The sequence below is a fragment of the Rousettus aegyptiacus genome, unplaced genomic scaffold (genome assembly GCF_014176215.1).
Source record: "Rousettus aegyptiacus isolate mRouAeg1 unplaced genomic scaffold, mRouAeg1.p scaffold_m13_p_13, whole genome shotgun sequence".
NCBI classification, from domain to species: Eukaryota; Metazoa; Chordata; class Mammalia; order Chiroptera; family Pteropodidae; genus Rousettus; species Rousettus aegyptiacus.
This window is the reverse complement of record NW_023416288.1, coordinates 654,886-781,539: the sequence shown is the minus strand read 5'-3', so window position 1 is coordinate 781,539 and position 126,654 is coordinate 654,886. Positions and strand designations below refer to the sequence as shown.

At 36.6% G+C, this 126,654-nt stretch overlaps 2 protein-coding genes and 1 pseudogene across 4 annotated transcripts; 2 read left to right on the top strand and 1 right to left on the bottom strand.

Annotated features, from left to right (window-relative positions):
• The first annotated feature begins 17,531 nt into the window (after window positions 1-17,531).
• LOC118610796 lies at window positions 17,532-18,782 on the top strand (annotated as a pseudogene).
• Window positions 18,783-24,831: 6,049 nt separating this feature from the next.
• Window positions 24,832-42,514, top strand: CBLL1 (Cbl proto-oncogene like 1). 3 transcript variants are annotated; one of them, XM_016126958.2, is made up of 6 exons: window positions 24,832-24,971; window positions 29,757-29,924; window positions 32,826-32,923; window positions 33,511-33,594; window positions 34,915-34,988; window positions 37,565-41,035. In XM_016126958.2, the coding sequence occupies exons 1-6, from the start codon at window positions 24,959-24,961 to the stop codon at window positions 38,598-38,600; spliced, it is 1,473 nt and encodes a 490-aa protein (XP_015982444.1). In that variant the 5' UTR covers window positions 24,832-24,958; the 3' UTR covers window positions 38,601-41,035. The 3 variants fall into 3 exon arrangements, with proteins under 3 accessions (XP_015982444.1, XP_015982443.1, XP_015982445.1); XM_016126957.2 differs by having other exon boundaries at window positions 32,823-32,923; XM_016126959.2 differs by lacking the exon at window positions 24,832-24,971 and adding an exon at window positions 24,980-25,319 and having other exon boundaries at window positions 32,823-32,923; window positions 37,565-42,514.
• A 2,531-nt stretch (window positions 42,515-45,045) lies between these two features.
• SLC26A3 (solute carrier family 26 member 3) lies at window positions 45,046-69,574 on the bottom strand. The gene is made up of 20 exons (XM_016126988.1): window positions 69,373-69,574; window positions 68,725-68,864; window positions 67,416-67,526; window positions 66,997-67,169; window positions 65,198-65,362; window positions 63,258-63,410; window positions 62,555-62,637; window positions 59,641-59,788; window positions 59,415-59,528; window positions 59,233-59,310; window positions 55,958-56,053; window positions 54,882-54,988; window positions 53,741-53,810; window positions 53,557-53,649; window positions 52,220-52,315; window positions 51,653-51,886; window positions 49,991-50,045; window positions 48,581-48,723; window positions 48,405-48,470; window positions 45,046-45,962 (listed from the first exon to the last, which is right to left on the bottom strand). The coding sequence occupies exons 1-20, from the start codon at window positions 69,501-69,503 to the stop codon at window positions 45,939-45,941; spliced, it is 2,280 nt and encodes a 759-aa protein (XP_015982474.1). The 5' UTR covers window positions 69,504-69,574; the 3' UTR covers window positions 45,046-45,938.
• Window positions 69,575-126,654: the final 57,080 nt, after the last annotated feature.

Below are 126,654 nucleotides of genomic sequence, written 5' to 3'. Positions count from 1 at the left end.
GCACAGACCTGGGGGGAAAACTTGCCAAAGCAGAGGGAACAGCAGAGGTAAAAGCCTTGAGACAGAAAAGATCTCAGCCGAGAAGCGTGTTGTCTGGAACTGAAAGATCAGCAGGGCTGAGGACATTGCCAATGCAGTGTCCTAAAAATCAAGTTTTTAATGGAAAAGGAGTTGAAAGGCTTTTAAACTGGGAAAATTTATGGCCAGTTTGTGTTTTGAGATTACTTTGAGAAGATACACAGACCTGTTTGTTTCTATGTGCAGAGAGTAGCTCTCAAGGGATGTACAGCATCTGGTCATTTGGGTTGCCTATAGGAAGAGAAAACTGGGGGCTGGGGGATGGGCAGGAGGCAGTTCTACTGTAGACCCGTTATTAACTTCTGATCTTGAAGGTATTATATATATCCCAAGACCGGAAGCAGGAACAGAAGAAGACTACTGCAGATATGCAGGACCAAATTCGAGACATACTTAGAAAAACCTGAGTGATCAACCTGTGGGAGCCTGATGGATGGTGATGAGAATGGACACTGGGGAGAGTTGAAGAGGGACGTCTGGGGATAGTGGCAGCTCCAGAATATCTACTTAGAAGAGGCTGAGAGGCAGCCAGCTAGTTGGAAGTAGGTGCTGGAAGAGATTGTCTTAGATATTCATTTGTATATATTTATAACAGTCAGGATATGTTTTGATTAAAAAAACATATACCTAGAAATGAAAAAGCAAATCCTCAGTGGCTTATATAACAAGGTTTTTTTCTTCTATCTTCTTGTTTTTCTTCTTGCTCCAAGTTTGCCGTGGGTCCAAATGACTCTCTCGGGCAATTTTCCTCCATGTAATGGCTCAGTGTTCTAAGTTGTTTTCATCTCAGGTATCTACATGGCAACAAATGATATCCCTGGAACACAAAGAGGGTAAAGAAAAAAAGAGACAAAAAAGGACAGCAAGGTGAATCGTGCGCCTGCTCTTAAGTATTTCCATCCAGAGCAGTATGTCTAATTTTCACTCACATTTTCAGTGGCCACAGTAGGTGCCATAGCCGGGTCTAACTTCAAGGACGTGGATAAATAAATCCTCCCAAATGTTTAGGACAGGAAGGAGAGCTATAAGTATTGGTGTACTCTAGTAATGTTTACAATGTTACTTTACATAAGAATGAAAACTTCAAAAGTCTGTGTCAAAGAATTGGGGGGTAGTGGTTATGAAGAGAGGTAGAACTTCCACCATCAAGGACCAACGCCTGCATCTTCGCTCCCAGTGTCATGTTTTCTTGTCTTTTTTTGGGGGGGTGGGGGGTGGTAACGTTTTATTTTATTTCATTATTTAAGTATACAGTACAGTTGTTAGACATTTATACAGTTTATGAAATGACCCCTCTGATTACTCTATCTTCCCTCTGGCTCTTCAGCTAGCCATTACATTACTGCTGACTGCATTCCCTATGTCGCATTCCCCATCCCTGTGGCCATCTATCCACTACTAATTTGTACTTCTTTAACCCTGTACCGCTTTGTCTCTGCCCCTACCACCCTCCCCTCTGGCCTTCTCCAGTTGCCCTCTACACTTGTGAGTTTGTTTTGGATTAGGTATTCCTTTTGTTCCTTAGATTCCGCATATGAATGAAATCATATGGTATTTATCTTTGTTTGACTTATGTAGCTTAGCTTAATAACCTCTAAGTCCATTTATGTATTGCAAATGAAAGGATTTCTTTTTTCTTTTCTTTTCTTTTTTTTTTTTTTACAGGGGAGTACTATCCCATGGTCTATATGAACCATAACTTCTTTATCCAATAGTCTGTTGACTTAGGTCGCTTCCATATCTTGGCTACTGTAAATAGTGCTGCCGTGAACATGCAGACACAGACCTTTATGAATTATTGTTCTGGTTTTCTTTGGATAAATATCCAGAAGTGCAATTGCTGGGTCAAAAGGTAGATCCGTTTTTGATATTTTGAGGAACCTTTTGATGGTTTCCCATAGTGGCTATACCAATACGCAATCTCATCAACACTGTGTGAGAGTTCCCTTTTCTCTACATCCTCACCAGCACTTGTTGTTTTTTGATTTATTGATGATAGCCATTCTGACAGGCGTGAGCTGATATCTCATCGGGGTTTTAATTTGCATTTTCCTGACGATTAATGACCTTAAGCATTTTTTCATATGTCTGCTGGTCATTTGTATTTCCTCTTTGGAGAAATATCTGTTCAGGTCTTCTACGCATTTTTAAATTGGATTGTTTGGTTTTTCTTGTTGCTGAGTCCTATGAGTTCTTTATATATTTTGGATATTAAGCCCTTATCAGATATATCAAGTTGAATATCTTTTCCCATTCAGTAGGATATCTTTTTGTTTTGTCAATGGTTTCTTTTGCTGTGCAAAAACTTTTTAGTTGGATGTAGTCCCGCTTATCTTTTCTTTTGTTTTCCTTGTCTGAAGAGCTATGTCTGAAAATACTAATAATATCAGAGAGATTACTGTCTATGTTTTCTTCTAGATGTCTTATGGTTTTGGGTCTTACATTTAAGTCTTTACTCCATTTCGAGTCTATTCTTGTATAGGGTGAAAGGAAGTGGTCTGGTTTCATTTTTTTGCATGTTTTATCTGTCCCATTTCCCAACACCATTTATTAAAGAGACTGTCTCTACCCCATTGTATATTCTTGCATCCTTCATCATATATTAAATGAGCATATAGACACAGATTTATTTCTGGGCTCTATTCTGGTCCATTGATCAATGTATCTATTTTTGTCACAGTACTGTACTGTTTTGATTACTGTATGTTTGCAGTGATACTTCTAATTTTGTTCTTCTCTCTCCAGATTTCTGTGGCTATTTGGGATCTTTTATGGTTCCATATAAAGTTTAGGATTATTTGTTTTAGCACGCTGAAGAATGCCATTGGTAGAGATTGTATTGAATTTATAGATTACTTTGGGTTGTACGGCCATTTTCATGATGTTGATTCTTCCTACCCATGAGCATAGTATATGCTTCCATTATTTGTATCTTCTTCAACTTCTTTTTCTCGATGACTTGTAATTTTCTGAGGTCTTTTCCTCATTTGTCAATTTGATTCCTAGGTATTTTATTGTCTTTGACGTGATTGTAAATGGGATTGTTTTCTTAATTTCTCTTTCTGAAAGTTCACCTTTGGTGTATAAGAATGTACCTGACTTCTGAATATTAATTTTGCATCCTGCTACTTTACTGAACTCATTGATCAATTCTAACAGTTTTCGAATGGAATCTTTAGGGTTCTTTATATACAGTAGCATGTCATCTGCAAATAACAACAGTTTATTACTACCTTTCCAATTTGGAAACATTTTTTTTCCTTCTTGCGTTATTGCTGAGGCTAAGACTTCCACTACGATATTGAAGAGGAGTGGCAAAAATGGGTACCCTTGTCTTGTTCCTGATCTTAAGGAAAACACTTTTAGCCTTTTCCTCATTGAGTATGATATTAGCTGTAGGTATGTCATATATGGCCTTTAGTATGTTGAAGTATGTTCCCTCTATTTCCACTTTGCTGGATGCTAGATTTCATCAAATGCGTTTTCTGCATCTTTGATATGATCATATGATCTTTATCTTTCAATTTATTAATGTAGTGTATCACATTAATTAATTTGAGAATATTGTACCAACCTTGCATCTCAGGAATAAATCCAACTCGATCACAGTATATGATATTTTTAATGTATTGCTGGATTTGGTTTGCTAATATTTTGTTGAGGATTTCTGCATCAATGTTCATAAAAGATATCAACCTATAGTTTTCTTTTTTGTAATGTCTTTAGTTTGGAATTAACATAATGGTGGCCTCATAAGAGGAATTAGGGAGTCTTCCCTCTTCTTGAATTTTCTGGAATAGTTTGAGAAGAAAAGGCGTTAGTTCTTCTTCGACTGTTTGATAGGATTTGCCTATGAAACCATCTGGTCCAGGACTTTTAGTTTTTGGGAGTTTTAATTACTGATTCAATTTCATTCGTGGTAACTGGTTGGTCCAGATTTTCTGTTTCTTCTTAACACAGTCTTAGGAAATTGTATGTTCCTAGGAATGTACCCATTTCTTCCAGATTGGCATATAATTGCTCGTAGTATTTTCTTATTTTCTTAGGATCCTTTGTATTTCTGTGGAGTCCATACTTACTTCTCCTCTTTCGTTTCTGATTTTATTTGTGTCCTCGATTTTTTCCTTGATGAGTCTGATTAAGGATTTCTCAATTTTGTTTATCCTTTCAGAGAATGAGCTCTTGGTTTCATTAATCTTTTGTATTGTTTATCTAGACTCTATTTCACTTATTTCTGCTCTCATCTTTTATTATTTCCTAACTTCTACTCACTTTGGAGTTTGTTTGTTGTTCTTTTTTTTAGTTCTTTTAAGTGTAAGGTTATATGGTTTATTTGAGCTTTTTCTTGCTTCTCGAAGTAAGCCTGTATTGCTATGAATTTCTCTCTTAGGACTGCTTTCGCTGTGTCCACAGATTTTGAGTCATTGTGTTTTCATTTTCATTTGTCTCTGGGTATCTTTTGATTTCTTCCTTGATCTCACTGTTAACCCAGTCACTATTTAGCAGTATGTAATTTAGCCTGCATGTGTTTATGTATTTTTCAGTTTTTTTCTTATAGTTGATTTCTAGTTTCATACCATGTGATCAGAGAAGGTGGTCGATATGATTGCAATCTTCTTAAGTGTATTGATACTTGTTTGCGGCCTAACATGTGGTCTATCCTGGAAGATGTTCTATGTGCACTTGAGAAGAATATATATTTTGCTGCTTCGGGATGAAATGCTCTGAAAGTATCTATTAAAACCATCTGGTCTAGTATCTCTTTTAGGCCCATTGTTTCCTTGATGATTTTCTGTCTGGAAGATCTGTTCATTGGTGTCACTCATAGTCTCCTATTATGAGTGTATTACCGTTGATCTGTCTTTTTATGTCAGTCAATACTTGCTTTATGTATGTAGGTGCTCCTACGTTGGGTGCATATGTGTTTACTAGGTTTATGTTCTCTTGATGTATTGATTCCTTCATCATTATGTAATGCCCTTCTTTTCCCTTATCTTGTTTTAAAGTCTATTTTGTCTGATATAAGTATAGCTACCCCAGCTTTTTTTTTTTTTCATTTCTATTTGTGAGAAATATCTTTTTCCCTCCTTTTACTTTCAATCCGAAAGAGTCATTTGATCTGAAGTGGCTCTCTTGTGGACACCATATGCATATGTCTTGTTTCTCTTATCCATTCAGCTACTTGTGTCTTTTGATTGAAGCATTTAATCCATTTACATTTAAATGGATACATAGTTACGGCCATTTTTATTATTCGTATTTATGTGTTCTTCCCCCCTCTCCCCCCACCCCGCCCCACTCTTTTTTTTTTCTTTAAAGAAGTCCCTTTAACATTTCTTGTAATACTGGCTTGTTGGTGATGAATTCCTGAAGCTTTTCTCTGTCTGAGAAGCTCTTTATCTCACCATCCATTTTAACTGAAAGCCTTGCTGGGTAGAGTATTCATGGCTGTAGATTCTCGTTTTTCATAACTGAATATTTCTTGCCAGTCCCTTCTGGCCTGCAGAATTTGTTGAAAAGTCAGCAGATATTCTTATGGGGGTACCTTTGTAAGTAAATGGGCCTTTCTCTTGCTGCTTTTAAGATTCTTTGTCTTTGATCTTTGGCATTTTAATTATGATGTGTCTTGGTGTGGGTCCGTTTGAATTCCTATGGTTTGGGACTCTTTGTGCTTCCTGAACTTGTATGTCTAATTCCTTTGCCAGGTTAGGAAAGTTTTCTTTCATTATTTCTTCAAATAGAATCCCAATCTTTTGCTCTCTATCTTCTTCTGGCACTCCTATATGATGCAGATATTGTTACACTTTATGTTGTTCCACAGGTCCCTTAAACTATCTTCATTTTTTTTATTTTTTATTTTTCCTTTTTGCTGTCCCAATTAGGTGTTTTCTGCTACCTTGTCTTCCAGATTTCTGATTTGGTGTCCTGCTCTCTCGAATCTACTGTTGAATCTATCTGGTGTATTCTTCATTTCAGTTATTTTAGTATTCATTATTTTTTTTTATGGTTTCTATGTTATTTTTTTATGCTTACTATCTCTCTGTTGAGGTTCTCACTGAGTACATTCATTTCCCTCCTAATTTCATAAAGCAGCCTTACAACCATAATCTTGAACCCTGTCTCTGGTAGGTTCATTTAGCTTATTTTCTGGAATTTTCTCCTGTTGTTTAGTTTATAGCATGTTTTTTTGTTTTCTAATTTTATTATCCTCTCTGTGTTCATTTGTATGTGTTAGGAAGATTTGTTTCATCTCAGCCTTGGCCAGATGACCTTAAGTGTCAGGTGTCCTGTAGACCCAGTGACACACTCTCCCTTATCACCTGTGCCAGGGGCTCTGACATGATCTTTTTGTGACTTGCATGTGATCTTTTGTTGTAGCTTAGACTTTATTGGTGTTAGTACATCAGTGAATGGGATTAACTCTTGGGCTGACTAACTGTGGGAATTGGCTATGCCCATAGGGTATGAGTTGCTATATGGGAGCTGACCCTAGCTGGTTTATGTACTTGTTCAGACCACCCTCTGGGTGTACCACTTACAGGGCTAGTCAGAAGGTGGTCTGTTGTGGTCTAGTGCCAGCCTCCGGGTGAATTGGTTTTGTGGCCCCTTGAGAGGAGCTCCGCAGTAGGCCAAAGTTAGCTGCTGCCTTTGATTGCTTGGGGTTACCTGCTGAGAGCTACAAAGCGATCTGCAGATGGCTGCTGCCTATGCTGGATCTATACAAAAGTGGAAGAGACAATGCAATAAGCCTCAGTTTGGTTACTCCCAGTACTGGGCCTGAGGCAGTTTAGCAGAAGGACCAGTGCTCTTCAGTGCCTGAGGCTGCCCGTCAGTCGCCCATAAGAGCCTCTGGGTGATGTGCGCATTGGGCTGTGCAGGAACCCAGGGAGTTACCTGGATATATTGAGCAGATTTCACCCACCACTGTAGTGCCAGTTTACATGCCAGAGCTGTCTCTGTGGCTCCCTGTACAAGTCTCAGATCACAGCCCACCTTGGGCCTGCAAACACCTGAGATCTGTTCAAGAATTACTGAAGCTCGTATGCATGGGTTTGTGGCCTGCCACCAAAAGCTTCTCCTGGATGCATGAGCTTGGTGTGGGCCACACAAATTGAGCAGTCATTGGCTGTTGTGTTTGTGTCCTAAGGAAAGCAGAGAATGAGACTGCGTGGCCTGGGAACAAGCTTGCCACAGATAAATTGTGGGTTAGGTGGGGTGGTCTCTCAGTGAGGAATGGGGCCATTAGGCCTATACAACACCAGATTTGCTGCAAGCTCTGGAACCACAGGATCCCACGTATTATTGCAGGTGTTAGGCCAAGGAGGGCCGTATCTCTACCCCCCCCTCCCCATAGTGTGGTAACTAGATTCTTCCCTTACCCTTGTGTGGAAACGGGACCTTGCAGTGTCTGGGATGGCAACGCTACATGCTCATCTTGCTTCACTGAACTTTCCTCCTTTCCCTGCCAATTTACCCGCCTGAAATATTCCCACCGAAAAAGGCTGCCGCAAGCCCCATGTAAGTTTCAGGTCCCCTCGCATTCAGGGCTGATGCCGTCTTCAGCTCAGCATGGCTGTCACTCTGCTACAATAACCTTACTTAACCCCTTTGGCCTTGTGTGTTCCTCCCTTGGTGAACCTAACAGCGAGACCTACTGCCATCTGGGATGGGCCCACAAACCCCTGTGATCTGCCCAAGCAATACTGTATCTCGTGCTGGCAGCAGTGATCTGCCCCACTGTTTTCCCTGAAATTTGTTAAATGCACTAGCCAAGGTCTGTTGTCTGCACAGAATGTGCAACCCTGGAAATAGGCAGGGTGGGGGTGGCTGCCTGTCAACGGGCCGCGGGCACTTTGTGCATTTGGGTGAAATGAGATTTCAGAGAGACAAGGCTCGTCAGGCGAATACAGCCTCAGTTTTGCTGCAACTTCTGTGCCTGCGCATTCCTGCTGTAGGCACAGATCACAGTGAGACCGGCTGCCATCTAGGGCAGTCCCACAGACCCCTGAGATACCCCCACATGATAGTGCAACTCTTACAGGCAGCAGCGGTCTGCCTGCAACTGATTTCCCCACACTGTGTTAGCCAAAGTTTGTTGCCTGCACTGATCCTGTAGCGTCAGAAAGGGAAGGGAGGGGGTAGCTGCCTGTCAATGGGCCTAAGGTAATTCGTGTGTTGGGTGGGGTGGGGTCTCAGGGAGACGATGGTTGTCAGGCCAATGCAGCTTCAGTTTGCTCCAACTTCTGTGTCCGCCCACTTTCCCGCAAAAGTCACAGATCGTAATAACAGCTTCTGTCTGGCACTGGCCCACAGATCCCCGTGATCCACCCAAGCTCATGTTGGCAGCAGTGTGATATGCCCGAAACTGTCCCCGAAACGTGCTCGCAGCCCTGGCTGAGGTCGCTGCCTGCAGGGAACGTTCAGCCCTGGAAAGGGGCAAGGCAGGGCAGTGGCCTGGTAACAAGCTGCCTTGGGCAGGTTGGTTGGGGCGGGCCAATCTCCTCAGCCGGTGCTGCTTCAGAATTGGGGGTTGGGGGCGGGGAGGGTTGTTTAGCACAGGTTAGCTGGCATAGCTTTGTAGACTGCCCTGTAGGCGGGCCCTGACTAAGGTACAATGGTGGTTTCTTCATTGCGGTGCCAGGTAGTGCAGTCTTTCCCCATATGAATTCTGCCTGAGCCTCTGACCTGCTGGCCAGTGCCCTGGGTCAGTGTCCGAGGGCTAGAGCGCACTTGTGCATGGGCCATTTAAAGGGGAGTCTGGGTTTTCAGTCTCCTTCTGTCTCACCAGGAAGACCAGAATCCTCTCTGGTTTTAACAGATTTTGTGGGAACTCCTCTTCCCTGGGCTGGGGTGCCCCTGAATGGGGCTAGTACCCGTTTCTCCTTCAAGGGGGGTCTCTACAGCCTCACTCTCCCTCCTAGTGCTCCACTGCCACCCGCGGGTGCAAGTCCAGCCGGATTTATAACTTTGCCCCTCCTACCAGCTTCAATGTGGCTCCTTCTTTATATTGTCAGTCGTAGGTGTTATGATCAGCTGGACTTCAGGTGATTCTCCATGTTGATTATTTTATAATTTGGTTGTAATTTTAATGCAGACCCGAGAGGAGGTGGACCCCACTCTTTCCTAGTCTACCTTCTTGGCCGCCTTCCCTCAGGTGTCGTGTTTTGATGGGGAAAGAAGAACGGGGCTCAAGAATCCCAATTTTGCACACGTTAAATTCAAGATGGCTCTATCCAAGTGGAGGTGTTAAATAAGCAGCTAAATCAGGTCAGCAGGTCTGGGGTGGATATAATTTGGGAGATTAAAAATATATTATCTACAATTGGAGTTGAGAATGTGAAGCCCAAGAGAGTAAATCAAGATAAAACTGTCTTAAAAAAATGCAGAGAGGATAATTAGAAGGCAGTCATTGACAGAACCCTGCCAACAACCAAAAGTAAAGGGGGGGGGGGGTCTCAAAAGGAGACTAAAGAGGAACAAAGAGGTTGTTAAAACTAAGGGAAAAGAGCTTTAGTGTGTTTCTGCTCTTGTGAAAACAAACCCCTGGACTTGTACGATGGATCCCACCTCTTCTGTGTCTCAATTCCTTTCTCTGCTAAATCACGTCTATTAGCACTTAAAACATGCTCTAGTGACATACCCAATATTATAGAACAAGGCCCATTTCTTCCATCCACCTTTCTAACCACTGTCATATCAAAAAGCTCTAGGCACATGGGTCTCCTTTCAGTTACTTGAACAGCCCAAGTTTTTCAGTGCCTTTGCACTTACTCTTTCCTCTGCCTGGTAGGCGTTTCTACACAGTTTTCTAAAGATTAACTTTTTCATTTTTTTAAGTCTTAGCTTAAATGCTATCTTCCCAAAGAGGCCTTCTTTGATCACACTATGCAAAGCAGTTCTCCATCCCTTCCCTTGTGCCATGGGTGCTTGTCTTAAGTCTGATAAGGCTTCTATAACAAAAATGCCATAAACTCAGTGGCTTGTAAGCAACAAACATTTCTTACATTTCTGGAGGCTGAGAAGTCAAAGACTATGGCTCTGGCAGATTGGGTATCCGGTGAGGAGCTACTTCCTGATTCACAGAAGGCTTCTTTTCACTGTGTCTTTACATGGTGGAAGGGGCAGGGGATCTCTGTGGGGTCCCTTTTATAAGTGCACTAATCCTATTCATGGGGCTCTACTCTTGGACTTAATTACATCCCAAAGGGCCCACCTCCTACTATCATCTTGGTGGTTAGGATTTCAACATGTGAATTTTGGGGGTGGGGGGACCAAAAATTTAGACCACAGCAGTGCTTTGGGAGGAGGCAAGATAACGAAAGTGTTAAATCAAACTACATTCAGAGACTGCAATATACTGATCAGCTCTGCGGGCAGGCCAGGAGGACACCTGCAGAACAAAGGAATATTTCTGCTGGGATTGCTAACAACTCATTTCTCATACTTGTGAAAAGAGAAACAGGAAAAACAATGTCTTTAAGTGGCTGCCCTACACAAATAAAATCGTTCATTCCCTATGGCTAAAACCATAGGGAACCTATGGATTAAAGGCTGGGAACTGCCAGCAGGCCTTTCGTGCTACAGACTCTTCCCCTTCCTCACTATATGCCCATATCAAAGGAAACGGTAAACAGTCTTTATAACTCACAGGAACTAAAGAATGATATATAAACTGGATCCCCCCACACTTGGGGCTTTTTTTCATTGTCTTGGGTTTTTGTCTTTGCTTTCTCTAGTCTTCGCTTTTCCCCTTCTTTAATACACTTTCCTTTTGACCCTAACTTTGGCTTGTATGTTGAATTCTTTCTACATTCTCTGCCAAAGGACCGTCTTCTCTCATGCAGGGCTTGGTCTTCCCCAACTCGTGGAAGTCTGCCTTGTCCTGCATCAATATTACATTGCCCTGCTCTATTTCCTTCACAGCACTTACAAGTCTCCAAAAATATTGTTTCATTGTTTACATGAATACTGTGAGTTCCCCCCACTAGAAAAAAAAAGCTGTAAGAAGATATAAAGAAAGGTTAGTTGGGGGAGGGGTGGGAGTTTGAGAGCATAGAGTGGTCATTTCCTCCAAAAATATCACATTTTCAGCAATTTTAAGATAGCATGTTGATAAGAGAATTATTAATAATATGAAAATAACATTTGAGCAAGCAGTCTGAAGTTCAGATTGTGATGCAAGCAAAAAAGTTAGTCAAAGGTTGGCAGCTTTGTAAGTGCTTGCTGCCCACCAACCAAAGATAGGCTCACCATCTCCCTTGCCCTGGCCCCAGGCCAGATAACTCTGATGTAACTTGGCTACACCCTTGAGGCAGGACCTCATCTTATACATCACAGTGTCCAGAACAGTGTCAAACACATAGTAGGTGTTCACTAATTATTGAATTAATGTTAACAGTTGCAAATGTTGCATGGAGCTTAGACTCAGGCTGAAAACCACCCAATGATTCTGACATGAAGTTCACTGGTAACCTCAGTGGGGGCATTTGCAGTTGAGTTCTGGCAAAATGACCAGATTACAGGGAAGGAGTAGAAAAAGAGAGGAAGTGAAGCAAGGGAGACTGTTCTTTCTAGATACTTGGTTGCAAAGGAAAGAAAGAACAAGACAGAAATCGCAAGATACAAAGTGTCGGGAGAGTTTGGTTTTGTTTTCCAACTTATTTTTTTTATGTCAAGAGACTAGAGCCAGAAATGAAAGAATTGAAGATATATGAAAGGGAATAGATAACTGATAGTGTGTGGACAAAAGGAGAGTTAGCTTATATAGGACAAAGAAGTCCCCTTCCTCTGATAGTAAGGAGATAAGGATGGGTTGGGGCAGGGGTCAGGAATTAATGAGGATTCCCACAGAATATTTTCACATTTCACAAACTTTATCACCTTACCTCTTAAGCTCAATTCCAACTGGTGTAATAATTCAGCCTAATGATGGACCCAAACCTCTCCCTTAACTCCCTAAAAATAAAATCAAGGTATCTTAAACAAGATTTTTTTTTCTTTTTGAAGACGTAGGGACAGTAGAAAAGAATGACAAGAAAGAAAAGTAAAAAAGTGTTGTAACTCAAATGTCCTGTCCATTTTGTTCCTGTCCTGCCTTGAGATCATTTTCTCAGATGTCAGAAAAGCATGTCTAATTGCAAAAGTGCTGTTAATATTTCTCAACACATAGAAAAACTTGCTAAAAACCCTATCTGAACTCTTCTGCACTTCCAACCAAGTTTCCGTCCCAATGTCAGTCATGTTTTCTTGCCTATCCCTGCAAAACCTTCCTCCCATAGCATACAAAAATCTCTATCCTTCAGCAGGGTTCTCACCAAATCGCACTCTGCTCAGCAAAACAAAAGCTAGAGGAATAAATTTCTACAAAACAAAAGCCCCAGTTATTAGCCAAACTTGACCAAGCATCATACCACCACACCCCGTACAGAATAGGAGGGTTTCTCAAAGTTTCTCTGCTGATCTCTACATCAGAGTCTGCTGGGGTCTAGGAGTCAAACCAGAACATTTTTGACTTGTAATTGTTTTACATATGCTTTAGGTAATTATTATGGAGCAAATGCTTAGTTTGTGGCCAAGATATGCTTATATCTATATGTGCACATTGCCTTATTAACATTGCAGTTCTGTCTCTTTATATAACTTTCAAACTCTTGACGAAATGTAGTATACAGTACCTGTATGTAGATTTTATTTCCCTGTAGCTCTTGCCATCTAGTGGACATCATCTCCAAAACAACTTTTAGTCTAGGATTTTTTTATCGACCTAGCAATGGTCGTCGTGATTAAGATGATGATGGCTAACATTCATTAAGTGCTTATTATTTATTAGGCACTGTGTTAGATGTGATGTTAATCTATTGAAATTAATTGGATAATTTATTTTCCAACACTAGGAGGTGGGAACAACTATCCCTATATTGCAGAATATGGAAACTGAGCTGAGGAAAGCTTCAGTTGCCTGAGGCCACTTAAGAAGTAAACGGCAGAGCCAAAATTCCAGAGTCCAACCCTTACTTACTGGCAGAGCCAAAATTCCAGAGTCCAACCCTTACTTACTATACCAAAGCAACAAATTAATTTTATTGATGATTCAGTACAATGTATTTACATATTGGGAGGTGAGTGGATGTTGATCTGATTTAGCACCAGGGAGACGGTTTAAGAAGATTAAGTACTAACGAGTTCCAAGGAAGCCTTGTTGTCCTTTGGGGCATCAAGAAGGGCCAAAGAAATGCCCTGCACTGGACACTAAGTAGGCAAGATTCATTCTGAATTCCTCTGGTGCCCTATACTAGGATGCAAGTAGACTACGCCATTGTTTCTATTGCCTTTCATTGAAATATTCACAATAAATGGGATAGCTAAAGTAGGATTAAGACTGACACTCTTCCTCCCCCTACATTAAATTAGAAAGCTCAGACTCAATCCTGACAATCTGGAGTCTTTATTCCTGACAAAGTAAGTCTATACCATTCTCTATCCTCTCAGTGAGAAGCCCAATGAACTCAAGTGCCCATCTTTTCTCTGTTGAGTTGACCTCATAGCTTGTCTTCACAGTGCTGTTAAGGATTTTCTGTGTAACTCAGGAAAATTAAGTCATTCCCAGATGTATTAGCTCAGACTGCCATAACAAAATACTGTAGACTGGGTGATTTAAACAACAGAAATTAATTTCCTCACAGTTCTGGAAGCTAGAAGTCTGAGATTTGGGGGTCCGGTTCTTGTGAAAGCTCTCTACAAGAAGGCAGCCAGGAAGAGAAATCTCGCCAGAACTGTACCTGGGTACACGTGCAGGAAGAGAGAACACATAATTTCTTTGTTTTCCTTTCTCATAAGAGTACTGATTCTATCATGAGGATCCCACCCTCATGACCTCATCTAATCCTAATTACTTCCCAAAGGCCTCATCTCCAAATACCATCACACTGGGGATTAGGGCTGCAACATATGAAGTTTGGGGGGAACACATTCGGTCCATAAGAGCAGATATTGTTTAACGTATTTCGTTTACATTTATTCTTATTGCAAATGGGTATGTCTAGAATTTTTCCAACTTCTTATTATGTACTATTTTAAACGCCAGAAAAGTTGAAAGAGGGGACAATAATAGTACACCGTCACCTGGATTCATTAACTGCCATATTCGCCTTATCTATATGTCTGTATGCCGAATATTTAGCTATATATTTTTTTTGTTCAAAGCATCCTTCCCATAAAGATAGAGCCAAAAGTGAAGAAGGAAGCCCTGGTGCCTCCCAAAGCCAAAGCCAAAGCTTTGACAGCAACAAAAGCAATGCTGAAAGGTGTCGTCCTAGAGCCGCAATAAAAGAAGATACGCAAGTCACCCACCTTCTGATGGCCCAAGACATTGTGGATCCGAAGGCAACCCAAACATCCTCATAAGAGCACCCCTCAGAGACAAGCTTGACCACTATGCCATTATCAAGTTCCCCCGGCTACCAAGTCGGCCATGAAGAAGACAGAAGACAACAATATGCGTGTGTTCATTGTGGATGTCAAGGCCAATGTGCACCAGGTCAAACAGGCTGTGAAGAAGCTCTAGAACACTGACATGGCCAAAGTCAATACCCCGATCAGGTCTGATGAAGACGGCCTATGTTCAATATGGCTCCCAACTACGAAGCTTTGAATGTTGCCAACAAACTTGGGATCATCTAAACTGAATCCAGCTAGCTAACTCTGAATATAAAACCTTTTTACTCTGTAAAAAAAAAAAAACAAAAAACAAACAAAAAACAAAAAAAACCTTCTACTATCTTTATAATACTCTACCCCTATGTTAACATGCATCTCCTAACTGAAATATCATTATTACACTTAAGAAAATATTCTATTTTATCATCTTCTAGACAATCTATATTAAAATTTCCCCAATGTCTTTTAGAGCTGTTTTCCCTGAATTTTGATCTAATGATGCTTCAAACGCTGCATTTAGTTGTTATAGCTCTTTAGTTTTATTGATCTAGAAAAGTCCTCCTACCTTTTTTCCCCAATGACATTGATTTTTTGTGGTAATGGCATCGTGACTCTATTATCTCTTAGAGATTTATAAAGAAATATTTACCAATGAAATGGGGAAAATGCTCTTATGAAAATATAGTGTGTCATTAATTAGCCTCAGACTTAATTTAAACTTATCTAAGTAGGCTCAGAAAGCTTATCAAATGCAGGTTAACTTATCGTTACATGGTGATTATACAGGAAAACAGTTTGTAATTCTACTATAGTTTTAAACTTATGTTCATTACTAATTCAGCTTGTTAAAATATGTGGATTAATTTTTTTGCCAATAGTATTTTAAAAAATTTCTTTCAATTACAGTTAGCCTACAATATTACATCAGTTTCAAGTGAGCAACATAGTGATTAGGGCAGAAAAAAATTTTAAATCCAACTAAAAAAAAAAATCTCAATGTAGAAAAATACAAAAATAAAATTGCAAGGATCACTCAAAATCAGTCTACCATAAATAACTATTATTAAATAAAAACACCAGGTGAACAGTAAGGGGAAGCAGAATTTGCCACCCCAAAATATGCCTTTTGGGATATTATTTTAAGCTGGCGATTTTTAAGAAAAGACTCAGAAAAAACTAAAGACCATCCATCCCCCTAACTTCCTAAAAGAATTAAGAGGACCTGCTCCAGGAAGAGAGATATCATCATAGATAACTACAGTTTAATATGAACTAGTGTGTGATAGACAGGGAGGAACCCCCAGCAAGGCCCATTTGAGCCAAGGCCTCTCAGTGTCCCATTGTTAAAGATGGTTCAACAAACGTTTATCAAACATTTGCTTTTCCATTTCCATGTGAATTGCCTTCCTTCCCACTAAAGTCCCAGACCACAAACTCCTCCTCTCTCTCCTTAGCTCAAGATACCCCATCTGTCCTTGAGTCTCCTACTCTTATGCAATCTCCTTATGAACATCCATAATAAATCTGGTCATTTCCTCTTGTTAATCTGTTTCATGTTAATTTGATGATTAGTCCAACCGGAAGAACTTAAAAAGGTAGGAGAAAAATTACTTCTCCACCTCCACAACAGTATGTCCGGCTTTTTCTTCTGTACAGCTACATAGGTAGACAGGTAGCAAAACTTTCATAAAAATCATACGGAACTCTATATTCAATGTAAGGTGTGTGCATAGATGCCTTGTTCTGCCTCCGCTCTACAAGTACAACAAAGGGGGTTCGATCCCTGTAGACTGAATTTCCCTGGCTCCTATGTTAGCTGACATCTGGGTCAATTAATGGGAGACTGGAAGGCACAAAAGGGAAAATCCAGAGGTATATTCTTCACAACAGTTGTGTTTTTCCTGTCCCCCACCCCCTTTCAGGTAATAGTGCTTTCTCACTTGTCTCTTCAGCCTAAGGGCTCAGTGGCTTCTGATTCTTAACACTAATCACAGGTTACTTCATTGCCATATTTGGCTTCTTAGCTCTTCCATTACCTATGTAACTAATTTCCTACAATGCAAGAAAGGTAGCCTAGGGGTGTACCCTTCTGCTCCAGGATGTGGCTCCAGGCTACTTTCAGCTCCTTGCCTGTTTCAATCCTAGCAAGGGGAGACAAACCAAAATCAGTTCTATCCAGTCTTGCTGCCACCTTTGACCCAGACCCAACCTTTGTTTGGATAATTATGATATCATTATAATCTCATCTGCATAGCAGTTGCCACAGCTCCCATCATGCATGTGATGCCATGACAGTTCCAGACGCACCAAATAAGGAAGAAAGAATGGGAAACCAAGCTCACTAAGACCACTGGGAGGAGACAGTGAGGCTATGTGAGTACCAGGTCTCCAGGCTCTGCCCCCAAGAAGAAAAGCCCATAATCCAGACATCCTCAGTGCAACTCGCTGAACTCCTAAGTGTGTACTTTGACTTCGATACACTTTGTGCTTCCCTGCTTGAAATTCATCTTATCTGTGAATTCTTTCTTGAGATATAAGAGCATGGTCATCAGAGCTCTGGGCTGAGTTCTTTTTTGGATGTCCCCATGGAGCTCTCTGGCATCATCTGCATTAAATTCTCTCACTGAAAATCATCGAAGCAGTTTCCAGTCAGACCCTGACTGCTCTACAATAGATGCTATTTTAATTGAAATATTTTCTAATTGTAATTAATTTTACTTGAATTTGATACAACGAAAGAATAAGAGGTAGAAAAATTTTTTAACATGACGGATATTACTTTCAAAGAGCTCTCTCTAGGTTAAGAAATTATGAAAACCTCTCAGAAACAGGTTATTCTTAGTATTTTTATTTTAGACAGTAAAGGTAGATGATTCATGAAAAATTAGTACTCATGCTCCCTCTCTCTCCTTCCCCACCCCCCAGCCTCCTCTTATCCTTCTCTTTCTCTATCCTCCTACTTTCCTTCCCTGTCCCTGTCCCTCTTCTTTCTCTCAGTTCTCTAATAGTAAAGAGAAATGCTGCTATCAGTGACTTCCACACCTGGGATTTTGACTTCTGCTGTAACAAGAACAAAAAGAAGCCAAATGTGTCATTGTCTCAGCAGAAGGTACCACTTAGTCCAAGCGATGGTTCCCCTAACAGTAGCAGTGTGAGTAATGGAAATGACTAGCTGAGCAAAACTAACTTCTACATCCAGGGATTGCAACCAGGCACTATTTAACAGGACCATGTCAAATTGTGTCAGTCATATGGCACGACTGTCTCCATTAAGGCTATACTGGACAAGACCACAAACAAATGCAAAGGCTATGGCTCTGTGAACTATGACAGTCCTTCAGCCACAAAGAAAGCTGTAACAGAACTGAAAGCCAGTTATGTACAGATACAGATGGCAGAACAACAGGAGGAACCCATAAATGTATACATATCAAATCTCTCACTGTCAATGGATGAGCAAGAACTGGAAGGAATACTGAAGCCCTTTGGCCAGGTTATCTCCACTTGAATCCTTGGAGACACTAGCAGGATCAGCAAAGGCGTTGGCTTTGCAACGATGGAGTCCATAAAAATGTGTGAAGACATCATCACCCACTTTAATGGAAAATATGTTAAGACACTCCCTGGAGTACCGGCTCCAATATTTTGCTGCTTTGCAAATTTGCTGATGATGGTCCAAAGAAATGACAGAATCAAGGAAAACTTATGCAAAATGATGGGCCTAGCTAAGGGCTGGAGATATAGATGGTCTGGTATTGACCTATGACCTCACTATAAATCTTCCGAATGGGTTTTACCCAGCTCCTTATAACATCATCCCCAACAAGATGCTTGCTCAGTTTACACTGTCCCTGTATCTTCCATCCCCATGTCTTCATATCAGAAGTAACTCAGACATCTCCTCTACAAGTATCTAACCCATCTTGGATGCAACACCAGTCATACCTCATGCAGTCTTCAGGTTCAGTTCTGATCCCAGGGATGAATCACCCCATTGCTCTCTAGCCTGCCTGAGTGATGGGAGCTCCTACCTGCCAACTGGGCCACCTCTCCCTGAGCCACCAGGGTACATATGGGCCAATAGCTGCAGCTATGTAAGGAGCTTACATCTCCCAGTACACCCTGTGCCTTTTTGCAATGTTTCAGTTGAGAGCAGTGGCCAGCAAAATCAAGTGATGGTAGATGCTCCCTCAGATCATGGGGTTTATTCTTTCCAGTTCCACAAATCACAGTGGACTTCCCTCCCCATCTTGGTTGACCACAAATGAATTTTTGGAGATGCTGATGCTCCCAGACTCCAGAGGGCTAACCAGGTATACAGACCATCTGTGAGTCCTGCTAAGAACACTTGGCCATCATTTTTCACAGGCCTGGGCCTGGAAAAGAAATCTCTGAACTCTTGCTCTCCTTCTCTACTCCCGATGGAGCCTGAGGGAACTGTCACTTTTTGTGTGCTAGAGTGGAGGAGATTAAACAAACCTTTTTCTTTCTTTTGCAAAGAAAGTTTTATGTTTTGTTTTTAACTGCCATATGTGTTCCCAACCTTCCATTCAAAAAAAAAAAAAAAATTAGTACTGGTAGGCTTTCTGTTCCCTCTCCACAATTTTTGGTTACATTGTATTTATTTTGTTCAGGTTTATAACATTAGTTTCCATAGTTGCTTAGTATTAGTAAGGGTACATATTTAAACCATTTTTTACCAGAATGTAAATTTCACATAGGCAAGGCAAGATGGATTATTTGCTTTGTTCACTGATATATTAAAAATGACCAGAAAAGTGTCTGCTACTAATAAATATTTGTTGAATAAATTATTCACCAGAGTTAATCACTCTTAGTTTTAAATTTTCTCTTCTAGTTGGCTGGGTTTCATTGTTGAATATGTGCACATGTATTTACACACACATAGGGTTTTTTCACACTTGAGTTCAGACATGCTATGCTGCTTGAGTTCCTCCATGTTTGAAGACATGGGTCATTGTCTTCTGGCATTAGATGTTCTTTGTTCATTTTATCAAGTGAACTCTGAACACTGGCAATGTCTTCTGGCATTAGATATCCTTTGTTCATTTTATCGAGTGACCTCTGAACACTGGTGTAATAAATTATCACTAAATCTTTAGAATCCTAGTAGTCGGTGCCCTCCTAGCATAATTATTTTTTATTGTTAAGTTTTATCCAGTCATTAGCTAAATTCATTTGTATGTAAAAGTTTTAAATGTTGTTGTTTTTTTTTCACAGGGCCATATTATCTCTGATATGTTCTTTAGTAAGTCAACAAGTATTTTGGGAGCACCTTCTGCTAAATACTGTGTATTATACAAATATGGACGGCCAATGGACTCCTATCCTCAAGGAGCCTATCTTGTAGGGTGGATAAAATAAGCATGTTGCTACAATAAGAAGTAGAGAGTGATGTCTTTTAAAAAAAAGTGTTTGGATGTTCTGAAGGGGCGCAGTAATTACCAAGAAGAATGAAAGAAATGAACATTTATTAAAAGTCTATTACTTGGCAAGCAATGAATGGTCTTCACAGATGTTATCTCCTTTGATCTTCAGGACAGTTCTGTAAGGAAAGTTAAGATTATCCCTGTTTTATCCATACAGATTTAAGCTTAAGTAATTGACAAATTATCACACAGGAAGAGTTGACGTTTGAACCCAGTTCTCCATGACTCCAAAGCTCATGCTCTTTCTTTACTATATATATATATATATATATATATATATATATATATATATATAAACTGTTCCAAAAATGAGTCAGAGAAGGCTTGATGGAGAAAGTGGCATATGAACAGGTGTCTTGATAGGTAGGTAAGTAATAAGGTAGTAGTAGGAATTGTAAATCTATGCCCTGTATTTTCCTAAACCGAGGGAATTGTGAGTATTAAATCCATTGTCAAGAAATTGTTTCTATTCATTTGGAGACCCAATTCTCAGCAGGCAGCTATTAGCAATTACAGGAAGGAAACTCCAAGTAGCCTTGTTCTCGAGTTTCTTGGCATTCTTTGGTCTTAGGTATCTATCTCCTTCCTCTTCACCTCTCTGCACAGTTTATACAAGAATTAAGTCTTCCTGATGCTAAGATTCATCCTTTCTCTCAGACATTTCTAAAATAGAATAAGCTCTTCAACACACCATAAGACAGTAGTCCCTGGCCTTTTTGGCATGAGGAACTTATGAGAACCTAATGCCTGATGATCTGAGGTAGAACTGAGGTGGTGATGCTAATGCTGGAGAGCACTGCAAATACAGATGAAGCTTTGTTTGCTCCCTGGCCCTCCACTCAACTCCTGCTGTGCAGCCCAGTTCCTAACAGGACCTTACTGGTCCACAGCCCGGGGATGGGGATCCCTACCATAAGAGATAAAAAAGCAGGTTTTCAGACTAAAATTTCAAACCATTAGTGCGCTTTGACATTCTAGTGAGTCATAACTAGCATTTTTTTTTTTTGAAAGGGACAGAATGGACTAGAAACAGCAGAGTATCGTATATGGTAAGGGTAAATACAGTTTCATGACACTTATATGCATGCATGTACATGTGAGTTTATGTTTATGCACTGGGCTATGATGTAAGATATATTTCTGATAATGAGAAATATTTAAACAGTAACAGAACCTGTTTACAAATCAAATATAACAGGGAAGCCTGAAAGCCCTCTTCCAACCAAAAAACAGTATCACAGACTACTTGCTTACAAACATGGCATAGCTACAGAGCAGTTCAAGATCCTACACATTCTTTCAGGACTGAGCTGAATAGAAATGTAGAGAGAAAAAAAATTAGGCAATTATCTCTTAGAGAAGGGCTTATTGAGACGAGCAGGCCTATCTGGCTCAAAGGATACCCACTGCAAAATTTTCTTTCTCAGAAATGGAAAGCCTCTCTAGATCAAAGGATTCCTACCCAAATTAGTATGTATACTGCCAGGCTTCAAAAAATTAAAGAGTGGAGAGATGCCTTCAATCAGCAATGTTCAGTCCCAAAGGTAGGTACTATTACCATCCCCATTTTATAAATGAAAGCAGTCAGTCACAAAGATTAGGTAATCTGCCTAAAGTCTCAGAGTTGGTAATGGGCAGGGCTGGGCTTAGAACCCAGTGCATACATCTAACTACTATATTCTACTGTCTTTCCCTCCATTCTGCTTATCCAATTTGTTAATGTCCATGGTGACTATCCTTGCCAGTTCTTATTAAATTCTTCTAAAGTTCATTCATACTTGTGGGCATTTTGACCATTATAGGGATCTCTGACATCTTGGTTAATTGTTCTAATTATACTACATGTAATGGTAATACTTTACCTTTTCCCTTCAAATTTAAGATTTTCTCGTTGTTTTAAAATATATCTTGATGAATTTTGTTGTTTATATGAATATATCACGCTAGGTTTTGTTTAATTGCTTTTTCTTAACTATTACTCTGAAATCTTTCTTTTCAAAGTTCTCTACAATCCTATCTTATTTTTCAGTACTTCCAAACATGGATCAATCGTTAATTCAAACTGATCATTGCCCTCTAAAGAAGCTGCAACAATTCTCCCATCTGAGCTGTGGCTCTTTCCTGTTTGGTATGCCTCTTTCATTGCTCTCCTCCTATCCAAATGTATCTAAATCCTATCTGTCCATCAAGGCCGGCTCCACTTAAATCCCTCCACAAAGCCTACCTAAATATCCTCAGCCCTACTGCTCATTTTGTCTCTGAATGTAGGTAGACTCATTCCCTTAAAACACACAGAATTTAATGATATGTGTTTTTAATCATTTCTGTAAATGCTAGTATGATCCTTAAGGTAGGGATCATTATTTATACATTTCTTATCTTCTGCAGTCTTATGCACTACAGTGTGATATAACTGGAGGAGCATTAGAGAGATGAAGGTTATTGTCCTGACCTGGTATTGAGGAATCTCTAACAAGCTCTTGGGGAAACAAGCTCTGTGCTACCCATCCTATTTTTCTCATAGCATAAACAGTCCTATGTAAATGGAAGGCTACCAAAACATCTTGAAGAACATTGGCTTATAATTCATAGGCTAGCAGACGGTCTGTCACTAAAATGAAAATATGCACCCAGCGCTTCAGATCATCTATTACAATGACATTTCATTTTTATAAACCTTAGGACGGTACCATGCTATAAAATAAATGTGAATATTGACTTTCAGTAAAGAAACTGTGACATTACAGCTCACCAGGGCTCTCCAACAACAGATACCAGAATGCAGTAATGAAACATAACTCTATGTATAGTTTCGCTTATCAATTTTGGTAAAGAGATTAATTTGTCATACTGCTACAGCACTGGTAAAGTGAAGCAACTACAGTCAAGGGATAAATGAATATACAGCACACATGCTAAAGCAATGCATGGAAACAACAGATGTTATATCTAATAATTCGACAAATGTTTAACATTTTATCGACAGGAAATCTAAAATAAGTGGTTTTGCTCAGTAATTTTCATAACTTGATGTACCGTAAAATGCTGATGAAAATTCTGACTTACAGATTAAATTATGTAAAATATGGTTTGCAGGTTCTTTTTTAATTCTTTAAATATCAGCATTGGCAGACACCAATATTATTATTTTGGAACCTCGATTTGTATCAATTTGAAACATGGCCAGTAGGCTAAATATGAGGATAGAAAAAAATTGAAAGAGCACTTTCTAGGTGAAAACTACCTTCTTTTATATCGCAAACTGGTGAAAAATGCCTGATCATATCAGCACTGCATTTAGAGAAATAGGGAGGCATGGGAGAAAGGTTAAAGTTCCCTCAACCTCCGAAACAATAAATAAGCCAAGTAACTGACATCTTGAAAACCACTTGATAATACAGAAATTCACATTTTAACAAAACCAGGGGTAACTTTGATTCACAATTGTCCTTAGCTGTGTGAATGTACTTAAAAACTTGTTTATACAGCCGCAGACATAGCGGGAGTGTTTTTTAAAAGATCCCAGTAAAACACTCACCAATTAACATAGAACACTTAATGTATTGATCATCACATTATTATTCAAAGCTGTTACTTTATAACTCTAGAGAGATAGCACATTTCTACACATACTTTATTTGGAATTCAGTACCACGAAAACATTTCTGTGAGAGGTCAATATACTCCTATTGATCTAAGAATTCTGGCTGGCACTGAAAGCTTGAATAACCCAAGGTAATGATGTCGTCACCAAGGGACGACAAGAATAGAACCCAAATCCCTTGACTCCCCAGCTTGTGTTTTCCACTAATTGTGTTCCTTTCTACTCTTCCGAGGACATCAAGTGTAAAGGGTTGGAGAGGGAGTGGACACAAATGTACCAAGTCCGCGAGGTGGAGACTGCATTGTCAGTCCTCAGGAATCACTCTTTGGCACTTTCCTTTGTTTTGGCAGAGAAAGATGAAAGCAGCAGCAGCCACAAACCCCTGGGACCAAGAACTGGATCTAGGTACTGCCTGTTGTGGTTACTCTTTCTTCTTCATTTTTGGCCTTTCCTTTTTAACCTCTCCCTTCCGGGCAGCCCTAACATCCTCTTCATCTCACCTCGTGTCTGTCTTCCTTTCAGCTCTACTCTGCACTTTATTGCCGGGTGTCCCTTTGCACTCGCCCTCCACCTGACCCTGCGCCCAGTCCTTAAGAGACGTGTTCTGGGGGTTTCTAAAGGCAGAAGCGTTTTTGCTAGGAAATGAATGCTAGTCAAGCACTGTTAAGTGTTGCAACGGTTAGAAACTTAAGAGGTGGGAACACGGGCATATATATACCAAGTCTGTTGCGCGACAAAGCGACATTTAGACAATAAGCATAGAACCCTTCTCTCTTGTAGGGAGCTTCACACAGCTCAGTCATCCCCTGGGCAACGTCCCACTGCAGGACGCCTTCCGTAGCGCGCGTGTTTACACTTTTCCTGGACCGGGGTGGGGAGGAGACAGTCGCTCGCAGACCTGGGGGATTCCAAACCGTTACTCCGCCCGCCGTGGTGGGACCCGCCCAACGACCGAGCCTGCGCAGTGGGCCTGGCTGGCTTCAGAGCTCCGGTGCACTACAAGTCCCACAAGGCAACGCCCTACGAGGGCGGGCGTCCGCCTTACCTGCCCGGAGCTTATTCCCTCGGCTACTACCGCTCTCCCCCTCCCTGGTTCCCGTCGGTCTTCTTTCCAGTTAAAGGCTACTTTCTCTTGAAGTACGTGAGGGGAAGCCGTAGCAACCTCAACATCGAAGCTCTTCGCGTACTCGCTCTTTCTCCCTCGGCCGGTATGCCTGACTCCGTCACAGGAGTTGGGTAGTGTACGCGAGAGAAGGAAGCCCTTGGAGGCCAAAGCCGGGGCACTCTGGTCGCATTTCCGCCTCCCGGGCTCCAGAAGGTAGCGCGCACGCGCTCCCTGCGACTCCGGAGCAGTTGACTTCCGCTCCCACTGTGCTCTGCGAGCCGAATCATGGATCACACTGGTAAGGAGGCGGAGGCAGTGGGGGTCCGGGTTCCGTGGCCCTTGGCCGGACCGCGTATGTTCGCCTGGCGGGCATAGAGAGGTTACGCTTACCCTACAGCATTGGGGTGTGACGGTTAGAAGGAAATCTCACAGATCCCTCCCTGTGCCCGGCAAGGGCCTACCACATCCCGGCCTACTGTCCGGTGTGGGACCTACAGCCTCGCTGCCGGCAACAGTCGCTTCTTATTTGGTTTTGCTGAGTTCAGTGCTGGGACAGCGGGCGGCGCGGGCCTTGTTTGAGAGGAGAGAGCGCCGGCCTTTTAAGACTCATTCTGGGCGCTCTACACTACATTACGGGGACTGGCAGGTAGATTACAATCTCGGAGTCCGGGCAGCCTTATTACGCTTGCAGTTGATGCGCGGGAGTGGGTCGGAGACTTCCTGCTGTCTCACTCAGCTTCGGGCGGGTGCTGCGGTGGTCACCGCCTGTCGTTATTGTCTCTCCGGTCCTTCATGGACTGGAGGTGGGCGGAGAGAATCGGACGGATTATCGTTTCGGAATGATACTCGGAGTAGTTTTTCTATGTTAACCCAGAGCATAGCCCCGCGCTTCGGCTGTTGTCCTTACTTATCCATTGTGGCATTTATAAAAGAGAGCTTACAATCGAGATTATTCACATTCCTTTTTATGAGTAGGAATGGCTCTATTCTTACATGTTTTTTGGCTTTTTGTTTCCTTTTGATTTTTGGATATTACATGAGTGTTCTTGGGGTTTGAAAGTGCTCCGTACAGTTGCAGGAACCATATCACAAGTAGGAAAAAAGGCTTTTTTTTTTTCTGTAATAAGTATTGGTTGAGATGTCCTCAATAATCAAATATCTACTTAATTATATCAATGTATGTGCAGACACACAGACCCGATATCTGTAGGCCTAGGGATGGCATGATGGAATGGTAAACACGACGGACTGAGTTACTGCCATGGAGGTTACATTCTGTTAGGGAAGACAATACATTTTTTTAAAAGCCCAGATGTTTACAGATTATAAGTTCTTTGAAGACAATAAATAGATGCTGTGGTAAAGACAACAGGGACGCTTCAGAGAGGGTAGTCAGGGAAAGTCTTTCTGGAAAGGTAACATTTATAACTTGGAGATCTGATGGATGTGAATAATCGAACTATGGAAAATATGAGGAAAACATTTCCAGCAAGTACAAAGACTGAAATAGAAAACAGAGAAGACCAGTTGGCGGCAGCTTTGTTTATTAACAAGAGGGAAAGAGCTCTAAGATGAGATTGAAAAAGAAAGCAGGAGTCAGGTCGTGCAAGACTTTGAAGGCCAAGTTAACGATTTGAATTTTATGTGCAACGTGAAGTCGTTGAACAAGTAGAGGAAGAACATGATTAAAATATATATATATATATATATATATATATATATATATATATATATATATATATATATATAATAGGTTCCATGGAGAATGGGTTAAGGGAGGCAAGAATAATAGAAAATAGACAATCTAAGAGGTGATTGCATTAAACCAGAAGGGAGGCTTGACTTTATGAAGGTATCTTGGTTTAGTGAAGTTGAGAATAGGCAAATTCAGTAAGTCTTTTTGTAGTAGAACTTAAACATGTACTGATGGATTGGTTTAGAGGTATGTTAGAGAAAAAAGAGATGTCTAGGTTTCTGGTTTGAGCAGCTAGGTAGTGACCATTATTGAATTGGGGAAAACGTGGGAGAAAAACAGACTTTTTATTTTCAAAAGGAGTAGAGGTGATTGATTGGCGGGAGTTTGGGAACAAGATTTTGGACTGCTATCTATGGGATGTATGTTGAGACATGCAAGGGGAGGGAGATGTCAGGTGGAGATCAGAGGAAAGATCTGGGCTGAAAAACACATATTTGGGACTAAGTAATGCATAGTGGATATTTTAAGGCATAAGATGGACTAGATCACTTAAGGAAAGGGAATACAGAAGAGAAGAGGGCCTACCTGGAACCAGGCTCTTAAAGGAACTCTAGTGTTTGGATATTTTATAGAAATTTTATAGAATTGAAACTCTAGGAGTCTGTTAGAGTAACGACACCCAACATCAGCAAAATATTTCTCATTTGAGTGTATTACTGGAAATGAAAGTCAAGCCACATCCAGTTTAGAGAATATTGTGTTAGGAAATTGTAATATGGTGGGTGTGTACTTGAGTATTTACTGTAGTTCTCTTAAGTTAGTTCTCTTATGAAAGTAAAAGTCATCTTAACATGAAAATATTCATTAATAAGCTGACCACTTAAAGAACTAGTTCCTATTCAGGTATTCCTGCTGCTTAACACTTTTTTTATTTAGTTAATTTTGTTACATCCTTAATGTTTCATGTCAGGAAACAGTATCAAATGCTGTATATAGTGATTATAAATCTTACAAAAGATTCAAGTTTTCATGAAATTTGTAAAAGTCATCTATTGGAATCACAAATAATATCACTGGCAAGTGAGGAAATGGCCAGTTTGATATATTATGACAGGATAGACATCTCAAAATAATAATTTTAATATCAAAGGACGAAGACCAGCCCTTGAGGAGATTGACAAAATCCTTGACTATTATGCAAAAATGACCTATTTTATCATGCTGAAAAAGTTAAACTTATAATCAGAGCTAGCCTGTGTTTTTCTAATAGAGTTTTGCTGACAAAATTACTCCAGGAAACTTCCAATTAACACTTGATTCATTCATTCTTTGGTAACTCTAAGAATTAGTACTTACCTGTAACTATAACCTAAATTTTCTAAAATATTTATTGGCTCTTTTAATGCGAGGTAAAATTCTAAAGAAATTTCTTTAAAAACTATAAAATATATGAATTTTACTCGTTTTAAAAGTGGAGTCACCTTAAATGGCCAGTTACAGCCTTGGTTCACGTTTTGTAATGTCCCAGGACTTTTGTGTTTTTAGCTCACATATTCAAAAGGAAATTGTGCTGTATGTTCTGATTCTTAATAAACCAAAAACCCAAGACAGACCCAGAATGATATCACTATTAATGCTCTACTTCATGAACTTGACAATCTGTGAAGCAGGCATCAAGGTGTGGTAAAGGGCAGCAGGTTCTTGAAAGTCATGGTAGGCTAAACAAGCAACAGAAGTAACTTTAAGTGCTTATGGTGATGTGAAAAGGACTTGTAGTAATGAAATGTTACTACAAAGTAATAATCATTTTGATTATTTATAGAGGTAAATCCCTTAAAAATTCTTTTAATATCTGAAGTACAGCACTGAATTGTTAACTGTCTCCAACAGCTTGTTTTGTTTGCTTGTTTTAGTTCATTGGAAAATCTGGAATACCTTTGAGCAAAAAAATTGATTTTGTCATATCTGTCTTTTGGCCATTACATTGCTTGTAGGCATTTATACTTAATTAAGCAACTAATGTGAAAGGAACTGAAGTACATTTAGCTGAGTGTTAAGTTGATCAAGTTGCATTTATCTTAAGATTTTAGTTGTCTATGTAATCTCTTTCTCATGAACTTTGTCTTGAGGATTAGTAAAAGTAATAGTAGAAAGTAGACTGAAAGATATTTAAATTAATTATTAAGGACTCATTTTCAATTTTGTTTTATATATTGTTCAGGAAGAGTGCAAGTCATCAATGTGACTTTAATATGTATCTGTAATCCTTGTAGCCTTGGAGGTCACTAGTACTAGGTTACTACTTCCAAATTTGGCTTTACTGAACTTAATGTGGACCACTTTGCTATCAGTCTGGATTGTACTACATCCTACAGTAGTAGTTATGCAGCCTGCTCAATAACTTGTCATGTTTAAATATTACTATTTTAAAAAATTATTTTATTTGCATTTCCTACTTTATGGCATTTCCCTTTAGTGGGTCAAGGTGAAGATTTTCTGTATAATAATATCTTGTCATAGACTTAAAAAAAGGTGACTTTGAAGCTTCATCTGGAGTCAGTTCTATGAAAAAAATGCTCCTATTACTAATAGTTTATTTCATAGTAACAAACAGGAACTTAGAAAATGTCAATTGTTTAGACCTAGTTGATGTACAGAAACCATGAATCTTCCTAAACTATAATTTTCCATTACAGTGCTAATAACAGTCACATGTGTACAGCTAGAAATGCTGTAGCGCGAATAATGTTATTGAGTGTTTTCTACTACTGAATGGTCTGATAATTTTTACTATATCCCCAAGTGTTTTTTAGAAAAACAATTTACACTTAAGGGAATAATCACTTTTCTTAAAACTAACTTAAATTTCAATGTTATTTATTTAATTTTACCATTGTCAGCGTTAGTTTTGTGTTTTCAGTTTTATTGATTATCTCGATGTAGATTCAGTATACCAAATTTATTGGGTGCCTAGTTTGCATGCTTAATGAAGATAGCAGTGGTTTCCTTTCTTTTTCTTCTACCTTTCTTTTCTTCTTGAAAAAAAAATCTCTTAATGGTTACTTTAAGACAGTAGTTCTTATCTTGGTCTCATGAAGGGTTTTATGTTTCTACAAACCCCTCTGGAATTATATGAAAAATTTTATTGTCCACTTTTTTGGGTGGAGTTCTATAACTTTAAAAGGTTCCACGTCTCTGAAAGCATTGCTTTAAGGGTTTATCCGAAATAGAGAAAATTAACACTTAAACTTCTATAACATAATATTTAAAATCAGGACCAAGATAATCAACCTTGATAATGTTGGGTATGTTGCTTAAATACCTATAGCAGAATAATCTTCAAAAAGAAAAACTAAGAGAAATTACAACTTTTCTTTCCTCCTTTAGACAATGAGTTACAAGGCACTAATAGTTCTGGATCGTTGGGTAATCTTGATGTTAGAAGACGAATTCCTATAAAGCTCATCTCAAAACAAGGAAACAAAGCCAAAGCTGCACCTCGCACTCCAAGAACTATAAACAGGATGCCCGCAAAGGCTCCACCTGGTGATGAAGGTAATACGTTTCAACTAACAGGTCCGAAAGTCTTTTGTTGTATCTGATTCCACCAAATAATCTGTGTGATTTTACTTCCTTATAGCTACTTTTTAAAAATCTTTTATTCTCTCATCATTCTTGAGTCTTTTTGGTGCCTCATTTTGGCATGTTGTACTTTTTTGTCCCTTTTATAAATATTTTGGTTTAGTTTTTTTGTTGTTGAAAGCAACACTGCATATTGTTAAAAATCAGCAATATTACAGAAAGCATAATGTTAAAAGTGATATTCTCTCTCCCCTCACAATTCTCCTCCCCCAATATAATCTCTGTTACAACCTTTTTATAGTTACTTTTTTTATATGTTATTGCCCTTGTTTCATGTAAGATGCAATTAAGATTTTGCCTTCTTGGTATATACAGATATATCTCATTTAAGGAAATAGGTTTAGGTATTTTATTTATGGATATACTATAATTTATTTAATAGTTTTCTAATTTTTGCTCTTAAGAACAGTGTTGCAATAAATATCCTTATACATATACCTTAGTGTGTATACTTTGTGGAATTTAAACTTTGCATGATCTGGGCATTATATAACTTGATGGATACTATGCATTTTAGAATATGACAAATTTTTGTTAAATGGCTCTTCAAAAATAGTACACCAGTTTGTTCCCATACACCAATATCGGTACATGCTATTAACCTTACACAGTTTTTGTTTTGATAATATAATTATGACTGGGGTTGTATATCTCCATATTATTGGTCATATCTTTTGCCTAAGATCTATCTGTTCATATCTTTTTCCCATTTTTTCTTCCTGTTTAGTTGTCTTTCTCTTGCTTTTTATGAGCTCTTTATAAGTTAATAAAATTGACCCTTTATTATATATTGTATGTATTCTGCATTTGTCTTGAATTTTATATATAAAATTTTTATTGTAGAGAAGTTTGAAGATTCCAGTAGCAGATAGATATCTAGTCTTTTCTGTTTCGACTTCTGGCTTTTTTTGGACAGTCTTAGAAAAGGCCTTTCCCATATCCCATGACTATAGAACAATTTTTCCATCTTACCCTTTAGTATAGGCTCAGCTATGGCCAAATCCAACCCTGTTTTTGTAAATAAAGTTTTATTAGAACATAGCCATACCCATTCATTTCAGTATTGCTTTTGGCTGCTTTCACTCCCTAATGGCACAATTGAATAATTGCAAGAGACTATATGGCTTACACTGCCTAAAATATTTACTTATCTGGCCTTTTTATAGAAAAACTTTGCTGACCTCTGCTTTGACACATTGTGGATGATACGTATTTGTTTGTTTTTGTTTTTGTTTTTTTTTTGAAATGGAGTCTGGCTTAATTTTTTTCTCTAAAACAGCTAGCTGTTTGCCCCAACCATTGAATAATCTATCTTTTCTTTGCTGAGTAAGAATCTCACCATTATCATATGTTAAAATTCTGCAAATATTTTTGTTTATTTCTAGACTTTCTCTTTTATTCCAGCAATCTATCCATATTTCCTTTTTAAAATCAGATTGTTTTAATTATACCTTATATTATCGTTCCTTTTATTATAGAGTTTCTCTCCTTCTCTAAACAAGTATATTTGAAGTCAAATGTTATAAATCACAACCTAGGGCTGCTGCACTATCACTAAAGTAGAGACTCCCACTTTGGATTTATTGTTTTTTAAATAATTTTTTAAAGTACACGGTAATGTACAAATAAATTCTTGTAATAATCCAAACAATGTAAAACAACTAAAATCCCCCTTATGTCCTTTTCCTCTCAGATATCCCTTCATTTCCCCCCATCTCTTTCTAAGCCCGTATCCATTTCTAAAAGGAACTACAGTTACCACTCTGTTAATAGAGCAGGCTGAAGCTGAAGATAATTTTTAGGTGCATTAGATTCACCTATTTGGGCTAAAAAAATTGTTGATTTTTTCCCCCATAGGCATTGTTCAAAATACAAAGTTTTGGGTGCTGGTATAGTATCTATACAAATATAGATATATGGTTTTATGATGGATGGGAATGCAGGTTGAAAATTGATTTTCTTATTTTGAGTTTTAGATTACACCACCTTATATAAGATGTAAATGGGACATATAAGAGGCTAGGGCCACTCAGATGTAACTTATAAGAACACTTTGAACTCTGCATTTGTATTGGAGATAATTAGATAGCAGTACAGTGGAGTGTCTATCAGCTTTAAAAAAATCCTTGCATCACTGTGTTTGTGTCTGCATGTGTAAGTTTGCTGGTATTGATAATATGCAGCATAAGGGTGGATCCTTATAAGTAAATATGATATGGCTTCTGTTTGGGTGATTAACAAGAAAGGTTTTAATTGAAAGGATGAAGTATCAATATGTTGATGTTTCTAAAATCAGGTTCAATTTAAGGCTGAAAAAGAGGATACCTAACTTACTAAGACATAAGAAAATCTGCAGAATTCTTTGTTTCATTATATTCTTTTGTCCTCTTGCAGCACGTTACCACTTTTATAGATAGAGTAGAATAAATGGTGATCAGCATCTTAAAAGTTTGTGTAACAAGCATGATGATGGTAATTAGTAAAGTTTTATACTAGAGATAGTTGGATGAGTAAAAGCTCTTAAATGGGAGTGAAGAGATCTGAGGTCTTTTTCTAGTTCTGCCACTTACATCTCTGTGTTGTTATAATGGGTCTTCTTACTGCAATATTCTCAATTATGAAGTAAGAGAGTTGGATTACATGATCACCAAGATCATATCTAGCTGATGTTTAAACTAGTCTTGATTATCTTGTTCTTAGAAGAGCTTCGGAAAGCATCAGTGACCAGGACTATTTTATCATACACATGTACTTCCAAAATGAAATTTGAGATATGAAAAGTTAATAGATAACCTTTTCTTTTTTTTTCAGAAGGATTTGATTATAATGAAGAAGAACGGTATGACTGTAAAGGGGGAGAACTATTTGGAAATCAGCGAAGATTTCCTGGACACCTGTTTTGGGATTTTCAGGTATAACTAAAATATAAGCCTTGATTAGTATTTTAAATATTTCATTAGAACAATTCAAAATACATAATGGTATGAACTTTTATTATAGCTATGTCTTTGAGCACACACAACTCATTTGTTAATACTTCATTTCTACTATTTCTAAAAATAATTTGAAGCAATTTTCAGTAAAGTCAAATAAAATGGATACTAGTAATACTATTTAAGAAAAAAGAAACAAAGGTAGTACAGCCAGTGTGTGAGATATGGAAGGATACCAAGAAATCTTTTTTTTTCTTTTTTTTTTTAAGCGAGGCAACCTTTGGTTGACCTCACAGATTGAAAGGACCTTGTTACCTTACAATCCCTTATTTTTTTTTTCATACCTACAGCACCTGGTCTTCCATCTACGTACTAACCAGGCCTGACCATGCTTAGCTTCTGAGATCAGACAGGATTAGGTTTATTCAGGGTGGCATGGCGATAGACCAAGAAATCTTTATTTCTAATTGTTTTAACATTTATAAAATGCTATTTAATTCATTGAGTAAATTATGGATATGATTTTTAGAAATGCTTAAAAAGGAAATTTTATATCACTTCAACAGATAAACATCCTAGGTGAGAAGGATGACACACCAGTTCATTTCTGTGACAAATGTGGATTGCCTATTAAGATCTATGGGCGAATGGTAAGTATAATTAAACTCTGTTTTTGTAAATGTAAAAAATTTTATTATAGAATGCTGAAATTTGAGTAAGTTTATATTACTGCTTAATGACTAATTTTGTGACATTTTAAGACAGCGGTCCCCAACCTTTTTGGCACCAGGGACCAGTGCTTCTATGGGAATCTAATGCCTGATGATTTGAGGTGGAACTGAGGCAGTAATTCTAGTGCTGGGGAGTGGCTGCAAATACATATGAAGCTTCACTCGCCTGCCTGCCACTTACCTCCTGCTGTGTGACCCTGTTACTAACAGGCCATGGACTGGTACTGGTCCACAGCCTGGGAGTTGGGGATCCCTGTTTTAAGATAAATATGAAATAGCTAAGGGAATTTTGGGGATAATTTACATTTAATATAATTATCTTGACAAACTCTTGAATTGCTTGTAAACTATTAAATAAGGGAACTAACTTCTGGAAACCAAATAATTTCTTTGGACTGTTTGGTTCCATGTTAGTTTGTATTTATTCAGTTTATTAAAATGGTTGTGTTTTTTCTTGTTTAATAGAATAAAATCAGTTATTCATTTTCGAAGGATATAATTTTTAATGTAAAACTGAATTAGTATTTTTCACTGCTGAGAATTTAATTCTAATCATTAAAAAAAATTAAACCCTAACTAATTTTATGGTAATTTTCACATTCTCCCTTGAATAAAGATAGTTTTACATTTGTGTTTGAAAAAAAATTAAATTCAGTAATGTATCTTTGAAGGTAGAGGACATTGATTGTGTGATGTTGCTTTGCTATATAAAAAAGCTAAATAATAGTAATGAACTCTGAGTTTTAAAATGGCTTCACATTTTACTATGTCCCAGTTTACTTTTAGATTTTTATAAGTTTATTAACTTAAGGCTACCAGGAAAAATGCTACTTATGTTAAATGTAGACTATATTTGTTATTTTATTGCTTTGTAATAGTTTTAGGAGGAATAGGATAAGATAAAACATGGTTACTGTATTCTTTTTCAGGGGCTTTTAACCTATAGGAACCATGGATGAAATTCACAGGGTTTATTCCTTCCGAAAGTACAAATAAATGTACACTGATACATGTATTGGGGAAAGGGCCAAGTGTTCATCACATTCTCAAAGGGCTTTGTGACTGAAAAAGGCTAACTATTGCTTTTATAGAATTAGTACTTCATAAATGTTTATTTTAACAAATAGTTCTCAAATGCCTTTTATATATAGGTTTATTGTTCTTACTGTTCTTATTGTTATTTGAGGGGAGGGTATTTATGTTCTAGTATGCTTAACTGTAATATGTCTCTGTTCACAGATTCCATGCAAGCATGTTTTTTGCTATGACTGTGCTATTTTACATGAAAAAAAGGGAGATAAGATGTGTCCAGGGTAAGATCATCATTAAATTTTTAAATAATAAAGTTTGTAATGTAGATTTACAATCTTGGTTAAAGATTAGAGGTGATGTAGCCCAGCCTGAGGATATCAAATGTGTAAGCAAGGCTAATTTTTTTCTGTGAACCCAGAGTTGGCGTTAGCCTTTATATGTAACAGCAACAGCTAAGTTGCCCTTATTAGTCAATTCATATTGGCCAAAATGACAAAATATATTGGCCATCATAAAATATTGTTATGTTGGAAAGTTAAAATTATTTTCTTGTTTCGATGGGACAGGTAGTATTGCATAGTGATTGAGAGCAAAGACTTTGGAATTAGAATTCCTGGGTTCAAATCCCTGTTCTGCCCTTTATTAGCTGTGTTACATAGACTGTTTCTTCATCTGTAAAATGGAGCTAATAATAGTACCTACCTCCCTAGGTTATAATTAGAATTACGTGAGCATATATGTATTACACAATGTATGTATATATGTTATCTAGCATATAGTAAATACTATAAGTATAAGCTCTTGTTTATTACCTTCAAATCTGATTAATATGTTTTATGTGTATCGTAGAACACTATCGTAGCATAAATTCAGACAAGTGAAGACGCTCTAGAGGTATTGGTTGATATTGATTTATATTGGCATGGTCTCGAAGGGTCCAGATTAAACCAAGAAGTTTTATATCAATGTAGAACCCCTGATAGAAGGCTTGGAAAAGAAAAGCTTTAAGAGAAAATTCCCTTGTTATAAATTCTTTTTAACCTGTGTTAGAAGCTACCCTGATCCAAGAGTTGTAGTCTTGATTGATAGCAAAGCTCTGGACAGTTGTAAGGGATGATTTTTTTTATGGTATAGGAAGATGAGCATCATTGAGAGAGAAAAGATGATTTATTGACAAACCAATACAATCTAATTCTCCTGGCATATTTTTATTAGCCCTTTAAAGTCATGTATTGTAAAATCTGCTGTGTGATTTTAAAGAATATTTCTTCCCTAGATTTGTAATTCAGAAGAATTATGAAATTAAAAGTGCATGTTTGGTTGTTTGCCTAATTTTCTCTAATGCCTAATTTCTCAACACAGTGTATATTCACTGTGAATTTGATTGCTTCATTGAGATAAAGGATTTTAAATGTTATAAAACACTGGCAGAGTAAAGTAAAAGGTTTTCTCTTTTATGTAAATGTTCTAATGTTAATATTTAAAAGGGAATTTAATATTCAAGGTATTTAATGTAACACCAATAAGCACCTCAATGGTTGGCCCTGAGCTATTTAGAACATAAGCCTATCTGGATTAATAGACCCAGATCAGAAAGTGAAAAAATGGTAATCCAAGTTTATGTAAATGTTATGTGCTACTGCTTTTAAGCATCACCCAAAAGAAAATCCCTCACATCTTGTTACTGTGGAGATATTTCTGAACTTAACAGGGACTAAAAATCAAAAAATGAGAAGTATGCTAAATGGCTAGCTGCTAAGAGGAAGTCTACTAGTAGTATCAAGGAGGAGTGCCGGCTTTACAGCAAGGATGGAAATACATAACTCAAAAATCAAGAACATGGATCGATTTATTATAGTGACAAATGAGCTGACATGTATTTAACGATAATAGCTTATATTTATTTATACATACATAGTATTTAGTGTTAAATATTGTCATTTTCATTGTTCTTTTGGTTTTAAGGATACCTTTTTAAGTAGAGTGAAGTAGATATAAAAACATTTTAAATTAGGTAGTTTAGATGTTTTAACCCATTTTACAGATGAAGAAACAGATTAAATTACCTCACCAAGATTACAGAGCCAGTACTGGATCCCATTTCTGATTCCTATTCCAGTCCATTCTCCACTATTTCAAGAAGACTCTAAAGGCAAGCGCAGATAATGAATAAAGAATAGTTATAATTTTGACCTTGAGTCATTAAGAAATTAAATTAAATTTAGTGCTTAAAATATAGAAAGGTGGGAGTGTATTAATACTTCTTAATAGTAAATTTGACAATTCAGAAAGATCCCTTTCTTAAGAGATTCTTGAGAGCCAGGATTTAAATTTAAATTGTTTATGTTGTTTAATGTTAAGAATTCTGATGATTAGGGTGACCTTATTTGTTTTTGTAGTCCTTGCAGCATCTTCCAGTTAGTGTCTTGCACTTAATATTTACTCAGCAAATGCTTATGGCTCAAATAAATACCATCCAAGTTTAAATTCCATGGTTGTGACAGATCATTTGGTTTGCCTTTCCTGGTTTTTTTTGCAAATGTATACAAAATATAGAATTGTTTGAGAAAATTGGATGAATCCTAGTTCTTGGGAAAAATGGAGTGTTTTTTTAAAACATACTCTGTTACACTTTAAATTTTTTCTCGTATTAAGAGTTCTGAGATTGATAGAAATGCTGACACTTAATAGCACCAGACAACAAAGTAGGGAAGATTAAAATTTCACTTACAAGTAACTAACTTTTAATTGTGGACTTTTGCAGTATTTTCCATAACAAATTTTAAAAATTGTCTTTGAAATTACATCATTTTTAGGCTATTTTTAGTAAAACAATTTTTTTTCTCTTCTAATTTAGCTGTAGTGATCCTGTGCAGCGAATTGAGCAGTGTACACGAGGTTCTCTCTTCATGTGTAGCATTGTTCAAGGGTGCAAGAGAACATATTTGTCTCAGAGAGACTTACAGGCTCATATCAACCACCGCCATATGAGAGCTGGAAAACCTGTTACTCGTGCTTCACTTGAAAATGTTCATCCTCCAATTGCCCCACCACCAACTGAAATCCCCGATCGTTTTATAATGCCACCAGACAAGCACCATATGAGCCATATTCCACCAAAGCAGCACATCATGATGCCACCACCTCCTTTGCAGCATGTGCCGCATGAGCACTATAATCAGCCACATGAGGATATTCGTGCTCCTCCAGCAGAATTGTCCATGGCTCCACCTCCACCTCGTTCGGTCAGTCAGGAAACGTTTCGTATTTCGACAAGAAAACACAGCAATTTAATAACTGTCCCTATTCAGGATGACTCAAATTCAGGTGCTAGAGAACCACCACCTCCTGCCCCAGCACCTGCTCACCATCATCCTGAATATCAGGGTCAACCAGTGGTATCGCACCCTCATCATATTATGCCTCCACAGCAACATTATGCACCACCCCCACCTCCTCCACCACCAATAAGCCATCCAATGCCACATCCTCCCCAGGCTGCAGGTACTCCTCACTTGGTTTATAGCCAAGCTCCACCTCCACCAATGACCTCTGCTCCACCACCAATAACCCCTCCCCCTGGACATATTATTGCCCAGATGCCACCTTATATGAATCATCCTCCTCCAGGACCTCCCCCACCTCAGCACGGTGGCCCACCTGTAACTGCACCCCCTCCTCACCATTATAATCCTAACTCTTTACCCCAGTTCACTGAAGATCAAGGAACTCTGAGCCCTCCATTTACACAACCAGGGGGAATGAGTCCTGGTATATGGCCTGCACCAAGAGGGCCACCACCTCCTCCACGAATGCAGGGTCCGCCTTCTCAAACCCCACTTCCTGGACCACATCATCCAGATCAGACAAGATATAGACCGTATTACCAATGATAATAGTATTTTGAACTGAAAATATGATGAGGATAAGAAAACTTATATATGGTCAATCTTTTAATTAAGCTTTGACTATTTTGGGAAGGAAAAACACCTCTTACTGAGGTGGCTATAAAACACTTAGGGTCTTGTCTCTTAAAATGGTTTTAAATCTTCACTTTAGGATTGATTTCAAGTACTATGCTGTAGTGCAGATAAGTGGCTCAGTAGAGCACAGCTATATTTTAACAACGTTGTTCCCCCAGTGTGGTAAATTGACCCAGAGATGACCATTTGTAAAAAATTTGAAAAACATTTTTTATTGTTTCACTTTTCAAAAGTATTGCTTTTGTTAAATCCAGTTTAGTTTTTCTCGTGATACATTTGTTAACCTGTGTAAAAGGATTAAATTTCAATATGGTTGTAAAAATGCTATTTTTATGTGAATTTAAGTGCAGCCACATACTGTTTTTTAAAACCATATGTTTTACCACTAATTTCCCAAAGTTACAATAAAAACCTAAAAGTAAAAATCTCCTAGAATTTACTGTAAAGCAGACTGTTAAATGGTAGAGAATTATTTCACATAGGCACCGAAATATCAAGATATATTAAGTATATAATGCACTTCACTTGGATGCCTTTTCATTCTTAGGAGGTCTCAGGAGCACCAAAATACAGTGAAAATCCAGTACTAAAAATACATTATGTTTGTATTATTAAAAGATATTACTAATTATTTGAAAGATGTGGCCAAAGTAATAGGCTCTATAGGCTCCAAGCTGTTGGGGGATGCTGTTTTCATTAATACTTTTTACTGAATGGAATCACATGATTCACCACACTAAGTAACATTTTATAGAACTGTTTAAATGGTGTTCTTTAGATGAAGTGTGTTCTACTTTGCTCATTGTCTTAAACTATTTAGGGCTAAATAGGCTTTATATAATTCCTCAATTGATGGTAAAGTTTGATCCTGTGCTTAAGTGGGGTCTTGTTTATTGGGTTTTTTAAATTACAATTTGAGTGCCATGGAGGAATTTTGAATACTGTATTATTGAAAGACACTCTTGTAGTCACAAACTTGCATTGCTCAGGTTTCATTATTGTATGGTAAGGGTTCTTTCTCTAATTTGAAATTTAAAAACTATTAATGATTTCCTTTTTCTTTTATTGGTTGATTAGTCTAAAACTTAGGACATTTTAGCATGGAGTCAACAGTGAAGACAACATGATTTTGTATTGGAGACGAGAAAAGTAATGACTAAATTACAAATTTCAGTGCTTTTTAAGGTGCCTTTAGAGTCAGCTTTTGCATTAGAGGGACTTGTTACAGTCCAGCTAAGATGACCACTTACAGTTTTTACAGAACTCGTATGTACAATTCGACATTCTTAGGATATTATTATATATTCTTTGAACAGACCCCTGTGAAGTATTCCCTGCTCCCTAAAATGGTGCATAATATAAACATGAAATGTGTAGTATCCAGGTATCATTTATTAAATAGTTTGTAGTGTATAAATTTAGAACATACTTCTTTTTGACAAAGGGTGAACTGATTGCTAATTTACCATTTAATTCTATCAGGTACAGGCAAAATAATTTCTTATCTTGGATAATCAGATGAAAAGTCATCAATGAACTTAGAGTTGAAGTTAGAAATAATAGAAATGGCCATTTCAGCCTTTACTAGTCAAAAATAACTTTTTTAAAAGTGATTTTTCACATTTAACAATTTGAGAACAAGTGTTAATGTAATATTTTTAGTGAGAATTTTTTGTTATTAGAGAAGCATGGAAGTGAAATAGTGTGAAAGTTGGTGGCGAGTGCTTTTATCATTACTGTAGGTACTTGGACTGGTGCAAACTTGATTCCCTTTCATACCCCTATTTAGGAGCTGTTAAAATATTACTGTTGAAAATCCAGTACCATTCTTTGTTTCAAATTTACTGTAGAGCTTCTTAACTATGAAGAGCTCTTCTGTTTTTATTGAAATTTGTTAGAGTTCAGTGTGGTACAAAACCACTTAGCCTATGTATTGAACAAAGAAAAATTAGTATCATGATAAAATTTCAGATGTTGAAAGGATTCTCATAGGCTTTAAAAAAAGGATTTATTTTCAGTGAGGTTTAAGAAATATGTGTTAAGCAGGGAGGCAAATCAGATTGAATGTGATGTAGCAGGCAAAATTTTAAAATGGTGTTAGACTTGAATTTATCCAGTTATCATTTGAATGAGGATGGGTGGGTAGAAGGATAAAAAAAAAATCACTGTTAGTGTTTCCTTAAGGAAAAAAAGATGTGAATCCCAGCCTTATTTCAGGGATGCCTTTGCAGCTATGATGGACATAAGTCTAAATTACATGTATGTATGTTTAATTATATTGCTCTTAAGACTACTGAGGTGGCAGTTTAATTCTTAAAAACAATAAAATGGAAGCATAAATACTATTTTGCCTAAATGAGTTTTTACCTAATGATGTCACATTTGGGAGAATCCAGAAGTTTTCTTATTTATGTTGACACAACCTTTACAGTAAAATTAGATTCAGTGTTTTGGAGATTAAAACCAAGCTTAATGTTAAACTTCTTCAGTGGCATGCTCGTTCAGAGTATCATATAGTATTTGGGGGAATAGTTGCAAAGACCATAAGAAATTACTTTTTATCCATTTTTGCCCTATGAAAACCACTGGCTGAAAATTTATTGTGTAATTACTAACTAGATACCACTGAAATATAAATTTAAAAGATATTTGAACATTTGTAAACTCAGTAAGTAAACTCACTGTGTGAAGTATACAGAGCTGCTTTAGGCTTTGTTCTAACAAATTGGAAGAGTATCTTTCATACACCTTTTTGAAAAAGCCCTGTAGTCTTATCTGTTAAAATTTTGTGAAAGTCCTATAAGTACAAAGAAAAAACTCATGTACCTAAAACAAAAATATACTTTTTAAAATTTTTATTAGATTATCCATCAAATTGGTATATTGATGTTAATTAAAGTTTGACATAATCATATTCAAACATTTTCCGAAGTAGAATTTTCACTGGTTTGTAATTGTAATCTCTTAAATTGTGGGCTTGAAACCAAGAAGAATTTACTTACTGCAGTTTATGCACAATCTAACAAAGCAATATTGAATATAGTAGGCTGAAAGGGGAGAGGGAAGTAAACCAATTAAAATACTTGGTATTGATACTAATAAAAACATTTGGATTTTCAAACATTTTTTGTTTTGATTTATGCCCTTTTAATTTCCCATCATTGAGGGGGAAAGTGTTAAAGCAGAATTCTTAAACATTTCAGTATTAAAGTTTTATTTTCCCATCTCCCTATCTTTAAGAATTACAATTTTTAAGCATAATGGAATCACAGGATTGAAATGAACAATGATAGGTCATGGGTTTAGCTCTCACTTGGACAGGACTATGTCTTAAAAAATCTAGCATTTTGAAATGCTAATGTACTCTGACCTCAGAATATCTCGTTTCTATTCCAAGTAGTTGTAAGCACCAAGTTTCATGTTGCATTTAAGACCATTTCTTATTAATCTGCCTTTAACATTGTTCACCCTTTGCTTGCCTTCAGATTGAAAAATTTTGCTCTCTTTGTTTTCTTCCAAAATATTACCTTCAAAACCTTTCATTTTTTGTTTTAAAATTTGTACTCAATTCAGTTACACAGTAATACTTCTTTTGGGAAAAAAAAAAATTAATATTACAAATAAAGCTAAAGATCCCCTTGATTGACCACTAATGACTATTTCTCTTCCAGAGATAAGTACTGTTCTAACTTTGGTGTGAATATCTATCTAATCATTTTACAGAGCTGACAACTAAATAGGCTCCATGTTCTGGTTAAGCATCCTAATCCATGATAAATGTAGTATTTCATGATCTTTACTCAATAAATTATACTGAGCACCTACTGTGTGGGATATAAAGATTCATTCATTCATTCATTCACTCATTCAGGTATTTATGTGCTAGACACCATTCTAAGCACTTTGGGTGCATAAATCTTTAGAAGATCAAAAACTTTCATTATATGTGTTGTAAAATCCTATGGAATAAAAGGTTAATTGGGTGATGGCAGATTTGCAACTAAATAGAGTGGTTTGGGTAGAACTTATTGAAAAGACATTTGAGCACGGATTTCAAGTAGGTGATCATTGGCCTTGTAGATAACATGGGGCAGGGCTTTCCAAGCAGTGGACACAATGTAAGGGCCTTAAAGGGGGATTGCACCTGCCATATTTGAAGAACAGTAAGGAGATTGGGGCGGAATGAGCGAGATGAGTAGTAACAGGAGGTCAGAGGTAATAACACAAAGAGTGGGGAAATAGGTTTTCTAGGCCATTGTTAAGACTTTGATCTTACTCTGACATGGGAAGACATTGTGGGGTTCTGAGCAAAAGAGTGAAATGATCTATCTCTGTTAAAAGGATTATTCTAGCTGTGAGCCAAGGGAAGATGATGGAGGTAAAGATAAACCAGTCAGGTTGCTTTAATAATTTACACAAGACTAGCATTATAAGTATCAAGAAGTTGATGACTTATAGAAGGATGTATATGTATATATATACACATATAAAAATATATATAAATAAGAAAGGGAATAATAAATTTGTATATGTAAATTAAACACTTTTACTATATGCTAGGTGTGGATATATAATAATGAAAAAAATAGATATGGTCCCTTCCCTTTAGCAGCTTACATTCTAACTTACCTAGGAATTATCCATGGTAGTTAACCCTAACTTTTTCTCAAAAAAATTTTTTACATTCTTTTTCAAAGTATAGTGGCCAGGAAAAAATATTACGTTTAAAAACGTGTTACCAAAATATAAACAATTATAGTGAGAAGGAAGTATTATATTTATTTGATTCTGGACATTAATAATGTATTTCCTGATAGCTTTTCCAGGTACATTTGCTTGTACAATGCTAAATTAGTGACTTTGGAACAAATGTGTACAATGTGTCTAGATTGTTCCCGAATTTAGTTCTCCCTTGTGTTACATTAGTTTTCAGACAGGTTTTAATTTCTTTGGGAAGGTATTATTTTCTATTGGTTAAAAGGCTGGAGTCAGACTGGACTGAATTCTGGCTGTACTACTTGCAACTATATAACTTAGACTAATTACATATCCTCTGTGAGTCTTTATTTATTTTGCTTTTCTAAAAAATGGGGATTAAATAGTACCTACCTTATAGGGGCTATATTGAGAATTAAATAAATTGATTCTACTTTAAAGGTAGAGCCAATAGAATTTTCTGACATTTTTCAGCCCGAGCATCCCGAAGGATGGTATTGGCATTAACTGACGTAGAAAAGATACTGGAAGAGCAGGGTGAGAAGATCAGTGGGTCAGTTTTGACATGTAGATGTCCAGATGAAGGTGGCAGAAAAATGCATTAAATATTACTCTTTTTTGTTGTTGTTGATACAGCATAAAGCTTCCATTTTAAAACATTTCATTTAAATTTCTACGTGGTAAGTTACTGTGTTTAGACAAGATATCAGATGCTTAAATAATTATTAAATAATGATTTTAAAGGTAAACTTTTCAGCGTGTGTTAGTTTTAACCTTTCTTAATTTCAGTAGTGTATCTGTTCACAAGTTGTTCTTTCTTCCATTTGCATCACTGGATATGCTCTCCCTTTCCATCTTGCTCTGGTTTACATAAGCTTAATTTTTATCTTCCAACATGATCTCTTGGCCTCTTCCTAATTCAGGGATTTGATTTTTGTATTAGTAAACTTCCAGTATTTACTCTGAGGCAGGCAAGTATTCCCCATGTATTCCCATGACCCAAAGCATATTCACCTTAGATATCTTGGAGAAAAAACATTTAAAGATGAGGATAAGTGGGTCTCTAAGATGTTAAGGTTGAACGGATTGTGATGGGGGTATGATAATTGGGTTACTTGTCCCACTCTATGATATTTTGTTTGTCAAGAAGAATATAGAGGGCACGTTTGGGAAGATGCAGGCATCAGTGACAATGCTATATAAGGCTTTTGCCCCACCCTCAAGCCAAATGCTCAATTAAATAGACATGTTTTTATTTCTTTTCCCTGCTTTCTATAAAGGATGAGCTCTTAACCTGAGATTCACAGGGCACCATATATAAATGTATATATGTATTTATTTTTTACTCCTAAAGTCCATAGGGTGCATAAGGTGTCGTGACTCAAAAAGTTTAAGAAACATTTCTATAAAGAATGTTGATTTTCTGGTTTTTAATTAAAAGTAGCTATGTAAACAAATCTTTGTTTTACCTGTCTGCAATTGGTTTTAAAGTCCAATAGGCAAGCCCTACCAGTAAAATGCTAATAAAGGATGGAAGAGTACTTTGACAATAAACATTTAGAGATAGATCTAAAATGATTGGGACATTTCCCCTTGACAAAGCGGTTTGATGTTGAACAGAAGACATTGAATCTTTTTATGTTGGTACCGATGTTTAATTACATAAAATAAATACAAATTTGTACCAAGAACAGTGCCAGCGAAAAAGCAAAACGTGTGCTGAATGTCTAAATTGAGCTTTAGAGCTGTTATTCTGCCCTTTGAGTTACAAATAATGACCAGAGTGAGGTGTAAGACTTTCTCCTACTATTTTTTCTTTCCTCCCAGTAAGACCAGGACGTACCAGTTACCCATCATGTTTTCTCTTTACTTTTAACCTTCTTGCCTTTTCAGTTTATATCTTCCATCAGCTTATGCAATTTTCATACCAAGAGGTGGAAACAAATAAGGATTTGATTCAAAAGCTAGCTATAGAAAGATTGTGTTGAAATCTGAATAGGATGCTGGGTATTATATAAAGCAATAATGATAATCATACGATCTGGGCAAAGCAGGCTCATTGCAGCGGGATTAGCAGGCTTTCAGCCAGAACACTATAAGGGGGACTCGCAGCAAGCACATTTCAGAAAGGAAACAAATTTACCAAAACAAGACATATCTACTATACAACTGAATTTTTTTAAAAGTGGAGATATATTAGTATGAGCAGTAGAAATTACAAGATTTAAGGCAATGGTGAAAATATACTGTAAAACATGCATAAAAGAAGTGACTTGGATGAAAACGTGTGCTATAAAAATACATATAAAAATTATTCCTTTGATAAATCTACAAGTTATAAAATTAAGAGTATTTCCATAATTTTATACTATATATGTGAAAAAAATACCATGTTAGAAGAATCTCATTCCAAAGTTTGAAACATAATCCTGTCAAAAATCTTCATACGAAGTATGATATTAATAACTTCCTGGGTATAAAGTTGTTCTGTATGTGACAGTCAGATGAAGACCCCTCTGATTTACATTTTGATCAGAATTTTGTTTCTACTGGTACCTGGAAGAAGACAGAAAGTTCTCGTTTTAAAAAACTTGTTAAGTTCTATCCATTTCAATAATCATATCTTGTATTTAAAAAAGAGTTGCGGTCAACCTTATTAAAATTAAGAGCTAGAATTTGCCAGTCATCAATAAAATTTTTGTCTCGAATTGTAATAATCGAATACCTTCCATTGCAACTTGGTTAACATGGAACCATGTAATACCATGTCACAATATAAGTATCTATTGAAGGCCTAATTTAACTTTAAATAACAGTACAATGTTTTGTGGCAATATATTTCTTCACATATGTTTTAGGGGCCACACAAGTTCCAAGGAGCTATGTGTGCTGGAAAGACACATTTAGCTTTTACAGAAATCACTACTGGTGGCCTATCCATGATTGCTGATTTTTCTTCCTCTTATGTAATGCAAGGAGCTGGTGTTAAATGTTTCTCTTTTTTTAATATGGGGAAACAGGTACAGGATGGTGTTGACTACATTTTGTTAGACAGTTAGTTCTAAAGCTATGGTCAGACATTTGGTTTAAATTCCGCTCCTACATTTTATCCTCTAAAACTTGGTGACAATTCTGAATCCAACTACTGGGCATAGGGATTCTGGTAGCAGCCACTGTACAGGGTGCTCAGGCAAAGTGCTAGGTTTGGGTTTCCCTGGAATCCAGCCCTGGGAAACAGAATCCTGGTGCACTTCTTGGTTTTTCTCTCACCTCAGGTTATCTAACTTTCTGTAATGGCTTTCACATCTAACCTTTTTCTATTTACTACAACTCTTAATAATGGTCCAAGCTTATCTTATGCTGTAGGGAGAGGGGATAGGGAGGGATGGGTTAGGGGGGTAGGGCGGGTAGGGGCGGGAGGGCGGTAGTGAGTGAGTGTGCGGGAGGGAGGTCGGGTGGAGGGTCTTACGGAAGGCCAAGGAATGCCGGAAGGAAGGATTAAGTCCTTACTTCACTTGTCATTCCTCTGATTTCGTTCCTTGCTTTCTTGTCTTTTTTTCCAATCTCTCTCTCTCTCTCTCTCTCTCTCTTAAGAGAGGCAACCCTTGGTTGACCTCACAGATTGCAAAGACCTTGTCAGCTTACAATCTCTTATTTTTTATTTATTTTTTTTTACACCTAAAACATCTGGTCTTCATAGGTGGTCTCCCATCCAAGTACTAACCATGCCCAACCCTGCTTAGCTTCTGAGATCAGATGGGATTGGGCTTGTTCAGGGTAGCGTGGCTGTAGACTACATCTCTTTCTTTCTAATCTAAATTCCTTTTGCTATTCTTAGACCCTTCTTCAAATAAGAGAGATACCACCAGTCACCTCCCATACTTGAAGACAATCATTATATTCTTTCTCAGGGCCCCCATTTCATCAAAGAATAGAGCTGGTAGTAAACAGAGCACAGGTCTTGATTTTAGATAGATCTTAGTTCAAATCCTGTTGCTGTCATTTTGGTGTGTGACCTTAAGCAAATTAATTAAGCTCTCTGAGCCCTTTCTAATTTCCTTATTTGTGAAATGAAGAGATCTTTGCATATTGTTGTAAGGACTGAGATAATGAATGCAATGCACCTACTGTGTACCTGGCCTATAGCAAATACCCATTTTGTGGTTCTGCTTTTCCCAAACTCTAAACATTCCTTAAAGGACTGAATATTCTAAAGGTGAATGTTCTAGAATGAAATGGGACTATCTAGTTAAATGATGATTTGGCAACCTTTTCTAGTAAGAAACTTAATTTTGCTGCTGGGCTAGGCACTACGCTAAGAACTTCCCATGCACCCAGGACTCAGGAGGTATGTATTAGCTTCTCAGATCCATCACTAATTCATCTATAAGTAGAAACAGCAATACTTTCCCTACTTCGTGGATTATTATAGGACCAGAATAAGATCTTGGTTATACTTAGTTACACTCTATATGCTCAATATTGCATTAACAAAGACCTAGTATCACTATTTTCCATCCTTTTTATCCTGGTCTGAATTTATTTTCCCCCAAAGTTTCTATGAGATTGTCATTGCTTCAGTTTTCTAGGGATGAGGCACAAGGGTTCAAACAAGTGCTGGAATTGCTGCAACGAGCTGGAAGAGGCCTCACCACCTTCAAGTCTTTGTTGTTATGAGTAAAGATAAACCTGTCGAAGAATCTTTCCTGGGGGGGGAGGAGAGGAGAGAGGTAGATAGGGCAAAAAGGGGGTCAAATATGTGGTGACAGAAAGAAATCTAACTATGAAAGGAGAACACACAGTGCAATATATATATGCCTTACTATTAAATTGTACACCCGAAACTTACTGGATCTTGTTAACCAATGTTACCAAAGACAAAAATTTAAAAATAAATACATACATACATACATACATACATACATACATACATACATATATACACACGCGCACGCGCGCGCGTGCACACACACACACACACACACACATATATCTTACCTTACATTCCCTATTACGTAATCCTCCATTTGTATCTGGGTTAAAATCAAACTTCATTTCTTTTACCTGAGAAAACCAGAATGGGACATTTTTTTTTAATGTTGAAAAATAAAGGGAAATTTAACAAGTAAAGATAATTGGTTATATAGATGTGAAAGTCACCAAAAAGCTAGTACCTGACTGGAATTAAACTTTGAAGTACTATAATCCTTTTTCATCAAAACATGCAAAACAGCATCATGGATTGTTAAGAAAAATATCGAGTCCTTGACTTCATCATCAAAAAATTCAGACTGTGCCAGCTTCTCAATGAAATCATCTAAAGAGAGAAAAGAAAGAATAATAAGTAGAAAGAAGTAATTGTTTGGATGCAGGTTTCTCCTTGAGGCTGGAAATTTGAACTCTGTTTTGCAAATGTTCATTTCATTGATAACTGGTGAAGTGTTTTGGGTTTGCAATGGTACAATACCAATGTAGCATTAGCACAGTGTCTTCTGGAACCAAAGGATAATTTTCTAATAAAAGTATACATTTAATGCCCTAAGGTAAAAAGATTGAAGGAAAAGGTTCAAATGAGAAAAACTTTTAGTAGTTCCAGGGCCTAGATGAGAAATAATAAAGGTCTGAATTAAGATTGTGGAACTAGAGAGGAAGAGACTGATTTCAAGAGAAGATATCTATAGGTGACTCACTGAATATAGAGGGAAAGGGAGAAGGGGAAATTAAAGATGGTGCTAGGGTTTCTACTTTGGGCAACTGGGTGAGTAGTGATGGAGTGATTGAGATAGAAAAAGGAGAAAGGATAATATATTTAGTTTTGAGCATGTGTATCTGAGGTGCCTGGAGGACATCCAGAGGGTTGAATATATGGGTCTGCGGCTCAGAAGAGAGGTCTGGGCTGTAGGTGTAGTTTGGGAATTCATGAACAAGATACACTTGCAGTCATAAGCATATAGAAGATTGACTAGAAAGAGTGCCTGGAATTAGAACTATATGGTTTAAGGGCAAAGCCTGGGAAAGACTGTAAAGAGTGGGAGAGGAGCCAATATTAGACACCGAAGAGCTATGAGAGTGGTGGGAGGTGAACCTGAAGAATGGTCTTGCAGAAGTCAGGGAGAGAGAGTTTCAAAGACAAAAGTCAAAGAAAGGGCCAAATGCTTAAGTAAGCTTTGTGAGACTGAGGCTCGGATGGAGGCAGTTGATCCAGACAATCTGGATGACCTTGGCAAGGGCTGCCTCCTCAGCAAGGTGAGCCAGAAACCAGGTTATCATGGGCTAAGGAATCCTGGGAGGCAAGGAAGAGAGAAAACAAGCCTACTTTTTCAGGAATATTAGAGTAAAAACTGGTTACATATTTACACTTTTGCAACCTAGTAAACTAGAATTCAATTGTGAAGTTGATGAGTTAGATATTGACACAACTAAAATATAAAGATGCTATTTCCTTAGGGATTTCTATCAGCTCAGCTACAGATTAGATTTCCTCCTTGGTGATCATGAAAAAACAGCTGTTCTTTGACTGTCTAGATTGAGAGTTGGCAATGAGCCTGAAATGATTGTTAGAATATAAAAACAAAACAACTTACCATCAGTTCCAACAATATAGACATCTACCTTGATCCTGATAAATTCTTTCAAAATCTATTAAAAAGAAAGTAGATTTTCCTTAGGGACCAGTTTCACTTGTCAGAAACTTAAAGAAAACCATCATAATTTTGCTTTATGGGTTACATATTGCTTTTAGAACCTTTTACATTTTGAAAAGAGATAATAGTATAAAGAAACACTAAAGTTAAAAACAAGACTCTGTGACAGAAATAAATAAATCCCAAGGAAAGAACTCTCTTCATCAGGAGGAAGTTAAAAGTGATAACTCTTGTGGTAAGTATAATGGGAAAATGTTCTGCCTCAACTCAAAAGATCAACTGATATGATTTTAAATTTAAGAGAGAAACAAAGGAGTATTCCCATTTCGCCATGATGCCGATGTCACTCCCTAATTTTAAAAGTTTTTTTCGTATGGAACAATCTTGACTAGAGCTTCCTACATACATAAACATAGAAAAAAAACCCCTATGACCCATAAGTTGTTCATTATTCCTGTCAACAGTGACTGGATATATCTTGCACCAACAAATATTTATCCGATTTCCTGGTCTTTAGGCTAAGAACAAATACCAGTAGTGATATATCATTAAGGTCATATAAGGTAAGAAAAGTAGCTTATATTATTGACTGATTTAGGTGATCATTAGTATCACTGGAAACTCTATGAGGCATTGAACTAAAAATTATGACTTTAAAGAAAAATAAGGCAGTTCCTGCCTGTCCTTTGTATTATACTACTAGGATAGAAAAAATAAATTGTGCATGTGTGTTTTCCTCTAAAGCTAAAACAAACAAAGAAACACAAAAATACAAAAAGAAAGAAAAGAAAAAGCAAGCAATCTTGAGAGTTATGTAATGTTAAAAAATTTTAAAAGATGATTCAAAGAAATGAATTGATCCTATTTTCTAATTTTGTATTCAGTTCACCTACACTTAATAGGCCTTATCTTAGCTCAGTTCTTATATAGGTAGGTTTCTGTGCAAAACCAAGCAAAAGAGAGGGAAATGTGAAATTTTTAAAATTTTACTTATATCTGTCTGTTTCTACATTTCCGTTAGAAACTAATTTACTTTAGAAATCTTGACAAAACTGTGGAAAGAAAAGAATACAACCAGACCATTCAGTCCTGTTTTTAAATCACATGTGACATTTATTCTTTCATACTCTCTCCTTTTTTTTCTTTTTGAAACATTGTTATATAGCTAAGCAGAATTCCATCAGCTTATAATGGCTGAGGATAAAAACAAAAGGACTCAGCATTTCACTTTTTTTCTCAAGACCTTTCCAAGTCTTCTCTATTTTAAGACAATTTAGTTATAATGTCCACAAGGATTTGAAGGCACCTCGGCATTGAAATTCGATAGGAATGTGAGCAGAGTTGTCTACTAACAGGTTTAGCAAATATTAGAAATGTAGAGTTGGTTGCCTTCAAAATTTTATGTCAGTCTTATGGGAAAAGCACTTTTAAAGAGTTTGCTGAACATGTCCCACTTGCACTCCTACTCCCTTCATGCAATATTCTAAAATTATAATTTACTTCAAATTAAGTGTATATTATCTAAAGACACATCCTTCCACAAATACATTTATTCATTTTTAGTTATTGATTGGTTGTTTCTATTAAGAAAGAAGAAATTACCGTTTTGAGACCCCTCATTGAAGAAACGTCAAGAAATGACACTGCTGAGAAATCAAGAATAAGGCTATGCAGGCTGATTTTAGGGACCACAACGCCGAGAGGAAGATCAGCATTCCAGTCTATCTGGAAGGGCAGGTCTGCCGTATCAACTGGCTGATCCAGCTCTTCTATTTGATTGTTGTCCAGCTCTTCGTCAAAATCTTTCAAGCCATTATTGGTACATATAACTCCTTTCTGTGAAAGGAGATAATAATATGCATGATAACTCCAGGTGAGAAATACATTGTATATGTATGTCAAGGGTAACCAGTGACTTTCTGAAGCCCAGATTCAAAGCTGGGTAAAACAAATGAGATTGTAAACTCTTTTCTTTGGAGAATAAAAATTGTCTCAGGGGAATAAAAAATTTAAGGATGTCATCAAAGATGCTATTTAGAAATATGACATTAATTGACATATGAAATACTTTGCTTATCTGGTATTTTACTTAAATGGAACCAACACCTTGAATTACATTTTTTCTAAGCTTTTAGCTATAACACACAGAAATTTGGTCAAGAAACTTACTGGTGTCACTAGTAGCAGGCCTTCTTTCTGTAGTTTTCGGATTTTCTTCACAGCTTTGTTGCGCTTGCGTAGAATTCGAAGTGGGCTAAAGCCGACCTGAAAAATCCATTGCTGTGTTATAAGAGTACTGTATATTCTGCTACTTATATAGTACAATTCTAATAACCTTAAGTGGGATAGGTTGAGGGATTGAGGCGCGAAATGAAAATATTTGTAATAAAATGTAAAAAGTTCAAACAATATCAGCAAGAGCATTATGAGACCTATGGTTTGCTCAGCCTGTATACAGTTATCAAGATTTGAAAACCTCAGTGTTATCTAGGATTTATCCATAAATTATCTATGAATGAATCAATCAAAACTCTATTTTAATCTGTTTGTGTTTTTAGCCTATACAACATTAGGGGATTTTATTTTATTTATTTTCTATTTGTTGAATACAGGTAGCATAATTAGTATTCTGCTTCTATATAATTTTATTCTATTAAAATGTATATGATTATATTTTATAATATCTATTATGTGATTTTATTTTATGACTTTAGTATTAGATCTGAGAAAAATCTTCATTTTCCCCTTTTTCAAAACAAATGAATTGCTATTATGGTAATATTTAGCTCCAGAATAATAACTAAGGAGGATCAAAAGATAGTAGATTAACTGAAAAGGACAGTATATAAAGCCATATGTATCATATGAACCCATTATTATAAAAAAAAATTGGGTAGAAATACATCTGATGCATACCAAACTAATAATAATATGGTAGGGCTTTAAGGCAGAAGCTCTATGCACAGTGCAGAGTAGACCAAAAGACAGGTTCAAGAATAACTGCTGAGCATTTGTTTCTTAACCTTAAAAACTGCTTCTTTATCATCTTCTCTCCAGCCCATCAGTTCTTATTTCATGTTAGGTATTCATTTGTATTGCATTTATTTATTTTATTTGTATTATAAATATTTGTTTGCTATCCTGAATCTCTTTCATATTCAGGATAGCAAACAAATATGCAATCAAATATTAAATACTCTTATTTTTTCTCTAGTTGATTTCCCCCAGAAATCTATAGGATACTATCTATTAAAAATAAGCAGCCCTAAATTTTGTGGTAATTTTTTCACTCTACGGCAAAATTTAATAAAAGGTGACTATATATTGGACATCATCTGAAGAATCTTATTTCTCAACATAATAAAGGATGCCCTTTCAGGTAGTTTCACCTGCTCTGGGACATGGGCTATAGAAACACTAACACAACCCCACCTCCACCTAAGTGAAATCGATTCATTTCTAGATATTCAGTAGAATTATAAACAATTAATAACCCTGAAACTTACAGCATCAATAAGTTTCCGCTTAAAGAAATTAATGTTTGCAAAGTAAATAGGAGATGGACATCTGAAAATTTTCACTCCTTCCATTTCATACATCTGTAAGGGAGAAACGTAATATTAATGGTGCCCATTAGATTCATATTAATATTATTTAGCAAGTCAAAGTAAAAAAATGAATCTTCCTTACAACAGAGTAATCTTTTTTATTCTTATAGATGTTGCTTCTTCCGACATTAGCCAGTATGCTGCACTTTGGACTGTAGGGAAAATCAGCACCAGGTGAATGATTTATGCATATAAGGCTACCACTGATGTTTTTCTAGCACACCAGAGCTCACTTTTCCAAGATTGGAGATTCATCATGCCATCAGAGACCCTGGAGGGCAAACACCTTGTTTTACTTATCCTCCCACAGGTCCTAGAACAGTGCCTACTATTTACCACATTCCAGTTTGCAAAGTGCTTCCATATGCTTGTGCCATTTTGATTCCCAGTTATTCAGTGAAAAAAGGCAGATATGATTACCTAGTCGTATAGATGTGGACATGGAGAAGTATAATGATTTGTCTATGACCACTCAGTTTGTGTCTATGTTTGATGGGTCTCCAAGAAATTAGTAAAGATGTAAATGAATAAATGAGTGCAGGAACATTGCAGTATAAATGTATTCCATCAGTCAAGGATTAACTATATAACACTTTCTGTTCTAAAATTAGCTCCCATGAAGCCTTATTTCTCTGTCACACATATAATCCAACATTGGTTGAGTGACCGCATGGTGGTAACATTATAGGTAGAGACTTAAGAATCAAAAAAGATGTTTGGATTAGATGACTGTTAAGAATTTGAAGTGGCTTTTATGGAATTCTAGGATGAGAGGGGTCCTTTGAGAAATTCACTTAATTCAATTTCATGTTTTTTTTAGGTGGGAGTATAATCTAATAACCTATAAAGAGGAATAACCCTCCACTAGACATGAAGAATCTCACAATCTTCTCAGTTACAAAGACACTGAACCTGCTCAGAATATAATTACTTCCAGTTTACAGTTGGACAAACAGACTAATAGAGTTATATGATTTCTCTGAATTGGAGTTTAAGTAGGGAGCAGACTAATGGCTGGTGGGACCTAGGCTGATGCTCTAAATTTGGGCTGTTCTGTTGTTCTTCAGGCCTTGGGGTGAGCAATCTGAGGAGAATAGACTGGCCAATCTTGATGGATTTGCATGCTGCCTGTTAATTAAATTACTTTTCCCTTGACCAATGACAAGCTTTTTCTATTCTAACACTGAAAGTCTGTGAGGATGCAGAGCATGACAAGCACTCACAATTGGGTCCTAAACACAATGGTCAGGAGCTGAAACGCCACACTAGCTGCCAAGCCTAAACCGAGTCCCAGGACAATGACAAAGATGAAGGTCATGATCCAAATTATCTGCAAAAAGAAGGCAACACATACACTACAAACGACTCTGATTCAAGTACAACGTCTTAGGTCCAGAGCTATGAGAAAGCATGAATTTCTAAGGACAACGGTGGAGGTTGGAAATGTACAGGAAAAGGAACTGCCTCCAGATGTCATTTCTCAGGGTCTGAACCACAGAAACACAAGCAAATATTTAAAAAATCCAGAGAGAGTATATCCCTTGCTAATCCCATCCCTGAACCAGTTAACAAATTGATTGAGTTTGTCACAGCTAAAATTCCAGAACCAGCTACTGTTTATTAAAATTAGCAAATTAGTTGGTAGAGCCAATACTGATCTCTTCCTTTTGGTCTGCTGATCTCATTAATGGCTACGATCACTACAAGAATTTTAGCATGCCAAAGGGCTATGAAAATCCCCAATGATGATCTAGCATGAACTAAAATAAACCAAGTGTACTTTATTACTTTATGCCTGTAAAGTCCCATAGGCTATATTAAGCATTTTTATGCCACAGACTTTAACCCTGATATAATTATGGATTCTCCCTCTTATAGCAAGGCATACTGAAAGCAAGGGGAGTCTTTATATAATCTTACCAAAAAGAATGTTCAGAATTTAAGTTTTTCACAGATTCTCTAGTAACTAATGTATGATGTAATGAAGTACAGAACCAATGCATACATACCCTGAACTTCAGAGAATTTCTGTGGCATTTGGGATGACTGCAAATATTTTCAGAACAGATCTAAAGAAGTTCTCTACTAGTGTTTCCTGGAGCGTTTCCTACTTGCAAGTAGTTAATGCTTTTAAATTAAAATCCCAGAGAATGATTATTAAAGATAAAACAAACTAAAGTTATTTTAATATATAAATAGAAATAAAATTTCTTGCAGTTTGCAATATAAATATGCATTTCATATCAGTATTAAAATGCTGTTTCTGATTTCTCTCTCAAATACCATTGCCTCTACTCACACAATCATACTTATCCTTTCGCCACAGTCTTTGTATTTCCGTGAACTGCATCAGCATTCCCTTTAAGTTTCCAAGTGCTAAAGCTGCCAGGACAGACTGTGAAAAACACAAACAGCAGATGTACTTTAAGATAACCAAATAAGCCATATAGAAGCAAAGGTGAAGGTTGTAGATAAGTGAGTCCTTTAAAGAGCTTCCAAGCAAACGGTACACCCTTTTCAGATGTGTGATGCCATGCGAGACATACCAGCCCTGGGGCTCTGACCTGTCCCCATGCATGATTTTGTCCCCACCACAGTGACAATGACATGCCATAGATGATCTGATGGCATGTACTAGCCTGTACCTTAGGAGAGAGAAAAGCAGATCTTAAGACCTATGGTGGAAATAAATTCTTCTCAGAGACAGTCTAATGTGTATCTATTTATTGGAGGTAGGAGAGGGGGTTGCTCTTTGATTTAAAAAAATGTTTTGGGAACTTCGGGTCCTGGAATCAGAATTCAAAACTTTGATGATACTCAGCAATCATGCCATCTAGAAAGAGGAAGCTGCAGATGACAGCGAGGTTAACAGAGATTTGAGGCAGACTCTCTGGCACAGCGTGAACCATATCTGTCATATTCCCTGCTATGTCCCCAGAATCAACCATGTAAACTATAGGAGGCGCTCAATGATTATTCAGTGAATGGGTGGGTGAGCTAATGAATTAGTATTTCCCAAGCCAGTACTCACCACCCAGTAACACAGCCTCTTTTAAGAAGCCCTGATGTTGATACCACTAAATCGTAGATTCATTAAGAATCTGAGTGGAAAACTCAGCTCTGTCACAGCAACATTTCAGGCTGCTGACCCTTCATATGCCCAAATGAGATCATTTGTCTTACAGGAATGATGACAATTAAGGTGAAAAATGCTGACTAGTCAAGTACACACCCTTTTTTATTTGGATTTTAACACAATGGTAGGAACGTTCCCCAAGCCCCCGCCCTCAATTCAAGCTGTTTCATTACAAATGGACTATGGAATTTGTATACTGATTACTTTCATGCCATAAAAGCACTGTGTACAAAGAAAAATCAAACACATTTTTATTTTCATATTTCGGAGATAGCTTAACTGATCTGAACATTTTTGGTTTTCACACATAATATTTACAATTTAATATCTAACCAATTTTACTACTGTGAAAATAGAGGTCATTGTTTAGAAGACTACATATGGTCTTAAGTGACTTTAAAAAGAAAATTGCACACAAATAAATGCCAGTTTAAAAATGGTGAAACTGAAACGAATCTGTAATCTAGTTAACAGGACTGTATCAGTATCGATGTACTGGTTTTGATATTGGATTATAGCTATATAAGATGTCTTCACCATGATAACTGGGGGAGGGGTTCTTAGAACTCTCTACAGAAAGCTTTTTGCTTTGGAGGACTTTAGTATAAAACATGTCAAGTGCCACCTGCAAGAGAGACATATTTTTCTTTTCACTGGGCATTGTTTCCCACCTGGTCTGTATTCCATGGAAAAACAATTTGAAACGATTTACAATGAAACACATACACAATAGAACCCTTTAAAAAATAAAGATTACAGAGCATCTAGAAACGATAGATAGGAAAAGGAAGATTATTTTATCAAGAACCTGGTATCCACACTGTAATTGATATAAAGAATTAAATACATATAAAAATGCTTAGAACTCTGCTTAGTGAGCACCAAAGTAACATTCATTATTAGCTATCATTATGGATGATTTTGCCTTCCTATGATAACAGGAGCAAACCAGCATTCAGGTGAAACAAGCATATTACTGACACAAGGGTCTAAGAAGAACTTGTCATGTGAATCCTAAAGAAAGGGTTTTGATTAACATCCTGGACTGTGTCCTTGGGTGTTTTTTTATTCATAAGAAGGAGAGGATTTTATTTGGTTTCTCCAAGTTGATGTCGGTGAGGGAGAGCCCAAGTGTACACCTGGAAGAAGCACAATAGGGCAGAATTCTCTACTAGGGGGGTTGTGTGTGCATTTGTTTTTATTGACATATATATTCTTCTGTTTATTTGGGGGTGACTTCTCAGACCCTTTAATGCCATTCCTTTGTAAATTAGGAGGCTAGCATGTGGAGAACTTATATTTTTGGCCAACAGTACTCAGCACTGCTTGAAAATAGATTGGGCCACTAAGGCTCTTTGGGGTGACTGCACTGAGAGTCCAGAAACCTGGGACCAAAATCACATTTCAGCTACCAACCAAAAAGAAAAAGGCCTAGATATAAATATTGTCTGGCCATGTCATATCTCTATGTTCTTTGTAGTCAGAAGTATGATAAAATGTTTGTAGAATAATAATGATAACAGTATTAACAACAATGATTGTCATTTATTAAGTGTTTATCATGTGCCACACCTTAGACTACATACATCGCGTGCTGTATTTTATTTAATTTTTGCAGCAACTCTGTGAGGTGGATGCTATTTCCTTCCCATTTTACAGATGGGTAACTTGAGGATGAGAAAAGTTAAGTAATTTGCCAAGAGCACACAGATAATAAGTGGCGGAAGCAGGTCTATAGGACTCTAGAGCCAGTGCTCCACACACTACCTCACAATCATATTAAGACCACAAACAACAATGTATTTACCATTGTCTGGTTTCTGAGAGCTCCCATGTTTTCCAGCGGTTCCTGTTATATTTTTTCATCTGGGTGCTGCAGCCATTTACAAAGCATTCACCTAGATCCTCAAAAATTACAAGTGAGGAGAGCTTGACAGAGGACCATAAATGTGCAGGTGCAAAGTCTATGTCTGGCTGCTTGTTCCCATTTTGTAATCTAACAGCTTTGGTCTTGGCGTCAAACCAAATTCTGGGAACTGCAGGGCGGATTTCTAAGAACAGGTTGTGTGACTGGTAGCACCACTCTCTGACTTAGATAGAGGCCCCGATTACCTCACAATTTAAGAAAATCTTCACTTTAGTCAATTGAAACCTCAGTGCCAGGGTGTCTTTTTATCTAAACATTAATTATATTCCAGGCTATGAGCATGGGAAAGGTAGAATAGATAAGGTCTTTTGTGCATTCCTAACATTCATAAAATGCTACCAGGTGAAAAATAAATATCTTTGGCCCATAGAGTATTGGCTAAGAAGAGTATTTGAGAGTTTGAAGTTACCTCATTTTCCCATTTGGTTTTTGTTTCCAGAGTTTAGGAACCACGGTACTTGATTCACCACCCAAAGAAGAAAGATAGTATCCAGAGAGAGAGAGCTGTCACCTTTTGTAGCGGCTCCAGAAGAAATCCAATGGCTACTATGACAATCAGCACAATAATGGCAGAGAGAATCCCAGAAATCTGCAAATATGAAAAATTCTCATCACAAACTCAACTTTTCCTCTGTCCTACATTCCCCAGTGACTAACGCTAGGATGGCTATCCCAGCAACGATCCTGAAATACCTGTGTTTTGCCTCCCGTACTCTCCTGAATCGCTGATCTGGAGATGGCGGTACTCGAGGCAAATCCTTGAAATGATCCAGTGAATATGTTACACAATCCCAAAGCTATTAACTCCTGACAAGAGAACAAAGAGGAATCTTTTTTTTTTAGAAGCAGCACCATTGATATTATGTACATAAAATATTTAAAGTTGCCAAATTAGGCCCAGTGTAGGTTGTAAACTTACCTGATTGCCATCAATTGTATAATCATGTTTGAGGGAATAGACGCTGGCGACTGAAAAGGCCACTGCGAAGCCAACGATTGCGATGCTGAAACTATCTGCGATGGTCTCTCTGAAAATCTGCATGTCAGGTGTAATAGGGGGCTGAAATCTGAAATTGAAATAAAGCACGTCTGAATGTCACAACTTGCTTATACACCTTCAATGGCAACCATTTGCTCTCAGGAGAGGTCCAAATTTCTTAGCAAAATCCGGATCTACTCCCCTCTCCCCATTCTTGCTACCATTCCCAGAATCTATGCTTTAGCCATATCCAGTTATTTATTTATTTGTTTGTTTCTCAAAGACATCACTTGTTCTTTCATCATGGAGTTTCTAATTTACCATTCACTTTGTCTGAACCATTGCCCTCATTGCCATCTTTCCTTCCAGAAAGTCTCCCCTCACCAGCAAGGTAAGGGTTGGGACAGATTCTCTGTGCTTCCCCAGCTCTTGGTATCTCCTTTCTTTATCTCTTCCACCACCCTTCTTCCCTTCCAATTCCCCTCCTGACACTGAGCAGAGATTATGACTGGTTCACTATTCTGTGACCAGGACCAAACACTCTTCATGGCATTTATCAGGTGGCCAATAATTGTTGGGCAAACTAATGAATGAAGGCGATCTAGGATGAATGGCGCTTCCCTTTGGAGTATGACTAGCAAGAATTTAGCACCTCTAAAAACTTCGTAGTCTGTTATCTTATTACTGAAAAGCAATGCTGCTTAAATTTAAATATAAGATTGTAAACACAGCCCAATGACAGTGGTACATCTGATATGATTTTGTTAGTATAACCATATTATAATGTATACTTATATCCCCATAAGTTTAATGCAAAATGTCTTAGATCTCACTTGTATTGTTACGCTGGGTAGCAAAGCATTACTCACAATACCTCCCTCCCCTAGTTATCCATGGATGAAGACTTTCTGAGGTAACACAATTCTGAGGCAGGGCAAGCAAGAAAGTCTTTTTTCTATTGATAACACAACTTTTCATGGAAAACCCTTAAACAGATGGGCCTTGGACTCTGCCCTGCTTGAGCTCCATAGAACTGCTAGAGCCAACTGATGGGAAAGTAAGTTTCTATTTAAAGTGATGTTGTGTCAGGGAAATGTTTAACTCATAGAGGATACTTTTGTGATTATACCTAATGAATTTAGAGCAGTTAAATGATATTTAGTAATATAAATAAATAATAAATATATTTATTATAATATAATAAATAAAATAAAAGGTACGAATATCTCAAACTCAACAGCAATTTATTCAAATGCCCAGATCCTGTAAATATTTAAAACTTATTGGAGGTGGGTTAATTGGATCCATTCGACTTTTAATTGTTGTTCATGTTTTATGAATATCTATGTTAAAATTTTTTCAGCTCCAATTTTGAAGTATTATTATCTAATATTCTATAGCTATTATGAATCAGAGAGTTAACTTTAAATATTGTTTATTTATTAAATAAATGAAAAATTGGCAAGACAATTAAAATTTGCATTATATACCAAAATAACCGAAAGGCTGCTATTGTTATTTTGTTCTAGCCTCTAAACATCATAGAGTGGTGTGACAAAGATTTATGGTTTGAAACTTAAGTTAATTTCCTGGCTCTGTTACTTACTTAACCCCTGAGCCCAAAGTCAAGAAGTAAGTCAGAAGTAAATCTCACGTACTCTGCCTCTGGAACATGTGAGCTTGCCTACTAGGCTATATTGCCTTTCTTTAGAGTGTAACGATTAACATATGTGAGTTCCCAGTTTCCCACCACTCCCACTATAGAGAGAGGTCCATTGACATTTAAAATATATTCACTAAGTAATGTCCCTAAGATTGTAGCTCAATGACGTTAAGCTTATCTTTATTTCCAAAACCTTCCTGACAAGATCCCCTTTAATTTAAGAAACTGTAATGACTTGAAAGTCGAAGAGTGAGAGAAACCATAGAAATAGTCTTTCAGCTCCAACCTAATTCTTACTTAAAAATCTTTTAAACTAAAAGTGATATTTGAAATTTGTTTTAAAATGTAATGTGAATATCTGGTGATAAAAATATGTTTTTGCTTAAAAAAATAAATATTTGCTTTTAAAAGAAGTGGGCTATTTTTAAGTCAACAATGCATATAAATGCTGATTCCTCGAATTCTTAAATACTCCTTAAGCTTGGGGAGGGAGGTCAGTCTTTTTTTTTTTTTAACAGGAACACAACATTTTCTTGGTAAGCAAATTGGAAGAAATTGATGCTATGAGCAGAAGATAGAGGAAAGAGCACAAAACTAGATCTCTTTTCTCAGTGCAATAAATTGAATGGGATAATCTCTAATTCCTCATATGAATGGACCTCCCATCCTTTTGCATCACTAAGAGTTGCTCTGGCATTGTTTTGAGTTTAATCACGAGAAAGGACAAAGTGTGCCTAACTGGATTGCTCAAGCGGTGTGCCAGGTATTTATTTCTTCAGTGTCTCTTTTGAACTGTCAGATCTTGGCTCCAGTAACCTCAAACAAAACAGTACATATTGTTTATAGTAATTTATGAACAAGGTAATCTGGTTTCATTTGTTTTTCTTTCTTTCTTTTTTAATGAGGAAAAGCAGGGTTAATTTCCCTATTTTTCTACTTTCACTACTTCACTTTTAGTTGTATTTGAGTTCCTGTTCATCTGGTCTGCAAGTTCTTCCATAAGGAGAAACTTTCTGATATTAAGAACTACAGACCTGTATGTTCTTTGTGGCTCCTTCCTAGAAGGAAAGTAGTGAGCCTCGCTCATGGATGCCAGATGCAGGGAGGAATCTGACCTGGACTAATGCATTTCAGCTGGTAGTCTTCTGTAACTACTGCTTCATCTCTAATTGGTGCTTGAGATGCACTTACGTGGTTTTCATTTCCCCAATCACAGTCACATTAAATCTGCTTTTGAAGTCAAAGCCATAGGATACACCTGTTGCAATCACAGTCTGCAAAGTTGCAAATTGCCCAAGTTAGAAATGTGAGATATACCTGAGTATTTCTTTACGAAAAAATTGCCAAAAACCATCCCTTGACCTATTAGATAAGAATCTCAAGGGCAGGCTTTGCTACTTTAAAAAAAATTAATTTATTTTAATTAATTTCAAGTATACAGTACATTGGTTAGGCTTTTATATAGTTTATAAAATGATCCCCCTAATTTCTCTTTCTCTCCTCTGGTTTTCCACCTAGCCAATATATTAATGCTAACTGCATACCCTATGCAGGCTTTGCTACTTTTTAAAAAGTACTGAGGCAATCTAATGTTCAACTAGAGCTGAGAACCAGTGCTCTAATTCAAATGAGTCTATTGTCTTCTCATAAATCTTGCCCTCAGCACCAGCTTTGTCTTTCATGGAAAGAATAAACTTGAAATCACAAAAAAAAGTTATTAAATTCTGAATAAAGATAAAACCATACTACATATTATAACCTTTATAATATTATGAAATTGCACAAATGGCATCTGCCCCACTAAAATCTCCTGACCAACAGATAGTGAAGTGCTTTCAACATACAAACATGACACTAATGAATTATGAAAGAAAATCTTAAGATGATCAGTTACCAGGATGAGTTCAATTGGGATGGGCACCGGAAGTTTGGCTTTGTAGCGCTGATTTATTTCTTTAACCACAAATAAAATTAAGAGGGTAATCAAGGATGTCACAAGGTCTGCAATATTAGTCTTCTCTATTTGTGTGACTATGGAAGTTAGTACCTAAAATTGTAAAAACAAAAACATGTAAGTGTGATATTAATGTATAATTTGGATACAGCACTCAATTATTCACAAATAGATAAACGCTAAAGCAAATGAACTGACAAGATTGACAATGATTCTCTGCTCTGCTCATGTTCACCATGGATGAGTAATTGCAGAGATTAGCATGTAGTTAATGAGAAGGGAAAATTAGCATAGTGTCAGCCCTACACTGGTTTAGGGATGCTTCTGGAGATTTTGCTGGGAATCTCTGGTTAGTGTCAAATTTTCTAAGATACTTTTCACATTTTTACAATTGGCCTCTTCTGCTTTTAGATCTCTTTGGCCATCATTTTTTATTTCACGGTCATCGCTATTGCTCTGTCCAGGGAATATGCTCTGATCCCTGATAATTTTTCTTAGCATATATCCTGTTCATTCCTGGATTTTTCTTTTTTTAGGTTAAGATCCCTCACATTTCTTAGTTTACTCTCTGTGTCACTTTGGAAATGATTTTGTTGGCTAACTTCACTGTGCGTAATTTTAATTCTTGAAGCTAGTTGGATTCCATATCCATGGTATCCAGACAGCTCAAGCAGACCTAAGCTCCAAATTGCTCCTAAAACACTCCACTTCCAGAATAGTTCCGGATGAGAGTGAGAGAGTATTGATTCCAGTTTGGAGCAAGTTCTATCTCAGATTCCCAATGACTGTCTTGATAGAAGCACTAATAAGCCCAAAGTTAGTAGAAGGAAGGAAATAACAAAGATCAAAGAGGAATAAATGAGATACAGACTAAAAAGACAATAGAAAAGATCAATGTAATTAAGAGCTGTTGTTCTGAAAAGATAAACAAAATAAACAAAACTTTAGTTAGATTCACCAAGGAAAAAAGAGAGGACTCAAATAAATAAAGTCAGAAGAGCTAAGAATGCTGTTCTACACAGTACATCCTCTAAAAAAGGGAAATACCACTCTCCTATTTACATATTGGCTAATTTCTTTCTGCCTTTTAAACAGGGATGCATAAAAAAGTCAGGAGAACTTCAATTCTAAAAAGAATAGATCTTTAGATAATCAAGCTAAGTGAAATAAGTCAGATGGAAAGCATTGAGAACAATATGATTTTACTCATATGTATGATATAAAATTGAAAGCAACAAATGAACAAGCCAAACAAACAAAAATTCATAGACATAGATAATGGTTTAGTGGTTACCAGAGGGAGAGGGGAGGAGGAGGGAGGTAAGGGTAAAGGAGGTCAAATATATGGTGCTAGAAGGGGTTTTGACTATGTGGTGACACACAATGTAATATATAGGTGATATTATTGTACCATACACTTGAAACCTATATAATTTTATTAACCAATGTCACCACAATAAGTTTAATTAAAAATAAAAGAACGAGATCTTTTTTTCAGAAATAAAGAAGCATTATTACTAAATTAGCACATTTATTTCAAAATAAGATTTTGGGAAAATTTTAAAAACTTGGAACAAAATAGTAAATTTTTTAATAATATACTTAGATTTTTTCTTTTTAATAATACTAAGAGTCAAATCTAAGGGAAGAGCAGTACTTAATTTCTGTTGGTCACATTATTTGTATGGTAGATATGGTTGATTTTCACTATTGTTCTCTTTGCCACTAACTTTTTCTTATTGTGAATAAGTTTCACAACCCATTTGTTTCTTGAAAGTTGTAGGTAAGCCCCATGGTAAAGGTATTAAAGGGGAGTTCTCCAGAAACATGGTTGTGAATTCCATGTATTTTAGTATTTTTTAAGCAAAAGGAATACTTACTTTGAAAAGTGAAAATGGATCAGTGTGTGCTGGGACATTCAGCTGAAAAATGAATTTGAGTTGGGAAACCAAAACATGAACAGCAGCAGCTGTGGTGAAGCCACTAATTAGGGATTCAGATAGATATATCACCACAAATCCAATCTGCAGAATCCCCATGATCAACTAGAAAGAGAAACCAAAGGCCTTTGTTAACATAGATTAGGTATACTTCGTAACCTGATGGACCTGCAATTGAAACTATTCAAAATGTAAAGGTTCGGCCTGTACATATATGTCTTGAAAAAGCATGAGTCCCTGTTTTCTGGAACACCTACCATTCAGGGTTCCTCACTCTCCTCCCCTCCCCCACCCGGTCCTCCAAGGTGGACTGTTACATGGTATTCAAATAGCATGCAAGTCTAGCACACCCCCAAGAAGTAATAGGGTTATCTCTCCCACCCCATTTTTTAAAGGTGTGGTATCACCCATAAATCTTTCATAGCAGATTCTTACCTAGCATCAGCCTTCATTAATTTTCCGATATAATTTTAAGTTACACTTTTCTAGCTACTATAACATGCATGGGTGAGAATCCATTCATATTCCCTTAAACAAGTTGCTTGACTTTCCTAAGAAGTAAATAACTGCGTATTGAATATCCGAAGTGCTTAGTGTAACTGGGGGCAAAAGTGGTTAGTTCCCCCAAAGCATCAGTATTTTGCAATCAGGTGAATGGATGGATTTTCCTTCCCTTGGCTACCTGGCCTGCCTTTCTATTCATGTTCCCAGAATGCAGCCAGAGCTGTGGACATGCATAGGTGCTGCTAGGTTCGGAAATGTCTTAGAAAGAACTGACCATGGCATTTGTCAATAGGATATACTACTTATATCTTTGCATAAACTGACTCTTTCTTTAAGAAATGGTCCTAACCAATAATATTGTTGCAGAAACAAGACCAGTGAGAAACCAAGCACCACTCGGAGATTTGGAGAACTCAGGTTTATTATACTGGCAGTCCCAGAAGAGCTAGCGCTCTGAAGATCTGGGCCCCAAGCTCAGGGATAACTTTACTTTTATAGGGCTTAACAAGCAAAGGCAATACATCTGTTCTTAACAAGCGAAAGCATCTGTTATCTAGACAGAACACTTAAAGGAGAGGGTGAGTCTTTAGTTGATTTTGAGATCACTCTGCCCTTCGGCCTATGCAGCAAGTATGTCTACAGAAACAGAACAAATAACCGATTACAAAGTTAGCCATTTGAGTGGAAAATTCCTCTTCAATATCACTATTCATAAACTTAGGAAATATCTTGAGGAGTCCATGACATTTTCATTGTCAGCAGTGGTGTGGTATGGGAAGGAGGTTTTAAATCCCTTTGTAAATCTCTTTAGCTTTTTCCAAATCTTTGATATGAACAGTTAACAGTTAAAAGTACTAAACCTTAATCTCTTTCAAGTAGATTACAGTCCCTAAGAATTAGAAAGCTTCTAGTTTCACTATTATTTGCATATAGTTATGTTTAGTGGCTATATCAATTCCCAGGTATTTTATTGAATTAGGCAATTCAGCATTTCACACTTTGCCATCTCTTTAGACCCACATTCACTCATCTTTACAACGTGAATCCGTCCCTCCACTTCCGGTTGTGGTGAAGGGCTCTTCTGAAATTATTTCCTATGGACCACAGGAGGGCTACAGATCAAAGGGAAGAGTGGGAAGGTGCAGCAGGAGGAAGGAAAAGTAAAAAAAAAAAAAAATGCATACCAGTCAGGACAAGCAGATTGGGGAGGGTACATTACATGAAAAAGTGCTCACCTGGATGATTCCAGAAAGAATTGTGACTGTGGCAGCCACCATCACCTTATGTTCTTCTAATGACGAATGATTACTCATTGAACTGGTAGAGGAATTCATAGCACCTGCACTGGCCACTGAGGTTAATCTCACAACTGTTGTTCCCACCATCATACTCAGAACTGGAAATGGACCTAATTAACAGAGGGTGAATTGTGGCCAATTTATGCCTCCCTAGAGCACAGTTGTTTTTCAACCACAATGCAGCATATTAAAAAAACTGCTCTATCCTCCTTCCCCAAGCCCCAATCCTAATTCTTATAAGAAACTATGATTCTTCTCTTGGGTTATGCACAATTTGAAATGGATACAATGGCTTGCTGATGGAATTCATAAAGGAAAAGCAGTGTGAGCATTAATTAACCCAGAAGTTCACTTACCTACAGATATATGTCTAGAAGTGCCCAAGAAAAAGTAGATTATGATCGGGAAAAAGGCTGCATATAACCCATAGCTTGGGGGGATGGTGACAAGCAGAGCATATGCTAAACCTGTAAACATATAAACATTAGGATCCTGATTTCATTCATGCAAGGGGAATCACAGACATTCTTATTAGGTTCTTTATTTAAAATTGGACTCTAAATATGTTACTTTACTAAAAACCCAAATATATCAAAGGTGTAAATGTAAGACCTAAAGCTATAAAACTCAGAAAAAAATATAGGTGTAAATCTTCATGACCTTCGACAAGGCAACAATTCCTTAGAAATGACACCTGTGGTATAAGCAATCAAATTAAAAACAGATAAACTGGGATTCATCAAAATTTTTCAATGTGTGTTTCAAAGGATACTACAACAAAAGTGAAATGACAACTCATAGAATAGGAGAAATTATTTGCAAATTATATCTTGGATAAGGGCCTAGTATCCAGATTATATAAATAACCTTTGCAACTCAATAATAAAAAGATAAATAACCTAATTTAAAAATGTGCAAAAGATTTAAATAAACATTTTGCAAAAATATATACAAATTGCCAGTAAGCATTGAAAAAAATGCTCAGCATTATTAGTCATTAGGGAAATACAAATCAATTCCACAATGAGATACCATTTTATATTCATTGGGATAGCTAAAATATAAATGTCTGACAATAACAAGTGTTCACATGGATATAGAGAAATTTGAACTCTCATACTTTACTGTGGGTTACCATATGACACAGCAATTACGCTCCTAGGTATATACCCAAGAGATATGTTCCCACAAAACTTATATACAGTGCTCATAATAGCATCATTCCACAAAGTGAAAATAAACCATATGTCCATCAACGAATAAACAAAATGTGGTCTATTCATACAATACATTATTATTCATACATAAAAAGAAACGAAGTACCCATGCATGCTGCAATGTGGATGAACCTTGAAAACATTATGCTAAGTCAAAGAAACCACACATAAAAAAATAACACATTTTATGACTCTGTTTATATGAAATGCCCAGAAATAGGAAAATTCATAGAGACAGAAAGTTGTTACAAGGGGTATAGATAGAGGGGAGGACGGGAAGTGCCTGTTAATGGGCAAGAGATTTTTGGGGTTATGGAGGTGAAAATATTCTGGAATTAGAAATGATGGTGGCGCAACCTTGTGACTACACTAAAAAACAATGAATTATACACATTAAAAGGATGAATTTTATGATAGATGAATTATATCTCAAAAAAAAAAAAGTTACCTTGTAGTACACACACCAGCCCTGTGCTGATTCCAGAAATAATGTCACTGGGGAGCCATTCTTTCATCCGGTATGCTGGTAACCAAGTTGCTATGGGGAACAACGAGAGGGCAATTCTCTTGGCCTTTTGTGTGGAACAGCTGAAAACATTGGAAGTCACAGGTCAGTTAATTAATATCAAATTTTAAGTTTAGTATCTCACTGTAGGTGGAAAATTGGTAATTGGCACTATATTAAAGAGCGAACTAGTACTTTCCCTAACCTTCCCACGAACATTCACCTCCTTACCCATATCAGCTGACCCCTGACCACCACCAAAGGATTTTTTTTTCAAAGAAAAATGCTGCTTTCTTTAGCCGTAATAGAGCTTATTTGTCATCCTCAGTTTGAATTGTCTAACATTTCAACTGCGTTTCCTCTGTCCTCATCTATTAATCCCCTGATGTGGAAAGACTATGTTGAGAGCTGAGATGGTGTTCATTTCAGAGACAACCTTCCCTGCTCTGACAGAGAGGTTTGCAAACCAAAGACAAAAAGATTCTGAAGACCATAGGCTAGAGCCAGAAAGGAGAGTTTGAATGCTTGAAAGTTTAGGAGAAAATGCTTCATTTATTCCTAATGTCAGTATCTTAAAAAAATCTCACTTACCTACAACACACTTTGAGATGATCCAGAAATGTCTTATGATATCTGTGTTTCTTCTTGTATTCTTCCCCAAAAGCATTTGCAGAATATACTGGCCTCGCCACAATGTACTGATTCCCAATGGGTTCGATCATTTTGCTTTCTTTGACAACTGTGATAAATGAAAGACCTTTGGAACTATGCGGCAAACCCTTCTTCTTGGCTTCAGCAGGTTTAAATGCCTGAAACCAAACGGAGCTTGCTTCTTAAATAACTCAGAGATAATGTGATGCAATTTACAGATGAGTGAGCTCCGGACTGAATGTTACCACCTTTTGAGATCAAAAGAGGCAGGATTAAGGGACCTGGATTGTGTTTTGTGACAGCGATATTTCAATGAGCTGGACACTGGACACTGCTCCTTTGGGCAAGTAAACAAGGGCTTTATTTATTTATTTGTTTATTTATTTATTTTTAAAAGACCACCAAAAGCGGTAGAAATGAACTCAGTTTACTAATCAGCAAGTACATTTTTTTTCCTGTAAAGTAAGATCTCAAGAAAAGGAATTTAATTTTTTTTTTCTAGAAATGTTTCTGAAGTTATGTCATTGGACAGATTAGACTTAACGTCTACTTATTGCCCCAAACTCAAGTTGGGGCTTTTCCATTTTACCCATCAGTATTTTTGCAGTACCTTAGAAAATGCTTTTAATGTATAAAATTTAAGCATATTTCCCATTTAAGTTATTTTCTTATTGTTTCTGAGAATTAAATAGAGTTTTACAATTTACAGTTGAGGAATCTGGCACAAAGTATTACTTGGTTACTTAGTTTACTAATGATGAAATCTTTTTAAGGAAAGATGGTAGGCAATTTACTTAACCTCTCTGAGCCTCAGCTATGTGATTGGGATAATAATACTCAGTTCCAGGGTAAGTGTGAAGATTAAATGGGAATGTTTTCAAAGCACCTAGCTTGTACCTAGTACATAATAGGTCTTCACCAAATGATAGTTATATTTCAAACTATTTGCATTTCCTGGTCAAGATGTTTAAATTTTTTGTTCTCACCTCTGTTATATTTAAAAGATCTATTTTGCATAACCTTTTATGTGCATTACCTATTTAGTCTTCACAATTCTTTGAGGCACATACTACTATTATTATTGTGCTCATCTCACAAATGAGAAAATAACAGCACACTCCTCCCCACAAAAATCTAAGTACTTTTTCTCAGGTCATACAGCTAGCAAAGTATCAAAAATGCGACTTTTGTTTTCAGACTTCTTTGCTGTATCTTCTACAACATGCAGATTCTCTGTTGTCCAATGTGCACATAATTAAAGAACATTACAACTATTAGCATTTTCCCTTCTAATCTTAGTTCTATATTCCTACCCATAATAATCCAGGATTTTCTTCCTTGACCACAATCACAATTACTAATTGAATTATCTTGAATTAGATTGTACCTTGTTACACGATGCTCTCTCATAGCTCAAAGGGATTTTCAGCATGTTTGCAGAGCTCAAGTTATAACCAGAAATCAGATGCTAACCTCAACTTATGGCCCCAGCTGACCTCTCTTTGACTGCAGATTTCCATCCCCCAACCCATTCCTTATCCTCCTTCTAAAGCCCTCTCTACTGACCTTATCTGACCATAATTCGGTGCTTCTTGCTCACCCTCTGGCTTGACCTCCAGAATTTGAGTCCTTTTGAGCTTTATTATGACTGTTAGACCCCCTACGCTATTCTTTCCAAGCTTCCACCCACCTCAACCTGCTCGTCCTGCCTGCCTCTCATCTCTATTCCTGATTCTATCCCTCTATCCCATTTCAGGTGTCATAGTTCACTAACTCTACAGTACTTCCCATTGTCAGAAGAATATGTATATGATGTAGAGTTAGCTTACTCATTGCTGTGCATAGCACAGATTCTTGTCCTTTTTTGCCAATTACCAACAATATGGTTGGGGCATTAGCATTTAATATTTAATCCATATTAATGACTCTTGACACCTTAAATGTCTTGCAAAGATTGTCTGGAGTGTCTTTCAAGAAGTGCTTTAATCCTGTGAGGTACCCAACTTAATCAACCTTCAGACAAAGAAGACTCAAGTAGTGTGCATTTTATTTCTGCCAGATGCTACCTCTACTCTCATACAAGCTGGGCTCTTGGTGACCCTACTCCTCAGTAGGATCTCAAAATACCCTTGTGCCAGTCACTGTTGAAAACCAGAAGCAAGTTGAACCTGTCCTTGAATTTGTACTTGAACGAAAAGAAACACAACAGTGTCTTTGATAGCTGTACTTGGGGGAGAGGTAGGAGAATAAGAAGAATAATTGCTCCAGTGAACACCATGAGAAGGACCCCAATCAATGGCTGAAGAGGAACCAGAAATCAAGGGCACATAAATCCCATACTCTAGTTTGTGTCAAGCTGGATGGAAGCAGAGAGATGATGGTATAAGAACTAGAGAAGGCCAGGGCAGTGACTAGGAGTGACTGGGTTGGGGGTGGGGTGGGGTGTGGGTGGGTGAAAAGGATATCAGTGCAAATGTTGATAAAGGAAGGTCAAAAGGGGTGAAGGCTGGGGCAAGATATAATTTCTAGTTAAACCCTGTGATTCCTATGTGCTTCAGTCACTTTTGAAATGCAGCATAATTAATTAATTATGTTTTGGATATAAACCTGAACCAAGTAGCTCTTTTCTTGGGAGAAATTAATGGGTCCTTTATCATTTAGAACATAAAAACACTCCTCTTTTTCACTATCTTTTAGTGATGATCCACTGAAACCTATCAGCATTTCACAGACCCAGATTATTTCTGAAGCCACAGCTCTCCCTAGCTAGAGAAAGAAGAGAAACTGACCCAAGAGATTAAAGGTGATGGGACTGAGGTGAGGAGACTAAGGATGGGAGGGTAGTTCCTCCAGAGAGTCCCAAGACAAGATGGCTAAAGGAAAAGGTTTTGGATTTTTTTAAACCAAAATAACATGGATAATTCACACAACTCTAGTTCAGTGTTTATAGTGGGCAAGAACATAACAGGTATCTCACATTGCTTATTCAAGATTTCTGTTTACGTGACTTTATAGTAGTCTTACAAGATCTTCTAGGAACTTAGTTTTAGCTTCATCTTAGTTTAGGCACTAAACTTATTATAATTATTGACCATTGTTTTTATTGGCCATACTGCTGAAGAATTAAGTCAAATCTATTTAGTTAAGAGGTATGGCAGACAAGAGTGAGAATTTGGAAGTTGAGTAGACTTGGCTTCACATCCTTGCTTTGCCATTGCTTAATTGTGCCTCTGTGGGCAAGCACTTCAAGCCTTCATTTTTCTAATAGGGAAAGGGGTTGCCACTACCTTTCTTGTAAGGATGTAGCCAAGAATGAAAGTAAATTATGTAAGGAGAAACTTCTTAGCTTTGATTTCATAGATAAAAGCCTTAGGCCTAAGTTTAATATTGACTTAGTGTAAATTTAATTTAAACCTGCACCTGTATGACAAAAGTCAACTGGAACTTGTCTGAAAATGTTAATGTTGCAATGTTTACTATGAGCTTATCCAGAATTAGAAGTTTTCCATTCTTATCCATTTATTTTAACTTAATTTAAAGCATCTACCTATCTATGGCATACGAAGCCTTTGCTATTATGACTCTGACCTATCTCACAAGCTTCTTTACTCCTCCTCCTCCTTCACAGTTATAGCTATTTCCTAGCACACCATGATGTTTAAAATCTCCATACCTTTGCACATATTATTTCTTTTATCTGTGTTCTTACCCAATACCTGGTAAGTTCCAATTCATCCAGAAGAATACTCAGCTGTCCCTGACCACTGACTCATTCCTTCATTCCTTCAACAAGCATTTAGTGGCCTATTGTTCGTCAGGGACTCTTTCTTACCATAGTTGTATAAGATAAAAATATGCCAAAAAGTTTTCATAGAATCTTCTGGAAATAGTTAATAATTTCTTTCTTGTACATATGTTGTACAGTCATGCACCACATGATGTTTCAGTCAATGATGGACTGCATATATAATGGTGGTGCCATAAGAGTATAATGGAGCTGAAAAATCCCTGTTACCTTAACATCATAACACAATGCATTACTCACATGTTTGCAGTGATGTTGGTGTAAACAATTCTACTGCGCTGCCAGTCGTATAAAAAGTACAACACGTACAATTATGTGGTGTACGTAATACTTCAAAATGATAATAAATGACTATGTTACTGGTTTATGTACTTACTATACTATATTTTTATTATTATTTTAGAGTGCACTCCTACTCATAGAAAAGTTTGCTGTAAAACAGTATGCCATGTTATGTCAGCAGCAGCCTCATACATTTTGTGCTTACTGAGTCTTTTAATTGCAGCATTTTCTCTTGTGCTTGATTTAATCTGTGTCATTTTGTTTAGCATGACCTTTTAGTGTTCAAACAATAAAGAAATAGCCTATATAGCCTAGTAACGATATATCCCCATCGTTAAGTGAAGCATGACTATACATATTTCTATCCCATATTATACCATGTTGTTATTTGATTACAAGTTTCTCTCCTCAATGAGACTCAGCTGTCCAACAGCAAGGTCCAAATCTTAATCATTTTTTCTCGTTTTCCCAATACCTGTAAAATAGTAATTGCTCAAAAAGATTTGTTGAAATAAACCAAACTACGAATAAAAGGTATATAAATGATAAATTATGTAATCCTAAACTCCATTATAGGAAGAGTGCCCAAAATGATCGGCACAGAAAATAAACTGTGAGAAGAAGGAACATGAATGCGAGCTGGAATTGAGGAAGATTTCATAAAGAAAATAGGTCTTGAGTTAGACATTAAAAAACAGATAAATTTGAGAGAGATGGTGAAAATTCAGCTGGTAATGAGTGGAATCATGTTTAAAGGATAGTGATCCAAAACCTAAAACAGAAGACATTGTTGGCCACCTTCAGAGAAATGTTAAAATGTGCCGTAACAAGGAGTTTCAGACCCATTAGGCTCACAAAAGAGTAAAGAGAATAACTTTATTTTCTATAAGACCTTGTTGTTTTCTAAGCACTTTCATTTTTCGCCCTTAAGTGTTATGTTCCAGACGGAGAAGGTAGACATTATTATCGCCACCTTACAGATAAAGAAATTGAGATTAAAGAAGATTAATGACACTCTCAATTTTCATAGGTAGCAAGTGAGAAAGCTGGGATAACAAGCTAGTTTTTGTGAGTGATTCTTTCCAATAATCACTCTTCTCTGCCATGTTGATGTGTGTGTATATAGGGGGTTGGGCAGCATTAGTCCTGATCCCAAGAGAGACAGAGAGACAAGGCAAGAGGACAGAGCTCCAGGTGAGGCACTTTAGTTCCCTTGCATATAAGCATAAGAGCTCCTCCCCTTATACCCCTACTTTCAACATCCTATACACCAAATGTGAACCTGGGTAGCCTGGAGCTCAATCTCCTTGAAGCGAACGGACTTATTCTCTTCTTTAGTTTCTATAAAGTGAAACAGAGGCTACAGTAGGCTCTTCCTCTTTCTCTGGAGAACCAAAGACCATTATGGAGAGAAGCTGGACTAAGTTATTACTTACTTATTATAGTAATTAAAAAATATCCATTCTCATTTTGTGAACTGTTTTTTTTCCTTAGTTGAATATGAGTTATTTAGTAAATATTGATACATTTGTTCCTTTATTGTTAAACTTATTTATTTATCCTGATGAAGCATAATAAAAAAAGTATGTATTAACCCACTATAAACTGCTTGTTTCTGAAACAAATAGTTGCTTCTTAATTTCTCAGTAGGAATGAGCTTTATGAGGCCAACTCTCACTGTACTGTTTCTCTGAATGACAGATTTTCTTTGGAAAAGAGAATTTTTTAGTCCAATAATTTAATATGTTTTTTCTCACTTGTACATTTAAAAAGTGTTGTGTGATCATTTCCTGACATTTTAAAAATTGAAGTAAATCTTATCTCATTAGGACTGGTAATCTGTGGGATAAGTACCCTTGCACAGTATATTGTTAATTGAACAATACAGGGGTTAGGGGCACCAAATCTACGTGTAACTTTTAATCCCCCAAAACTTAACTATTAATAGCTTGCTGTTGACCAGAAACCTTACAGATAACATAAGCATTTTGTTTAACACATATTTTGTATGTTATATGTAGCAAATAATAAAGTGAGCTAGAGAAAAGAAAATGTTAAGAAAATCATAAGGAAAAGAAAATACATTTATAGTATTTATTGAAAAAAATCTGTATACTAAGTATATCTGCACAGTTCAAACCTGTGTTGTTCAAGGGTCATCTATAAAATCACTCATGGTATATGGTACTCTGCTACTTCCCAATGGCAGATTTTTTTTCTCTCTCTCTCTTCTTTTTTCACCATCCTACTTGCTTCTATTTCCTTTTCTTCTCATATCTTTTTCCTTGGACTTTCTGCGGTGTCTGGCAGATAAATCCCTCACTTCTGGACTAAAAGACCTTTCTCAATACCTTCTAACAGATGACTCCATTTCCTAGAAAAATTTTTCCTAAAACTTTGCTCTATTTGCCAAGCTTCAGAACAAATGGTCTACCTTTAAAGTCAGATTTGGGAGCAGAATTAAAGGAATTATTTAAATAATTAAGGCAAAACCCCTGCTATCTTTAGAAAGGCTATTTAAGCCTTAACAAAGCACATAATTATTTATTTGGTCAAATCAAAGTCAACTCAAATATTTACTTCACATTGCCAGGGCTCCATGTGTACATATTTAGTCTATTGTTAGTGGAATTATTCAAAATATTCTTACTCATAGAATGAACCTAAGAATACAATCTTAACTTCTAAATAGGTTTTGATCAGAAAAGATATCATTTTCAAGGAATAGAAAACCAATTGGAGAAAAATGATCATAAATTTGGTTCCTACCTGATACACATTTAGTAAAATACTCAGCAACAGTGGACAACTTCTGAGATAAAGTAGCCCAGTTCTAAAGGATAGTGTTCATCCATTTTGGTTTATAGCCTTTGAATTAATCTGTATTCATAAGGTTGTCTACACATAGTTAGTGGGGAAATTATCTTTCTGTCAGCTTTAATAATTAACTTTCATTAACTTTTACAACAATGGAAGGCTCCAATGGGATCTTGACCTTTAAAACTATGATCAGCAGAAGGGATGATAATTGCTTCCTCAAGTCCCCGTGATATTATACCATTCATTGCACGTGTGTGTATGTGTATGTGTGTGTGTGTGTGTGTGTGTGTGTGTGCGCGCATTTCATTGGTTTGCAGAGATTTGCACAGCAGATGTGCACGTGGATGTAAAAATAAAATCTCAGCAAAGGTTATCTCCCTGATATTTTACCTACCAGTTTAGATGGGAGTTTAGAGATATTGCTTCTTGGCTGAATGAATCCATGGAACTCTCACAAGCTGCACAAGAGTGGTGTATGAGTTAACTCATTGTAGATAAAGGATCTTGTTAGAAATCTCTCCCAACTCCAAGCAAATTCCTGTCTATATTCTAATTCTTATATTCCAATTCCTGCCCCTACCCACACTGTTGCTAAGAGCAGTAAATGCTTTGTTACTAAAGCCAGTGAATACTTTGCATCCTCATCTTACTTAACCTCTTAGCATTTGACCCCGCTGAAGACTCTTCCGCAAATCCCCTTTTTAAAATGTCTAAAATATTTTCACCACCCTTTTATATATATTTCATCTCATCCTTCTCTACCAAGTCCACCTCTATTCAAACATGCATTCCTTTCTTTTCTCTCTCTACTCTCACCGTAAATAAGTTTTATGATGCCCAGTGACTTTCAGATCTCTAACTCTAGCTCTCTAGACCCACATATTGAACTGCCTGGATGCCCAAAAGGCATCTCTATCTTGACACACACAAATCTGAACTCTTGATTTTTCTTCCCAAATGTGTTTCAGCTCTAGTTTTCATCATTCCAGTATAAGGCCACCACCACCCAACCCCAATACTTCCCTCCTCTGCCTTTTCTCATGTCAGAAACCTGGGAATCATCCTTGACACTTCCTCTTGCAAACACTATCCCCACCCCCAGTCTATCCATTATTCCCAAGTCCTGTTGAATCTTCCTCAAAACATATCACAAAGCCATTGTTTTTCATCTCCAATTTTGCCTCCCTAGCCTAAGCCACCACCATCTCTCACAACAGCATCTTGCTGCACTTCTTGCTTCCTCTTTTAGCTCTTTTAGTCTCTTCACCATCTTCAAGATAGTCCTCTTCATGGAGCTAATGTATATCTTTACAATACAAGGCCTCCCAAGTTTTTCATGATATCAACCTGCTCAACTCTCCAACCTCACCTGGCCCCTCTCTCACCATTGTTTTCTCCACTCCAGCTGCAGTATTGCATACTTTAGTCCCCTGAATTTGCCAGCTCATTTTGGGTATTGTTTCCTCTGCTGAAATACTCTTCTCCTTCCCTCTCTGGCTGTCGCTTAGTTTCAGTGTCACTTTCTCAGAAAGAACCTCTTCAGTCCCCCAATCTAAATTAGCTTCTCTTGTGGCTCTATTAACATCCTGTACTTTTCTAATATAATATCATAATTTTAAAATAAACTATAGTTTTTGCAACTACTTTTTTCATGATTGGCTCTGTTATTAGAATGAAAGCTCCATACAGGTAGGAACCCTGACTGTCTTATTCACTACTGTATCCTCAGCACCTAGAATGACTCTATCACAGAACTGGTTGAATGTCAGTTAAATGAATTAATTATATTTGATACAAAACAATTTCAAAAGAATTTGGATAAGGCACTAATTCTTTCTAAATTAATCTAACCAATATTTGTAAATTTCGACTTAAACTTAGACTAACTGTAAAATTAAATTAGCTGTGGACTCGATTTAAGCATATAATATAGCTTTTTATTATTTTAACGAACATCCATCATTTACCATTATTTTATTTTATTATTTTTTTCAAAGAGAGAATTTTTAAAAAATAAACATATAAAAAGTTTTAATTGTGCAAGTATAATTGGCATACAATCTTATACTGGTTATTAGTTTCAGGTGTAGGAATAAATGTTATCTACAGGTATCTAAGAACTTTTTGGAGAAAATTACAAAACATCATTAAGGGTGAGAAGAAAAATTGAGAAAAATATACAGCCATATATCTTCATGGATATGGAGGCTCAATATCACAAAGATTTTTCCCTAAATTAATCCAAAACATTAAATGCAATTGCCATAAAAATTTGTAAGTGGGGAGAATTACTCTGCCAGTTATAAAGACTTCTTATAAAACTTTAGTAATTATAACAGTGCTCTATTTGTGCTGCAGAAGACAAACATACCAATGGAGCAGAACAGAAGGCCCAGAAACATATATTTAAACTTGATATATGATTAAGGTTGCCCTATAGTAGAGAAAGGATGAACTATTCAATAAATAGTGCGGAGACAACTGGCTATCCACATGGAACAAATAAAATTTAGATTCCAACTTCCTACTATACACAAAATAATGTTTTCAAGTTGACTAAGTACCTGAATATAAAAAGCAAAAGTTGAATCTTTTAGAAAAAAATAACCTTGGGATAACAGTATTTCTTAAACAAGTCACAAAAAATGTGCATATGAAGGAGAAAAATTTAAATGATCTTGTCCAAACTGTACAAGATATTTTCCCCAATTAAGACTTTTTAAAATTTATTTTAAAATTTTTTTTACGGTAACATTGGTTAACGAAATTTGGTAAGTTCCAGTTGTACATTTTAACAGTAAAGCGTATATATAATTACATTCTGTGTTCACCTCTCATAGTAAGATTTTCTTCTGTTACCACATATTTGACCCCTTTTACCCCAACTACCTCCTCTCCTCCCCTGTTCCCTCTGGTAACCATTAGTCTATTGTTCATGTCCATGAGTGTTTATTTGTCCTGTTCGTTTGCTTTTAGGTTTATATCCCACATATAAGTGATATCATGTGATTTTCAGCTTTTTCTGTCTGGCTTATTTTGCATAGCATGAATATCTCAAGGTCCATTATTGTTGTTGCAAATGGCAATATTTCATCTCTTCTTTGGCCGAGTAATGTTCCATTTGTATAAAATGTACCACAGTTTCTTTATCCAATCATCTATTGTAGGACACTTCAGTTTTTTCCATGTTCTAGGCACTGTGAATAATGCTGTTATGAATATTTGTGTGCAAATATCTTTTTGGATATGAGTTTTCAAGTCTTTGGGGTAAATTCAATTAAGTCTTAAAAAGGATTAATGTTCAGCATGTATAAAGAACTCCTACAAGTCAATAGAATAAAAGGCAAAAACTCAATATGAACTGTTATTTACAGAAAACTTGAAGTGCCAATTAACATATGAAAAGATGTTCAGTTTTTTAATTTACTTTGTTCATAAAATAGAATTCCATACAGTGATGAAAATTAATGTATAATAGCTGCACATAACATTAAGAACTCATTTGATAAGCACAAATTGAGTGAAAAGATGAAATAAGAAAGAAATTTATTGGAGAGGACTATGAAGGAAGCTTTGGTTGTATCTGTAATATTTAATTTCTTTTTCTTCAGATTTTTTTCTTTTTTCTTTTGAGGTATACATTAGTTTCCTGAGAGCGCCATTACAAAGTAACCCAAAGTAAGTGGCTTAAAACAATCAAAATTTACTCTTCCAACATTCTGGAGGTCAGAAGTCCAAAATCAAGATGTCACAGGGCGATGTTCCCTGTGATACACTGAATAGAATCCTTTCTTGCCTCTTTATAGCTTTTGGTGGTAGCTGTCAATTCTTGGCATTCCTTGTCTTGTAGCTGCATGAAGCCAGTCTCTGCTTCTGTCATCATGTGGTGTTCTTACTGTGTCTCTGTCTTTCCCCATTTTAATAAGAACATTAGTAATTTTGGGTGAAGGGCCCATCCTACTTCAGTATGACCTTATCTGAAACAATTAATATCTGCGGTGACCCTATTTCCAAATAAGGTCATTTTGTAATACCTTATTTATACATAAAGTTAAAACTTTAATATATCTTTTATTTTTGTGTGTGTGAGGGGGAACAATTCAATTCACAATAAAAATACAGTGAAATACACATTTCTTAAATGTATACTTTAATAGGTTTTGACAAATGCATATACCCACCTGTATTCATTTTCTATTGATCTTGTAACAAATTACCACAAATCGTAGCTTAAAACACAAAATTATTATCTTAAACTTCTGCCAGTCAGAAACTTGACCTGGACTAGAATCAAGGTATTTATAGGGTTGTGTTTCTTGGGGCTCTAGAGGAGAATCTGTTCCTTTGCCTTTTCCAAATTAGAAGGACCACCCACATTCCTTGGCTCATGACCCTTTCTTCCATCTTCAAAGCTGGCAATGTTACATTTCTGTCTTTTCTTCTGTCCTTATTCTCTCTCTCTCTGACTACAGCTGGCAAAGTTTCTCTGCTTTTGAGAGCTCAAATAATTAGATTGGGCCCATCCAGATAATCTCCCCATCTTGAGGCCCTTAATAACACCTGCCAAGTTCTTTTATCATATAAGATCTAATCACAGGCCTGGAGAATTAAGACATGGTTATCTTCGAGGACCATTATTCTGCCTACCACACAATGTAACACCCACCGCGTCAAGGTATAGAACATTTTTAGTATCTCAGAAAATTCCTTCATGCCTCTTCTCAGTTAATCCCTGCCAAACCCCAGAGACAATCTCTGTTCTTATTTCTATCATTTTCAATTAGTTTGGCCTATTCTAGAACTTCAAATAAATTGGACAGATAGTATATTCTATTTTGTGTGTAGCTTCTGTCTTATATTTTTGAGGTTCATCTATGTTATTATGTGTATCAGTTACCCATTCTTTTTTATCGTTGAATAAGATTCCATTTTATGAATATACAAAAATTTGTTTCTCTATCTATTATTGATGAATATTTGGGTTGTTTCCAGTCTTGGACAATTATAAACTTTCTTGTATAGGTCTTTTTTGAGCATACATTTTAATTACTGTTGAGTAAAAACCTAGAAGAATTCTGGGTCATGAGATAGAAATATGTTTAGCTTTATATGAAACTGCTGAATTGTTTTCCGAAAGTGGCTTTACCAATTATAATTTCCACCATCAATGCATGGAAATTCCTGTTACTCCTAATCTTTTTCAATAGTTGGTATTATTGATCATTTTCAGTTCTAGCCATTGGGTGAGAGTATTTGTTTTATTTTCTTAAAAAAAGTATTTTTTTCTCTTAAAAAGGCAAAATAAGGAACATTCTTCAAAAGGTGGCCCTAGTTTCATAAAGTAAAGCTTTGGTGGTAAAAGTTAGCAAACTATTTTTAATGCCATTGTGTGATTATAACTTAGAAACATTCTTTAAAAATTAATAACAGCTGAGTCTTAATATAACAAATTTATTGATTTACACATATATCCTGAGAAACAAATCTTCTCTCTTGTCAAATTTTATCCTCAGAATTGACATGATTCCTTGACCTAAATACTCCTCTTGGTTTTTCAACATTTTCCTACTTCCTGAAGAAGTTTTATCTATTTGTCTTTTATCTCTAGCACCTGGCATAGTGCTGGAAACATAGATAGTCCTTAATAAGGTGGTTGAGTAAATAAACAAATAAATAGGCACATTGACTTAAAGCATGACATGAATATAAAAGACTAAAATTATTTATCTCTCTTTAACAGTTACAAATTGTGCTGAAATCTTAATTTGACCCCTGTTACAAATATGGGTTGAGATAAAATCCCTTTTTATTCTATTCCTCATTTATAGTGGAAGAAATCTGCTTAATTTAAGAAGAAAATTAGCATTTGCAAAAAAAAGAAAAAGAAAAAGAAAAATTCAGGATTTTTGCTGTCTATGGTCTCTTAAAACACTAAGTTTTCCATCCAGGAGTTTGTTTCAGATGTGATATCATGACTCATAACATGTTTGAGATGGGTGTTTTTGTATTTAGTAACCTAGTATCACTCTATTCTATAACAGTGATGGGCATGGCTTCTCACCTGTATTGAATTCTACTAGAAGTAAGAGCCTCTGGATAAAATTTAAATTAATTTAAATTTAAATCAAATTAAATTACATTTAATTTAAATGTAACAAAGTGCCTCTCTGAGTACCCCAAGGGATCTGTGGTTAGACATCAGGGATTTTGTTAAAGCTCTGCAAAAATGTGTGTGCATGAGTGTGCAAATGTGAATTTTTCAGGGAATATAGTCCATAGTTTTCATCAGATTATCAAAAACCAAGAAATAGGAAAAATTATAGAGCAGAATTACCAGATTTAACATTGTGGTTACTTGATTTGCCAGTAAAGTCAATTAGTGTGTAACAACTAGTGGACTCATTTAAATAGTTAATTTGGTTTTTCTTCTTCTGAGTTGACCTTTCAACTGTTAGGCATAATGCAGGTGCATCCCCAGACATCATTCACAAAATGGGCAGAAAATACAATAGGGGGAAAATCTCTTGGTTATAGAGAGAAAAACAAAATTTCAAAATTTCACCTCTCTAGATTTACTGTTATATCTAGACGTCGTCAAGTCATAATGATTTTTCTAATAGACCCAGGTTGCCTTTTCAAAAGTTCATTTGCCCGCATAGAGCATCTTTTTCTTTTTCTTTGAGGAATTAGGGAAGGAGGCAGTTATTCTTTTGCACTTCATAATGACTGACCCAAAAAGAATTCTAGCTCATCAAAAAAAAAAAAATTCTCAGTTAAATATGAGTCTCTGTTAATCCCTCTTAGTGTCAAGATGAGACCAGACATCAGATGGACGCTCAAATTTTGGAACGGAGAAAAAAGATAAAACTAACCAGTAATCACCACTCAGAAAAAAATTAAACTTTCTGGTGTCAAACTTGAGATGATTTAGAAAGAGTACAAAAGGAAAAGAAGAAACAATCCTATAGAATACAATCCAAGAGAAGAATTTGGATCAGAGTGACCTAGCGAAGTCGAAGTTATCCTCAAACATGTTGTAGGGGGGTGAAGAACGGTTGAGGAAGGGAGTGGGTGGTGTTGTTGAAACATTTGCAGAAATTATACTTTGTATAAACTTGATAACAGTCACCTGGGGCTTATGAGCCTTATTCCAAGCATAAATTTATATTTTCTTTATTCATATTTATAAATTTACATTTTCTTTATTGCTTATTGTTATTTCAATTTGTTTTACTATGTGTAGTTGTATGACAAAACTTCTTACGATAATATTGGAATAAAAGATTGCATTTTATATGCTTAAATATAACATTATAACTTTCGGTCCTCATCATTCTTGGCCTCCCACCTATTGTTAATCTTCATTTTAAAGGTGAGAGTCCCGGTAAAATCATGGATGTGCAGAGTACATTGCAATGGGATGGCCAGTCAGGTCATTTTGAAATTACCTTTCACTTTATTGGCAAGATTATTTAACATTTTGGAAGTGAGTCAGCTTCATCTTTGTGGGAGTTTAAAGAGCTGGCTGGGTTTTGCACCAGCCTCAGCATGGTGGAATTTTCTAGCAAACAGTAAAGTTTTCTAACACAGAAGTTGTCCACAAGTGTCCTGACCTCTAGATAATGATAAGGCTGTGTTAATTCACTTTTATTTCTCTGCCAAATCAAAGTGCTCCTTTTGACAACATTTTTCACTTCTTTCCTGGAACTCTTCTCCTTTGCTGTCTATAATCTTGAATACTCTTGATTCTCTTGTATTTTATCAGTCTTCTTATAACTGGTTTTTCTTTCTGCCATTACCTATGGTTCCCAGGTCTTACTTTTGTTCCTCTGCTTTTCTAGCTCTACACTCACTCTTTTAGAGAACTTTATTCTCTTTATGGTCGTGATTCCAAAGTCAGTACCTCTGCTCCTCCTCACTCATTCAAATACAGATCTTATACTTCTTGCTGCCTACATGAATGCTCCCTATAAGTGACCCTGCAGCTCCTCAAATGCAGAATGTCTAAAATATCATGTAACAACTCAAAACTATAAAACTTTTATTATTAAAATTATAATAACATTAATTCATATGTCAGTCTCGCAAGATGAAAAAGTTTGAAAATATTCATTCTAAATAGAGTTTGGTGAATTAGGGCCCCTTGTATTCTTTTGAGTACAGGTGTTCATTACTACACCTTATTTATTTGGCAATATTTATCAACATTTAAAGAAAATGTGTTAAAATTTAACAATACATATTACTTGACCTAACTCTTCCACTTCTAAGAATTTATCTTTGAGGTACACTTTCACAAATATGTGAAAAAACTGCATGCAAGAATTTGCACTGCAGTAATGTTTTGTAGTTGCAAACGATAGCGGCAACAACATCCTACAAAAACAATCCCATTAATTAATTCAATTAATCTCACTAATCAGGAAAAACTGGTCACATGTAATGCCATATTGTATTGCTTGATTTTTGAAAATACACTTTTACTGACAACATGAAAAGCTTGACTTCTTTCTTTGCCTTTCTCTCTCTCTCTCTCTCTCTCTTTTCCTTCCTTCCTTCCTTCCTTCCTTCCTTCCTTCCTTCCTTCCTTCCTTCCTTCCTTCCTTCCTTCCTTCTTCTTTCTTTCTTTCTTTCTTTCTTTCTTTCTTTCTTTCTTTCTTTCTTTCTTTCTTTCTTTCTTTCTTTCTTCTTTCTTGCTTATAAATTCGTCTCCTGTTTCCCTAACACTATCCACATCACTTTCCTATCAATGTGGCTTGAAAGTTTAGAATCAACCTGATTACTCTTTCATTTTTAACTTTCTTGTAGAGTCATCAAACCCCTGCCTCCTCTTTAATGTCTCTTATCTTTATCCTTCCCTCTCTAGTAAGGCTGCCTCTGCCCTGGTCCTCATCACTTATTTCCTGTGAGACTCTTGGCAAACCACCTAATCACCTTTTAATTTATTCATATGTGAAATGGGAATAATAGCTCCTACATTGGAGGGGAGGAGCCTTTTAGGATTAAATTACATGAGAAATTCAAATTTCCGGCACATGGTGTTTCTCAATAAATGCTATTTTCTACCTTCTCTCTAGATATTTTTCCTATTAGTACTGTATCCTCCAATTCATATTATATGCAGCTGCCAAGTTAATTATCTGAATATACTGTTTTCATTATTGAATTCATTTGTTAATTTCCTTTTTTCGCTATGACCCTACCCTAGATTCACAGACTGAAGAAGTAGACAGCAACATTACAGCTGGTGAGCCATTGAGGCCTTCGGAAAATTTTTTCTGTAAGGAAGAGGAGTTGCTGTAACTGTCATCATGAGTCCATACTAGCAGAGTTGAAGGCTCCTCCAAGAGCAACATTTTCCCATAGACAATCCCCTTTCCTTCCCATACTGAGATCTTTCTGTAAATTCATTGATCTAATTTGAATGGAAGCCAATGGGTAATTCAATGAAGCCCCGAATTCTCTACTCAACACTCAAGATATTGTTCCAGGATACCTATTTCATTTTCTTTTCTACTTTCCCTTAATCAAGTCAACCTATTTCTATTCTATTTTCCTATATTTATTTTCTACTCTTCTTTTGGAACAAAATTTGCATGTGCTCATTGTAAAAAAAAAATAAAAATTACATTTTACAAAAATGCACAGAAAATGGAAGACTCCTTCTACCACCCCAATTTTACTTGTCAACAAACAAAGCTAATCAAGAGATAGTTAAGATAGAATATTTTGTCTATAGAGTTAGATAAGAAAAGAAATTATAATAGTCTTTTACCTTTTGTATCTGTTTAAAAAACACTGGCCTTTGAAGATTTTTAAATTGTTTGGTGGGTACAAGGCAAAAATTCCATTTTTCTTCTGGATATGCTTATAGGACAGGCAGACACTGTTATTCCCACTGCTGAAAACAGAGGAGTGAAAAGCAGATAGTAGTTAAAAGGAGCACAGCAGATAGTCCTTGTATAGGAGGTTCCCAGAACCAACCAAACTTTGGATAGAAGGAGATATCATTAGGTACAACTAGGTATTTAAGACCTCAGAGTCTCTCTTCTTTCCTCTTGGCCCACCTTCTAGTGTGTGATGTTTTCCCCATTCTAGTGTGTGAGGCTGAATGATGGCTTCACCTTACCTCACTTGGCAGATAATTTTCTGTCCTGAGGCACAGTCATTTATAGGAGTACTCAATTGTTCTCTCAGAGCCTCGCTGTTCATATTGACAAAATTCTCCACATACTCTCTTTAATACAATTTTTATACTTTGGTTATTAGGTTGCATTAGTAATTGATTTGTGTATACACTAAAAAGTATGTTATTGTATAGTATATAGGTATATAATTTAGAATTGATTAGATGTGATGCTGTAGTTATTTCTGGAAAAAAAAAGTATAACATCAGGCATTTGGTTACAAGTATGACCCTGCTAGTGCAACATGGTTTCTATGAAAAAATCAGATCTGATTCACTATTTTTTGATTTATTATAACTTTTGCATAATGCAATCTATTGGAAGTTTAAGAACTGATGAGACTAGAATTACTATTTGTAATTGTTAGATGCTTTTTTGAATTTATTATGAAGAGATTGAATAGCAAGGTACTGCCAATTTTAAATTTTAGAAACAGAGAGAGGAAGAACACATAAGTTACAGGCAGTTGGGTATGAAAGGTAAGGAAAAAAATCACTCCCTTTATTGAAAATGGAGGGATTTTATTGACAAAACTCACTAATATTAATTAATAATTGACTTTCAGTTATTTGTAGCTAGAGCTGCATTGCTCTCTCTCTTTTTAAATAGGAAACATGATTCTCATTGACTTTTTTCTTTTGTTCCCGTAGCATTAAAAAATATTTTACCGAGACATCTATGTGATCCAAGTTAACCCAGCAAGGAAAGGCAGCCAAGACCAGAAGACAGGCTATTGTGAATTCTGCATACCTTCGAGACATAATCATTAGCCTAAAAGTTCATTATTTTACATTAATTTAAATTAGTTACCAACACTAAATATCATCTTTTACTTCTTCGCACATTTATACAGCTCTGGAAAATCTCCAAAGAGTGTTGCATCCACTGACTTGTCTCTTTTTTCCTGGGAACATTTTTAATATTTGCTCTCAATTTCAGCAGTGCCTTTGCTCTTGTCTAGCTGAAGTCTCCTGTCATCTTGTCATTGGTAAGATTCTCAGCCCTGATTTGAGGGAAAGAGATAGAGAGAGAGAGAGAGATAGAGAGAGAGAGAGAGAGAGAGAGAGAGAGAGAGAGAGAGAGAGAGAGGTAAAAGAGCAGCCAGGACACCTATTTCTCTCAGCAAATTGCTGTTTCAAGCAAGGAGTGTCAGAGGGCCAGAGGAGAGAAGCCCTGGCTTTGGTGGCTGCTCTAACATTCCCAGAGCCCTTGTTTTTTCATTCCCCCAAGTAACACAATGATAAAGATTTGACTATATAGTTCCCCTTCAGCACATGCTATCGAAGTACTAACTGAGGCTAGGCTCATCAGTGATGCCTACAACTCCTTTGTTAATCCTTTCCTGCCTGCAGGGGTTTTTTTTTTTTTTTTTTTTTGTCCTTATCCTTTCTTTCCTCTTAATTTGATTAAACTCATTTCTTTATACTCAAGTTCTTGGACATTTTTTTCCCCTTGTGTCTGTAAAAGGAAAAATTTGATGTACAAGAATGTGAATTGGACATTCCCCTATCTATTGTGAGTTTCAGGGTACCAACTACAAGATCCCTGGTTCATATAACAGAAATCAACATCTCACTTTTTTGATACAATTTTCTAACAAGTTTACTGGGATTTTTCTCTTATCTTCTATATCGTCTATCTATTTAATATCAATTGGCCACCTAAAATGTACCTCCACCTCAACATTTTCCCAAATCCTATGATAATTCAATTTTTAAAAAATGTTGTAGCTTTAGGACTAAAACACTGTTTTAAAATTCGAAATAAATTATGTAAACGATCACCCTTATCTAAATTAAAAAAAAAATTTTTTTTTAAGTTAAATCTAAGGGATTAGTGATAGATAATTTTCCTTGAGAAAAATTTATGCCCCTTAGAAAACCAGGGAATTCTTTTCTTTTCTTTTCTTTTCTTTTTTTTCTTTTTTTTTTTGGCTGAGTAGACTTCAAATGTGGTGGTGAGGTATTTTGGATCATGTGGATACAGGCAACCACTCTAGGAAAGTAGAACAAGATGGAAGGAGCAAAGGTTTCTGATGCCATGAATACCCTGTACTGGCCCTAATAAGGTATCTTTAGTGTTGTGTTGAATGATACCATCTTCTATGATAGTCTTACAGTTTGTCCAGGTAAAGAAATTAGACTCATTAATCTATAGTGTTCAAGGCTTCTCGAAAGAATTTTTTATGACTGAATTTTCAATAAAGCAGGAGCTAGTATTAACTAAAATCAGTATTTAAACTAGTGGCCATTTTCCCCACAAATTTTTTGCCATGGCTCCAATTTTAAATAATTCCCTGTAGTGCCCATCAACTTGTAAAACCAAGTGTTCACACTTTGGGGTTGGGAAAATACTTTATAGTTACTGAAGCAGATAACTTTGGGCTGCAAGTAACTGAAACCCCAAATCAAATAGATTTTAATATAAAAGAAAATTAATAGCTTCAGATAAGATTTGATCTGGCTTCATTTCTTTTAGAATTTCTTGGCTCAGTTGGCCTCAGTAATCTCCATTGTCAAGCTAGATTTTTCTCATGAGAACTGAGGTAAAGACTACTTGATTCTAGTAGAATTTTTAGCTGGATCCATGATGACCCAGCTAAAGTCTACCTTTCCAAGCCTCTTTCAGCTCGGTGTGACCACATGATGAGATCTGGCCAAAAGAATATGAGCAGAAGGTATATATGCAATTTCTGAGTCTTGTTCTTAGAAAGACAGGGTGTACACTCCTTCCATCTTTTCCTCCTTCTTATTGAATAGATTTTGTTTAAATCACTATTATTTTTGATCTCGATAGAGCAACCAACTAGGACCTCTGGGGTCCCTAAGATCCTTTTAGTGGATCCCTGAGGTCAAGTCTATTTTTATAATAAAACTGTTACAGACTCAATAATGGTCCACCAAAGATGTCCACATTTTAATTCTTGGAACTGGTGAATATGTTATTTTATATGGCAAAATGGAGTTTGCAGATGTAATTAAGTTAAAGGTCTTGAGAAGGGAATTTTACTTTGGATTATCTGTATGGGACCAATGTCATCATAGAGTCCTTATAAGAGGAGCAATAAAAGAGAGCAAAGTCAGAGAAGAGGCTATGATGACACTGCATTGCTGGCTTTGAAGATGGAGGAGGGGACCACAACCCTAGGAATGTGGAAAGCCTCTAGAAGTTGACAAAGGTAAAAAATAGATTTTCTAGTAGAGCCTCAAGAAGGAACCATTTCTACTGATACCTTGATTTTAGCCTAACAAGCCTGATTTTGGATTTCTGACCTAAAAAGTGTAAGATAAATTTTGTGTTGTTTTAAGCCACTAAGTTTGTGTCAATTTGTTATAGCAACAATAGGAAACTAATACAAATATTTTTTTGTATTGTAAAATTTAGTTAGTTTTTTTATTTAAAACTATGTTATTTATATTAACATGTAAGAGGTCTTTTTATTGACATTTCAAATGAATTAATAAACAGTTTTAAAATTCTTAGTTTTAATTTCTTAAAAAAAGTTTGTTTATAATGGTGACATTGGTTAATGAAATTCAGTAAATTTCAAGTGTACAATTCAACAGCAAGGCATATATATATTGCATTGTGTGTTCACTGTCCTTAGTTAGATTTCATTCTGTCACCACACATAGGACCCCTTTATAGTAAATATCAATAAATATAACTCACATAAATAAAGCTTTATGTGATCCTCAATATATATATATATATATTTTAATATGGTGACATCGGTTAACAAAATTCAGTAAGTTTCATGTGTACAATTCAATAGTAAGGCAATATGTATTGATCCTCAATAATTTTTAAAGGTGAAAAATGATCCTGAGACCAGAAAATTTGAGAACCACTGATATATGCTAAATAACATAGTACTAAAATTGGCTGCTATAATTTCAGATCTCAAATTCACTCATTGTACAGAGTTCTGGTCTAGATAGTGCAGTAGGTAAGTGCTGTACTTGTCTCCTCTCACAACCACTTCAAAATTACAACTAAACTACAGAATGGCTTTCATGGGGAGTTGCTTGAGGTCTAGCTGAACAGAAGTCTTATAACTGGGGACACACATAAGAGGCCACCTTGAGACTCGTAGGAGGGACAGAGATGTAGAACAGGCAGGTCTCACATCTGTGTGTGGTGGTTGAGATTTGGGAGGGATATCTTGGCTGTGAAAATTGCCCTGGCACAAGGCTCCCAAGCCAAGGATTCCAGTGATGGAAAGAGAAATACCTACAATTTCTGGATAGGAAAATCAGACAGAGTACTGCTAAAGTATCAGGCATTCCTCTTTGAGGGCCCGGGCACCAACTTACTCACTGACTGACTCATTTGCTCTGAACTCCAGCACTGAGGCAGCAGCCTGAAAGGCACCAGGAATATATGGGGAGGAACTGAATTGTCCGACTTCCGAGCAAGGGCTGGAGAGAGAGCTTGCTCCCAGATAGAAGTGCCGTCAGAGGCATTGTTACTTTATTGAGCCCTCCCTGGCTTGCAAATGCAAGTAGGTGACAAAACCGAGTCAACCTGGCTAAAACTAGTTTCCCTGCCTTGCTAATTCCATGAGACTCTGCCCCACCCAGATTGCAAGCCCACTCAACCTGTTTCAAGTGGCTTTTCCATACAAACAGCCTGTCCTGGCTCCTGCTGCAGACTTTCCTAAAATTTCTGAAAAGTACACAAAACCCAGACAAGCAGTCTGGTCTTGGTGTGCCCCTTATCTCTTGCCGAGCATCCTCAAACCCAGCATTAGCGGCAGTTAGCCTCAGTTTGTGACTTGTCTTTGGAAGCACATTCAAGCTCAGCATAGATGACGGTCATCTGTAGATTGCTTACTAACATTTGCATTGTAGGGATACCAGACTGAAGAGAGATAGCAAGGAATTGAAAACGTATTTCAAGAAATAATAACAAAGAACTTCCTTAACCTAGCAAAGGAAATAAGCACACAAGTCCAAGAAGCACAGAGAGTTCCAAATAAGATGAACCCAAACAGGCCCACGCCAAGACACATCATAATTAAAATGCCAAAGGTTAAAGACAAAGAGAGAATCTTAAAAGCAGCAAGAGAAAATCAGCAAGTTACCTACAAACTGACTCCTTGTCAGCTGATTTCTCTACAGAAACTTTGTAGGCTGGAAGAGATTGGCAGGAAATATTCAAAGTGATGAAAAGCAAGGACTTACAACCAAGATTACTCTACACAGCAAAGCTATCATTTAGAATCAACGGACAAGTAAAAAGCTTCCCAGACAAGAAAAAGATAAAGCAGTTCATCACCACCAAACCAGTATTACAGGAAATGTTGGAAGGACTTCTTTAGGAAAAAGAAGAAAAAAGAAAAAAAGATAAAAAATATAAATAATAAAATGGCAATAATTACATGTCTATCAACAACTACTTTAAATGTAAATGGATTAAATGCTTCCATCAAAAGATAGGGCAGCTGAATGGATAAGAAAACAAGACCCTTACATATGCCACCTACAACAGACACACTTCAGATCCAAAACACGCAAAAACTGAAAATAAAGAGATGGAAAAACATATTTCATGAAAATTGAAATTAAAAAAAAAAGCTAAGGTAGCAATACTTATATCAGACAACACGTACTAAAATAAAGACTATAACAAGAGACAAAGAAGGACCCAGTAATCTCATTTCTGGGTATTTATTTGAAGAAACCTAAAACACTACTTCGAAAGGACATGTGAATCCATATGTTCATTGCAGCATTATTACAATAGCTTAAGCTGTAGGAACAAATTTGATGTCTAATAGGGGAAGAATAGATAAAGAAGAGGTGGTACATATATACAATGGGATATTATTCAGCCATAAAAAAGAATAAAATTTTGCCATCTGAATTAAACATGGATGGATCTAAAGAGTATTGTGCTGAGTGGAGGAACTCAGACAGAGAAAGACAAGTCCCATGTGATTTCACTTACATGTGGAATCTAAAGAACAATATAAACAAACAAAACAAGAAAACTCATAGATACAGAGAATATTCTGAGGGCTGGCGGATGGGGTGTTTAGGGGGTTGGTGAAAAAGGAGAAGAAATTAAGAAGCATAAATTGGTAGTTACAAAACAGTCACAGGAGTGTAAAGTATAGTGTAAGAAATATAGTCAATAATACTGTAATAACTATGTATGATGCCAGATGGGTCCTAGATTTATCAGGGTGATCACTTTGTAAGTTATATAATGTCTAATCACTATGTTGTACACCTAAAACTAGTATAATATCTTATGCCAACTGTAATTTTAAAAAATTATTAAAATGAAGAGAAAATCACTTATTGTACCAAAGGAAAAGAGAGCTTTCCTCCAAAAACAACAAATAGAAGCATCAGGACAGCTTTCACTCTGATTGAACCAGCTTAGGATCTCTGCTCAGTCTTGTACCAAACACTGTGGCATGGGGCTGGATTACTCTGATGGATTCAGTAATCAGGACCCAAGCTGGGGGTAGGTTCAATCCTACTTAAACTGTATGACTGTTACCTAGCAGGAGAAGGGACATATAGATGCCAGGGAGTAAGCCAATAATATCCATTATGGTTACCATAGAAAGCAATGATAATGATAATGATCATAATTAACACACAGCTCTTTTTGTCAAGCTCTATTCAAAGCAGTCACTTAATTCTCACAGCCACTCAATGAAAAAAGTACTGTTTTTATTATAACGAAATACTCTCTGCCACCACTTTACCTCAGAAATATGCTTGAGGAATGTTAAAATATTTCACTTTCCTAAGATTTTAACAGAAGCTTTATCATTAGCATATGGCTACAGTAAAATGCAATGGCTTAGAGTACAGGCTCTGCGACCCCACAGATTTACTCACACTTTCTTCAGATTGTAACTGAGAAAAATGAAGATTTTTTCCTATAACCTATATGATATCCTTATAACCCTTCATGGTATTTGTTAGTAGGGGAAAATTATATTTTAGTCTAATTTAATAATTTAATTCAAGTCAACAATTAAAATAGTATCTTTAGACTTAAATATTCTGTTTCTTTGGTGACAATGCTCGGTATGTTGGATTTCTCGTCTTCCTCTTCTGGATGATGCTAAGTGTTTAGGGGGACTGAGTGAGGAGGGGGCATGATGTGAGCACCTATTGGTGGAGGACTGTGAGACCCTCGAAGCCACATCCTGGACTGGCGACTGCTAAGGGTCAGCGGACCAGTCTCTGGGTATTCTGTCGGTATCTGCAGCTGAAGTGGAGGAGTGGCCTTCCCTCTTGGCTTGATTGGGCTGCCTTCTTCTAACACCACCACTCTTCCTTGATCTTCATTAGGCTCAAGGACACTTTGAACATGAAAACTGTTGCCAAATTGCTCAGACTTTAAACTTATGTCCATATCACACACCCCTGACGTCCCCAACCCCAAATATCCCAGGTGGAAACTAATATCCTTAGGGGAACTAAAGTAAGAACCTCTCCCTGTGTAACGATGCTGCATTATGAACTTACTTCAACATGGCCACCTCCATGTTAGTGCAGGGTAGTTCATGAAGTGGTTCCTTCCCAGAGTCTTCAGCAGAAAGCAGAGCAGAAATTTCTCGAATTTAGGCTTTCCCTTCATCTTATCTACTATTCTCTCAAGGGCATTAGCACAGAGAGAAGATTGAGACACACACTTCTCATACTTCTCCCTGCCTCTGTTACTGCTGTTCTCTCCATAGGCCATTGAAAGGAGAAAGAGGAAGCTTTTCTTTATTACCTAGAACTTTCTTTTATGAAAGTCTGCGATTAAGTCTTCTAGACATGGTTCTTGATATGGTTGGTAAAAGAGGTGATAAGAATTTTGAAAAATCCTTGCTTTTAAGCCTATGGTCTTGCTAAGGAATTGATAATCTGATTTTGGATATCAGAAGGTGAATATTAACTCTCTCTCTCTCTTTCTCTCTTTCTCTTCCTTTCTTCTGCTCTCCTGTTATAGCAATCCAAAACTCACACTCTCAGCTGCCCCTTACCTCATTCAAGTCCCTGGTATGCCTGAGATGCTTTAGGTCAGCGGTCCCTAACCTTTTTGGCACCATATATATTTATCGCATGCCTACCAAATCTATTTACATAATCATCTGGTATAACACTTGCCCTGTGAACACATATGATAATGATTATATACATATTGTTCTTGATTTAGTCATTTAGCCTATGCTCAGGATTAAGTTGAACAAAGTTGACACCGTGAGAAAATGTTACTCAGTGACTTGTTAAATCACTTCATCAGCATTTTTCTTCTTATCAGTTTCAAGTGGTCATTCCCCTCTTTGAGCAGCGGGGAAACTAGATTGGAAAGAAGGGAAGAACAGGAAGGAATAAAAGAGGGAGAGAAGAAGACAGGGGTGGAGGGGAGGAGGAAGGAAGGGAGGGATACCCAAGCAGCATCATCTATTATAATCTTTGATATTAACTTGGCTGACAAGTATGAAGAATGTTGTAATTTTTATGTAGAAACATCCTTCTATAAATAATGTAAAGGTAGTCTGGTTATTGTGGGAATTTTTAATGAAATATTCAGATTTTTACATAATTTATTTAATTAACACATTTCCTCAAATCCTGCAAAATAGGCATGAAATTATGATTCTGTGACTAACATAGACCTGTTTTGTAGCTCTAAGGAAAGTGTTTTAGATGCATAATTATATATGTATAGGGAGGTGACATGGGCAACCACCTATACCAGGGTTTAGCATACTTTTTTTGTAAGGGGACGGATAATAAGATGTTTAGGCCCTGTGGGTCATACAGTATCTACTGCAAATGCTCAGCTTTACAATTGTAGCTGAAAGTAGCCATAGATAATATGCAAATGAATGAGCATGAACTATAAATACTAACATTTGAATTTCATGTAATTTTCACTTGTCATGAAATATTATTCTCTGATCTTTCTCCCAGTTATTAAAAAATGTGAGCTGAATGAAAAGGTAGTGGGCTGGATTTAGCTCCTAGGCTGTAGCTTGCTGAAGCTTGATATATACAATGTAATTTCAGAAACACTGGGAGATCTTACTATTTGCTTGTGCCAAAAACCTATAATTCCACATTGGATATTTGAGTCCGCTAGCTTAGGGTTGGTTTTTGTTTGTTCCACCAGTGCTTTGAAGAAGTCAGTCTAAAGACATGTTAGACAATAACTGCTAATTCCAAGTTCCTAATTGATTTTCACCAATTGACTTCTTATTTTGATAAGAAGAAAATTCTATTTAAGAAGCATGAATGAAAAAGAAAACATAGTTATCTTTCTAAATTGGTCAGATGAAGGGCTTGCACTCAGACTCAAATCTCTGATGCACTCACCTATGCATTATTTAACTAGACTTGTACAATAGCCACTAACCGCTTGAAACTATTGAGCATTGAAATGTGACTCATCTGAATTGATAAATGTTGTTAGATACAAAAGACACACTTGATTTTAAAGACAATACAGAAAAGAATTTAAAATATTTCACTAATTATTTTATTTTATTTTAAAATTAATTTTATTTTTTAATTACAGTTGACATTCAATATTATTTTATATTAGTTTCAGGTGTATATTTATGAAATTTTTAAAGCGATCCCTCCATCTGATACTATACATAGTATTACAGTATTGTTGACTACGTTGTCTATGCTTTACTTTATATCCCTGTGACTGTTTTGTAACTACCAATTTGTACTTCTTAATCCCTTCGCCTTTTTTGCCTATTTTCCTCACCACCAATATAGCAATTATTAGTTTGTTCACTGTATCTACGAGTCTGTTTCTGTCTTGTTTGTTTTATTTCATTCTTTAGACTCCACATATAAGTGAGGTCATATGATATTTGTCTTTCTCTGTCTGACTTATTTCACTTAACACGATACTTCTAGGTCTATCCATATTGTCACAAATCGTAAGATTTCATTCTTTTTTTATGGCCAAGTGATATTTTATTGTATAGATGTACCACTTCTTTTTTATCTGATTATCTTTTGATGGGCACTTTGGTTGTTTCCATATCTTGGCTATCGTGAATAACATTGCAATGACCATAGGGGTGCATATATCTTTTTGAATTAATGTTTTGGATTTCTTAGGATAAATACCCAGAAGTGAAATTGCTGAGCCATAAGGTAGTTCTATTTTGAATTTTTTGAGGTGCCTCCAAACCATTTTCCATACTGGCTGTATCAATTTGCAATCTTACCAACAGTGCACAAGGATTCCCTTTTCTCCACATCCTCACCAACCCTTGTTGTTTGTTGATTTATTGATGATAGCCATTCTGATAGGTGTGAGGTGATGATACCACATTGTAGTTTTAATTTGCATTTCCCTAATAATTAATAATGTTGAGCATCTTTTTAAAAATCTATTGGCCATTTGTGTGTCTTCTTTGGGAAAATGTCTATTCACATTCTCTGTTCAATTATTAATTGGATTTTTTAAATAAGATTTTTATTTTTCAATTATAATTGACACATAACATTATATTAGCTTCAGGTATACAGCATAGTGATTAGAGATCTATATAACTCAGAAAGTGATCACCCCATAACTCTAGTAACCCTCTGCCCCATACATAAAATTACAATATTATTGACTATATTCCTTATGCTATACTTTATATATCCATGACTATTTTATAACTACACTTTGCCCTTTTTCACTGACCCTTAAATCACCCTCCCATCTTGTACCTCTCAAAATAGTCTCTGTATTTATAAATTTGTTTTCATTTTTGTTGTTGTCATTTATTTTGTTCTTTAGATTCCATATGTGCATGAAACCATACGGCTTTCTCTATCTGACTTATTCTATTCAGCATAACACCCTCTAGGTTCATCACACAATATCTTTTTCCATCCCTTTACTTTAGTCTGTGCGTATGTCTTTCATCTGAAGTCTGCCTCTTGTAGGAAGCATATGTAAGGGTCTCATTTTGTTATTATTCAGCCACCCTATCTCTTGATTAGAGCACTTGATTCTTTTTTATTTGAAGTGCTCATTAAAAGATTATTGACATTCTTTATTCATATTATTGATACATGCATTTCCTGTCATACTGGTTTGTTGCTGATGAACTCCTATTTATCTTTTTCTTGTCTGGGAAGATCTTTATCTGTCCTTTGATTCTGAATGATAGCTTTTCTGTGTAGAGTAATCTTGGTTGTAGGTCCTTGCTTTTCATCACTTTGAATATTTCCTGCCAATTTCTTCCAGCATGCAGTTTCTGTTGAGAAATAAACTGACAGTCTTATGGGAGCTCCCTTGTAGGTAACTAACTGCTTTTCTCTTGTTGCTTTTAAGATTCTCTCTTTGTCTTTAATCTTGGCCTTTTAAATATGATGTGTCTTGGTATTTGGGTTCATCTTGTTTGGGACTCTCTGAGCTTCCTGGGGTTGTATATTTCCTTCACCAGATTAAGGAAGTTTTCATTCATTATTTCTTCAAATATACTCTCAATTGCTTGCTCTCTCTCTTCTTCTGGTACTCCCATGATGTGAATGCTGTTATGCTTGATGTTTTCCCAGAGATTTCTTAAACTATCTTCATTTTTAAAAATTAGTTAATCAATTATTATTATTATTATTTTGCTGATCGGATGTTTCCTGTTACCTTGTCTTCTAACTCACTGATTCAGTTTTCTGCTTTATCTAATCTGCTGTTGATTTCTTCTAGAGTATTCTTCATTTCAGTTTTTGGATTCTTCATTTCTGACTTTTTAATAATTTCTATGCCCTTTTTTTATGCTTACTATCCTTTGTTGAAGTTCTCACTAAGTTCATCAGCATTCTTACAACCAGTGTTTGAACTCTATATCTGGTAAGTTGTTCACCTCCATTTTGTTTAGTTCTTTTTCTGGAGATTTCTCCTGAATGTTCTTTCATTTGGGGCATGTTTCTTTGTTTCCTCATTTTGGCTGCCTCCCTGTGTTTGTTTCTATGTATTAGGTAGATCTGCTACATCTTTCAGTCTTGGCCAGGTGGCCTTATGAAATAGGTGCCCAATGGGGTCCAGTGGTGCAATCTTCCTGATCACTCGCACCAAGTGATGCAGGAGTTCCCTTGTGTGGATTTAATGGTGAAATTATAATATTTTAGATACACTGAGTTAAATAAAATATATTATTAAAATTAATGTTACCTACTTCTTTTTACTTTTTAAAATAAAGTTATTAGAAAATTTTAAAAATACACATGTGACTTGTATTATATTTCTATTGTATAGTGATGAACTAGAGTTTGAACTAACAGATAGCAGACTGTAATAAAAAAGTACCGGACAACAAGTTGGAGGCCTGGTTTTACTGTTATTTCTGTCTTTTACTTGTTTACATGGATAAGTCACCTATTTTAACCTTCAAAATCTGAGCATGGAACTAGATAATCTCAGACCCCATCTAAATTAAAAAAAATATTATTAAGGCTATAAGTATGATCATTTCTCTATTATAACTATTGTTATTAATATATCAGATAATGAAAAGCTAACATTCTTCCTATTCTTATCTTCAAGGGCCTTAAAGATAAAACTATCAACCAGTTATAAACATATCAGTTATCATTCCAAGGAAAGGGTAAGAAGATGCCAAATTATCAGTAAAATGTCAGTGTAACTCTAATAAATTTGCTGGTAGCTCTCATAACCCTGATCTGCTTCATCTCATTCTTTCTTTGGGCTCCTGAAATGGGCAGAGACCATGCTTAGAGGTTAGTTTCAGCTTCATTTTTAGAGCTTTATTTAGCAATAGCTTCCAGAGAGTTCCTGCTCTCACTGCTTCCATTAGCTTGAAATCTCTGCCTTTCTTTCACCTGATCCAAAATTAAAATCCTTCAGATGTATTCGATCACACACCCTGTGACAGGCAAAAGCCAAAATCATGAGTCTTTGCAAGAGTATATATAAAAAACAAAGGTTCTTCTCTTGGAACAGAACTGAGATGTCTAATTAAAAGATTCTTTGGGTCTTAAACCTCAAAATGATTTTTCTTGCAACTTAGATTCAAAAGTCTCCTAAATAGGTCTAAATATTATTATAATCCATAATTTTTATTTATTATATTAATATGTATCAATATATTATGTATTTATTAATTTTTGTGGAATACATGATAACCGATAACTATAGCACTATGGAAGATATATCTGAATGCAAATTTCATTTTGTTTTTTAGAAGGCATGAACTTCATATGTATTTATCAAAATAAATATTTCATTTTCAGATAGTTTTAGATTTATAGAATAATTGCAAGGATTATACGGAGAGTTTTCATATATCTTGCACCCAGTTTCCCTTAGTATTAACATCTTAAATTACTATGGTACATTTGTTTCCATTAATAAATAATATTGATACATTATTATTAGTTAAAGTCCATACTCTTTTCAGATTCCTTTAGTTGTACCTAATGTCTTTTTTCTGTTCTAAGATCCTATCGAGAATGTTATTTAGTTGTCATTTCTCCTTCGGCTCCTCTTGGATGTGACGGTTTCTCAGACATTTTTGTTTTTGATCACTGTGTGAGTCAGAGTTCTGCAGAGAAACAGAATTAATAGTAGATTTTACTCAGGCAGGAGTCGGTGTTGCAGTTTCAAAGCAGAATTTCTTTTGGGGAAACCTCAGTTTTTGCTTTCAAGGCCTTCAATAGATTGGATAAGGCTCTGCCCACATTTACATCTCTTTTATAATCTTTATAATCTTATTCTTAATCTTTATCATCTCAGAGTCCAATGCTGGTAAACTTATTTAAGTAGAGTTGGCTCTTTGCAAATGTTAACCACTATAAAATACCTTCATAGCAACACCTAGATTAGTGTTTGCTTAAGTAACTTGCTACTATAGCCTAGCCAAATTGACTCATAAAACTAAACATCATAGTGACTCTAACAATTTTGAGATGAATGGGTCAGATATTTGTAGAATGTTTCTCAAATGGGATTCGACTAATGTTTTTCTCATGATTAGAATGCAGTGATGTATTCAAGGTGGACTATATTTTATTCGTCAGTGGAAATTAGGTGACTCTGGCTGGGTTGTTTGGAAATAGGTTCCTTAGAAATACTATCTTGGCATGGGCTTTGGAACATTCAATGTATTCTTGCTATGATCTACAATTTATATTCTGCTAGAATGTCTGATTTGACTTCCTGATTATTGTCATTTTTTAAACTTAAAAAAGATAATATTAGTATTATAAAGAGGTGCAAAAATAGTACAAGAGTTATTATAGATGCTTCACGCAGCTTTTTCTAAAGATAATGTCTTACATGACCGTTGTACAATCATCCAAACTAAGAAACTGACATTAGTACAATACTACTAACTAAACCATACCTTACCCAGATTTCTCTAGTTTTTTTACTACTGTCCTTTAACTATTCCAGAATTCAGTCAGGATGGCATGTTATTTAGTTGCCATGTCTCTTTTATTCAAGCTGTGACAGTTACTCAGTATTCCTTTGTTTTTCATGACCTTGAGACTTTTGACAAGTTCTGGTCAGTTATTCTGTAGAATGTCTCTCACTTTGGGTTGTCTGATATCTTCTATTTGTCTAATATTATGCTTTGATTGAGGCTATTCATTATTGAAAAGAATACCACAGAAGTGATGTCTCAATCTGTCATATCAAGGTACTGATGATATTAATTTTTTTAGAACAAAAATGAGTTTATTATCCCATATAACAAAAAGTCAGTTGGCAAGGAAGTTCTAAGACTAATCAATTTATCTGTTCAATTAATGTCATTGGGGAACCAGATTCTTCCCACTTCTTCTGACTGATTCTTACTTTGGCTACCTTATAATCCCAAGATGGCAGCCACAGCTCCAGCTGTCACACACAAAGAATATGATGGTGTTAATCTTGATCACTTGGTTAATGTGGTATGTGCCAGGTTTCTGCGCTATATAGATACTATCTTTACCTTTGTATTTTATATATATATGCACACACACATACACACACACTTTTTTTTTAACCGGGAAGGAAATAATTTGACACTATGCAAATATCGTGTTTCTTCTTAAATTTTCACTCACTAATTTTAGTATCCATTTGAGGATCTTGCCTATAGCATTTATTACTCTGGTGTTCTAATGGTAGTTTTCTGTTTCCCTATGCTTTCTATAATTATTAATTGAAATCTTCTGTAAGGAAGAGTTGGTTCATCTCCTCTATTGATTTAATTTATTTGGGTATTTATTTATATCAGTATAGACTCATATACTTTTATTTTATATTGAGTTATATTATTTTATTTTGGATTATATGCTGATTTAAAATTTTTTTTCTATTACAATTTTGAATATATAGAGAAGATACTTTGATTTTTCTCATTTGCTCTTATGTCTCTTAATGCTCTTTAAAGGAGCCAAGGTAAAATTTAAATTTCTGAACAATAGGAAGTAGACAGTCTAGTGAAGTGGTTTTGAGAGCAAGGCTTTGTAATCTTACTGCTCATTTCTAATCCAGGCTGCTCTGTGACCTTAAGCAAGGTACTTGCCCCTCTGTTCTACTTCTCCACCTGTAAAATGAGCATGCAAGTAATATCTACCTAAAAGGATATTTGAGAGTGTAAAACAATATGTTGTATGTAGAATATTTAGTGTAATGCCAGAGTATGTAGTAAATGCTCAATAAAATGGTAGTTTTCACCATTAAGAATAAATAGCTGAAGCCATGATTAACCCCACTGTTATGACTGACCAGAAATAATGATTTAAGGGATTACTGGAAATCATATCTTAGATTGGTGCCACATCTTGTTTATGCTCTGCTGCCTTCCTTTATGTACTCAGTAAATGCCAAACTGAGCATTTGTCTATGTATATTATTCTTTAAATTTTGCAGAAATAGACCTGAGTTTGAGCAGCTGAGAAAATTATAAAATTATAAACAAGAAAACATTTATTTTCAATGCCCAACTCTCCTCTCTAGCAAGTCTCCTTTCCTGTGGCCTCATCGACCCCTTAAGCAATAAAATTTAACTGTATTTGGTAATAGAACCAGATGTACTACCCCTCTCCTGTCCCTCCTCTCCTGCAAACCCCTGCCAGTTTGGAATGCTATGCTCTCATTTCTTTGTTCAGTGGACAAATATTTATATGTATCAGCCTCTATAGTCAATTCTTTTATGTTTGTCTAAAATCATTTGCATATCATTTTATAATGCATTGTTTCTGAGTATAACTAGAAATTTAGGGTCTCCAAACAAAACATTTTACAAAAGTTCTTTTGTTAAATGTAAAGCACAGCTTTTTCAAGTGCTCTCCACACTCCTGCTTAAATGTTCAGAAGATTTAGCTTATATTTTCTTTATAAAATATAAGAGGAAGGAGCTGGCAAGACTGTCTCTTTGATCTGACTCTATCCAAAAGTCTTCTCAGTTGACTCCTTTTTTATTGAAATAAAATTCACATAATGCAAAATCAATCATTTTAAAGTGTACTAATTCAATGGCGCTAAGTGCATTCACAGTGTTGTGCAACCACAACTTTTATCTCATTCCAAAACATTTTCGTCATCTCCAAAGGAGATCTCATATGCATTATGTCATCACTCCCCATTCTCCAAGCCCTTGACAACCACTAAGCTGCTTTATGTCTCTGTGGATTTACTTATTCTGGAAATTTCATATAATTGGAATCATACACTATATGACCTTTTAAGTCTGGCTTCTTTTACTTAGCATAATGTTTTTAAAGTTTATCCATGTCGTAGCAGGTATCAGTACTTCGTCCCTTTTTATGATTGAATAATATTCCATTGTATGGAGACATTACAATATTTTAATTCATTCATCTGAGGATGGATACCTGGGTCGTTTCCACCTTTTGGCTATTGCGAATAGTTCTGCTGAGAACATTCATGCACAAGAATTTGTTTGAGTGCCTGTTTTCAATTTTTTTTTGGGGGGGGGGCGTGTATTTACTAACAGTGGAACTGCTGGGTTATATGGTAATTCTGTTTAAATTTTTGAAGGAAGGCCAAACTATTTTACATAGCAGATGCACCATTTTTACATTCCTACAGGAATGTAACAGGTTCTAGTTTCTCCAATGTTTTTAATACTTGTTATTTTCTGGATTGTTTTGTTGTTGCTATTGCTGCTGCTGCTGTTTTTATAGCCATTCTAGTGTGTATAAAGTGCTATCTCATTGTGGTTTTGATTTGCATTTCCCTAATGATGATATTGAATATTTTTTCTTTTCATGTACTTGTTGGTCATTCATACAGCTTCTTGGGAGAAATATCTATTCAAGTCTTCTGCTCATTTTTATTAGGTTGTTTGTCATTTTGTTGTTGAGTTGTAAGAGTTTTTAATATACTCTGGATACTAGATTCTTATCAGATATGCATTTTCCCCCATTCTGAAGGTTGCTTTTTAACTCTCTTCATAGTATCCTTTGATGCACAAAAGTTTTTAATTTTGATGAAGTCTAATTTATATACTTTTTCTTTTGTTGTTTATGTTTGATGTCATAGCTAAGAATACACAGCCAAATTCAGGGTTATAAAGATCTACCACTGAGTTTTCTTCTAAGATTTTATATTTTTAGCTTTTATAATTTCATCTTTGATCAATTTAGTATAAAATTTTACATGGTGTAAAGTAGGAGTCCTACTTAAATCTTTTGCCTATGGATATATCCAGTCGTCCTAGCACCATTTTTTGAAAAGACTGTTCTTCCATTGGAAAGTCTTGCAACCCTTTTTAAAAACAACTGATCACAGATATATATTTCACTGGTTCTTGTACTTTCTCTACCCAGACCAGACCAGGAAAAAAAAAGGCATTTCTGATTTAGCATGGGAGCCTATCTATTCTACTCCCCAAATATATCTCAAGTCTGTGCACTACTCTCCATATTGGTATCAATTGCTACTGCTTTAGCCCAAGCCTGCATCAACTCTCATCTGGACTCCTGCAGTGGCCTCCCAACAGGTTCTCTCTTTCTCTCTTTCGACCATTCCAATCGTCTTCAAATCAGCAGTCCAAGACATCTTCTAAAATTAAAATATGGTCATGTCACTCATTTGTCTTAAATTCCTATTGTATTAAGGATAAAATTCAAAATCTTTAACATGATTCCAAAGCCTGCACAATCTGCCTTGCTAGTATTTTACCTACTTCAGCCTTTCTGGACTTCTTTCTGTTTCTTAAACTCACTAAGTTCTTTACTACTTTATGGTTTATACATATTGTTCCCTCTGTCTGAAATAATCTCCTCACTTTTCACTTACCAGTTATGATTTCAGCTCTCAGCTTACAATGTTCTTTCACAAAGAGACCTTTGTTGATCTTCATCCTTTTATTCTTTCTTATTGATTCTGGCTCTTTTCTTTCTTGACCCTTATAAGACTGTGTAGTTATACATTTATTTATATGTGATCTTTGTTGTGCCTGATTCTCCCACTAGCATCTAGGCTCCATGAGGGCAGAACTGTGTTTGTTTTGTGTTGTTCTTGTACTTCCTATGCCTAGTGCAGTATTTAATGACCAATAGATGCTTGTTGAATAAACAGCTAATATATGCAAGATGAGAGTCTTTAATTCAATCTATTCCCCAATCATTCATTAAACATTTGTTGAATGCCTATTAATGCTAAGTGTTGGTAATAAAAATGAATAAAACATATCCCATACCTGTCTTTGCCAATTTGATCAAGGATCTTGAGAAGGGAAGATCACCTGGATTATAGGTGAGCCTTAAATGCCATTACATGTATCCTTATAAGAGGGAGGCAGAGTGACATTTTACAACACATTAAGAGGAGCAGGTGATATGAAGATGAAGGCAGAGATTGGAGTGATGTGGCTTAAACCCAGGAATGCCAGCAGCTACCAGAAGCTGAAAGTGGAGAGGAATGGATTTTTTTCTAGAGGAACGGATTTTTTTCTAGAATCTTATAGGGCGTGTGGTCCTGCCGACACCTTGATATTAGCCTAATGATACTGACTTTGGACCCCTGGTCCCCAGAACTGTGAGAGAATACATTTCTATTGTTTATTATTATTATTATTATTATTATTATTATTATTATTATTACTATTGTTATTATTATTAGTTTGTTCTTTTTATTCCTTAAATTCTGCATGTAAGTGAAATCATACAGTGTTTTTCTCTCTCTGCCTGACTTAAATACCTTCTAGGTCCATCAAAGCAATATCTTTTTCCATTCCCTATTCTTTTCATATGTAGGGGTCTTGTTTTCTTATCCTTTCAGTCCCTCTATCTTTTGGTTGGAGCACTTAATTCTTTTCCATTTAAGGTACTTATTGATAGGAGTGTAGTCGTTACCATTCTTCATTCTTGTTTTTGATACATGCTTTTTCTTCTTAAAGAAGTCCTTCCAACATTTCCTGTAATTCTGGCTTGGTGGTGATAAATTTCTTTAGTTTCTTTTTGTCTGGGAAGCTCTTTATCTGTCTTTCAACTCTAAATAATGACTTTGCTGGATAAATTATTCTTGGTTGTATATCCTGGGTCTTCATCCTGCTGAATATGTTTTGCTGAGCTCTTCTGTCCTCTAGAGTTTCTTTTGAGAAATCAGCTGCCAGTTGTATGGGTGTTCCCTTATATATAATTATTTGTTTTTCTCTTGCTACTTTTAATATTCTTTCTTTGTATTTAACCTTTGGCATTTTAATTATGATGTGTCTTGGTATGGGCCTTTTTGGATCCCTGATTTTGGGGATCCTCTGAGCTTCCTAGGGTTTTATGTTCATTTTCTTCACCAGGTTTGGAAAGTTTTCCATCATTATTTCTTAAAACAGCTGTTCGACATCTTGATTTTCTTCTGTTATGCTGATCAGATGAATATTTGGAGCCTTAATAATGTCTCATATCCTCCTTAGATTATTTTTATAGTTTGGCATCTTTTTTCTTGCCATTCTGATTGAGTGTCCTGATTGGCTTTCCTGTACTCTAGATAGGGCATGTGATCCTCTTCTTTATTCACTTTGTTTATTCCTTTGTTTATTCTAATTAATATACTTCTCATCTCAGATAATGTGTTCTCCATTTCAGACTGGTTCACTTTTATAATTTCCATTTCCATTTTTGTTGGAGTTCTCTGTAGTTCCCAAAAGTTCATTGAGCATCTTTATAACCAGTGTTTTGAACTCTGCATCTGTTATATTACTTGACTCTATGATATCTGGATCTCTGTTCTGTTTTCTCGTATGGTTTCTGCTTCTTTGTCTTTCCATTTTGGCTGTCTTTTAGTGTCTGTTTCTATGTACTAAGCAAAGCTCCTAAGTCTCCCGGTCTTATTAGTGTAGATTTGTGAAGTAGATGTCCAGTGGTACAGGCCTGAGGGGCGTTCAGCTGCAGGCCAAATTTAGCCCCAAATTCTACCCCTCTGGGGGCCGCTTGTTAAGATTCGGCAAGCGATCCACAGATGCTGTGCTTATAGTTGCCTCAAAAAGCCACAAAAGGCCAGAAACTGAGGCCAGCTGCCTCCACCAGTGTGAGTCTCAGCATGGAGCACTTGACTCACTGTAAATACATCTGAATGTGGCTTGGGTGGGACCCGAGTAGGGGGAAGTGGGGTATCAAGGAATCCTCTGGGCAGAGTGACCTTTTTATCCAGTTTGATGATGTCAGGGCAATGGCAGCATTGTGTCTGAGCACTAAGAGAGGGGAGGGCTCAACAGGAAACAATGGATACTGCCGGTGTTTCTGTATCAAGCGAGTCTCGCTTCAGTCCTCACTCCAACAATGTCTCCTTATAGATCTCTGGTGCCCTCTGCGTGCAGCCGACTTGACACTGGTGCTCAGAGCAAGCTGGTTCATCACCGTGAAAATGTGCTCGTGGATGCAGCCCATTTAAGAGGCTTCTGCCACTGCCACTGCCGCTGCTGCTGCCGCAGCCTCTGTCTCACTCAGCTGCTTGGGACCAGGCAGCCCCGCATCCTCGCCCTGTCCTACCTTCTGACATTGCATAGTGCTTTCTTGGATTTCTCCCTGGTTGTATGGCTTATTCTTCTAGATCCCAGGTGATTTTTCTTTGGTGTTGCTCATTGTTTCTGTCACAACTTTGATTTGGTTGTCAGAGGGATGAACACAGCCTCTATCATCTACACTATTTTTTTCTCTCTCCATTTCTATTGTTTTAAACCATCCAGTCTGTGGTAATTCATTACAGCAGCCACAGGAAACTAATACAGTCAATGATACAAGTAAGTAAATCTCTGCAAAACAACAGTGTACATGGAGATAAGAATCAAGGTTGTGTATGTTGAAAGAGCTGTCTTGGAGGTGTCTGGGAAAGTGTCCCAGAGGAGGAGACATTGAACTGGGTTTTAAAAGATAAGCAACCATTTTCCAAGCAGTGCTAGGGCCAGTGTGTGAAAAGGTCATTCTTGGCAGAAGTAGCAGTTAATGTAAAGGCATGGAGACACACGGTGCATGACATGTTCAAGGAACCAAAGCATCTAGATTCAGCTGGAGTGTCAGGTAGATGGAGAAGAATGGTGAGAATAAGGAGGTAGAGAATTACATTGTGGCCAGGCTGTAAAGGGTTAATGTGCTTTATCTTTATTGTATAAGTGATAGAAACTAATGGAAATATAAGGATAACTAATTTTTAGAGAAAGAAATTCTGCAGCAATATGAATAGTGGTCTAAAAGGAGGTGTGATCAGCTCAGTTGTGCTAGTAACTATATTGAAAGACGAATAAAAAACAGTTCTTGCCCTTAAGTGGATTAGAGATCCAGAAGAGAAACCATCAGGGAAGCAAATGCATACTGTATCCCAGAGATTCGTTGTAAGGCTGTGGGAATAATCCTGTAAGATACGAAAGACGAAGGCAGTAGCAGTAGAGATGGGGAAAAGGAAATATTTGAAAGACATCTCCCGGGTATATAAACTAACAGAACTTTGAGACCTACAAATATGGAGTATAGAAGGGGGAAGACTCAAAGATGAATCAAAGATTTTAGCTTGTGTGGCTGAGAAATACCATTAACAGAATTAACAGAATTGTAACAGGGAAAGGTCTAGGAATTTAGTTCTTGTTGAATTTAAGATGATTGAAGGATAGCCAAGTAGAAACTTTAGAGAGAGAGTTAGAAAACTGGTTGAGAATCTAGAGACACAAATCTGGACACAATCAACAAGAGATGGGACTTGAGCAGGCAAATAGATAAGAGAATTAAAATCACAGTCCTGGACAGTGTTAGCACTTGAATAGGAGAAGTAGAGACTGTGTGGTCTACCAAAAGGGTTGTAGACATGAATGAGTATTCCAGAGTCTAGGACTTGTGTAAATGCCTTTATATGAGACTTGGATCTCTGAGAAACTTGAGATATCCCAGGTTCACAAACTGGGAACTTAGTTAACGGCCTATACTTCTGTGTCACTGGCCTCCTCAGAATCAGCCTAAAGATAAGGCTGTGTAATTTGGTTAACCTGAACAGCCATATCGATAACCAAACCCTTGATAAAATCATTAAACAATCCAGTGAGCACTTACTGATCTGATTCAATTGGTCAACAGGCTGATCATAATGAAAATTAAATACCCCTTTGTCACAACAATGAGACTAATTTGTCATGTAGACATTTCTTGAGATAAGCATTTAATTTTTCAGTTATTAATAGGCTTCTGGTTAGATTGGCAATAACTCTTAAGCTATGTAAATTATGCTGAAATCAATGAGGTCAGAGCTCAGGAAACTCTTGTTCCTCATTACCCTTTCTGAGTGTTACTGGTAGGCTTGAGACATGAACAAAGAAGAGGAAAGAAGGAGGGAAAACAAGGAAAAAAGAAGACAAGAGAGGAAAAGGAAAAAATGAAGAGAGGAATTGAAGGAAAGAGAACAGAGAAACAAAAAAGGAAGAAGTTTATCTGACTTTGTTCCTAAAGAGTAGGATGAAATATTTCTAGTCATCACAAGATCAAGACAGCATTCAGGTGTAGTAGGAAGCATACATTTGATGCCAGACAAATCTAGGCTATGAGCACTGGCTCTTTTTTTCTAGTCGTGTGATCTCGAGCCATGTAACTTTTCTGGGCTTCATTTTCCTCTTCCTGAGAAGTAGGCTGATGCAGAGGTAAAGAGCCTAATTTCTGGAGCTGGTTTTAAATCACGATTCTGACACATACCAGCTGTATGATCTTGAGCAAGTTGTTTAGTTTCTTATTGACTCAATTTCCTCATGTTTTAAGGTGGGAATAATAATAGAATCTGCTTTATCCAGTCGTTGTGACTTTTAAATGATTCTAATGATTTTCAAATCATTTAGAAGAGTGTGCTTGATAATGTTAGCTATTAGCTATAAAATTGTAACAATTAGATTGTAAAATATTTATAATATAAAAAAATCCTAGCCTGGTGCCTGGCTTATGGACACAGTTATATCCAAATCCCTTTCTCCTGTCTCAATTCCTCAGATGCCCCAGATGGAGCCAATGGTAGTAGCATGACTGTTCCTTAACTCCTCTTTCTATGTCAGGGCATATACAAGACCACTTGGATCAATTTCTCCCAACCACCTATTCACAGCCTAGTATCACTTGGTTTTGGGAAAAACAGATGGAGGACTACCTGGGAGGAGGGTTTTAATAGGTTGCTCTTTTCCAAAGCCATCCTAAGAGTATTAAAAAAGATTTTACTAATTTCAGTTAACTTTACAAGAGCTTCCAAAGCTCAACACTTGAATATAGGCCTGGCATATGTATGGAACACTGATTAAAAAAGAACCCAGAAGAGAGATCTAAGAGGACAGAAATTAAAGTCAATACTGGTAAAGTTCAACAACTGAAGAGTCACCGCACTATTCATCCTTCTGAGTGGTTTGAGTGTAGAACATTGAATAAAGGGGTGCAGCAAGTATTTTTGTCCCTTTCCTAAATAATGGAAGTATAACACACACACACACACACACACACACACACACACACACATTTCCTTTTCACACAATTCATTAGCTGCATGAAAGTAAACCCTGCAATTTAAAAAAAAAAAAAGCCATCCTTTTTGTATTTAGCATAATTCTTGCAACTCCAACATCAAAAACCCAGCAGGCACAAAGCCGGAATGGAGAAACGGAGAAACATCTGTGAATGAATGTGAAGAGCTCTGCCTGGTGATTTCACTCTTACAATGAAGGGAGCACAAAGGCCCCACCCCCACCCCCACCCCCGCTGGTCCCCCCTTCTCACAGCCTCCAGATCACCTGTACTTGCCTGTGATTTCCCATTTACTGCCCTGTTTCAGGGGGAGGGCTGTGAGAAACCCCAACAGATCCCTTCTGGTGCCAGCAAATGTAGATGACACTAAATAGTTTAGGATGAGCACATGGACCTGACATTGAACTACCTTAGTTTGATTCCCATATTCACCACTTATTAGGGGTACAAACTGCACAAGTTTTATGCCTTCTCCTTGCCTCATTTTTCTCATCTCTAAAATAGAGATGAAACGAGAACCAACCACCTAGGGTTGCTGTGGGAATTAAAAAAGATAAAGAGCCAGGCTCTGACTTATGCTTAGCAGTCAATACATACTTGCTAATGTTTTTAATAGCTCAAGGTTAAGATCAAATACCAAGCCAACTGTGGAGAAAATCTTTTGTCTACCCTGGAATGGATGAATACTTTCTCAACATGCAGGAGAAATAGAGTTTTCATAAATGCAGCAATATGTTAACCACATTGACTTTATCAGGATATGGTTATCTTTTTTAAGTGTTTGCTATGTGCTAGGTTAGCTTTCATGAACTGCTGTCAAGGTCACCTGTCAGTTGGCTTAGAATTACTGATTAAACATTATTGCTAAATATCTGCCTCTTCCACCTTATATGTGGAAGCCTGAGCTGCCCAAATGGGTGTGAGGAATTCTAACAAACATTTTCTGAAGATAAACTCCAGGAAGGAGGATTACTAACACTTGCCAAGTGTGGGAGGTGGTGGCGTGTTATGCAGTTGCTCTTATATTTCTACCACCCAGCTGGTCTAGTAAAGTCTTAAGGGTACATCTCCTCTCTTAAAGTTGGCTCCTGCTTCTTTCCTGGTGATATCCCAAGGTCACTTGGGGGATGGAGGGGAAGAGGATTGTCATGTCTTTAGGACTTTGATCTCAGCAAGACACACTAGCTTTTACTTATATTCCTGACACCACAATTTAGAGATAAGATATAGTTAGAGAGGAAATAAAAGAAAAATATATTCAACGGAGATATTGAATGAGCCTGGGGGATCAGAAAGGGAAAAATTCAGATGATATGTAGTGGCACCAAGTGCAGATTACTACTTTGCATTTCTAGTTTAAATGGGGTTAAATTGGAATTGAACTAATGATGCAGCTTTATACATCAAAAATGCCTCTTGCTCATCTCCCATACTACTATGTCCTTATTCCTTTTTTGTCCTTGCAAAATTAATGAGTTAGCATGAGAACTAATTTGGAGGAAAGAGATCAATGTTGCCCTAAAAAATGGGGGTGAGGGGCACTTCTTTGTTCCACCACACTCATCTTCACTTAAAAGCCCTGGGAGGAAATCAGTTGTGGTGGTAGCTTGGATGGCAAGAGGGGGAAAGAGGGAGAGATTTGGAGAGCCTGCCTACAGAGCCTCACCTGACCCAACTCTGCCCTTCCAGCCATAACTCTCACCATTCTGCCCCAGCTCCCTGGCCTTCATTCTGCCTTATTCACTCTTATATTCAAGTACATAGAAAGACCTCAATTAATTTTTGTTGAATGAATAAGAGAACTTAGGTTTGAGGCTCTGTATATTAAGATGACATTGTGTGTGTGTGTGTGTGTGTGTGCGCGCGCGCGCACGCACGCTCATGCATGCCCAAGCCAGAAACTCTGAATAGAGTGAGGCTTACAGCTAAAAATGTTTTTTCTCCTATAAGCAAAGTCTTAGAGGCCCAGAGAGGAGATAATGCTTTTCTTTTCTTTTCTTTATTTTTCTAAATCTTCCTCTCAGGGGAAATCTTGGCAAATTTGGCCCTGACTATTATGTGGAGGATTAATAAATGGCAAAGACACATATCACAGACCCATATCAGTTACATTCCTTATGAAGTACAGACTGAGCTGGCCAAGAATGCAACAAACCCAACCCTGAACCCAATACCACAGATTCTATGAGATCTTAACAGGGACATGGTGAGGCAGTTTATAAAGATTTTAAATGCCCCCTCCACTATCATCACCACCTCACTTTTCCTAGTGTAAAAGAACACCAACGTATATTTGAACATAAGAGGAGAAAAACACCCAGTAGGAATGGGGAATGACACCAAGGGCAGAAATATAGAAGCTAGTAAGTAAATTTTAACCACTGTATCTTCAAATGTATGAGGACAAACGTGATATTCCTCAGAGTTGGAGACAGACTGCCTACCCAATATAGAGAAAAAACTATGGCCATGCCACCCTGAATGTGCCCTATCTTGGCTGATCTTGGAAGCTAAGCAGGGTTGGATGGGAGACCACCTAGGAATACCAGGTGCTGTAGAAGTTAAAAAAAATTCTAGAGAAAACACTGAGGGTTTAGTAAGGGCAGGGAAGGTGTCCTCTCCCTAAGTGTCCTGTGATTTGCTACTTTGCAGCAGAAAAACACTGGACTGTAAACCCTAAGATGTGGCCCAGAAGCACATGTATGGCTAATGTAAGGTAGCTGGGCAGAGCCTCTTGTTCACAGGGTCCCAGGTACACAGTAGGTGCTTAGGACATGTTGCAAATTAAAGAATCCAATAAATAATTCTCCATAGCCTATAGCTATTGCTTCCTGGATCATTTTGAAGTCAATTTAGGGTGTACCAATAGGAACATTGGTCCTAAAACAGTTAACCACCTCCCACACACTCTAGTCGAAATTCTTCCCTTCTTAATTTAATCTGAAATTATTCTTCCAGATTAAGGCCAAGGGCTTTCTAAAGTCTGCATTAAAAAAAAAATTTTTTTTTTAAACCCAAGCACATTAATCCATTAACTCTGGTTAGTTTATCAGATATCTACAACAGAATAAGGCCCAGAGTGTAAGGTAAGCAGAGAGGCACCAGGGAAGTGGGGGAAGGTTCTCATTTCAATCTGATAAGAGAGGCAGAATAAGTATCATCTCCATTTTACAGTTGAGGTAATTCAGGCTCAGAGGGTTAAGTGACTTGCCTGACACCACAGCTCTAGGACAATGGTCTTTACAACGTGTTGTTCTCAGATGAGACTTGCTTGTTTCGTGCTGAGAATTTCAGAGAAATGCCCAGTGGGTGCCCATAGTTCAGAAGCTGCAAGTAACCAAGAAATGTAAGTTCCACTTATATGCTATAGCTTACAGCTCCTGAGCCAAGAACTCCTATGTGCCAATAACATCTGAGAAAACAAATGTATTCTGTCTAGAAGGGAAATGGGAAAGTGGTTGATATTATAAATTACAATAATCTATCTAATATTTTCCAACGTGTATTTATTGATCATCTATTATGTGTTAGGCACTGTTCCTGGCCCCAAAGATGTAATAGTAAATAAAAGGGTAAAAAGAAAAATCTCTGCTCTCATTGTGTTTCTATTCTAGTGGGAGGAGACATGCAATAAACAAAACAAACCAATAACACAGTATGGGAGATAGAGATTAGTGTTTCGGAAATAAGTGGAATGCAGAGTATGGAGTGGGGAGAATGATGAATGTGATGTTAAATTAAGTGGTCAGGGATGCACCTATTGATATGTTGAACTTTGAGCCATGTCCCTAGGGAGGTGAAGGAGTAAGCCATGAGTGGCAGGTACAAAGACTACTATAACTATATAACTATATGTGTCATTATGTAACTATAATGACATATAGTTAAGAAAACCCTGAGTAAGAAATGTTGTTTGGTGATTCCTGCAGACGTTATTTTTGACTAAGGGGGATAAATACTTAGTTAATATATAAGCCTATAATTTAAACATTTGGCTTATAATTACCAGAGAAGAAATCAATATTTGAATTTCAGACTAAAGTTTAAGTAGGAAATTATCTTTTTAAATTGTTCCTCATTAGGAAAAGCTTTAACTTATTAATTAATAATTTACTGACTGTGAGAGGTCTTGTGTAAGGTATTGATCATGTCCAATTCCTTCCTATTTAGAGATGTTTGCGTTCACTCCGTGGCATTGCACAGGGTAAAAGTATTGTGAGCACATGCAGATCACCACTGTGTTCTAGCACACAGTAGACATGATTTGGTTCCACTAAAACTTTATGGACCTTACCCCAGAAGTCTTTTAACACGGAGAAGAAATGTGCATGTGAGCAAAGTTTTACATAGCTTAGGCTTCAGTGTGGTACAACATGTTACAGACACCATCATTTCCTCTGAGATCAGGAGATCATAGTTGTTGGTTTTAAAGATAATCATAATACTATGCCAGCTCCTACTGCTGCTGATTTGGTCTGCTCATCCTACACAGGGCCTCCAGTTTCCTTGGTTCAACAAATATTTATTTATAAGCAATAGAAATGTATATCTCACAGTCCTGGAGGCTGGGACATTCAAGATCTAGACATCTGCAGATACAGTGTCTGAGGACCCACCTCCTGGTTCATAGAAAGCAGTCTAGGAAAGCACTCTAAGGTCTCTCTCATTCTCTTTTGTTAATTAATTAATTAATTAATTTTTTATGGTGACATTGGTTAACAAATTTTTTTTATGATGACATTGGTTAATAAGTTTCATCCGAGCACTTTAACAGTAAGGCATATATATATTTACACTGTGTGTTCATCTCCCATAGTTAGATTTCTTTCTGTCAGTACATATTTGACCCCCTTTAGCTTATCTACCCTCTGGTAACAACTAGCCTATAGTCCATGTCCATGAGTCTGTTTGTTTGCCGTGTTCCTTTGTTGCTTTTAGGTTTAAATCCCACATATAAGTGATATCATGTGATTTTCAACTTTTTCTATCTTGCTTATTTTACTTAGCATGATTACCTTGAGGTCCATCTAGGTTGTCAACAATTGCTGTATTTCATCTCTTCTTATAGCTGAGTAATATTTCATTGTATATACGTACCACAGCTTATTTAGCTAATCATCTATTGTAGGACACTTCAGTTGCTTCCATGTCCTGGCCACAGTGCATAATGCTGCTGTGAACATCGATGTGCAAAAATCTTTTTGGATATGATTTTTTAAGTCTTTGGGGTAAATACCCAGTAAAGGGATTGCTGGATCATATGGTAGATCAATTCTTAGTTTTTCGAGGAACCTCCATACTGTTTTGCATAGTGACTGTACCAAATTGCAGTCACACTAGCAGTGTCTAATGGTTTCTTTTTCTCTGCATCCTCCCCAACATTTGTTATTACTTGTCCTGTTGATTATAGCTATTCTTACGGGTGTGAGATGATGTCTCATTGTGGGTTTGATTTGGATTTCTCTAATAGCTAGCAATATTGAACATATTTTCATATGTTTGTTTGCCATTTGTATGTCCTCTAGGGAGAAGTGTCTGTTCAGACACTCTGCCCATTTTTTGATTGAATCATTTGTTTTTTATTGTTATTGAGTTCTTTGTATATTTTGGATATTAGGCCCTTATTGAAGGCTTTGCTTGCAAATGTATTTTCCCATTCGGATGGTTGTCTCTTTACCTTGTTAATGATTTCTTTTGCTGAGTAGAGCTTTTTTGTTTGGTGTAGTCCCATTCATTTATTTTTGCTTTTACTTCCCTTGCCTTTTAGGTGAAATTCATGAAATCTCCTTTAAGTCCATTGTCCTTGAGTCTCATTCCTATGTTTTCTTCTACGTGTTTTATTGTTTCAGGTCTTAAATTCATGTCCTTAATCCATTTTGAGTTAATTTGGTATGTGGCGATAGACAACAGTCTAGTTTCATTCTTTTGCATGAGGCTTTCCAGTTTTCCCAGCACAATTTATTGAAGAGGATTTCCTTTCTCCACTCTATGTTTTTGGCTTTTTTGTCAAAAATTATTTGCCCATATAAATATGGGTTTATTTCTGGACTCTCAATTCTGTTCCACTGGTCCATGTCTCTGTTTTGGTGCAAATACCATGTCATTTTGATTACCGTAGCTTTGTAGTATAATTTGAAGCCAGGTAGAGTGATGCCTCCAGCCTTGTTCTTTTTTCTAAGGATGGCTTTGGCAATTTGGGATCTTTTGTGCTTCCATACAAATCTGACAATTTTTTGTTCCATTTTTTAAAGAAATGGTGATGGGATTTTGATGGGTATTACATTAAATCTGTATAATGCTTTGGGTAATATGGTCATTGATTCTTCCAACTGAAGAACACAGAATACCTTTCCATTTCTTTGTATGTTCTCCGATTTCTTTTAATAGAGTCTTAGAGTTTTATTATATAGGTCCTTTTCATGTTTCATTAGATTTGTTCCTAAGTATTTTATTCTTTTTGTTGAAACTGAAAAAAATTTTCCCACTTCTTTTTCTGACACTTCATTATTAGAGTGTAGGAATGCTATGGATTTTTGAACATTGATTTTGTATCCAGAAACGTTACTGTATTTACTTATTATTTGTAGTAGTGTTCTTGTGGAGTCTTTAGGATTTTCTACATAGAGAATCATGTCATCCTCAAATAGTGACAGTCGACTTCTTCCTTTCCTATTTGGATGCCTTTTATATCTTCTTCTTGTCTCATTGCACTTGCTAGGACTTCCAAAATTATATTGAATAAGTATGGTGATAGTGGACAGCCTTGCCTTGTTCCTGATCTTAGAGGGAAAGTTTTTAGTTTTTCACCATTAAGAATAATGTTGGCTGAGGGTTTTTTACATATGGCCTTTATTATGTTAAGTTACTTTCCTTCTGTACAGATTTTGTTAAGTATTTTGATCATAAATGGATTCTGTATCTTGTTGAAGGCTTTTTCTGCATCTATTGATATGATCATATGATTCTTATTTTTTAATTTGTTTATGTTATATATTGCATTAATCAATTTGTGTATATTGAACTAACCTTGTATCTCGGGATGAAGCCAACTTGATCATGGCGTATAATCTTTTTAATGTTACTGTATTTGGTTCACTAGTATCTTATTTAGGATTTTTGCATCTGTGTTTATGAGAGATATTGGTCTGTAGTTTTCTTTTTTTGTGTTATCTTTACCAGGTTTTGGTATCAGGGTAATATTGACCTCATCAAATGAGTTGAGAAGTATTGCCTCCTCTTCAATTTTTTGGATCTGAGGTCTATTTTATAAGGTCACTAATCGCATTCATGAGTGTTCCATTCTCACAGTTAAGTTTCAACATATGAATTTTAGGGGGACATAAACATTCAGTTCATAGCACTTACTTTAGCACCTACTTTGTACTAGGAACTGTGTGCTGTGTTGAGGATACAACAGTTAACAAGGCCAGAATGGTGCCTGCTCAAGGGCTTTCATCTCCAGCAAAATATAAGTAATAAACAAGTCTATCAATAAACAAACAATAAAAAATGAAAGATCATGAGTAGTGAAGCAAACCATCGGGGCATGGTGACAGAGATTAATAGTGGGCCCTCAACCTAGCTCAAGAGAATCAAAGAAAACCTTTCTGAGGATGTGACATTTAAGCAGAGTTTTGTAGTATAAGAAACCCCTCAGGAGAACAGCTAGGAGAGAGAGCACCCCCAAAGAGAGAACTACACGTACAGGGAGGTGATGGTGGGAGGGCAGCAGCGGTGTTTCAATGCACTGGGCTGGTGAAAGCAGTGGGTGGTGAGCAGGTATGGAATGACATGACTGGCCTCTATCAACTGTTTCATAAAAACACTCAAACAACAGTGTCCCTTTGATCATATGGATCACGCAGATCCAAAATTATCTTACAGGAGCTAACAATGGGGTTTGCCTTTATCTTATGAAGAGGGGATATCGCTTATTTATTAAGTCAAGTTAATTACAATACAATCTACATACAATAAAACTTTTTAAATGTACATTTTCATGAGTTTTGACAAACACATGAAGTTGTGTAGCTACCACCACAATCACGATATAGAATGGTTCCATCATCCAGAAAAATTCCCTTTGTAGTTCATCTTTCCTCCACCCCTCAGTTCCTGCCAACTGCTGATTTGTTTTCTGTCCCTACAGTTATTTGCCTAAAAGAAATCATAACTCACATAATGCTTTTGAGTTTGACTTCTTCAATTAACATAATGCATTTGAGATTCATCCATATTGTTGTGCGTATCAATAGATTGCTCCTTTTTATTGCTGAGTAATATTTCGTAGTGCGGATGTACCGCAATTTGTACCATTCCCCAACTGAAGGTCATTGGGTTATTTCCGGTTTGGGGTAATATTAAATAAAGTCTCTATCAATATTTCTATCTAATTTGTGTGTGTATGTGTGTACCTATATTTTTATTTCTCTAGGCTAAATGCTTAGGATTGGAATTGCTGAATCATATGGTATGGTAGTATTTGTTTAATTCATAAGAAAGTGCCAAGTTGTTTTCCAAAGTAACTGTATCATTTTGCATTCCCACCATCAATGTATGAAAGTTCTAGTTCACACTGGAACAAATCCAGTTAGCACAAATCTTTTCTGTTTTTGTTTTAAAGGTAATTAAGATTTTCTTTCTTATCTTTGTTATTATATCTGCGGCATTCCCTTCTAGATTGGGTCTATGTTGTTTGGATATGGATAGAAAATGTCATATGTTTTGTGAATAAAAGTAGAAGAAATTATAACTGGATCACAAACTTAGAGAAAATGGTAGAGACCAACAGTCTCTTGCTTCTCCCTTTGGTCATCCTCAAGTTCTGGCCTGACTTGTAGTAGGTCTGGGTGTTAGCCTGGCAGGTGATACCCTAGGCTGTTCCAGCTTCAGGGCTTGAGGTCAGACCAGGTCAGATGAGTGGCACAGCCCCAGGAGACTGAAATTTGACATCATGGACCCTACATAAATATCTGAGATTGGGGAGCAGATCTTCCCAGCTTCAGAACTCAGCTGTGATGTTTTGGAGTCTCTAAAAACACAATTATGTGGTTCTGGACACACATGGGATGCTTGTGTATTAGAATGTCCTTCCTTAGCTTCTAAACTGTGTATCTGGAGTTGCCATTCAGTTTGAGGGGCCCTACTGATCAAATGTCTGGGATTATGGCCCAACCTACCTTTCACTTAGTCCTACACAAACCACCTTATTTTTATAGGGTGGAATTTAATGGATATAATAGAAATCAAATCTCCATAACCTGTCTAAGGGACTAATGGTACCTGGGTCATACTTTCTTTTTTTTCTTCTTTTTTTCCTTTTTTTACTCCTACAGTACCTAGTATTCCTAGGTGGTCTCCTATCCAAGTACTAACCAGGCCTGACCCTACTTAGCTTCCGAGATCAGACATCGGACTTGTTCAGGGTGGCATGGCCATAGACTGGGTCATATTTTCTTAATGACAAATAAGGAAATATGATTTGACGGAAGATTTGGGGGAATTTCTATGTATTTTATTACAATATTTATTCACTATTTGAAGACACAGTAGAATTTCTGGGATATTTCAATGACTTTTGAGGACATAGAGAAGGAATTTTTAAAATTAGCAGAATGGTCCATACTTAGAGACACTGGTCCTCCCACCTTTATAACAATGATGGGGCTAAGAATAATAGACAAAGCTTCAGAATTTTGGTCACGTGTTTGCTTTACAGGCTTTGGAATTAGAGGAACTTGGGTCCCAGTTTTGGTTCTGCCCATCTCTAATAGTGTGATACTGGGTAAATTTCTTAATTGTCTAAAGCCTCAGTTTCTTCATGGGGTTTAATGTGAACATTAAATGAGATAATATTTGTAATGCTAAGTACAGTGCATGATATAAGCAAGACCTCAGTTAATAATAGAGAGTATTATGATTATTTTCTTTTTTCTTTCTGTAGATACAGAGAGAAGGGAATATGAAATTTCAAACCGGACTGATTTAGAGACCAAAGATGCAGAGGATTTCTTTTGTACTATGATAGCTAAAAATGTCTGGAATGCCATTACCGAAATTGCCAGCTTTATTCGTTTCCTCCTATGCAAATTACTACAAACTTAGTGGCTTAAAATGACACAAATTTAATTATCTTACAGTCCTATGGGTTAAAGTCCTCTTGTCACCACTGGGGTGATGTGAAAGCTGGCATCGCTCCAGTGGTGTGAGGGAGGAGGAAGAGGTGGATAGTGGACAGTGGCATTGTGTGTTGGTGTCCCTCAGTTCTTCCCCGTGATGCAGCAAAGAATTACAGGTCAGCAAGATTTAGAAAAAGTAAGATTTACCGAAAGTACGTTTTCAAAGGAGATAGGATATGCTAGGGAAGGCTGTAACCTTGTAGAATTTAGAAGATGAAGAGATAAGATAGTACGCCTCAAAGGGTTAGGAACACTGTAACAATGCAGAAATTGGAAGGTCTATTTATATTTGGGTTGTGATGGGAGGTCCTAGATGATCCTTATGTGAGGTCACTTTGACTAACAGTTGGCTGCTATACAAAGCTTTGCCTACTGCGCATGTGCTTACCCAAAATTCAATCTGTTATAATTAGATTCATGAACTTCCAGGCATAGTCATGAAGTTATAATGATGGTATAATGAGGCTGAAGTTATGGGCAGTACTTTCTGGGCATGCATTAACTGGTTTAGGCCAGCAGCTTTTATGGCCTTTGTGCTCTAGGATTTGGGGGTAATATATAACCCTAAAAGGGAAGTATTTCTGGGAGGTGTTTAAGGAAGGTCTTCAAAGGAAGTTTCTATGGTTACAGAGCTGGACCTTGGCTCCTGTCGCTCATGCCTGACTAACTACCTACCTAATACTATGTGGGCTCACTGGGCAAAACTCAAGATGGTAATAGGGCTATGTTCCTTTCTGGAGGCTCTAAAGGAGATAGCGCTTTCTTGCCTTTTTCATCTTCTAGAAGCTGTCCACATTCCTTGAGTCATGGCACTTTCCTCCATTTTCAAAGCCAACAATGTTGGTTTGAGTTCTCGTATCACATCTTTCTCACCAACTTTCTTGCCTTTCCTGCCTTTTCTTCCATTTTAAAAAACTCCTGCAATTAAGTTGGGCACACTTGTATAATCCAGGATCATCTTCTCTCAAGTTCTTTAACTTTAATCACTTCTGCAAAGTCATTCTGCCATCTAAGGTAACATATTCACAGGTTTTGGGGATTAAGATATGGACATCCTTAATGGGGACCATTATTCTGCCTATCACACTAGCAAATTCAAAATATGTTCAAATGGAAAATTAAATATGAGAGAAGAGAAGATTATATATATATACTCATATCTGTATATATACATATATACCTATACATGTATATAGAAGATATAAATATTTATAGCCTGTATATTAACCCAAAGATGAAAATCATATATAAGTATCCATAATTAACTGATATTTTTAACTCAATAACTCTTATTAGAGAAATTTCAAATAAGAATAATTTTACTACCCATGTAAATAACCCAATGATTGAAATACTCAAAGTATTTCACTTGAACTAATATTTGAAAGATAAATGCATTGGCCACTCAAGTCAAACTATAGTAAACTCAAAGATATGTTGTCTTGTTTTCTATATGTCTCCCCACAGGAAGGTGGGAACACTTATGCAATATCTCTTCATGACATATGTGCAGACATAACTACTCACTTGTATAATTTCTGCACACATACTCCCCTCTATACATGCTTTGTTGTTTTTTAAAGGTGAGAAAGAAACAGAGAGCTGTTCCCATGAGTATTGCACTTAAGGGGCCTTGGGCAACAGTAGTTGGAGAATGTAATCCCCAATTGACAAGTAGACAAGGCTCAGCAGGAGTAGTTGAGGACACAATGCTTGCTTTTAGGTTCAGCATATTAAATTATTTTTCCTCTCCTCAACTGCTTTAGTAAAACTTCAAAGGAATTTCTATTTCTTTTGATAGTCACAGCAATCTGATTCATGGAGGAAAAAAAGAAGAGGCAGAGAGGCGAGGTAGCAGTTATGGGAAAGGGGATATGTGAGTAAATTCAATTATTTTGCCCATACATGAGGGCAAAATCATCCAAAACATATATTATTTTCTTTATATACCATTCTTTTACTGCTCTAGTAAAAAATAAATGGACATTATTATCAATTTGTTCCTTCAAATCATACCTTAAATAGTTTTTCCAAGAGTGATGCATTCGAATTCATATTTTCCCCAATATTTCGTGTGACAAAGATCATGTGTTTGTAGCACAACTGGCTAGAAGTGATTTGTAGTCTTTTGTTAGAGAAGTAAGTAAAGATCATAGGTAAATTAAATGAAGTTAAGTAAAGCCCCTCGGTCAGAAAAAGGTATACTGTAAGAAATGAATGTTATTTCTCACTCATCTCACCTACCACTTATCACAGATGGCAGATAAGATATATGTCATTGACCTCACATAGGATACTTGGAGACTGTGATCATTCGGATTAATAACAACTGTAGATAAATGCAACTTTCTGCTGTAAATCTTAAAGTATTAAGCTCACCAAACAAAAATATTTCCCAGTAACAGAGAGCTCTTTGAATCCCCCAGGTATTCCACAGTTAACCCCCTGCTCTCAAGTGCATCTGTGGGCAGATGCTTGGTAATGCACTGCTCTGGAGATAACAGCATGTCAGTGTTGAAGGCATAATTGTGTGAGAGCAGAAGCTGGAACAGAGAACAGTTCAGATGGCTCCCGTGGCTTCCTTGGCCTATCACAGTTAGAAGTGATTCTTGCACCAGCTCATGACAGTACTAAAATGTAATTATGGGAGGAAGACTTGCTTCATTTCACTACAAAATCACCCCAAAATGCCCACGTACTGTGATGTTTGACTTTACTACCTTTCAAATCACTTCCCCCTCCAAAGCCCCAGCCTCCCCAGTACGGGCACGGCAGCATGGTATGTATGAACAAAATGGGTGACGTCAGTGCCTAGAGGCTCAGTATTACTCACTTAAAGATATTAAATTGGAATTAAGCATTGAAAAATTGGAAGTGGTGAATTAAAAAGAAAAGAGAGTGTAAAGATGCGCACTCCAGAAAATAGAGTTACAGTTCTAGTCAGCGCCCTTAACTTCAAATAAGGTTTGTTTATAGAGAACATATGCTGATCCTTTAAGTGCCAGAGTCCATTGGGTCAGTCCTTCAGTCATTCAACAAATATTTATGGAGAACCATTTTAGAGTCAATCTGTTCTAAGTACTAGGGAACAAAACAAATGAAATTTTCTTGGAAGCTTTAGTTCTGGTGAGGGGAGACACAGAGACAATAAATAAGTAAAGAAATAACAGCATAATGTGATGCAGACTGGAGAAGGAGAAACTTGAGTGACATCTGAATATCAAAGGAACCAATTATGGTAAAGAGCCTTCCAGGACAGAGAAGAACCAGTGCAAAGACCTTGGGCTGGGAAAAGGCCAGGTAGTCTTTAATGACAAAAACAGGGCCAGTATCTTTTCTCCTAAGACTCAGGTTTGTATTGTTTAATTGTGATAAAATATACACAACGAGATTTACCATTTCAACCATTTTTAAGTGTACAATTCAACGGCATTAAGTACAATCACATCATTGTGTGGTCATCACTATCTACCTCTAGAACTTTTTAATCACCTCAAATGGAAACCATTAAACAATAACTCCCCATTCCTCTGTCCATCTAGGCCCCAGGCAACCACCGTTCTACTTTTTATCTCAATGGATTTGACTACTCCGGGAATGTCATGTAAGATAAATCATACAATATTTGTCCTTTGGGACTGGTTTATTTTACTTAGCATAATGTTTCCAAGGTTCACCCATGTGTAGTATGTATTAATTTCCTTTTTAAGGCTCAATAATATTCTATTGTATGTATATACCACATTTTGTTTGTCCACTCATCTGTTGATGGACAGTTGGGCTGTTCCCACCTTTTGGCTATAGTGAATAATGCTGTTATGAACACTAGTGTTGAGACTTAGTATTAAGTCGTTGACATCGATGGTCTAATTTAACTCCTGCAATGGATGTATATGTGATTAAACACATATGAATCACGTTTTGTAAAATGATGGCGAAGTGACTTAACCGATGGTATATGTTCCTCATTCCTAAGATTTATAGTTTACATAGTTATTTTATTTATTTTTATCCATTAATTGACCTGAGGTTTATATACATTGCTAGATATCAATTGAGTGTAATTATAAAGGATATCTGTTGAGTTCAAGGACTGCCTTTTAAAATCATTGCAATTATTTTCTTTCTCGAAGTGTTCAGTGTAAAGTATATGATAAAAATAAACATATTTTAAAAAATTGCATAATGAAAAAAGTATACAGATTGTATACCAACTATACTTATATACTTAAATTTAAAAAGTTTATTTTAAAAAAGCACACAGAAATGATTTGATTTCAAAATTGTCCCAAAGCTCAGGCAGAATGTTCCAGAAGAGAGGATACCTCTTACTCTGATGAACCAAAGATGTATTTACTCTGTTCATGTAGCTGCGCCCCCTGTGTCTATCTCTATGAAACTGTGATCACATAAATAAGCTGTCAACAGTGCCTCTCCCAAAGTCGCTGTAATGTGTTTTGACAGCGGGATTGAAATTTAAGCCCTACTCTACCCACCACAATGAGGAGCAGTGACTAGGATTCTCATTTTCAACATATATGTCTGGTGGGTTTTCCAGCTGCTCCTCAACAAATAAATTTAAGTGCACGTCTGACATTCAGCTAATGCTGTTTAAAAAGGAATCAAGTGACTTACCCCCTACCTCCTGAAAAATAAATTTTAAAATCTTAGCTAGATTCATTGGCTAACCAGATAATTTAGTCAGAACTGAAACATTCATTCAGGGAAGACTCTCCTCACTATTTTACAAATCTTTTAAAATTTCTTTAAAATTCACAAACTTTAAATCATACAGAAAGAGGTAGCCATGTAGCTATCCAAAGTGTTTTCATGGTAAGTTTTTGTGAGACCTCATGAACAAATCACAGGGTTTTCTGGATTTAAAATTATTATACTCCTGGCATCCTTTGCTGTCAACAACTGTGTAAGATTCACCCTCACTTATTATGATCCTATGATGTACACGACCAAAGAATTCCAGACATGAATAAATGTAGCTGTGCTCAGTGGGGAAGGACCTGATAGTTGAGGGTAGGGTTTGGATTGGATTCTTAGCCCTGAGCTAGGGATTGGTGAGGATTTTGCAGAGATTGCCAACATGGTAGTTCTGTGGCCTGCGTGGTAGGGAATGCAAGAGACAGGAGGTGAACTGGAAGGGCAAGTTGAACTAAGTCTAAATTACTGTTTCTTTCGGTATTTTTTTTACCCCCATATAAGGACAGAAATGGGTTTTCCCTTTGCCTTTCCCCACTAGTGCTGTAGACTGTGATGTTGGTGGCTGCAGTAGCTCCCAGCGCTCCATTCAGAGAGAGCATCACCTCCCTGTCCATTATTCATTCTTGTGGTTTCTCCTGGCCAGAGAGCCAGACAGCTGCAACACTCTAGGTGCCCAGAAATTCCTTTCCTACTCCTAAATGTCCACACTAGCCTACAAATTCCACCAGAATATCAGCTTCAAATTAACCATATTGTCACCACACCATCAATTTACTCTATACAATTTTCAGGCATCTCTTCTGGGTTAGGAGACCAAAAAAATGTTTATTTTTAGCAATTTTTTCCCATGGTCCAGCACAGTGTTTATACCTTTGGGAAATCAGCTGTAGCTGAGAATTTAACTGTGCTGGATCTAAACAAATATAATTTTTGCAATCCTGGCCAGTTTCTACTGTCTGTGTCCTCATCTCTCTCAAATTTAATACAAATTTATAGTCCAGAAATGACTTCTGTGATAGTTGCAATCTGGGAAAGGTGGATCTAATTTATGACACAGAAAAGCTTAATGGAAAGCCGTGGTTAGTAAGATGACCAGAAAAGCTAAATAAATATTCCTGATCTAAATTAGAAAAAAAGTATTCAGATTGGTGGTTGGTAGGAGGGCAAAATGGGCGAAGGTGATCAATTGTATGGTGATGGATGGTGACTAGACTTACAGTAGTTAACACTATGTAATGTATATGAATATCAAATTATAATATTGTATACCTGAAATATATGTAATCTTATATAACAATTTTGCC

Excerpts from the sequence above, each read along its gene's own strand:
- CBLL1 (XM_016126957.2), top strand. Across the intron at positions 32,924-33,510 it reads ACCTGTTTTGGGATTTTCAG|ATAAACATCCTAGGTGAGAA; the intron begins GTATAACTAAAA and ends TCACTTCAACAG. Across the intron at positions 34,989-37,564 it reads GGAGATAAGATGTGTCCAGG|CTGTAGTGATCCTGTGCAGC; the intron begins GTAAGATCATCA and ends CTTCTAATTTAG.
- SLC26A3 (XM_016126988.1), bottom strand. The coding sequence starts at position 69,503 with ATGATCGAACCCATTGGGAATCAGTACATTGTGGCGAGGCCAGTATAT. Across the intron at positions 59,789-62,554 it reads ATTGGGGAAATGAAAACCAC|ATTTCAGCCCCCTATTACAC; the intron begins GTAAGTGCATCT and ends TTTCAATTTCAG. Across the intron at positions 53,650-53,740 it reads ATAAAAAAGATTACTCTGTT|ATGTATGAAATGGAAGGAGT; the intron begins GTAAGGAAGATT and ends TCTCCCTTACAG.